The 121,896-nt window shown below is 39.1% G+C and overlaps 1 protein-coding gene and 1 long non-coding RNA gene across 5 annotated transcripts; one reads left to right on the top strand and one right to left on the bottom strand.

Moving 5' to 3' along the window:
• Nucleotides 1–1,506: 1,506 nt before the first annotated feature.
• Nucleotides 1,507–85,535, bottom strand: SMIM14 (small integral membrane protein 14). Of its 3 annotated transcripts, none has more exons than XM_088021200.1 (5): nucleotides 85,355–85,436; nucleotides 53,096–53,205; nucleotides 29,107–29,155; nucleotides 6,708–6,850; nucleotides 1,507–1,925 (listed from the first exon to the last, which is right to left on the bottom strand). In XM_088021200.1, the coding sequence occupies exons 2-5, from the start codon at nucleotides 53,168–53,170 to the stop codon at nucleotides 1,896–1,898; spliced, it is 297 nt and encodes a 98-aa protein (XP_087877326.1). In that variant the 5' UTR covers nucleotides 53,171–53,205; nucleotides 85,355–85,436; the 3' UTR covers nucleotides 1,507–1,895. The 3 variants fall into 3 exon arrangements, with proteins under 3 accessions (XP_087877326.1, XP_027943365.1, XP_087877325.1); XM_028087564.2 differs by lacking the exon at nucleotides 1,507–1,925 and adding an exon at nucleotides 4,495–4,610 and having other exon boundaries at nucleotides 85,355–85,535; XM_088021199.1 differs by lacking the exons at nucleotides 1,507–1,925; nucleotides 85,355–85,436 and adding exons at nucleotides 4,495–4,610; nucleotides 64,101–64,224.
• Nucleotides 85,536–85,763: 228 nt separating this feature from the next.
• Nucleotides 85,764–95,417, top strand: LOC114196779 (uncharacterized). Of its 2 annotated transcripts, XR_015767796.1 has the most exons (4): nucleotides 85,764–85,920; nucleotides 90,078–90,208; nucleotides 93,207–93,361; nucleotides 95,031–95,417. It is a non-coding gene; the product is annotated as an uncharacterized LOC114196779 (long non-coding RNA). The 2 variants fall into 2 exon arrangements; XR_003606793.2 differs by lacking the exon at nucleotides 90,078–90,208.
• Nucleotides 95,418–121,896: the final 26,479 nt, after the last annotated feature.

Below are 121,896 nucleotides of genomic sequence, written 5' to 3'. Positions count from 1 at the left end.
TACACATATTATTCTTCATCCCTAACTATTCCCTGCTTCCCAAACATCTCCTTCCACCTCCCTTTCGAAAGACATCTTAATTTGGCATCTGAAGGTTTAAAATGTTTTCTGTAACATAATTCTGAATAACACCCATTTTAAAGCAGAAAGTTAATAAACAAATATAAACACTGTTGAAATGTTTATTGAACCAACATAGTCCATTTGTTTGAGAAAAGATAGTAAAAGTTAAGTTGCCCAGGGGAAAAGATCACTTTGATAACTCCAGTTTTTAAAAATGTGAGCACGGGGCGCCTGGGTGGCTCAGTTGGTTAAGCGACTGCCTCCAGCTCAGGTCATGATCCTGGAGTCCCGGGATCGAGTCCCACATCGGGCTCCTGCTCGACGGGGAGTCTGCTTCTCCCTCTGACCCTCTTCCCTCTCGTGCTCTCTATCTCTCATTCTCTCTCTCTCAAATAAATAAAATCTTTAAAAAAATAAAAATGTGAGCATGATGGGGCGCCTGGGTGACTCAGTCGTTAAGCATCTGCCTTCGGCTCAGGTCATGATCCCAGGGGCCTGGGATCGAGCCCCGCATTGGGCTCCCTGCTTGGCGGGAAACCTGCTTCTCCCTCTCCCACTCCTCCTGCTTGTGTTCCCTCTCTCACTGTCTTTCTGTCAAAAAATAAATTAAAAAAAAAATCTTAAAAAAAAAATGTGAGCATAATAATCGTAGTTGGTGTTTATGGAACTTCTGGGTGGGCAGAAAAATTGACTCTTATAAACTGAGATTTGGAACTGAGACAACTATCAGATGAAATGGCAAGAAGCAAAAAAACCTTATTTTATGAGAATTCTACTTTCTGGGAGGGAAACTAGTATTGCAGAACCATTTAATGAAAACTTAGTTTTACAGGGGTTCAGGTATCTACTGACATACATGACAAACTTTAGATTGAAATCATTAACTATCTCCAGGAAATTATATATTTCACAAATTTTGCTATTTTAAAGAAAACTTAAGTATCACAGAGACACTGACCATGCCAGAGCAATTTTACCATTTTTACATGTATATGGGGATTAATGATCTTTAGTATCTGGGTGCATTCCAGGTCATAAGACAAAAGCAAATCTTTACTTTTGTATGTGTTCAGTATAGTTACACGTCTAGCTCCTTTGAAGTAATACAGGTCTGCTCAAATATATAATTAACACTGTTGCATATTATTCCCTCAAAGCAAATGTCTACTAACCCTGTATTCTAGGAAGAAATAAAAAAAAGAATAAGTAAAGCAATGCAATTGCAACCTAATTTCCTAGAGATTCTCAGAATCCCTACTTCTGAATATTGGCCCCGCTGCTATTACATCCATATTTTTCTTGTAACTTAAAGTTCTCTCTGTAGAAGGCCTTTAGTTAGGGGTAAAAAGTCTTACAAAGAAACTGTTTAATAAAGGATGTAAACATTTTACTAAGCAAAAGATGCTAGCTTCATTGCCCACAAAAGCCAAACAGAAAACAATACATTACTAACGTTTTCTATTTATTCATTAATAAAAAGTGCATAGTACAAGCCCTTTATCCCAGTCCAAGTACTCAGTAAAAGATTACAATAAACCCTGGATGGCACAGACATGATTTGTTTGGCATGATTTAAACATTTAAAAACAGCAATTAATATTTAGTACAATCACATGACCACTTTCGCTTTTAACAAAGTAATCATCAGACATGGTAACAAATACATATGCTTTTTCATTTAGAAATATTATGTTAAGACTAAACCTACTATTGCAACAACAAAAATTTAACCCCTTATGTGTAATCTCTTCATTTCTCCTTCAAGTTGCTGTTTTGTGTCTTAAGCTGATGAGCTGGTCAAATTTTAGCACGTTTATTTAGAGTGACAGGCTTTAATTCAGAGTGGTAAATTTCCAAGGTTCCTTTGAAAATAAAAGAATTCAGTAATTCTATAAACACTATCACATCACATACCACAATGACACCAAAAGTAACAATGGAATAGCTGAACCTAACAGTTACTTCAGAAAATCTCTGCAAGTTATTTAAAATATGACTTGCTGGCCATGGGATAGTGCTTGGATAGATACATGATAAAATCTTTTACTATACACTGTTCCAATGTTAACTTTTTCCATATGGAAAGCAAGAAAACATTAGTTTGCATAAGGGACATTACATGACTCTAAAACAAAATAAACTTAAAGTTATTTGTGGATTATTTAAGAGCCAAAAGTGATTAAAATATGAAGCTTTATCTTTCTTTTTTCCAGATTATTTAAAAATGATTGTAGCCACAGTTCCGGTGAATGTTTATAAGCCAAGTAATGAATAAGAGTGTGCTCAATAAAAAGGCCACATGTAGAAGCTTTAGGAATTAAATAGAATAATATAAATTACTAGTTAGGTTAACAGGAACACTTTATATGCAGTAGTATGCGGTCTTTCTCAGGAATGTAGAGAAATTTTACAAGCAAAAAAACCAAAACTAAATATTTCTCTAGGAACTTTTGTTGCTAATTAAATAGATGGTCCATATAGAAAAGGTTAATATACTAGATGTACTGTCAATTAAGTGTATGTGACAGAAAGGAAGAACCAGGAATAAGAACCTAGATTTGTAAGTCTCTAACACTAGACATTCTGTTTCCATGTCAAGCCCAACTGGCTTCAACCAAAGCCAATTCTCAATTACTTGTGAGCCATAGATTCAGTGAATGCATCAGTATCTCTGCCAGAGGTTGGCTTTCTAGTAGCTTAGAGAACAGACTGGTAGGATGTATGTGAAAGCCTTCAAAGTCCAGGGACCAAGAGCAGAAAAGGGAATGCTTATAGAGATTTAACTCCATCTCATGCCATCCCTGCCCTTTCTGCATTGAATACTCTAACAGCTATAAAGCTGGGAAGGCTTCCAGTAGGCCACAGCAAGAGGAAGAACCTCAAATCTATGGTGCTCATTTGACTTACCTGTGTTATGATACCCCTCAATTACCCCACAAGTAATTAAGAGTAGGTGATACTATGTCAAGAAGTTGAGTACAAAGCTAAGATGCACAGAAGGAATGCAAGCAGTCAATATTGGATTACATAATGAAATGATGCCCTTAAAAAGTTTATGGCCTAAAATGTATATAATAATAAAGGGACAAAGAATACCCTAGGAGCATCACATAATTTTATCAGAGACTCTATTAACAGTAAAATGATATAGAGAAGTTTATTAATTCATACAAGTAATTTCTCAGATCGATACAGTGAAAAGCTAGAGTGATCTGGGGGGGAAATCCTTACACTGATAGCAAAATATCTTCTAGCCCCCATAAACCACCTGTAATCACTTGCTAAGAAAAAAATTCCATAACCACATAGGTGATGCAGACTTGTCTTTATCCCATTTGTATTCATTTTCTTTCAAACTGAGCAAAACAATGCAACCTTTTACTTTTTATACATTTCAAAATTTTACTTATATTAATGCTCCTCTCCAACCCAATCCATCTTATTACTAAACAAGAATGAGATAAGGGGTGAGAAAAAGATCCTTGATTGCTTTTTCATTTTCCTCCTTTTCCCTTGGAGTAAACCATCAAATATTTTCTGAAGTCAGAAGGATAACAAAAGACTCAATTTTTTCTTCACAGAAAAAAACAGACTAAATAAGTAAATAGCATTCAAATGTCAGTAACCAAACAGGCCCCCAATATAGCTTTAAGATAGTTCCATTTAGCAGGGAAGTGTTAGAACAGAAAAGGTTCCTGAGAGGCACCCATTTAACAAATAAATTATAGCTTAAATTATTACTGTATAGAATATACCTGGCAAAGGCAGAAAGCATTAACTTTTTTCCTCCTTTCATGAACCTTATAAGGCTATAATGGACTGTAAATCACCCACTATATTTAAATCATGTTTAAAGTTCTCCTAATATTAGACATTTTTGTGGGAATAAAAAACTTAGTAAACAACTTTTCATTTCTTCTCCCCTCTTTTTCTAGCCACACAAGCCAGTTGTAGTGGATGACACAGATTTGTAAAATATTCCAAAGGCTGCCACAGTCCCAAGAACTAGAAAAAACTGCCACCCACAAATAAACTATTAAGGTAAATGCAAATACAGTGTGGTTCTAATTTTTTCATACAATCTCAGACAACCCCAAGTAACTTTATAAATACCTTATGAAAAAAAAGTAATTTTAAAACCTATCAAAACTATTTAAAATATTTAAAGGCAGGATCTCAAATTTCCTTCAATCAGGCCAGAAATCATCACAAAAAATTATGACCACAGTTACAAACAGAATGAGTGGAATGTTTAAGTTTAGGATAACCAAAAAAGCCCATGTAACTTTTTTAATATAATCACTTACTCAAATATACTGTAAAAAGGAATGGTGATAACACAGGAAGCAAAAATAAGCTTTCAAGTGAAATTTCTAGAAGCTCATGAAAACAATACCATCCCATATTGCAGATGCAAAAGGAAAAACAGTCTAATGGGGTTAAGAGTACTCTGGTCATCTTCGTTCATTTGGTCGTGCAAGGTGTTAACTATTTTCACTTCCCATATCACAAAGTTAGTCCACAGGAGGGGCTGGTGGATCTTGTCCCTGGCATTAGAAAGACAGAAATTATGGAACTGACTTCTTAAATCCCAGTGCCACCAATCTAACACATATAGTAAGAACTGAGCAGCATGCCTCCCCCCACCCTCCAATCCCTAATCATATACTTATTTGAACTTTTCATATGTTTTTGCACAAGGGAACACTAGCTTAACACTATAATTCACCAATGTTTGTCTTATTTCTCCCTGTGGCATGGAAGAAAGGAAAACTATGTAAAAGTAAAATGATATGGATGAAACTGCTCTCCCTGACAGCTCCAGAGATGACATTTAAACCAATAAAGGTAGTATCATCCCTCTTGCTTAAGGTGCCTGGGCACATTACAAAGTGAAAGAAGAGACTTTTGCTTCTCACTACAGAATGTCAATGAGGAAGCATGTGGCTGCAGTTGCTACTGGCAGGCATCCTATGACCACAAAGGGAGCCCACTTTGGAAGGAAGCTGATGGAATGAAGAAAGAAAGTCAGTCTTTGATGATACTGTTAAACAATCTAAAACCCTGACCCTACCTCTCTGGATTTTCTAATGTGTAAACCAATACAGCCACTTGTTTAAACCAGGTGGAGCTGATCTTTGTTACTGGCAAGAGAAGGTATTTGAACTGGAAAGGAAAGATCAGAGCTTTTAGGAATCTTCAGGAAGATTCCATTTATTTACTCTGACATGTTATATGTGGCCCTGGTTGAGGGTGGTCAATTTTCTACTTGAAATTAGTATGTTTTCTTGCTTACTCCTAGGGCAGTGGGCCTACTACCCAAGAACTGCTGGCCTACAATGAAGTAAGGTTTAGGAGGTGTCATCTTAAATTTCTGTCCCTTTTGATGGCTTCTAGGCCAGCTTATTAAGTTGGATTTCTTTAGATGCAAATGTTGAGGAAGTTGCTCTTTGATATGAAAGTAATAAAACTGTACCTAGAAAGTAAGAAAAAACACTGAGGAGAAAGCATCTTATCAGGACAATATATAAGCTATTTTATGGATAACTTCTCCAAGAGAAAAAAAAATTAATTTAAGGCAAATTTTTATATAGTGCTAATGATGTATTCTTTCATAAAGTCAGCATGGCTACATATCTAAATGTTCTATTCCTAAACAAACCAAAGCACTGACCAATCATCATTCCAGATTTGCTTTCTCCTACGTAAGGAAATAGTTTAACTAAAACTTCTAATATTAGCAATACAAGACTGTGGAAAAAAAAAATTATTTTAGGAATTCCACATGGTGAAGGTTGGAGAAGGGAATTAGTGGGATAATTTGGTGTTCAACAAGTGAATTCATCATGTAAATATCTTTAAAGAGGTAACACCCAAGTCAAATAGAAAAGAAAAAAATATAAATACAGGTTCTCAAAACAATTACAAGGAATCCTTCAATGAAGTTTCTGTTAAAGACAGCACCAAAAACCCCCTGTTGGGTCACTTTATTTATCATATTTTTTATCTAGAAGGTTCTAAAAATGGTAGTAATCATGACTATCAAGATTTACCAACATGAATGAGCCTACCTCTCCTCTGTCAGTTCAGTTGACCTATTATGATGCAGAACTGGAAGAGTTTAAGAGAATTTGGATGGGAAAACAAGAGGAAAATGGGATTTCACCAGATAGGCTCAGGGCCTCTACTGTATTTAATAGCTAGGACAGAAGGGGAGAAAACGAAGTAGAGGGAAAAACATTTGAACTGTAGCTAGTAAGAGAATTTAGGGAGCTGGAACCATGAGAAGCGAGGGATCAACTGTGAGGAACTAGGGAGTGGAAGACTGAGATTTGAGAAATACTGCTATGGATTATTATGAACTGGATCATTTTTTTATTAAAGAAAGACTGGAATGTGAGTGAAGATTGGAATGTATTTTAAAATTCTTTTTGGGCTACTGGTCTGTGCTTTTCTCTGTATGTAACTGCACGAAGACTAAGCCATTTGGGGTTGCAAGATTTACAAGGACTACACTGGAAGAACTTATTCCGTGAGTTAAATCTTCCCTTTGCTAATTCTAGTATTTCAGTCAAAACAAATTCCTTCCATTCCAGGCCACACCCATCCCCTACCCAAATGAATTTCTAATCCACAACACTTACATTATGAGGACTGGTTGGCTTGCCAGTTAGGTTGGATCCTCTTAGATTAGGAGGTCTCAGTAGAAACAAGATCACTGCAATAACCATCCAGGCCATCAAGATCATGGTAATACTGATGCCATTATCACCAGAGGGCCCTGGTACTAAAGACAAACAAAAAATATATTTGCAACAAAAACCGCAGCATGGTTATAATATTGTTAGATGATGTAAAAAGAAATCCTAATGTTTAAATGCTAATTTCAAAAATTGTATATTAAAATTGTATAAATAATTTTAAGAAATGCAATTATGAAATATTACATCTTCAATTTCCCTTTCCTCTTGTGAGAAAATCTAAATAGTAAACAGTATAAATAGTCATAGGACAAAACCTATTATATAAGGATTTTAATATAGTGGTTCTTAATATTTTGGTGTGATAGAATTCTTTGGGAGTTTAAAAAAATTAAGGACTCTTTCTACTCTAAGAACCCATATGTACACACTCAATTTTGCATATAATTTGGGAAGGTTCATGAACTCACAAAACCACCAATCCTGAGATCTACAAAACCCAGGTTAAGACCACCTGATGTACAGTAAAAACACTCTACTTCAGGAGGGGAAAGTTCTGTATTTTAATTATAGAAGCAGCATGAAAAAATACCAGAGTGTAAGGAAAAGGGACCATTTGGGTTGTATAATACATAAATTAAAGATCCCTTTCACGATATTCTCAAAGAGATAATAATTTGGCCTTCTTTTTTTGCAAAAAGAAGTTGGATTCAGATCTAGATAATCTAAAGTCTATGCATTTATCAAGAGAAAAAAGTCAGGGCTGTGTGTGATGGTAGTAGTCTCTCCCAGCTCCTTAAGGCAGCCATATCTTATTTAATCCATTGTAACAAGTACCTAGCATAGTGCCTGGCCCACAGTATGAGCTTAACAAATTTCTGATAAATAAAACAGACTTATAGTTGATGTACATTAGAGAACTCAGTTGTCAAAAATGAAAATTATAGATTAGATTTCTAAAGAAAAACAGTATATCTACATGGTTACTAAAATAGTTCATCAGGACTGTAACTGTAGTTTTGGTCTGCCTGCCTGGAGAAAAAGTAAAAGAAATCCAGACAAGAAGTTGAAACTAAGCTGATACACTGCATTGGGGTACGTGGGCCCAGGTCTCACTCCCAAGAAAGGGAAGGGATGGGTGGCCTTACATGAGGCCAAAGGATTAGTGACCAAAGGGAACAAAAGCCAAGCACACTGCTGGGCTGGCCCAAGAGCAGGCTGGACAGGAATGCGGCCCCTTGTTCAAACCCCCATCACTTCCCCAGAAACAGATAACATAACTCCAGGTCACCAAAATTGCATAATCACACAATGCATCAGTGTTTTTTTCCTCTATATCCATATCCACTCCTTTCTTTGTTCTCTCCTACTATACTAAACCTGCCTCCCCTCATAACTAAGACAAATTTCTCCACTTAAGCTTTGAATCCCATCACTCTTTTAGAGATCTTATCCATTATCCTCTCTCTCAGGTATTCAACACCCCACTCCGTTCCAGCCATCCTGTAAATCACTTAAACACAATCAAGTTTCCACCCTCTTAGGGAAAAAAAAAATCCCTCCCTCAAACCCTTTCCCTGTCCAGCTATCAAAGCTAACATCTTAAGAAATGACTATATTTCACTACCCCCCATTCACTCTTCAGGTGGGTACCCACCTCCATCCTGCAAACAGCTCTTCAAAAGGTCACCTATACACCTCCATGCTGGGAAGCCTCATGGATAATTACAGTGCTCATTTTCCATGACCGGTCTCTCCTTTTAAAGCACATTCTTCCTTTGTCTTCTTGCCTTACCACTGCGTACTTTTCTGTCTTACACTTCCCACTCCATACATGTTTGTTTTCCTCTTCCTGGCTTTTAAATTTTGGAATTCTCATGGTCAATTTTAGATTCCTTTCTCTTCTTGCTCCACACACGGTCATCCTCACCAGTGGTTTCATTTACTTTCTATATGCAGACCACCTCTAAATTTATATATACCAACCCCAGCTCTTCTGAACTTCAGACCAAATATCCAACTGTATGTCTACAACTATTTTTTTTATCTTCATACCAACAGTTTTTTTTTTAAAGATTTTATTTATTTATTTGACAGAGAGAGAGCACAAGCAGGGGGAGCATCAGGCAGAGGCAGAGGGAGAAGGAGGCTCCCCACTGAGTACAGAGCCTGATGTGGGACTCGATCCCAGGACCCCAGGATCATGACCTGAACCGAAGGCAGACACCCACCCGAGCCACCCAAGCGCCCTTTCATACCAACAGTTCTTAAACTGTAGTATACGTTCCAGCGATTCAGCAGCTTCTTAAAAATGCAGATGATTAAATCCCACCTTGCACTTAAAATACTCAATATCCCAAACTAAAATCATGAAAATCTCTTCTAGCCCCATCCTCCATGCCCCATGAAGTTGGGTCTCCATTAGGCCAAAAATTTAAGAAAACATCTATTGTTCTCTCTCAGTGACCTTCTATTTACTCCATTTTGAAGTTTTCTGTCAATTTTAATTCCTAAATATCACTCAAACCTTTTTTCTTTTTTTTGAGAGAGAGAGAGAGCATGTGTGCATGCACATATGAGTGGGGCAGGGGGAGGGGCAGAGGGAGAGGGAGAGAGAGAATCTTAAGCAGACTCCACGCTCAGTGCAGAGCCGATGAAGGACTCGATCTTATGACCCTGAGATCATGACCTGAGCTAAAATCAAAGAGTCAGACGCTTAACCAAATGAGCCACCCAGGCATCCCCATCAAATTTACTTATAGTGGCATTCCATACCTGCTGAAGCTAGCATCACTTCTTGTCTGGTTTATTGTGACAGCCTCTTAACAGATCTCCCTATACCTATTCTTGCCTTCTCTAATTCTATCCTCTATGCTGCTCCAAGAGTGCTGTTTTTAAAAAAGCAAATACTATTATTTTTATTACTAAATAATAGCTAAAATTTGAGTGGTTACTTTGAACCAGACATCATCTCTGTTAATCCTTTTAAATTTTTTTTTTTAAGTAGGCTACACAGGGCTTGAACTCACAATCCTGAGATCAGGATCTGAGCTGAGATCAAGAGTCGGACGCTTAACCAACTGAGCCACCCAGGCGCCCCAAATATTAATCCTAACAATCTTATTTTATGGTAATTACTATCATATTTTCATTTTCTAGATGAGGAAACTGGGGAAAAAGGAGATTAAATACCAATGTCATACAGTTAGTATGTGGCCAAACTGGGATTTTAATACAGCTGGTCTCATTCCAGAGCCTGTGTTCTTAATCCCTTTGCCACGTCAGAATCTCCGACAATACTGCAGAGTGAGACAGAGCCCTGAAAGGTATTTGTCCTGTGAGTAGTAAAATTGGAAAATACAGATTTAAAAGGAATTTTTGATGAATAAATTTATAACTAGCAGTTAGGTAAAATTAGATTATTTAAAGTTAGTCAAAGAAGGATAACTGTGACTTCTACATATTATCACTTCTTATAGTGCCCCTCTCTCTCAGAAATAAAATGCCAGGTTAATTATATAGAAGTACAACCTCAGGGGCACCTGGGTGACTCAGTTGTTAAGCATCTGCCTTAGGCTCAGGTCATGATCCCAGGGTTCTGGGATCGAGCCCCACATCGGGATCCGTGCTCAGCAGGAAGCCTGCTTCTCCCTCTCCCACTCTCCCTGCTTGTGTTCCTGCTGTCGCTATCTCTCTGTCAAATAAATAAATAAAATCTTAAAAAAAAAAAGTACAACCCCAATGTCAATTTTATATATTATTCAATTTGGAAAATGGGTCTTTTTTTTTTTTTAAAGATTTTATTTATTTATTTGACAGAGAGAGACACAGCAAGAGAGGGAACACAAGCAGGGGGAGTGGGAGAGGGAGAAGCAGGCTTCCCGCCGAGCAGGGAGCCTGATGTGGGGCTCGATCCCAGGACCCTGGGATCATGACCTCAGCCGAAGGCAGACGCCCAACGACTGAGCCACCCAGGCTCCCCAAGTGGGTCTCTTTTTTTGAAAGATTTATTTTTTAAGTAATCTCTACACCCAACATTGCGACTCAAACTCACAACCCTGAGGATCGAGAGTTGCATGCTCTACCAACTAAGCCAGCCAGGCACCCCAAGTCTCTTAATTTTTGATACTCTTTGCACATAAAATACTCTTTAATTGAACCTCAGATCACAAATTTACTAATTCATGTCTTAGACAAAGCAGCCCTAGCAAAATGTCTACTCCTCTGTAAGACTCTCATAGTGAGGGGCGCCTGGGTGGCTCAGGCGTTAAACATCTACCTTCGGCTCAGGTCATGATCCCAGGGTCCTGGGATTGAGCCCCGCATCAGGCTCCCTGCTTGGTGGGAAGCCTGCTTCTCCCTCTGCCACTCCCCCTGCTTGTGTTCCCTCTCTCGCTATATCTCTGTCAAGTAAATATATAAAATCTTAAAAAAAGACTCTCATAGTGATATTATGGTTTTCAGTTCCCTATAGCTGTCTCCTAGCTTGGTTCTTATTGCTGCCTTTCCTTCCTGCATAATGCTGTCAGAAAATTCTGCTTAGGACACTGCTTGTAATACATCTGCTGACTCACTTTTTACTGCTGACTTCTTCAACTCTGAATTCCTCAGCCTGACCTTTCCTTGTATGACTTGGCCCTACTCATCAGATTAACTCTTAATGTTTCTCAGAAAAAGCATCCCCCTGCTCTAGTCACCCCCATTATCTTCTTCCTTCTTTAGTTAGTGGTTCCCTGGCCTGTGATGGTATCAATACCACAGATTCTATAGCCCTGCCTCACACCATCTAAATTCTGGAGCGGCTCAAGGATGGGGTCAGGAACCAACAACATTTGAAAAGCTTTCCAAATGAATCTGATGCACCAGTTCAGTGCTAGTTTGGCTGATGGCATTTGCCAATTTTGCAAAGTCAGTACTTGTGGGGTAACTCATGACTTCTCCCTGTCTGGTATGTTCTTCCAAATAACCTCCATATCACCTACATCCCTCTCTTCTGTAAAAATCTCCATTTTCTCAGTCCACTCTTTCCTTTCTACTCTGGACTACTGTGGCATTTCTAGTTTGAAGGAATGGTTTCCTATTTGTCCTCATTAGGATATTAACTTTTTTTTTTTAAGATTTTATTTATTTATTTGAGAGAGAGAGAGAAAGCACAAGCCTGGAGGAGAGGCAGAGGGAGAGGGTGAAGCAGATCTCCCACTTAGCAGGAAGTCCGATGCGGGGCTCGATCCCAGGACCCTGGGATCATGGCCTGAGCCAAAGGCAGATGCTTAACCAACTAAGCCACCCAGCATCTCAGGACATTAACTTTTTAAGAACTGAGACCATCTCATAGCTGTTTGACTCCATTACCTCTTAGCTATGTAATCTCTCTGTGCCTCAATTTCTTTACCTGTGAAATAGAAATATTACTATAATCTCAGAGAGTAGTTGTAAGGATTGAAATGATCAGTACATAAGGAGCAGTTAGTACAGTGCCTGGTACACAGGAGGTATTTGGTAAACACTGGCCATTACCAATATTATGCATGCAGAGAAGTCTGAGTGCAGATATAGGCTGGTGTGACTAACTAGGCTGGATAACGTGCTGAAGTGGGAATGGAAAAGGGTCAAATACAAATGGTACTAGAATGGAAGATGCACAACACATGGTGACTGACCCGACTGACAGTAGAAGGGAGAAGAAAAAAAAAGTTAAGGATGCCTCTAAAATTTCTGAAGTGTAGTAATGTGTAGTAAAATTTCTCTACTTAAAAAGGTAGAAGGGGCGCCTGGGTGGCTCAGTTGGTTAAAAGTCCAATCTCAGCTCAGGTCTTGATCTTAGGGTCGTCAGTTCAAGCCCCACATTTGGCTCCATGCTGGGTGTGGAGCCTACTTTAAAAAAAAAAAAAAGAAGAAGGTGGTGGTGGCTGGGGTACCTGGGTGGTTCAGTTAAGCATCTGCCTTTGGCTCAGGTCATGATCTTGGGGTCCTGCGATCGAGCCCGATGTTGGGCTCCCTGCTCACACGGAAACTGCTTCTCCCTCTCCTCCCTGCTCATGCTCTCTCTTGCTATCTCACTTCTCTGTCTCTCAAATAAATAAAATCTTTTTTTTAAAAAAAGGGCTAAATGGATATAGTTTTCCTAATCTTCAAAGTCTGATTAGATAATTTCTCTTATTCTCCAACAACTCAAGGCCCATCTCACAATAAAGAATAATAGCTGAATCAATTAGAGTTGAACCTCTTGACCACAGTCAGTGTTTTTTTGTTTATATTAGTCCCACAAAATTAAGATGGCTCTAGAACGTATTTTCACATGGGCATACTGTGCCAGCTTATTTAAATATCATTTTGGGAAATCTTTTATTTTATTTTTTTCAGAGAGAGAGAGAGGGGGAGTGAACAAGTGGGGGGGCGGGGGAATGGAGAGAGAGAATCTTAAGCAGGCCCCAAGCTCAGTGCAGTGCCCAATGTGGGGCTCAATCTTAAGACCCTGAAATCATGACCTGAGCCAAAATCAAGAGCTGGTTCCTTAACCAACTGAGTCATCCAGGTGGCCCATGGGCAAGGTTAATAAAAATAATAAAAAAAAAAAACTAGAAACAAACCTAAATGCCTGCCAAGAGTGTCTGATTAGTAAATTATGGCACAATTATACAATGTAATATTATGAAGCTGTAAAAAATATTTAAGGAAGTCTCCATGAGATATGCTATTTGTTTTTGCCCAGAAAAAAAAGCAGATAAAAAAACTGTGTACAAAGAAAGGGGGCAAATAATACACATTTTGCTTGTACACACGTAAGTTCTGGAAAGATACATAAAAAGCTAATGAAACCTGGAGACAGCACCTGGGTAGATGGGAGCATATAAATAGGAAGACAACTTTTCACTGTATATTAATTAACTTCTTGATTTGGGAACTATATATATAAAAAATTAAATACACTGAACTAAACAAAAAAAGTAGCCCTAAAATATTTCAGGGTTGGAGATACTGGGTATCATACTGGGTATCTGAACTGACTTGGACTTCTTGAAATATTCAGAAACAGAGATGAATGGAGTCACTGAAGGGTTTCTGTGATTATTTGCAGTCCCTTATGACAAAGCACTTCATAAAGTCTCAAAACAGGTATGCTACTCAAACTCCCATATACTACATGCAGCAAATACAAACAAGTATAAGGAACAGCTTTTTTTTTTTTAATTTTTTTAAAAGCTTTAGTTTTAAGTAACGTCTACACCCAACATGGGGCTCAAACTCACAACCCCGAGATCAAGAGTCACAAGCTCTTCTGAATGAGCCAGCCAGGCGCCCAAAGGAGCAGCTATTTTAAAGTCAGTATAGAGAGGTGAATAGGCTCTGTCCACTTTGGTTTTTATTGTGGTAACTTTTTGGCACTTACAAATATTAAGGGGCACAATCACATGGTAGATAGAAAATCTGTTCCCTCACTGCCTAGAAACTATTTGCCTTAAGAGAGTAAATACTTTTTTACTCTATGGTCTGGAAAGATCAGATCAAAAAATGTAAAGGACTCTACATCAAAGTACAGCATTCTATTTTGCTTAGGGTTTAAGTCTTTAGTTACAAGGAAATGTATTACAAATAACTTGCCAAATGGAATATTCACAATAAAACCATTAACTTAGCTGGACACCAGGAAGATGAAAGAGTAGAGAGGGATGCTCTAAAAGCTGGTAGATCCCAAAGGACTATTTCTTTAAACTGATACAGGTTTCCAGTGGAAAAGTAGAAACAGAACAACAGTAAACGTGGTGCATTAGCACCAGGAGCTTTAACTTCGCAATTCTGGGGTTGTAGAGAATAATTACATTATCTTCAGCACAGTTACTGGTTTTCAAGTTGATTTACTCCAGAATTAAGTTAGTGATAGAGCCGGTTTCCATACAACACTTTATCTGAAAGGCAGTCTTTCTGAAGAGTTAGCACACTTGCTCTACAGAGCAAAACTATGGGTGAACACAACAATGAAATGGAGGTTAGCTCAATATAAAGAATCATGCAGCAACTGAATCTGCTAATACATTGCAGCTAAATTCTGCTACCACACAAAGTAATAAGCTCCATATTCAATTAAATCATCTCAAATACATGCAACATGATACCATGGCAGGCACAATGGGTATTGTGATATAATAAGAAATAAAGATTTGGTTTTCATTCCAGTTCCTGGCACAGAAATCCTAAAACCCTTGGAATTTCCTGAGACATAGGAGAGAAATGTCATTTGTTGTTATTAATAATAAACCTGAGTGTATGCAAATGAGGTCACCTTGGTAGGCCCCTAGAAAGCTTCAGAATGGGGTCTGGTTGCCAGAGTTGGACCATATAATTAGAGAGCTGGAACTTTCAGCTCCACTCCCTAACCTCCAGAAGGAGAGGGGCAGGAGATTTAGTTAATCACCAATTGCCAATGATTTAACCATTCATGTCTACAAAATGGAACCTCCATAAAAACTCTAAACAGTGGGGTTCAGCTTCCTAACTGGTGAATACCTCAAGGTGCTGGGAAAGTGGCACACCCAGAGAAAACAGGGAAACTCTGTACCCCTCTACCACATTCCTTGCCCTGTGCAACCCTTCTATTTGTTCTTGAGTCGTACCCTTTATGATACACTGGTAATGTAAGCAAACTGTTTTCCTGAGTTCTGTGAGCCATTCTAGCAAATTACTGAACCTGAGGAGGGACTGTGGGAACTCCTGATTAACATATATTTATGAAAACAGCATAAACTCACTAGAGAAAATTTAGAATACAAAGAAAATTCTATTGCCCACAGGAAACAACTGCAAAAAACCATTTAAAAACATGGCTTTCAGAAAGGATTTCCACCAAATGCTAAAAGCAGCAGGGGAGAAAAACTGGCCAATATAACTAAATTAACATTTAAACTCTAGAGTTTTGTCTTTATATTTAGATTAAGGATATGAAATTTCACTCCAAGAAATAGAGTGTATTTGGTTTAAGGTGCAGCTGGCTCAAGCATCGCAAATACCACAAATGTAATAAATACTTATTTTGCCATAAGGAGTTCAATAAGATTATTTTCAACTAGAAGAACAGGTTTTAGCTTTACCTACTAGGGGAAAATTCTGAGCTGCTTATCAGGGGGCACACTGTAGATTAATGAATGCTACTGTAAAAGCAACATAAAGAAATCAGGAGTGGAGGAACAACCACCCATCATCCCAAAAACTAACACAAAGTCCACACATTACCATTACCTTCTTGTCCAGAGGCATATGATTACCACTCTGTTGCACCAACTGACAATGTTCTGACAAAATTTCTACTTTGGGCTGAGCACTGTACTAGCTCCTATTTCTCTAAGTTGTTATATTTAAAGAATTTAATGGGACATCCAGTTTACACAGTGGTAACAGTAATTAACAGTGTAATAACAAGTCCCTTTATAATAGTACCTTACTGTGTTTTAGCTTCATATACAAAATAAAGTGGAGCTCAGCTTCAGGGATGATAAGTATAAGCAACTAGCCTATTAATAAATGCAATTTGGTAATACGCAAAAAGCCTTAAAATGTACATAAAATGTAGCAGAGGGAGTTAAAATGTTGGGATTTAGAATGGGATCAAACTTGAGTTGTTACCAACTTAAAAGAGACTCTAATAAGTTGTTATATGTAACCATAATGGTAACCATAAAACAAAAACCTACAGTAAATACACAAAAGATAAAGAGAAGGGAAAATAAGCATAACACTAAAGAACAGTCATCAAACCACAAAGGAAGAAAGCAAGAGAAGAAAGGAACAGAAAGGAACTACAAAAACAGCCCGAAAACAATGAACACAATGGAAATAAGTATATACCTATCACTAATTACTTTAACTGTAAACAAACTAAATTCTCCAATCAAAAGATATAGAGTGGTGGGGTGCCTGGCTGACTCAGTCAGTCAGTAGAGCTTGTGACTTTTGATCTCAGGGTCATGAGTTTGAGCCCCACAATGGGTGCAGAGTTTACTTGAAAAATAAAAAAAAAGGCACAGAGTGGCTGAATGGATTAAAAAAAAAAAAAAGTGGCTCAGTTGTTAAGCATCTGCCTTCAGCTCAGGTAATATCCCAGGGTCCTGGGATCGAACCCCGCACTGGGCTCCCTGCTTGGCGGGAAGCCTGCTTCTCCCTCTCCCACTCGCCCTGCTTGTGTTCCCTCTCTTGCTGTGTCTCTGTCAAATAAATAAAATCTTAAAAAAAAAAAAAAAAAGACAGACTCATTTTAAATGTAATGACATACACAGACTGAAAGGAAAGGCACAGAAAAAGATGTTCCATGCAAATAAAAACCAAAAGAAAGCTGGAGTAGCTATACTTATATCAGATAAAATCAATTTTAATACAAAGACTATCAGAGACAAATAAGGGCATTACATAATGATGAAGGGTTAAAATCCAATAAGAGGATATAACATTTGTAAATATTTATAGGAGCACCTAATATATAAAGCAAATATTAACAGACCAAAATGAAGAAACAGACAGCAATACAGTAATAGGGGACTTCAATACCTCACTTACACCAATGGATAGATCACCAGACAGAAAATCAATATGGAGGGGCACGTGGGTGGCTCAGTCATTAAGCAACTGCCTTCGGCTCAGGTCATGATCCCAGGGTCCTAGGATCGAGCCCCACATCGGGCTCTCTGCTTCTCCCTCTCCCAATCCCCCTGCTTGTGGTCCCTCTCTCACTGTGTCTGTCAAATAAATAAATAAATAAAATCTTAAAAAAAAAGAGAGAGAAAATCAATATGGAAACACTGGCCTTAAATGACATGCCAGACCAGATGGACTTAACTGTATATACAGAACATTCCACCCAAAGCAACAGAATACACATTTTTCCCAAGTGCACATAGAACATTCTTTAGAACAGATCAGATGTTGACCACAAAACAAGTCTTAATAAATTTAAGAGGACTGAAATAATATCAAGCATCCTTTCCGACCACAGCAATATAAAACTAGAAATCAATTAAGACAAGGAAAGCTGGAAAATTCACAAATATGGAGAGATTAAACATGCTACTGAACAACCAGTGGGTTAAAGAAAAACAAATTTTTTTAAAGACAGTATTCACCCACTTTTATTTTATTTATGTATCTTTGTATGTATGTATTTTTTTTTTGATGTACTGTTCCATGATTGTTTGCGTATAACACCCAGTGCTCCATGCAGAACGTGCCCTCTTTAATACCCATCACCAGGCTAATCCATCCCCCCACTCCCCTCCCCTCTAGAACCCTCGTTTGTTTCTCAGAGTCCATAGTCTCTCATAGTTCATCTACCCCTCCGATTCCCCCCTTCATTTTTCCCTTCCTACTTTTTTTCTTTAACATATTTGTTTGAGAGGTACAGGTCTGTGATTCATCAGTCTTACACAATTCACAGCGCTCACCATAGCACATACCCTCCCCAATGTCTATCACCCAGCCACCCCATCCCTCCCACCCCCCACCACTCCAGCAACCTTCAGTTTGCTTCCTGAGATTAAGAATTCCTCATATCAGTGAGATCATATGATACATGTCTTTCTCTGACTCACTTACCTCGCTTAGCATAATACCTTCTAGTTCCAACCATGTCGTTGCAAATGGCAAGATTTTTTTTTTTAAGGCTACATGACAGTCCATTGTATATATATATATACCACATCTTCTTTATCCATTCATCTGTTGATGGACATCTTGGCTCTTTCCATAATTTGGCTATTTTTGACATTGCTCTATAAACACTGGGATGCACGGGTAAATACCCAGTAGTGCAATTGCTGGGTCGTAGGGTAGCTTGATTTTCAACTTTTTGAGGAACCTCCAGACTGTTTTCCAGAGTGGCTGCACCAGCTTGCATTCCCACCAACACTGTAGGAGGGTTCCCCTTTCTCTGCATCCTTACCAACATCTGTCGTTTCCTGAATTGTTAATTTTGTGAGGTGGTATCTCATTGAGGTTTTCATTTGTATTTCCCTGATGCCAAGTGATGTTGAGCACTTTTTCATGTGTCTGTTGGCCATTTGGATGTCCTCTTTGGAAAAAGGTCTGTTCATGTCTTCTGCCCATTTCTTGATTGGATTAGTTGTTCTCTGGGTGTTGAGTTTGATAAGTTCTTTATAGATTTTGGATACTAGCCCTTTATCTGATATGTCATTTGCAAATATCTTCTCCCATTCTGTCAGTTGTCTTTTGGTTTTGTGGACTGTTTCCTTTGCTGTGCAAAAGCTTTTTATCTTGATGAAGTCCCAATAGTTCATTTTTGCCCTTGCTTCCCTTGCCTTTGGCAATGTTTCTAGGAAGAAGTTGCTGCGGCTGAGGTCGAAGAGGTTGCTGCCTGCGTTCTCCTCTAGGATTTTGATGGACTCCTGTCTCACATTTAGGTCTTTCATCCATTTTGAGTCTATTTTTGTGTGTGGTGTAAGGAAATGGTCCAGTTTCATTCTTCTTCATGTGGCTGTCCAATTTTCCCAACACCATTTGTTGAAGAGACTTTTCCATTGGACATTCTTTCCTGTTTTGTCAAAGATTAGTTGACCATAGAGTTGAGGGTCCATTTCTGGGCTCTCTATTCTGTTCCATTGATGTATGTGTCTGTTTTTGTGCCAGTACCATACTGTCTTGATGATTTCAGCTTTGTAATAGTTTGAAGTCCGGGATTGTGACGCCAACAGCTTTGCTTTTCTTTTTCAACATTCCTCTGGCTATTCAGGGTCTTTTCTGGATCCATACAAATTTTAGGATTATTTGTTCCATTTCTTTGAGAAAAGTAGATGGCATTTTGATGGGGATTGCATTAAATGTGTAGATTGCTCTAGGTAGCATTGACATCTTCACAATATTTGTTCTTCCAATCCATGAGCATGGAATGTTTTTCCATTTCTTTGTGTCTTCCTCAATTTCTTTCATGAGTATTTTATAGTTTTCTGAGTACAGATTCTTTGCCTCTTGGTTAGATTTATTCCTAGATATCTTATGGTTTTGGGTGCAATTGTAAATGGGATCGACTCCTTAATTTCTCTTTCTTCTGTCTTGTTGTTGGTGTATAGAAATGCAATTGATTTCTGTGCACTGATTTTATATCCTGCCACTTTACTGAATTCCTGTATGAGTTCTCGCAGTTTTTGGGGTGGAGTCTTTTGGGTTTTCCACATGAAGTATCATATCATCTGCAAAGAGTGAGTCTGACTTCTTTGCTGATTTGGATGCCTTTTATTTCTTTCTGTTGTCTGATTGCTGTGGCTAGGACTTCTAGTACTATGTTGAATAGCAGTGGTGATAGTGGACATCCCTGCCGTGTTCCTGACCTTAGGGGAAAAGATCTGTTTTTCCCCACTGAGAATGATATTTGCTGTGGGTTTTTCATAGATGGCTTTTATGATATTGAGGTATGTACCCTCTATCCCTACACTGTGAAGAGTTTCAATCAAGAAAGGATGCTGTACTTTGTCAAATGCTTTTTCTGCATCTATTGAGAGGATCATATGGTTCTTGTTCTTTCTTTTATTAATGTATTGTATCACACTGATTGATTTGTGGATGTTGAACCAACCTTGCAGCCCAGGGATAAATCCCATTTGGTCGTGGTGAATAATCCTTTTAATGTACTGTTGGATCCTATTGGCTAGTATTTTAGTGAGAATTTTTGCATACGTATTCATCAGGGATATTGGTCTGTAATTGTTTTTGATGGGGTCTTTGTCTGATTTTGGGATCAAGGTAATGCTGGCCTTATAAAATGAGTTTGGAAGTTTTCCTTCCATTTCTATTTTTTGGAACAGTTTCAGGAGAACAGGTATTAATTCTTCTTTAAATGTCTGATAGAATTCCCCTGGGAAGCCATCTGGCCCTGGGCTTTTGTTTGTTGGGAGATTTTTGATGACTGCTTCAATTTCCTTAGTGGTTATAGGTCTGTTCAGGTTTTCTATTTCTTCCTGGTTCAGTTTTGGTAGGAATGCATCCATTTCTTCCAGATTATCTAATTTGCTAGCATATAGTTGCTCATAATATGCTCTTTTAATTGTATTTCTTTTGTGTTGGTTGTGATCTCTCCTCTTTCATTCATAATTTTATTTATTTGGGTCATTTCTCTTTTCTTTTTGATAAGCCTGGCCAGGGGTTTATCAATTTTATTAATTCTTTCAAAGAATCAGCTCCTAATTTCATTGATCTGTTCTACTGTTCTTTGGGTTTCTATTTCATTGATTTCTGCTTTGATCTTTATTATTTCTTTTCTCCTGCTGGGTTTAGGCTTTATTTACTGTTCTTTCTCCAGCTCCTTTAGGTGTAGGGTTAGGTTGTGTATTTGAGACCTTTCTTGTTTCTTGAGAAAGGCTTGTATTGCTATATACTTTCCTCTTAGGACCACCGTGGCTGCATCCCAAAGACTTTGAACAGTTGTGTTTTCATTTTCATTTGTTTCCATGATTTTTTTTTTAATTTTCTTTAATTTCCTGGTTGACCCATTCATTCTTTAGTAGGATGCTCTTTAGCCTCCATGTATTTGAGTTCTTTCCAACTTTCCTCTTGTGATTGAGTTCTAGTTTCAAAGCATTGTGGTCCGAAAATATGCAGGGAATGATCCCAATCTTTTGGTACTACTTGGGACCTGATTTGTGACCCAGGATGTGATCTATTCTGGAGAATGTTCCATGGGCACTTGAGAAGAATGTGTATTCTGCTGCTTTGGGATGGAATGTTCTGAATCTATCTGTGAAATCCATTTGCTCCAGTGTGTCATTTAAAGTCTTTATTTCCTTGTTGATCTTTTGCTTAGATGATTTGTCCATTTCAGTGAAGGAGGTGTTAAAGTCCCCTACTATTATTGCATTGTTGTCCATGTATTTCTTTGATTTTGTTATTAATTGGCTCATATAATTGGCTGCTCCCGTGTTAGGGGCATAGATATTTACAACTGTTAGATCTTCTTGTTGGATAGACCCTTTAAGTATGATATACTGTCCTTCCTCATCTCTTATTATGGTCTTTGGTTTAAAATCCAATTTGTCTGATATAAGAATTGCCACTCCAGCTTTCTTTTGATGTCCATTAGCATGGTAAATGGTTTTCCGCCCCCTCACTTTCAATCTGGAGGGGTCTTTGCCTCTAAAATGAGTCTCTTGCAGACAGCATATCGATCAGTCTTATTTTTTTACCCAATCTGATACCCTCTGTCTTTTGATTGGGGCATTTAGCCCATTTACATTCAGGGTAACTATTGAAAGATATGAATTTAGTGTCACTGTATTGCCTGTAAGGTGACTGTTACTGTATATTATCTCTGTTCCTTTATTATCTCTGTTCCTTTCTAGTCTATGTTACTTTCAGGCTCTCGCTTTGCTTAGAGAACCCCTTTCAATATTTCTTGTAGGGCCGGTTTCGTGTTTGCAAATTCTTTTAGTTTTTGTTTGTCCTGGAAGCTTTTTATCTCTCCTTTTATTTTCAATGACAGCCTAGCTGGATATAATATTCTTGGCTGCATATTTTTCTCATCTAGTGCTATGAATATATCGTGTCAATTGTTTCTGGCCTGCCAGGTCTCTGTGAATAGATCTGTTGCCAATCGAATGTTTTTACCATTGTAGGTTACAGACATCTTGTCCCGAGCTGCTTTCAGGATTTTCTCTTCATTTCTGAGACTTGTGAGTTTTACTATTAGATGTCAGGGTGTTGAACTATTTTTACTGATTTTGAGGGAGGTTCTCTGTGCCTCCTGGATTTTGATGCCTGTTTCCTTCCCCAAATTAGGGAAGTTCTCTGCTATAATTTGCTCCAATATACCTTTTGCCCATCTCTCTCCTTCTTCTTCTGGGATCCCAATTATTCTAATACTATTTCGTCTTATAGTATCACTTATCTCTTGAATTCTGCCCTCGTGATCCAGTAGTTGTTTATCTCTTTTTCTCAGCTTCTTTATTCTCCATCATTTGGTCTTCTATATCACTAATTCTCTCTTCTGCCTCATTTATCCTAGCAGTTAGGGCCTCCATTTTTTATTGCACCTCATTATTAGACTTTTTGATTTCGACTTGGTTAGATTTTTAGTTCTTTTATTTCTCCAGTAAGGGTTTCTCTAGTAACTTCCATGCTTTTTTTTTTAATTGTCATTTCCTTTTATTTTTTTTTAAAGATTTTTATTTATTTATTCATGAGAGACAGAGAGAGAGAGGCAGAGGGAGAAGCAGGCTCCCAAGGAGCAGGGAGCCCGATGTGGGACTCGATCCCAGGACTCTAGAGGTGAAGGCAGACGCTTAACCATCTGAGCCACCCAGGCGCCCTCTTCCATGCTTTTTTTCAAGCCCAGCTAGTATCTTTATAATCGTCAATCTGAACTCTAGTTCCGACACCTTACTAATGTCTGTATTGATTAGGTCCCTGGTAGTCGGTACTGCCTCTTGTTTTTTGGAGGTGGGTGTTTCCATCTTGTCATTTTGTCCAGAGGGGAATAGCTGAGAGAACAAAATGCTAACAGGATAACAACGACCCCAGAAAAATATACACTAAGCAAATCAGAAGAGTCCCGAAACCGGGGGAAAAGAAAGGGAAAAAAAGAAAAGAAAAAGGAAAAAAGGATATGATCAAATATGATCTGGCTGGTGAATAGATCAGTACCACACACTAGATTTTGGGTGTATTTTCGTCTGTTAGAAGAAACTGCCTCCCAAAATTTTGAGGAAAGAAAAACTTATATATGTACAAAAATAAGGGTAAATACAATGAAGGGATGAAATATGACTGTAAAGATGAAAATTATAAAAGATTTTATAAAAGGAATTGATAAGAAATTCGTTGAAAAAAGAAAGAAATTTTTAAAAAAAGGGAGAGAATGTGATCAGGCAGGAGACTAGAACAAAGCCATACACTAGAGATTTAGGGTATATTTTGGTCTGTTAGAAGAAACTGTATCCCAAAATTTTAAAGAGATAACAACTTACATATATACCAAAAATAAGTTTAACTACAATGAAGGCATAGAATATTAATCTTCCAGAAAGTGGTTGCTATTCTGTTCAGAGAGTTGCTGCTCTTCTTCGATTTGTTGAGTTCATAGGTGTTCAGAATGGTTTGATAGTTATCTAGCTGAATTCCTGGGACCAGACGAAATTTAGGTCTCCTACCCCTCCACCATCTTGCTCATCCTCCCTATTTATTTTTATTTTTGAAAGTAGGCTCCATACCCAACATGGGGCTTGAACTCAGGACCCTGAGATCAAAAGTTACATGCTCTACCAACTAAGCCAGCTAGTCACCCCAGAAAAAATTTTTATAAAATCAAAAAATATCCCAAAACAAACAAAAATGGAAATATAACATTTTATGGGATGCAGCAAAAGCAGTTCTAGGAGGGAAGTTCACAGTAATAAATGCCCACCTCAAGAAATAAGGAAAGTCTCAATCTAATTTTACACCTCAAAAGCTATTAAAAAAAAGAACAAATGAAGCCCAGAGTCAGTAGATGTAAGGAAATAACAAAGACTAGAATAGAAATAAATGATACAGGGGCGCCTGGGTGGCTCAGTCGTTAAGTGTCTGCCTTCGGCTCAGGTCATGATCCCAGGGGCCTGGGATCAAGCCCTGCATCGGGCTCCCTGCTTGGTGGGAAGCCTGCTTCTCCCTCTCCCACTCCCCCTACTTGTGTTTCCTCTTTCACTGTGTCTCTTTCTGTCAAATAAATAAATAAAATCTAAAAAAAAAAGAAAAAGTTAACAGAAAAGATCAATACAACTTAGAGCTGATTCTCTGAAAAGATAAACAAAACTGATATTTATTCAGACTAACCAAAAAAAGAGGGACAGGACTTAACTAAAATCAGAAATGAAAGAGGAGATGTTACAACTGATACTAAAGAAATATAAAGGATCATAACAGACTACTATGAATAATCATACACCAACAAATTGGAGAACCTAGAAGAAATGAATAAATTCCTAGAAACATAGAGCCTGCATGATAAAACAAGACTGTATCATGAAACAGAAAATCTGAACAGACTGATAACTAGTAAGGAGACTGAATCAGTAATCAAAAATCTTCCAACAAACAAAAGTCCAGCACCAGATGGCTTCACTGGTGAGTTCTACCAAAGATTTAAAGAAGTATTAATACAGTACTTCTCAAACTCATCTAAAAATAGAAGAGAAGTTAACACTACTAAACTCATTTTATGAAGCAAACATTACCCTGATATGAAAACCAACAAGGACGCCACAAGAAAAAAAGTTACAGGCTAATGTCCCTTATGAACACAGATGCAAAAATCCTCAACAAAATATTAGCAAATGGAATTCAACAAGTCATTAAAAAGATCATACATCATGATCAAGTGGGATTTACTCCACGGATGTAAGGTTGGCTCAACATCCACAAATCAGTCAATGTGATATACTACATTAAAAAATTAAGGATAAAAATCGTATGTTCATCTCGATAGATACAGGAAAAGCGTTTGACAAAACTAAACATTCATTTATGACAAAAACTCTCAACAAAGTGGAAATGTCCCTCAACATAATAAAGCCTACAGCTAACACCATACTTCACTGTGAAACCTGAAACCTTTTCCTCCAAAATCAGGAACACGACAAAGATGTTCACTCTGGCCACTTTTATTCAACATGGCATTGGAAATCCTAGCCAGAGCAATTAGGTAAGAAAAAGAAATAAAAGGCAACCAAATTTAAAAGAAAGAAGTAAAAGTGTCACTATTAGCAGATGACATTATATATAGAAGACCCTAAATATGCCATCAAAAAAGATGTTAGAATAAACAAAGTCAGTAATATTGTAAGATACAAAATCAATACACAAATCTGTTGTGTTTCTATATGCTAATAACAAACTAGCAAAAAGAGAAATTAAAAAAATAATATCATTTGGGCGCCTGGGTGGCTCAGTCGTTAAGTGTCTGCCTTTGGCTCAGGTCATGATCCCAGAGTTCTGGGATCGGGACCCCTTCTGGCTCCCTACTCAGTGGGGAGCCTGTTTCTCCCTCTACCCCTGACTCTTGCTTTCTCTCACTCTACACACACACACACACACACACACACACACACACACACACACACACAATCTCAGTGGAATAGAATAGAGCCCAGAAATGAACATGCATATATGATTAATTAATTTACAACAAAGGAGTCAAAAATATACAATGGGGAGGGGCGCCTGGGTGGCTCAGTCATTAAGCATCTGCCTTCGGCTCAGGTCATGATCCCAGGGTCCTGGGATCGAGTCCCGCATTGAGCTCCCTGCTCCGCTGGAAGCCTGCTTCTTCCTCTCCCACTCCCCTGCTTGTGTTCCCTCTCTTGCTGTGTCTATCTCTGTCAAATAAATAATAAAATCTTTTAAAAAAATATATACAATGGGGAAAGGATAATCTCTTCAATAAATGGTATTAGAAAACTGGACAGCCACATGCAAAAGAATGAAACCGGACCACTATCTTATACCATACACAAAAATTATCTCAGAATGGATCAAAGATTTGAAAGTAGACCTGAAACCACAAAACTCCTAGAAGAAAATACAGGCAAATTATCTCCTTGACAAAGGTCTTGTCAATGACCTTATGAATCTGACACCAAAAGTAAAACCAACAAAAGCAAAAATAAACAAGTGGGACTAATAAAAACTAAAAGACTTTTTTTTTTTTAAGATTTTATTTATTTATTTGACAGAGAGAAAGACAGCACAAGCAGGCGGAGTGGCAGACAGAGGGAGAGGGAGAAGCAGGCTCCCTGTAGGGCTCAGTCCCAAGACCCTGAGATCATGACCTGAGTCAAAGGCAGATGCCTCACTGACTCAGCCACCCAGGTGCCCCAAACTAAAAGACTTCTGCACAGCAAAGAAAACAACCAACAAAATAAAAAGGTAACCTATTGCATACAAGAAAATATTTGCTCTTTAAAAAAAAGGGGGGGTGCCTGGGTGGTACAGTGAGTTAAGCATGCAACTCTTGGTTTCAGCTCAGGTCGATCTCAGGGTCATGAGATCGAGCCCTGCGTTGGGTTCCATGCTCAGCAAAGAGTCTGCTTAAGACTCTCTCTCCCTTTCTCTCTGCCCCTTCCCACTGAGCATGTGCTCTCTCTAAAATAAATCTTTAAAAAAAAATATTTGCAAATCATATAAGGTGTTAATATCCAAAATATATAAAGAACCCATACAACTCAATAGCAAAAACAAACCATCTGATTTAAAAATCATCAGAAGACTTGAATAGGCATTTTCCCAAAGAAGACACAGATGGCCAACAAGTCAAAATCACTAATTATCAGGAAATGCAAACAAAACCATAATGAGGTATCATCTCATACCTGTTAGAAAGTCTATTACCCAAAAGACAAGACATAAGTGTTGGTGAGGAGACAGAGAAAAGGAACCCTTGTGCACTGTTGGTAGGAATGTAAATTGGTACAGCCACTATGACAGTATGTAGGTTCCTCAAAAAATTTAAACAAGAACTACCATTATATGATCCAGCAATTCCACTTCTTGGTTTTTTCCAAAGAAAATGAAAACATTAATTCAAAAAGATATATGCACGCCCATGTTCACTGCAGCACTATTTACAATAGCTAAGAAATGTAAACAATCTAAGTGTCCATCAATGAATGAATGGAAAAAGAACTTGCAGTATATATATACACAATAGAATATTATTCAGCCATAAAAAATAATGAATTTTTGCCATTTGTGACAACATGGATGGATGTGAAATAAGCAAGACAGAGAAAGACAAATATCACATTATCTCACTTATATGTGGAATCTAACAAAACAAAACAAGCTCTCAGACACAAAGAAACTACTGGTGGTTGCCAGAGGGAGGTGAAGGGTAGGAGAAGGTGAAGTGGAAAGAAAAAGTAAAAAACAATTTAATTAATTAAAAAATGTGCATACAAAGGATGTTTGTTCAACTATTATTTGTAATAGCAAAAGATGTATCAGCAGCCTAAGATTCCAACAAAAGGAAATAATTTAAACACTGGTATATCCTGGGGCGCCTGGGTAGCTCAGTCAGCTAAGCATCCAACTCTTGATTTCAGCGCAGGTCATGATGTCACAGTCATGAGATCAAGCCCCAAGTCGGGCTCCACACTCAGCAGGGAGTCTGCTTGAGATTATCCCTCTCCCTGTGCCCCTCCCCCACTTGCTCGCAGGCGCTCAGGCTCTAAAATCAATCTTCTTTAAAAAAAATAAACAAACACTGGTATAGCCCCATAAAGTACTATTATTTAGTCAGTTACTATTTTTTAAGATAAATATATACTGATATGTTTATAATACAGTAGTGAAAAACAACACATACAAAGTATCCCATTTTCGTAAGTGTATCTGAAATTAACTGTGCCAGGTTTTACCCTCCTATTAATATCATACTTCTATTCTTAGTCAAATTATGGTCTAAGACAGAACTGGCTTAAATGTTAGTTATTAATTCCCCCCAAGTCATTTGTGTCCTAAAAAAAAGATGTCTCACCTAACAGCCACCAAATCTAGGGGCACCTGGGTAGCTCATTCGGTTGAGCCTTCAACTCTGGGTTTTGGCTCAGGTCAGGATCCTAGGGGTTGTGAGATTGAGCCCCAAATCAGCTCCATGCTCAGGGGGGAGTTTGCTTGAGATTCTCTCCCCTTTTCCTCGCCCCCTGCCCCTCCCCCTACTCACAGACACACATGCTCACTCCCTCCCTAAAATAAATCTAAAAAAAAATAGCCACCAAGTCTCTCAGCTATATTCACAATGCAGGATCCATCTTCCTGCTCTCATTCTCACTTTACCATCAACACTGCCCAAAAAGCCACATTAAGAAACCTCCCAACTGCCTATGCTCTCTCGAGAATGACAATGTCAGAGCCAAAAGGCCCAAAGTTTCCAAACCATAGGAAAGAATGGCTTCCTTCCTTCATTCAGAAGTTCCCAAAGCTGCCAACAGATGCAAAGAGATGCTAGAGAAAGGGTGAGGGGTTTGTGCTAGCAGCCTTGATGGTCCGGTTCAACCAGCTAAAAGTGCACTGTTACACATATGTTTGCCAAGAAAAAGGTCTGAAAGGTTCTGCACCAAGCTGTCAATAATGGTTATCTTTTAGTATTGTGGAAGTTTTTTCTTATCTATGATTTTAAAATTTTCTTCAATGACCAGAGTTTTTCGAGGCAAAAAAAAATTTTTTAAGTTAAAAAATGAAATATTTAAGTAGGAAATACATTATTGAAAACCATTTCCTTAAACAGCAAACTGTAAGAAAAATTTCCAACAAATATTCACAGTTATCGGTCCTCTAATTCTGCCCCCAATGCCAAGGTTCCTCCTGTCTCACCATTACTTACATTCCTGAAGACATTCTGTGTCTGTGCAGTAGGACTGGGACTGCCTCAACTACAATGAATAAGAAGAAAGGAAAGTTAGCCATTGGACTTAACCAAAAATGGATAATCTTTATTAGAAAAATCATGTTTTATTTTTTAATGAATACTACCATAGTAGATATACTGTACCTTCAGAATCAAATACAAACACAGACTACATTGAAGAGCAGTCCAGCTTTGGGGGACTTTTTTCTACTCAAAATAATTTTCAAATATACTGTGATCTAGTGTAATTCACTCATCTAAATTAAGGAATTTAAAAAAAAAAAATCACCTGTGACAGAAACTCCTGCTGCATGTTTTAGACTTCTCAAAGGAAAAGCACTAAACTGTAGAGAAAGACTACTAGAAAGAGTAAACTTTGTTAATGAGATTTTTTTTTTCTCATTGACAATTAGAAGCAGATAGAGAAAAAACAGATTCTATTTGTAGAAAGTTCATCTTTGAAAGGGAGCAACATATTTTTTCCCCTTTTTGCTTATATCTGCATAAACAGTGGCTGGATAAATAAGAAACTAATAAAAATGGATACCACAGGGATTGAGAGAGGATGGAGGAGCAGACTCTGACAGAGATGAAAGCTAAAGTTTTTAATGTCTATCTTTTTACAAAATTTAATTTTGGAATAATGTGATTATCAATTTTAAAAAGAAAATTTAAAAAGAAAAAACCGATTGTAAACATCATCCTTTTATGTTCACCCTATGCTGAAGCATTTTAGGATGTTTAGAAATGATAATATGGGGAGCCTGGGTGGCTCAGATGGTTAAGCGTCTGCCTTCGGCTCAGGTCATGATCCCAGGGTCCTGGGATCGAATCCCGCATCGGGCTCCCTGCTCCTTGGGAGCCTGCTTCTCCCTCTGCCTCCCTCCCTCTCTCTCTGTCTCTCATGAATAAATAAATTTAAAAAAAAAAAGAAATAATATGATAAATCAAAGAGAATGAGGAGCATGTAACTTTTCAAATCAGCTTTGTTACTATGTAATAACACCCTCCCTCCATTACAGCAATGACTCATTGCTTGGGAAAGCAACAACGGAGGGCGCCTGGGTGGCTCAGTTGGTTAAGCGACTGCCTTCGGCTCAGGTCATGATCCAGGAGTCCCTGGATCGCGTCCCACATCAGGCTCCCCGCTTGGCGGAGAGTCTGCTTCTCCCTCTGACCCTCCCCCCTCTCATGTGCTCTCTCTCTCTCATTCTCTCTGTCTCAAATAAATAAATTTTTAAAAAATCTTTAAAAAAAAAAAAAAGAAAGAAAGCAACAACGGAGCGGTTGTGCCTAGCTGGTTAAGTATGAGTTCTGCAGAAAGACCTGCACTTCAAGTCTGAAACCAACTTTCTAGAGTTTCAAGGCCTTGGGCAAGGTCTTTAACACTTCTAAGCTTTAGTTTCCTCACCTGGTAAACGGGGATAATGCTACCTATATTTGAGTACTAGGGAGGATTAAAATAGATAATGCATGTGAAATGTAGTAAGAACCCAAGGAATGTTAGCTATTATAACTACTGTGCCACACCAATTACAACTTCACCTAAACAATTACTGCAATTAACAACTACACAAATCATTTTGTAAACTGTTCTCTAAGATGACTGGACTTGCTTTGGTGTGTACCTAAAAGTCATCCTACTTGAATTAAAATGGGAAAAAAGATCTTAATGTAAAAATATGCTGTATATCCTAGCCCTAAATATGAAAGGAATTAATCAAAACCTCTTTAAAAATTATACATTCTATGGCCATTATCAAAAAGACAAAAAACAAGCGTTGGCAAAGATGTGGAGAAAAGGGAGCCCTAGCACTGTTGGTGGGAATGCAAGCTGGTGCAGCCACTATGGAAAACAGTATGGAAGTTCCTCAAAAAATTAAAAATAGAATCACCATATGATTCAGCAATTCCACTTCTGGGTATTTACCTGAAGAAAAGGAAAATACTAATTTGAAAATGTATGTACCCCCCCACTTCACTGCAGCATTATTTACCATAGCCAAGACATGGAAGCAATCTAAATGTCCATCAATGTACAAATGGATAAGGAAAATGTGGCAAATATATATACAATGGAATATTATTCAGCCATTTAAAAAAAACGAAATCTTGCCATTTGCAACAACATGGATGGACCTTGAAGACAATAGGCTAAGTGAAGAAAGTCACAAAGAAAAAGATAAATACTGTATGACCCAGATCCATCAGAGGAATCACTGTGTGACAGCTCTAACCTGATGAAATGTATTTCTTAAGTAATAAGCCTTGAATGCTAAAATGATTCCTTGATCCATGGGCTGCAGATTGGGTGCTGTGTTAGCAGGCATGAAAACAACATTCACCTTGTCGCAGATTACCATCACAGCTCTTGAGTAACCAGGTGCATGGTCCATGAGCAGTAATGTTTTGAAAGGAATCTCTTTTTTCTGAGCAGTAAGTCTCAGCAGTGGGTTTAAAATATTCAGTAAACCATGCTGTGAACAGATGTGCTGTCATGCAGGCTTTGTTGTTCCACTTATAGAGTACCAGCAGAATAGAATTAGAATAATTCTTAAGAACCCTAGAATTTGGGGAACAGTAAACGAGCACTAGCTTCAACTTGAAGTCACCATCTACATTAGCCTCTCATAAGACAGTCAGCTTGTCCTTTGAAGCCAGGCACTGACTTCTCCTCTTTGGCTAAGAAAAGTCCTAAATGGTGTCTTCTTCCAATAGAAGCTGTTTCATCTACATTGACAATCTACTGTTTAGTGTAGTTACTGTCATTGACTATCTTAGCTAGATCTCCTGGGTAACTTGCTGCAGCTTCCAGGTCAACACCAGGGGCTTTACTTTACCTTGCACTTTTTGTTATAGAGATGACCTCTTTCCTTAAAACTCATGAACCAACCTCTGTTAGCTTCAGACTTTTCTTCTGTAGCTTCTTCACCTCTCTCAGACTTTGTGGAATTGAAGAGAGTTAGGATCTTGCTCTGGATTAGGCTTTTGCTTAAGGGAAGATCGTGGCTGGTTGGTCTTCTATCCAGACCACTCAAACTTTCCCCATTATCAGCAATAAGGCTGTTTTGCTTTCTTATCATTCATGTGGTCACTGGAATAGAACTTTTAATTTTCTTTCAAGAACTTTTCTTTTGCATTCACAGCTTGGCTAACTGGCACAAGAGGCCTAGCCTTCAGTCTATCTCGGTTTTTGACATGCCTTTCTCACTAAGCTTAATCATTTCTAGTTTTTAAATTAAAGTGTGAGATGTGGGACTCTTCCTTTCACTTGAACACTTAGAGGTCATCGTAGGGTTATTCACTGACCCAATGTCAATACAGTTGTGTCTCAGGGAATAACGAGGACTGAGGAGAGGGAGAGAGATGGGGGGGTGGAGGGGAGTGGATAGCTAGTTGGTGTAGCAGTCAGAACACACAACATCTATGTATTAAGTTTGCCATCTTATATGGGTGCAGTTCATGGTGCCCCCAAATCAATTATAATAGTAACATCAAAGACTACTGACCACAGATCACCATAATAAACACAACAATAATGATAAAGCTTGAAATATTACAAGAATTACCCAAATGTGACACAGAGACACGAAGTGAGCAAATGCAGATAGAAAAATGGTACTGAAAGACCTGACTCAATGCAGAGTTGCTACAAACCTTCAATTTGTAAAAAACCCAGTTTGTGCAAAGTGCAATAAAGTGCAATAAAATGAGGTATGCCTGTAGTTTAACTAAAACGTAGCCACACTCATTCATTTACATATTGTCTATGGCTGCTTTCACTACAACAGCTGAGGTGAGTATAGAGACATGAAGCCTAAAATACTTACTACCTTGCCCTTAAATCACTGAACCTAGAAAATAACACATGGGATAAGAGAAAAAAACAAATATTTCTGTGTAGCTATATAAAAATGTTCGTATAGAAATGTGACATGCTCATGAATTACATCTACATAATAATAATGACACAACAATCATTTGTTCACTTATTCAAAATATTTATCGAATGCCTATTCTGTGCCAGGTATAGTTCTAGGTACTGAGGATATGATATGAAAAAGACAAAGTTTCTACTGTTGCAGATCATACAGTCTTATGGGGGAAGTCAGACAATTAACAAATAAATATATCACAAAAATGTCAGAGAGCCTTGTAGAGAACAAAAACAGGATAGCATTATATCTAAATCAGGCAGCAGACAGAGGCAGTAACACTTAAGGGGCTATCTACATGATAGTGCAGATGAGCATTCTGGGCATTCTAGGCAGAGTAAACAACTAGGAAAGGCAATGAGGAACCACAACGCTACTGTGGCTCGAGCATAAGAGCCACATTACTTAGCTGTTGTACTTAACCCCAGAACCAAACGCTCTATGTGCTCAAATCATCACAGTATGCTATTGATGTCATTTGTCTGACTGCCTCCAACTCTTAGACATACCAATATGCAACAGATACCTTTATGGTTCATCAATGTGGAACTGGAATACTTTCTCATTATATAATATTTAAGATACATTTAAATAAAAATATTTTAATATGTTAAAATTTGCAAATTACTTTTAAAGTGATTTATTATAATTTAAATAATATATATATTACAATAAAAACATTATGAATACTTAGAAATTAATGTGGATTAACTCACTGCCCCATGTATTCTTTTCTAGTCTTAAAATATGCACACTTTCACATAATTACATTTATGATAATAATAAATATTGGAAACTCGTATGTGGTAGGTACTGTACTAAGAACTTTAACTTGTGTTCTTTAATCTTCAACCAAGGGCTGGAGGCAGTTTTTCTTTATATATTTATTTATTTGAGAGTGCACGTGCGCGGGGGGAGGAGGAGAAAGAGAGAGAGAGAGAGAACAAGTGGCGGGAGGAAGGGACAGAGGCAGCAGGAGAAGCAGGCTCCCTGCTGAGCAGGGAGCCCCACGTAGGGCTCGATCCCAGGACCCTGGAATCATGACCTGAGCCAAAGGCAGACGTTTAACTGACTAAGCCACCCAGGCACCCCAAGGAGGCAGGTTTTATTACTGCTATTTTACCAATGGACGAAACTTGAGTTTGGGGAAGGTCAGCTAGCTACCCAGTATGAACTCCCAATTATAAATTTTTTTTCTGAAGGCTAAATTCTTTTTTTTTTAAGATTTTATCTACCTATTTGAGAGAGCGAGCGAGCACTGGAGAGAGCAAGCACGAGTGAGGGGCAGAGGGAAAAGCAGGCTCCCCACTCAGCAAGGAGCCTGATGTGGGGCTCCATTCCAGGACCCCAGGATCATGATCTGAGCCGAAGGCAGACGCTTAGCCGAATGAGTTACCCAGGCACCCTAAAGTCTAAATTCATTTTTTTTATTATTAACATATAATGCATTATTTGTTTCAGGGGTACAGGTCTGTGATTCATCAGTCTTACACAATTCACAGCGCTCACCATAGCACATACTCTCCTCAACGTTCATCACCCAGCCACCCCATCCCTCCCACCCCCCTCCACTCCAGCAACCCTCAGTTTGTTTCCTGAGATTAAGAGTCTCTTATGGTTTGTCTCCCTCTCTGGTTTTGTCTTGTTTTATTTTTCCCTCCCTTCCCCTATGATCCTGTCTTGTTTCTCAAAATCTTCGTATCAGTGAGATCATATGATACTTATCTTTCTCTGACTTATTTTGCTGAGCATGATACCCTTTAGTTCCATCCACGTTGTTGCAAATGGCAAGATTTCATTCCTTTTGATGGCTGCATAATATTCCATTGTGTATATATACCACTTCTTTATCTATTCATCTGCTGATGCACATCTTGGCTCTTTCCACAGTTTGGCTATTGTGGACATTGCTGCTATAAACATCGGGGTGCATGTACCCCTTCAGGTCCCTACATTTGTATCTTTGGGGTAAATACCCAGTAGTGCAACTGCTGGATCATAGGGTAGCTCTATTTTCAACTTTTTGAGGAACCTCCAGACTGTTTTCCAGAGTGGCTGCACCAGCTTGCATTCCCACCAACACTGTAGGAGGGTTCCCCTTTCTCCACATCCTTGCCAACATCTGTCATTTCCTGACCTGTTAAATTTTAGGTTTTGATTTGTATTTCCCTGATGCCAAGTGATGTTGAGCACTTTTACATGTGTCTGTTGGCCATTTGGATGTCTTCTTTGGAAAAATGTTCATGTCTTCTGCCCATTTCTTGATTGGATTAGTTTTCTTTGGGTGTTAAGTTTGATAAGTTCTTTATAGATTTTGGATACTAGCCCTTTATCTGTCATTTGCAAATATCTTTTCCCATTCTGTCAGTTGTCTTTTGGTTTTGCTGACGGTTTCCTTTGCTGTGCAAAAGCTTTATATCTCGATAAAGTCCCAATAGTTCATTTTTGCCCTTGCTTCCCTTGCCTTTGGTGATGTTTCTAGGAAGAAGTTGCTGGAGCTGAGGTCAAAGAGGTTGCTGCCTGTGTTCTCCTCTAGGATTTTGATGGACTCCTGTCACAATTTAGGTCTTTCATCCATTTTGAGTCTATTTTTGTGTGTGGTGTAAGGAAATGGTCCAGTTTCATTCTTCTGCATGTGGCTGTCCAATTTTCCCAACACTATTTGTTGAAGAGACTGTCTTTTTTCCACTGGACATTCTTTCCTGCTTTGTCGAAGATTAGTTGACCATAGAGTTGAGGGTCCATTTCTGGGCTCTCTATTCTGTTCCATTGATGTATGTGTCTGTTTTTGTGCGAGTACCCTACTGTCTTAATGATTACAGCTTTGTAATTGAGCTTGAAGTCCCGAACTGTGATGCCACCTGAAGTCTAAATTCTTTTTTTTTTTTTAAGATTTTATTTATTTGACAGAGAGAGACACAGCGAGAGAGGGAACACAAGCAGGGGGAGTGGGAGAGGGAGAAGCAGGCTTCCCGCGGAGCAGGGAGCCTGATGCGGGGCTCGATCCCAAGACTCTGGGACCATGACCTGAGCCAAAGGCAGACGCTTAACAACTAAGCCACCCAGGCACCCCACGTCTAAATTCTTAACACAATTTCAGGGCGCCTGGGTGGCTCAGTCAGTTGGGCGGCTGCCTTCAGCTCAGGTCATGATCCCGGGGTCCTGGGATTGAGTCCCGCATTGGGCTCCCTGCTCAGCGGGGAGGCTGCTTTTCCCTCTGCCTGCCTCTCTGCCTACTAGTGCTTCTATCTCTCTGTCAAATAAATAAAAAAATCTTTTAAAAAAAAATTCTTAACACAATTTCATTCTACTTTACAATGTACAAAATTCTGTTATCTTAACTTTAGTTAACGTATCATTACATTCTCTCAAGCACAATTCTGAATGGTTACTTGATGAACTAATGTACTGTACAATTGAACTGAAGCAAATTCAGACTAAAGTGAAAATAACCCTAGGTATAGTTATTAAATAGCCTCTAAGACCAATATAGCCAATGTTTTCCTTCTGCACTAAAAGAGAGGTCTCTTGAGGCGCCTGGCTGGCTCACTCCATACAGCAAGTGACTCTTGATCATGGGATCGTGAGTTCGAGTCCCACATTGGGTATAGAAATTATTCAAAAAAAAAAAGAAAAAAGTGCCATGGGAAGAAAGAGTAGGCTTCCCTTTGGGACTATGATTAAAAATGGTAAGGTACTATTTGTCCTGCTATATAAGTTTTTAGAAAATTAATTAATTCACATATAATTATTGAAAAGAGAAATTATGTCAGTTTAATGTGGAAGCCGTGCTGGTTCATAATAAGTGATTTTTCCTAGGTAAAGGAAGCCAGAAGAGTGGGAGAGAAGTGATTTCAGCAGGAAAGGATAAACCCTTTGGCTCATGCTGTGCAGGCAGGAGCTCCTTCAGCTTTAAGAAAATTAAAAATGAGTGCCTGCAGGCATGTCCATGTGCACAAGCGCGCACACACACACACATACAACCAAGAATGAGAAGAATTTATTCATTGGGAGTCTGGCTGAGTGCAGCACTTCATCCCTAGTTCAAGCTGCAGTGAATCTCTGGGACATTTCACCGAGAGCTGTGGTTGGATCCTGCTCTTCTGGCCGGTCTTCTTTGAGTTCCTGGTGACACTCTTCATGTTCACAAGCAGGCAATGCTGCAGGCTCTGAATAATGAATGAGGTGCCAAAGTATCATGACCACATTCCTAATTCAACACTTAGTGTTTTTCCAAACCAGTGTTTTGGAATATATATTCAGTGTTCAGATTCAAACAACTATGATGAATAAATTACAGTCTTTAAAAAATTAAAAAACCAGGTGCACCTGGGTGGCTCAGTTAAGCATCTGCCTTCGGCTCAGGTCATGATCCCAGGGTTCTGGGATCAAGCCCTGCGTCGGGTTCCTTGCTCAGCAGGGAGCCTGCTTCTCCCTTTCCCTCTGCCTGCCGCTCCCCCTGCTCATGTTCTCTGTCAAATAAAAAAAAAAAAATCTTTAAAAAATTCAAAAACCACCTATTTATTACAAGAGAATTCCACTGTTTTTATGGAACTCTTTAAACAAAGGTCCAATTTACAATACATCTCAGTTTTCTCTTGACTTATTTGGAGAATACAGTGGTACTACTGATGCTAATTTTGGCTACTCCAAAAGGACTCTGTTTATGAAAACAAACAGAAGAAAACTAAGGATAATATGTGAAGGAAATAGAAATGTATCTACAGGATGGTCATAGACTTCAAATATTTTCTGTATTACAATGGAGGGGTTGAGGAAGGAACCACATGTGGACTATCTATGGCGAATAGTTGCTGTCCAGGTAAACTTTCATGTTAACACTGATACCAGGATCCCAGAAAAGAAATTAAAGTAGATTTAGGTCTCTCCACCTAACTAGGATGGTCTTGGAAAGTTCTTTGTTTTTTTTTTTTAAGATTTTATTTATTTATTTGACAGAGAGACAGACAGCGAGAGAGGGAACACAAGCAGGGGAAGTGGGAGAGGGAGAAGCAGACTCCCCACTGAGCAGAGAGCCCGATACGGGGCTTGATCCCAGGACCCTGGGCTCATGACCTGAGCCGAAGGCAGACGCTTAACAACTGAGCCACCCCAGTGCCCCGGTCATGGAAAGTTCTTGAAGTGAGTTAGCTTCCAAAATCACAGAGACAGCACAGTATGAGTAGAATTTCTTCACTGGGGAAAAAGGCAGAAAACAGAGATTAAAAGAGACTGAAAGAATAAAAGAGATCACCTGGCACAGAGATTTCGTGTTAGGGAACACTGAAGAATCTAAATAATTTGTTAGGATATCCCAGAAGCCTAATAGAAAACCTTGGCTGTCAGAGGCCTACAGGAAAAATGTACAGCAAAGAGAAGATTCTAACGACAAAAAGATGATCTTCTATGAGGAATCTTAGTTTGGAAAAAATTATTGAAAAGAATTACAAATGTACCTGTTAAGGAGACTGAATGTTTGTGCCCCAACTTCATATGCTGAAGCCCTAAATCCCCAATGTGATTGGTATTTCGAAGCAGGGCCTTTGGGAGGTAATCAGGTTTAAAGGAGGTCATAAGGGTGAAGCCCCCATGATGGTACTAGTGCCCTAGAAGAGACCAGAGCCTTCCCCTTCTCTCCGTGCCATGTGAGGATACAGCAAGAAGGCAACTGTCTGCCAACCAAGTAGAGAGTTATCACCAGACACCAAATCTGCCTGCACTTGATCTTGGACTTTCAAGACTCCCAAACTGTGAGAAATAAATGTTTGCTGTTTAAGTCCCCTGTTTGTGGTATTTTGCTATAGTGGCCCGAACTAAGACAATACGTAAACAAGAACTTATTTGCTATTTTTTGATGTCTGCTCAAGAACCTCACATATATTGGAAGTCCCCTCCTTTTCCATGAACAGGAGCTGCCTCTGCACTGGTGAATAGAACAGTGGTTAAAAGGGAAGCTTTAAAGTCAGAGGTATCTGGGTTCAAATTCTGTGTCTGTTACTTTCTATAAAGTTTCAAACTATAAAAGACATAAATATAACCTATTGATGTCACTGGGCTGCTTGGTTCCTGTCCCAGATAAACCAAAGAATTAGAGACCCCAGACAAGAATGGGGAGATAGAGTTTAGTGAGTAGATACCAAGTATATATAATACATTTTCTTTTTTTTTAAAGATTTTATTTATTTATTTGAAAGAGAGAGAGAATGAGAGATAGAAAGCACGAGAGGGAAGAGGGTCAGAGGGAGAAGCAGACTCCCTGCTGAGCAGGAAGCCCAATCTGGGACTCGATCCTGGGACTCCAGGATCATGACCTGAGCTGAAGGCAGTCGCTTAACCAACTAAGCCACCCAGGCACCCCTATATAATACATTTTCAAGAGAGAAAGCAGGTCACTGCCGGAGCAAGAATGGCCATGGCCCCAAGAAGCTCTAGCTGCAGCCTTCTAAGCCTGCTTTTTGTATATGTAAATATGGCTTTGATTGACATTTTTGATTGACAGCTGGTTATAACATTTTGGCTTCCGCGCATCTGCCTACCCATGATGCATTCTGTTGTAACTGTATTTACTTATGTATTGTATATTTATGAGTTTCTAATGAGTTTTTGCCTGGACCTTAGGACAAACTGCACCTTTTGTATGCCTGCTCAGCTCTTGGAAGTCCCCTTGTGGCTTCAGAGCCAGCTCTGTGGCTAGGCCTTTCCTGTTCTGTTAGCCCTTGGAGGTGCCTCTGAAGGTGTGGCTGTTAACCCTCAGGGATGGCTGCGAGGGTGTGGCCAGCATCTCCTTTATCCCTCCTTGTTCATGCCCAACTACCTACCCAACATCATGAACCTTAAAGCATTGTGAGGATTAAATGATATAATTAAATATATATAAAACTAAATATGTATATTAAAAACCCAGTTCATGGCCCACAGGATTTTTGTTTTTAAAGATTTTATTTATTTATTTGAGAGAGAGAGAGACAGCACAAGAGGGGGGAGGGTCAGAGGGAGAAGCAGACTCCCTGCTAAGCAGGGAGCCCGATGTGGGACTCGATCCCGGGACTCCAGGATCATGACCGGAGCCGAAGGCAATCAGTTAACCAACTGAGCCAACCAGGCGCCCCAGGATGTTTTTAGATCATAGCATCATAGCAATAATATACAGACAAGAGGGGAAAAGTCCTTTTAATATTAAACAGGGCTGCCTGTTTGTGAAATAAGCATGATCAAATTTATCAGTACTTTTTTTTAAAAAAATGAAATTCTAGGGCGCCTGGGTGGGTCAGTTGGTTAAGCAACTGCCTTCGGCTCAGGTCATGATCCTGGAGTGCCGGGATCATGTCCCACATCGGGCTCCTTGCTCAGCATGGGGTCTGCTTCTCCCTCTGACCCTCTTCCCTCTCGTGCTCTGTCTCTCATTCTCTCTCTCTCAAATAAATAAAATCTTTAAAAAAAATAAAATTCTAAAACCAACAACACAAAAGTACTTTCAAAGCAATGACTAAACAGTTGGGTCAATGTCTTCTCTAGCTAGACCTCACACAGCTCACAGTGGTAAGGTTGGCTTGAAAATCTCTGAGCAGTGAGATTCTTGTGGCTTTCCTCAAAACATAAATACAGAACATTTCTTACATTCTAAAGTGATTCTATGTTTGTAATGTTCTAGTAGTTCTTAGGGATAGAGTAGTGACCAAAATGGACAAAATCCTACCACACAGTAACTCTTTGTTAACATTCTGGTTAATATATTCCAGACATACATATTTGTAATACAGTTGATCTCTGAACAACACAGTGGTTAGGGATGTTGACCCCTGTCAAAAATCCGTGTATAAGTTTTGACTCCCCCAAAACTTAACTTCTAATACACGACTGTTGACTGAAAGCTTTACTGATAACAGTTAACACATATTTTGTATGCTATATGTACCATATACTGTATTCTTATAATAACGCAAGCTAGAGAAAAGAAAACGTTATTAAGATAATCATAAGAGAAAATACAGTATGGTACTGTATCTATCCAAAAAAACCCTGTGTATATGTGGACCCACACTATACAAACCTGTGTTGTTCAAGGGTCAAGGACATATACGTATGTATTTGTGTGTGTGTGTGTATAAAATTTTACAAAACAGAACCCTCTCCATGTTATTTTGCTATCTTTTTGCCATACTCAACAACTAGTCACAAAAAATTTTTTTAAAGATTTTATTTATTTATTTGGCACAGAGAGACACAGCAAGAGAGAGAACATAAGCAGGGGGAGTGGGAGAGGGAGAAGCAGGCTTCCCGCCAAGCAGGGAGCCCAGTGCGGGGCTCAATCCCAGAACCCTGGGCTCATAACCTGAGCCGAAGGCAGGCGCTTAACGACTGAGCCACCCAGGCACCCCATAAATCTTTCTTTTTTTTTTTTTTTTTTAAGAGAGAACACAAGAAGAGGAAGGGGAAGGGTCAGAGGGAGAAGCAGACTCCCCACTGAGCAGGTAGCGCGATGCAGGGCTCGATCCCAGGACCCTGGTACCATGACCCGAGCCAAAGGCAGACGCTTGACCAACTGAGCCACCCTGGTGCTCCTGATCACAATTAGTTCTTAATGACTAAGTAGCATCTCTACATATTTTCCTATAACATTAACAAAAATAACTTGCAACAACCACAATAATCCATGCACCTTTTAATCTCCAAGACTTCACATAACTGGGTTAAAGGCAAGTCTGAATATTTTGAAAATATTTTTTAAACGTCTAACACTAACAGGTTGGGTTACTCTGCCCAAATGATATACTTTCTCCAATCCTACAAAATACCTTCTGATTTTGAGTTTAATTAATTTACTGAACCAAAAATCAACACACAATTTAAGGCCACTGATAAGAGAACAGTATAATTCATATGCTATACCTTTACGGTACAAGCGATTTTGATTTTATACATATACAAGGATATATACATATATATACACATATATATATGTATATTTACCTGTAAAGATATATAAATGCATAGATATGTGACTGAGAAGTCCACGAGCTAAACGCAACCTCTAGCCAAGCAAGCAATAGTGATCATGGGGTCAGAGAGGTGAGGGGTAGGCCACAGGAAGTTGCCAAAGTCAAAAGACTTTGACTTTTTGCTCTATTTTTCTACATTATTTCAAGTATTCACAATTTAAATATTTACATCTTACTCGTGTTTCTAAAAGACAAAATTCCAATACCATTACACTGTTAAAAATGCTGAAATCTTAATCCCTAATGTGCTAGTATTCGGAGGTGGGGCCTTTCAGAGGTGATTAGGTCATAAGGATGGAGCCCTTATGAATAGGACTGATGCCCTTTTTTTAAGATTTTTTTTTTTAATTTGGGAGTCTGCTTGAGATTCTCTCTCACTCTCTCTCTCTCTCCCTGCCCTTCCTGGCTGCACTCACGTGTGCATGCGCTTGTTCTCTCTCTCTTAAATAAATAAATCTTCAAAAAAAAAAAAAAAGATAGGGGCACCTGCTGGCTCAGTCGGTTAAGCATCTGACTTCCACTCAGATCATGATCTCAGGGTCCTGGGATTGAACCCTACTAAGGGCCCGCTACTCAGCGGGGAGTCTTCTTGTCCCTCTCCCTCTGCCCCTCCCCCCCAATAAGTTCTTAAAAAAAAAAAGTATAACAACAAAAAAATTTAATAAAGAGGGCACCTGCCTGGCTCAGTCGGTAGAGCATATGACTCTTGATCTCAGGGTGGTGAATTAGAGCCCCACACTGGGCATGGAGCCTACTTAAAATAAAAATTTTAAAAAGGGGGCACCTGGGTGGCTCAGTTGGTTAGATGTCTTCTCCCTCTCCCTCTGCCTGCTGCTGGGCCTGCTTGTGCTGTCAAATAAATAAACAAAATCTTTAAAAAAAATTGAAAACCAAAAAGTATAACAGAAGTGCTGTATGCAACTTTTTAGGCCAGGTCTTAAGAAGCATCCAGCTGCTGGGGCACCTGGCTGGCTCAGTCGGTAGAGCATGCAACTCTTGATCCTAGGGTTGTGAATTCAAGCCCCATGTTGGGTGTAGGGATTACTTAAGGAAAAAAAAAAAAAGTATCCACCTGTTGCCTAGTTCTCTCCCTCCCCCATCCTCCCTTGGGATGGATACTCAACCTTGCAACCAAGCCACCATGCTATGAGGAAGCCAAGCAGCCACATGAAAAAGCCATATGGAGGTGTTCTGACTGACAGCACTAGGTAGGGTTTCAGTCATCTACCAGTATCAACTGCCAGACAGTGAGAAAGTGAGCCTCCAGATGCTTCCTGCTCCTAGCCTCTGAGTCTTACAGCTAAGAACCCAGACATGAAGCAGCACACAAGCCATCTCCACGATGCTCTGTATAAACTTCAGACACACAGTTTGTCAGCTTAATAAAAGGTTGTTTTATGCCACCAAGTTCTGGACTAATTTGCTATGCTGATATACAGCTGGAATAATATAAAAGAAACAGTTAATAGTTCATATTCAGTAAAGAAGCAATGACGGTTTGGAGAATATAGGGAGATTTTTACTTTCTCTTTTGACACTTAGTATACTGCTTGAATTATTCAATTAAATATACTGACATGCAATTATCATTTTATCTTTTAAATAAGGCATAACCTCACTTCCTAATTGGTAAAGTGAATTATACTTTATCACAGAAAGACTAACTAGTCTTCCAATGCCTGGATGATACTGATAAAAAGTATTAAGATTTGAAAGAAAAAAGTTGACAAAAATTTCCTTTACTGACTAAAAACCCAAAAGTTAGTGAGATGATTAAAAAGGCTTTGTAACCACATGTAAAATGCTAAATATTATTATTAAATTGGGGAAATATATATATATATATATAAAAATACACACCCACCACAGTATCTAAATACATATTTGTTAGAAAGATCTGGGGAGATGCATACCAAATTCTTTTAGGGAAGTAGAGAATAAGCCAGATACAGGGAAGTGAGTGACGAGAGTTTAGTCTTACTTTTAATGTACTGATTTTTTTTTTGAAAGAACGTATCTGTATATTTCAATAACTAAATATTTTACAATTTAACTTTACAATTAAAATAAATAAGAAAAGATAATAGCAGTAGCTATATTTGCTAGGTGGAGAGGTTTCTCAAGAAATTTTTCAGGCACACATATTTTTCTTCTGGGAAAAAGGCCAATCTTAATGTGACTTATTTAAGTACAGTGAACCTTAGCCACAATTTATAGGGCCTTTGGGCCTATAAAAAGGAATCTGACCAAGGATCTCCCAGATCACATGCTTATAGTACTTTAATATGAAGATAAATTTAAGTAAATTAAAAATGTAGAAGTCTCAGTTACACAGTTTAGAGCTGAAATACAGAGTTCAACAAACCAAAAAAAAGGGGGGGATTATCTGTATTCCAAATCTTAGGTTACAACAGAGAACAGGAAAAACACAGAGCATAATCCAAGTTCATATTACTAAATCTATCTGTTCGTTCTTTCTGGAACTATCATTAATAAAAGAAACTTTATGCCAAGAGACAGCCAGTCAAGGAGAACAGGAGAAGGAGGTGGCAAGAGAGCAGAAGAGAGTGAAGCCAGAATAATTCTGCAAATGGCTTCAATGGGAATGGAAAAAGTCCCTCTGCAGGCCATTTTTATTGTTTAAAGGAAATATTAGTCATAAAAAAAAAAAAAACTAAACCCAAAAACAACTAAATACAGTAGTTCTAAGGAAGTGCCTTTTTTTTTTTTTTTTTTAAATACTAACCTCACAAGGGACACACACAAAATACCAGACAACTTAAAAAAGTGATTTATGGGGTACCTGAGGGGCTGAGCTGGTTAAGTGTCCAACTCTTGATTCTGGCTCAGGTCATCATCTCAGAATCGTAAGGTCGAGCCCCGCATGGGGCTTTGTGCTCAGCACAGAGTCTGCTTGTCCCTCTCCCTCTGGTCCTCCTCCTGCTCCTGCTTTTTCTTTCTCTCTCAAATCAATCAATCAATCAATAGAATCTTTTAAAAAAACGATTTATAATTAGATTACAGTTTTGTGTTGGCATCTTTCTACACATGTAGTAGTATTCTACTACTATGTCAAGAAAAATCTGTACTTATCACCGGGCATATTCCCATTATTAAATCAAGTAATGAAACATAGAATAACTTGATAAAGATATCTGATTTTATTTTTATTTTTTTTAAAGATTTTATTTATTTATTTGAGAGAGAGAGAATGAGAGAGAGAGCACATGAGACGGGAGAGGGGCAGAGGGAGAAGCAGACTCCCCACTGAGCAGGGAGCCCGATGCAGGACTCGATCCCAGGACCCCAGGACCGTGACCTGAGCCGAAGGCAGACGCTTAACGACTGAGCCACCCAGGCACCCAAAGATATCTGATTTTAATTGAAAGGAACTCACTGTATATTCTTAACCACTTCTTTGGGTCTTATCAGCCAGTATTTAATGAGTAAAGCACTAATTAGAATAGGATAGAAATAGGGCGCCTGGGAGGCTCAGTTGGTTGGGCGGCTGCCTTCGGCTCAGGTCATGATCCTGGAGTCCCCGGATCGAGTCCCACATGGGGCTACCTGCTCAGCAGGGAGTCTGCTTCTCCCTCTGACCCTCCCCCTCTCATGCTCTCTATCTCATTTCTCTCTCTCAAATAAATAAATAAAATCTTTAAAAAAAAAAAGAATAGGATAGAAATAGACTATAGTGTCAGTAATGCCTCTATTTATTAATGTTTTTCTGAACATTCCTGAGACAAACAGAAACATACATGCACCTAGCAAAATACAACTGTGTTATGAACATGTGTGTAACTCAATGATGTAATTAAGTCACTGGAAGGAGACATGCCAAATGAGTAAGCAAAGCTTTGTCATGAGCACCCCAAAATGGGCATTCTTTGTACTGCAGTCTTATCAATCTTACACTTAAATTGTTTATAATTTATCATCTAAAACACTCCTATAATGCAATCAGAAATACAGTCATTTGCTTTAAAGTCAATAGTGCATAAAATGAATGAAAATCAGATTTATAATCTTTGTACCAGTACAGCTTAGCAGTTAAAGAATCAAAACTTACATAAACACTGATGAGGCAATAGTAAAGAATTTGAATTGCTGCTTGTGTCCATTTTGCCTTAGGAGACACAACAAACTTTTTCTATTTTTTTTTAAAGGTTTTGTTTATTTATTTGAGAGAGAAACAGAGCACAAGTGGGGGGGGGCAGAGGAAGAGGGACAAGCAGACTCCCCACTGAGCAGGGAGCCCAGTGCAGGGCTCAATCCCCGGACCTGGAGATCATGACCTGAGTGGAAGTCAGATGTTTAATTGACTGAGCCACCTTGGCGCCGCTAGCTTTTTCTATTTTAATATATATTTTTAAATGCTGATGAGAAAAAATTCTACCAATTTAGAAATCAAAGAAAGTCTTGTTAGAATTATTGGAAAACTAAACATCATAGAATATATCTTCTTTTCAAATCATATAACAATAGTGCATTCAAAAGTTTTATTCCTCAGTGAAAAAAGTCTGCCCTAACTATTGTATATTATTTCACTGCTTATAATGTCTTTGAAGTAGCTTACAAAGTTTTGTTTTTAGGGGTGCCCGGGTGGCTCAGTCAGTTAAGCCACTGACTCTTGATTCTGGCTCAAGTCACAATCTTAGTGTCATGGGCTCAAGCCCCACATCAAGCTCCGAGCTCAGCAGGGAGTCTGCTAAAGACTCTCTCTCTCTCTCTCCCTCCCTCACCCTCTGCCCCTCCCACGGTGGCGGCTCTCTCTCTCTCTCTCAAATAAATAAATCTTTAAAAAAAAGTTTTATTTTTAAGGTTAATTATTTGACTAGGTAATGCATTCACATAGTTTTAAAATGTGAAAATACAGTGAAGAATCTCCCTTACTGCTTTCTCCTATCCCCTTAAGGTCCCCTTGATCACAAATAAAATGTTTAAAGGTGACTGAAGGAGACCAACAGGCAGTAGACCTGAGCATGGCACTAAAGAAACAACCCAGTGCCTAGAGCTAAGCTGCCAGGGTTGAATATGCCTCTGCCACTCTCTGGTCAGGTCTGACACCTGGGAAAAGTGACTTAACCTCTCTGTGCCTCAGTTTTCTCATTTGTAAAAGGAAAACTTACATCAGAGACTTTTTTTTTTTTAAAGATTTTATTTATTTATTTGAGAGAGAGAGAGAGAGAGAGAGAGAGCACATGAGAGGGGGGAGGGTCAGAGGGAGAAGCAGTCTCCCTGCTGAGCAGGGAGCCCGATGCGGGACTCGATCCAGGGACCCCAGGATCATGACCTGAGCCGAAGGCAGTCGCTTAACCAACTGAGCCACCCAGGCGCCCCATCAGAGACTTTCTATGGGCTTAAACTAGTACCTAGACTAGCTTCAAATTCTCAATGTAACCATTATTACGAGCCTGAGGTAGATCCCTTGGAAACCATTTCTATGTATTTACAAACATATACTGACCTACACACATACCTCCCACACACACTCTCATACTCCAATCTGCAAAGGCATCTCTATGGCTTTCACTATCATTTCTCAGATACTTCTAAAATATGTTTCTTCTTCTAATACTTTGTGTGCTCTCTCCCAAAAAAAGCAGTTCCTATCCCTTCCTACCCATTTCCCCTCCCACAGAGGCAACCACTTTTAAATTTTAGGTGAGTATTTTAGTATTTACCTCCATGTCTTTATAATTAAATATGCATTATTGCTACTTCTTGATTTTTCAGTTTTAAACAATATCCACTGATTCACCAGTATAAAATATGAAGACCTAGTTCTCTCTTTTCTGCACAAACCACACATGTGCACTCTTGCCATTTCCTAATATTTATATCATAAATTTGTTTAGCTCAATAGTCAGTTTTAACATTATGACTATGCAAATGCTCTTCACAGTTGAATCATGTAGTAAACTCTTAATTACTTTTTCTTTTCTGTACTATTTTCTGTACTTCCTTATTCTTTTTTCTCCCTACTTACTTGGTTTCCTATGACTTTTGACAACTTGTTTTCATTTTTCTAGATCACAAGATGCCTAGACTTACCAGGTATTCTATCAATTCATCTTTCTGAAAAAAATCTCTGCTAGAGCCTTGTGACCCCCTCTCAATGAAACCAGCCATCTTGTGGTCCTGGTGTGCAGCTATCACCTCGGGATCTCTGTTCACCATTATCTTGAAGTTACTTTTGCTTCTTGCATGTGCCAGATCTCCTGCTTTCTACACTCAAGTCTTACTTCTTCTTCCTGGGTTTATGCCTTCTTTTTGGTGAGAAATAGTTCATCCTCTAGTAACTATCTAAGAAATGGTACATGAGGTGGCATTTTTGAAGACTCCCTCCTATTTGACCAATACTTTGGTTGAATACAGAATGCTGGAGTTGTAATAATTTCCCTTCAGAACTTAACATCTTTGTGCCAATCTGCTGCTGAAAAGTCTAAAGTCTTTATATTCTTGATCCTTTGTATGTGACCTGTATTTTCCAAGAACAGCAAGAAGGCCAGAATTGTTAGAACAAAGTGAGCAAAGGGAAAGAGTAGGGTAGAGGGGGGAATGATCACGTAGGGCTACATAAATTGTGTTTTTTTTTTCACTCTTAAGTGTTGTGCCGAGCTACTGTAGGATTTTGAGAACATTATCTGATATATCGAGAACAGATCACTTCAGCTGCTGTAGTGAGAACTAAACTTGAAGAAAATGGGGCATGACAGGAGGGTAGAAGCAAGGAGACACATAAGGAGGCTAATTTCAATAATCCAGGCAAGAGCTGATGGTAGACTAGACCAGGATGTTGCACTGGAATTGTAAGAAATGTTTGGATTCTGGATATATTTTCAAGGTTGAGCCAAAAGGATTTGTTTCTGCATTAGCTATGAGGTTGAAAGAGTAAAAACTGACACAAAAGGTATTGCCTAAGCAACCAGAATAATAGAGTGAATAAGAAGACAAGGAAGTTTAAGCTTGACAGCGAGAAAAAAAGTTTGGTAATGCACACATTAAATGTAAGATGCCTACAATTTATCTAGATAGAGATGTTGCATCAACACCTGGACATATAAAATTCTGGAATTTGGGAGCAAGCAGCATCTTGGCTGTTCTTGTTCTACGGCATGACTTTGGCTCTTTCTTGTTTTGGCACTTACCCTTCCTTTGATCCTATTCATTTTCCGTGCCAGGTTCTCCCATGTGAGCCACATACTATCCTTTTAATATGTCTTTTTCTACATAACTCAGAACTTCTATAACCTATAATAAAGAACTTTAACTGATATTATTACTAAATTAGGGGAGGGCGCCTGGGTGGCTCAGTTGGTTAAGCAACTGCCTTCGGCTCAGGTCATGATCCTGGAGTCCCGGGATCGGGTCCCGCATCGGGCTCCCTGCTCGGCGGGGAGTCTGCTTCTCCCTCTGACCCTCTCCCCTCTCATACTCTCTATCTCATTCTCTCTCTCAAATAAATAAATAAAATCTTAAAAAAAATAAAAAATAAATTAGGGGAAAAAAGTTAATTTTAAATTGTGAATGAATAGGCCTTTATTAAAACAGAAAGGAAATAAAGGTGAAATCTTAACTGCTCCTAAGCTGAATATATCCTTTGGCAAAGCCCATCTATTTCCACAGAACAGGCAAAACGAATCTGCACCGCAGCATACAACTAATGAGCAAACCATAAATAATCATTAAAATCCTCAAGTTTCCCCAGGATTTTACTTGCTATTAGCACTTTAAATCCTCAGGAATTGATAATACTCTAACCTACAAGAAAATCCAATTTGATTATATGAGGTAAAAAAATAACAAAAATTCCAAATTAGTACCTAAAATTAATGAGATGCTACTCTACTGCAAGGATGAACTAAATGTCTGTTTTCAGAAAGATGGGAATAAATTTCTGCTCCATCATCATACTGTAATACATTATTGTATCCATGAGTGTCCTGAACATGCAGACATCTAAATTCTGGTGGCTATAACTAATACACAAAAATTATACCCTCAGATAAACTGCTTTTAAAATAGAGGCTGGGCAGTTAGACTTTCAAAGAGTAATAAGATAAAGGTACTAAAAAGTATTAAGAGCAGAAGATAATGAATGGGAGGTAGAAAAGCCTAACATATTATAAGCTGACAATATTTAAATGAAAAAAAGATAGTTTTTTTTAAATCTTTTTCTGATTATAAGATATATTATCACAGAAAATACAGAAAACTATAAAAAAAAGTCTCACCTTATATTCTACAATCCAGAGATAAACAGTTAACACTTTGATGTATTTTCTTCAAGTCTTTTTTTTCCTGTGTGCACATATATATGGTGTGTGTGGGTACAGAAAAGCAAGACCGTACTAAATGCCATTTCTATATCTTGCTTTTTATTCATTTCATATATGAATTTCCCTTATGTTATTATATATATATTTTTAAGATTTTTATTTATTTATTTGACACAGAGAGAGACAGCGAGAGAGGGAACACAAGCAGGGGGGAATGGGAGAGGGAGAAGCAGACTTACCGCACAGCAGGGAGCCTAATGCAGGACTTGATCCCAGGACTCTGGGATCATGACCTGAGCTGAAGGCAGACACTTAATGACTGAGCCACCCAGGCGCCCTATTATATATTCTTTAAAGACGTAATTATTTTAAACATCTGTATAAAATTCCATCACATGAACATACCATGATATAACCACTGCCCTACTGGTAGGCAATTAGGTTTGTTTATAACTATTCACTACTAGAAATAATACTATAATATAGAGTATTACACATTACTGAATTTAGAGAAATTAGACCTTACTTCTGAATTTCTGAAATTAGAGATTTTTTTTTTTTTTTAAGGATTTTATTTATTTGACAGAGAGAGACACAGCGAGAGAGGGAACACAAGCAGGGGGAGTGGGAAAGGGAGAAGCAGGCTTCCCGTGGACCAGGGAACCCAATGCGGGGCTCGATCCCAGGACCCTGGGATCATGACCTGAGCCGAAGGCAGATGCTTAATGACTAAGGCACCCAGGCGCCCCTGAAATTAGAGATGTTTTTCAAAAGATACTCTTTCAGTAAAAAAAAAAACATTTTGAGAAAGCACTTAATAGCTACAAAGTAGATATGGCCCCAAAATGCTGCTTGATTTGGAGTTTAAATAAAAGAAGAAATAAAAATTATAAAGCACAATTTAAATCAAACAAATGTCTATCAAACCTCATCAGCAAGTTTCCTTACTGAATTATTGCTGTTTCTCCTCCCTTCTGGCATCTTCAATTCTGCTATCAGGAGATATCCTCGGTATCTGCTGTCTGTACCTGTTGTATACCAGGGGATCACCCATCCAGGATCACCCAAGAGTGATTTATAGCATGTGAAAATATCCAGCACAGACTAAAAACTGTGGACTTTTAAAGGTTTGTAAAATCTAAAATCTATATTCACATCAGTACTTTCCACTAGAATTGCTATAAACAATGTTCCATCAGGCATGAATGTATGCATTAAAGACAAAACAAAACAAAAGCTAAATATGGTTTTCCTGACAGTCTACTAAAGAGGACAGAAATGTACAGGGAATCATAAAAAGTAGGGCTTAGTTTTAGCCATCTCTAAAAAAAAAGGCAGCAGAGCTAAGAGAAAAAAGCATGATACTATGTTAAAAATAAAAATACTATACTAAGAAAAAAAGAGGTAATTCATATTAAAAAACTGATGTCCTGGGAAAATTTACCAGTTAAATTCAAGTCTATTTTTTTATTTCTAGTATCACAGTAATTTGAAAAAAAAAATTGCCTTGGGGTGCCTGGGTGGCTCAGATGGTTGAGCGTCTGCCTTCAGCTCAGGTCATGATCCCAGGGTCCTGGGATCGGGTCCCGCATCGGGCTCCCTGCTCCTTGGGAGCCTGCTTCTCCCTCTGCTTCTCTCTCTCCCTCTCCCTCTGTCTCTCATGAATAAATAAAAATAAATAAAATCTTTAAAAAAAAAAAAGAAAGAAATTGCATTATGTTTAAATTTAGACATAAAAACTACCAGCTATTTAATGTCATAAATAGGAGAAAATATTTTAAATATTCTCTCCTCAGACTCATCTATTTTTACATCAAGTTATCAGAGATATGAAATTGCCATTCTATCTCTATAGCCAAAAGTCTAACTTATAAGTTCTTATTTTATTGATTTCCCTCTAAGACATTCTTTAGGATCATAAGTCCTAGCATATGCTGACTCAAAGGGGAATATCATTCACAAGAAACATACTTCTGGTCACTATACATAGACACTGAGTCAGCAGAAAACCTGCTTATTAACCACTAAAAATTCAAATATTTGAGCAAATGTTTATTCCTGGCTTTATTAACTGGTCTATGATAATATATCTCTGTACAAGAGTATTCTAGAACAATAAAATGTTGTCTAATATAATAATAATATATCTTATTGTTAATAATAGTTAAATTTCTTCTTTCGCATATAAAAAGTATAAAGTATAATACATAAAAAGTTCTGTATTTAAGATTCTAGACACTTGGGAAAGTCTTAAAAACCTTACAAATTCAAATCTCATTATCAATTCAATGAGACTATCTAAAGCCTGCTGTTCAGAAACCTGCCTCTGTAGAATAATTGATTTGGATTTGGAAATGCTTTATATAGAGATTTTTATTGTCATGTCATTTGTTAGAGTAGGATCTGAACCATGTCACAACAGACTGTGACTTCACAGCAATTTATCAGGTAAACAAGCTCCATATAGCTAAAGGCTATATTCCTTAATACAGAACAGAAAAGGCTATACCCACATTACTTACCTATGATGGTGAGATCACCAACATAAATCTACCATAGATGACAATCTGTTTTTATCTCTAATAAAAGAATTGCTGGCAAGTACTTTGACCATTATGACTTAAAGCACTGTGGAATTTCAATTATGAAATAATTTTAGTGACCATCAGATGAAAATAACCCATTCCCACAAATATAGGACAGAAGGGGTACAGTTCAATTCCAAATAGGACTGTCCAATTCATCTCACCAGATTGATCAGCCTTCTCATTGCATGTTCATGAGAGCAAACACATTCACAGGGATCAAATCCACCTTCTGCCATGACTGCCCAGCTTGATTTAACTCGACTGTTTAAATCTAGGAGCAAGAAAAAAAATATTAGACAACTACTGAGCGTTACTCTTTCTGTTGAGCTATGAAAAATTCATATTATTGTAAAGACTCATAATAATTCTCTTAAACTATGGATAGTTCATATTTATTAATGGCCTATATTTATGAATTTATTACTAACCATATATAAATTATGAGTTATATAAATTATGAATATATAGAAATGGTTACCTACCCCTTCTACCATCAGACTAATTTCCTACAAATGTGAATGTCTTCAGATGCTCTATCCTGCCTCTCCTGCGAAGCAGTTGATGCTAGAGTCCTACTCTGCTTAATTTTTTTAACTTTGTTACCCATAGTACTGCTATAGACTGAATGCTTGTGTCCCCCATAAAATTCATATTGTTAAAAAGGAGACAGCAGGCCCAAAAATGGGAGTCACTCATGCTAAAGCCCATGTCAGCAAACCAAGACCTAATACCCAATCTAATTGCAGTTTCAACTTTTAAGAACTATAGCCAGTCAACATGGAATTACCTAGTCAGCACTAGTGAGATAATACATCCATAGACCCCTTCCATTCCCCTTAGGAAGGTGACCTTGCCTAAAACAATATATTCTTTGCTAATAATTTCCTTTTTCCACCCCCTTTCTGCCTTTAAAAACTTTTCCTTTTCTACAGCTTGGTGGAGCTCCTTTCTATTTACTAGATGGGATGCTGCCCAATTCATGAATTGTTGAATAAAGCCAATTTGATCTTTAAATTTACTGTTTAATTTTTGTTACTTAACAAATTTGGTGAAAGCGGTAGGATAAACGAGACTTCTGATAGTTTTGGGGACAACAAGAAACACAGGTGTGGTATCCCATGAACTGTTCCAAGTTCTTTTTTTCTAGCCATTTCTGGGGGCCATTGGGAATTGGGAAGTTCCTGTCAGTTCTGAGCTCTGCTCTCTTTGTGTTGAACTTCTAAACTAACCAGCTTTGCAGTCCAGGGCTTAGCGGGTCAGCTTGAGCTGACACACAGTTCCATCTGGAACCTGAGTCCCTACCTCTTGGTTCAGTCCACAATTCCCCAGTTGTTTGGAATACCCTTCCTCAGTTCCAGTCACAGTACCCACTTACTGGGATTTGGTGGTTTAGTCCTTTCCTCAGTTCCAACCCACAGTCCCCACTTACTGGAGTCTGCTGGTTAAATGCATGCTGAGAACTAGTGATGGTATGCAGGCCTTCTCTTGGCCAGTCCACACGGTAACACCTTTTGGTTGCTGCTGGTATGTTAGGGTGCACATGTTTGTTTGTCTTATTTTGTGTAGATAAAGGGTTATAGCTAACAGAATCTCAGAAGTTAAAAAAAAAAAAAGCCACAAAAACTGGTGGGCACTGACAGAACACTTACTATTAGAGTACCCATCACCCAACTCAAAAACTCCTGCATTAAAAGTGGGTCATTGAACAGGTTAGGTTGACCCTAGGTCACCTGCCAACCTCAAGAAAATTCCTGTACAATGAGTTACACTGTAACACTGTACAATTCTCAACCCAGAGGCACATCCCTTTTAGGTATTAGCTCAGTTCCAAGAAACCCAAAGTTGGCTAATGGGATCCTTAAACCAGAGAGGCAAGCATGCTTCCTTCTGGCACCCCCGCTTATTTTATGCCTAAGAACTATGGTCCAAAAGATATATTGACAAAAGTGGCAAAATCTTACTAAGCTTTTTTGTGTCCTGACAACCTGGCTTGGTAACCATCAGATTGGCAGCCCCAAAATGTGGCCAGACAGAAATGTAGATTACATCCCTCTTACCGCTAGATATAGCTGCACAGAAAAGGTGGGTTAAATTCTAATTGTGGCTAGGGTCCTACCAAACTGTCCTCAGAGGAATTACAACCTAGAATTACAATGGCCGTTACAAGAAATGTTCCAATTAGATAAGATCATTAAAGAAGTGCACTTAAAAGCGAGGCTTCCAAATCAAACAGAATGGGATGCCTATTTTAATTGGCATGCAAGAGACTCCAAAAGCCTTCAAAATTCCAAAATAGCTTCATTGAAAGATTTGTTGTAAAAGGCTAGTGAAAAACTAAAGATGTAAAAGGTACCTAAAAGCAAAAGGCTTTAATTCTTACCGCTTCCCTCTATCTTCCTTTATTTGAGAACTCATCCGAGTACTCCTCTATCTGAGCTGCCTTTATGGACTGTAAACAAAAGTCCACCAAGTTAATGACCTTACAGGCACCCCTTACATACCTGACCTCAAAGGAGGGCTCCTCCAAATGGGAGATTTTCTGGTAAACTGCTACATTATTCTCTTAAATAGCCAAGGAAAAAGTAACATTAAAAATCTTGCCAAATTCTGGTTAAAAACAGAGTTACAGATGGGATCCCAGAAAAACTGGCAGAAGCTGGCTAAGGATAAAAATTCTTACCAGAGTCAGCTCTCCCAGAAGTCTGTAGGACCCGGTAAAGAAAGGGAAAGAATTTATCTTTTGCACTCTCCTTGGGGATCCCTCTTACATTCATGGGGGGGGGGGGTATTCGATATGGCCAGAAATGTTTGGTGTTTGTCCCAGGTGAAAACGGACAAGATACCTAAAAGAATTTTTAAGTAGCTCTGTGACTGGCGATTGGCCAGATTGAAAGCTGATATACAGAGCCTGATAATATTTTTTAGGCCTCCTCCCATAAGCTAAAATGAAACTAGGTACCCAGAAGGAAAGAAAAAAATCTTCTGAAGCCTTTGTAAAAGTATTTACTAACAGGAAAAAAAAAAAAGTAATTAGATGGGTGGATCAACCTACGATTATCATTTAAATTGCAACCCAATTCTTTGAGGAATTGAGAGCAATTGTCTGCATTTTACAAATCTTGGCAAAATTAGAAATGCAGCTCTAGAGGTAATTCAAAGTTCACCTACTCCTTTTATTACCAATTCCAAAACCTCTATTTATCTCAAAAGGCTTACTGACCTTAAGGAACCAAAGAAACCAAAGTCCTCGGAGGAACTTGCACTCTTCCCCAGTGCCTTTGAGATGTAAAATATTAACTCTAGACCATCCCAATTCCTAAGACTGAAAATAAAAGGGGGGGAGGGCTTTTTAAAATTCAAATTGCAAATAAGGCTCTGTTGTCCAAACTCTAGGCCAGAGCCTCCTTAAGATTTCTTTTCTCTACAAATACAAATCCCTTTTTTTTCTTTAGTAATCTCTACACCCAATGTGGGGTTGGAACTCATGACCTTAAGGATCAAGAGTCGTATGCTCTTCCTACTGAGCCAGTCAGGTGCCCCAACAAATACAAATCTTAAAAGTCTTCTCCATGGGGCACCTGGGTGGCTCAGTTGGTAGTGCATGCAACTCTTGATCTCCAGTCGTGAGTTCAAACCCCATGCTGGGCGTAGAGCCTACTTTAAAAAAGAACTCGGTTTAATTGGCTTAAAAAGAAGTGCTTATGAAGTATTTATAAATCTCAGAAATATAATAGAAATGAACCCAAATGTTTTTCAAGTCACATGATCTAGGATAATTTTCAGTATAAAACCTAGTTTAAGTATGTTGGTTTAACTAAAATAGACATGTCTTTCGGGTTATCGGATTAAATATAAAACTTATATATACCAGTCAAATAAGTTCATTTTATCCCTCACAAAATCTGTCAAAAAAATAGCTTGGGGCAACGGCTGGCTCTGTCTAATGTCTAATGGCTTTTGTGTGTAATCTAAACATAATTGTTAAAAACAATTAAAAAGACTAAGTAAAAAGTTTTGTTAAACTTTAGTTTCCTCCAAATCTTTTTGATAACCTGAAACCTTTAAGTTCTGTATTTTAGATAGTGATTTAAGTTAAATTCATTAAATATCCATATCATTTCCAAATAAGATAAAATATTGAAACACTAATTACTGAACACAGGTTTATTGATTTTTTACTTCCTTCTACAGGGGAACTAAAGATATTTGGGGAAAGCATGTTTCTAGAAGTTATAGAAAGTAAAGTCTGCCAAGTCACAGGATGCTAATGCAATGACAGCTCACAATTGTTTACTTCTTCACTTTCATTAGAAACTAAGGTTTTGGGGCACCTGGGTGGCTTAGTCGTTAAGTGTCTGCTTTCGGTTTGGGTCATGATCCCAGGGTCCTGGGATCAAGCCTCGAGCCCCATGTCCCCACGTCGGGCTCCCTGCTCAGCAGAAAGCCTGCTTCTCCCTCTCCCACTCCCCCTGCTTGTGTTCCCTCTCTCGCTGTCTCTGTCAAATAAATAAAATCTAAAAAAAGAAACTAAGGTTTCTAAAGGTTAAAAACTTTAATATATGTTACATAATAAGGGAAACATCTCCCTATGCAAGGAAAGGAGGATGTATCTTTGGTAAAGAAGGCATGTAAATTGGGACTGGATCCTCAAGTATGGCTAAGACACACCATGCTACTGTTCCCAGTTTTCTCCCACTCTTCTGATTTGGAATCACCAAGAACAAAGATTGCCCTGGAATCTCCTTGGAAGGGATTATACCAGGTCCTCCTCACTACCCAGATGATAGGGACTCGAACCCTGGATACACATCCCACAGCTGACAAAAACTACACCTGACAACTGGTCCTAGACAAACACCAGAGACCTCCAAATCAAAATGACTAGGAAGATTAGCTGACATCGAGGTGCTTCCTCCCAAGACACTGGAACAAGACTTCATGTTTTAACTAAACATGAAACCCTTTCATTTCCCCTTTCTTTTCTTTACTGTGATACTGGCCTGGAAAGATGATGCTATCATCCATATCTCCCAGGCCACTGCTGGGCGGGGTGGGGGGGAGGAACCCAATGGAATTTAGAACAACTTTTTAAGTGAAAGAGAAAACCTAACTGACCTGTGGCTTGAACAAGCAAACACAATAATTCCTGTGAATTAATCTATTAACAGTACTACCTTAACGGGAATGGTTTGTGCCCAGACAGGGTTTGTCTTTATGGTGGTTATCATTCTCCTGAGGCCTATAAATGCCTAGACAGCTGGCAATGCCTCTTTGGTTATCAAAGTGTGCCCGTTCCACCTCATTGGTCAACTCCCCTGAATTTACACTGCCGAGTTAGAAAAGACCTACCAAGGCTTTCATGATCCAAGATTCACTTTTTTTTTTTTTAAGATTTTATTTATTCATTTGAGAGAGAGAGAGACAGAGAGAGCACAAGCAGGGGGAGAGGCAGTGGGAGAGGGAGAAGCAGACTCCCCAATGAGCTGGGAGCGTGACGTGGGGCTCGCTCCCAGGACCTGGAGATCATGACCTGAGCTGAAGGCAGATGCTTAACCATCTGAGTTACCCGGGCACCCCTCAAGACTCACTTTCTTTGGCAGGGCCCTACTTCCAGTTAGGAGTAAATCTAAATGAGGCTCCAATTAGAAACCTCTCCTTAACTCTTAAAAGTATTACAAAATCCACAATAGCTGTCCAACAAAAATCCTTACACTATCTGGCCACAGCTGTTATTTTTGTTTTTTTGTGGCTTTTTTTTGTCTGTTTTTTGCAGTTTTTCTTCATAATAGGATAGCCCTTATTTATCTTTTAACTGAGCAAGGAGGTATCTGTGCTGTGACCCCCACTACCTGCTGCACCTGGATTAACATTTCTGGGAAAGTCGAAACTCAGTTACATAAGATCACTGAGCAAGCCGTGCGGCTTAAAAAAAAAATGACCTCATTCAACAGGATTTTACTTTGACTTACTTGATTTTGATTGGTTTTGGTCTTGGGAACCATAGCTCTGAAGTACATTCCAAACACTGGGAAATCATCCTGAATAATAATCATAATAATCTCCCTGGCACATTATATTCTCAAAAGCTTACATGCATGTTCTTAGCTGCTAACCACCATGCAAATGATCTCCCTAAGACGGGAACATCAGAAAAGGAACAAAGAGGGGCGCCTGGGTGGCTCAGTCGTTAAGCATCTGCCTTCGTCTCAGGTTGTAATCCCAGGGTCCTGGGATCGAGCCCCACATCGGGCTCCCTGCTCTGCGGGAAGCCTGCTTCTCCCTCCCCTTCTGCCTCTGCTTGTGTTCCCCCTCTCGCTGTGTTTCTGTCAAATAATAAAATCTTTAAAAAAAAAAAAAAAGGAACAAAGAGGGGTGCCTGGATGGCTCAGTTGGTAGTGCATGTGACTCCTGATCTTGGGGTTGTGAGTTCAAGCTCCACGTTTGGTGTGGAGATTACATGAAAATAAAATCTTTTTTTCTTTTTTTAAGATTGTATTTATTTATGGGAGAGAAAAAGAGAGAAAGTACAAGCAGAGGGAGGCGCAAAGGCAGAGGGAGAAGCAGACTTCCTGCTGAGCAGGGAGCCCAACTCGAGGCTTGATCTGAGAACCACAGGATCATGACCTGAGCCCAAGGCAGATGCTTACCTGACTAAGCCACCCAGGTGCCCCAAAAACAAAATCTTAAAAAAAAGTGAACCTCAAATTGTGGCCTATCACAGAGATTAAGCAAAAAAGAAAAAAATGTCACAACCTGTGAATACCCCAAACAAAAAATGGACAGACACTGGGACCTGAGCCAAAGGCAGAAGCCTTAATCCCCAAAATGGTGGTATTTGGAGGGAGGACCTTTGAGAAGTAATTAGGTCACGAGAGTGGATCCCTTATGAATGGAATTAATGTCCTTAAAGAGACATGAGAGAGATGATCTGTCTCTGTACCATGTGAAGATACAGCAAGAAGGCATCCATCTACAAACCAGGAAGAGGGTTCTCACCAGACACTGAATCTGCCAGCATCTTGATCATGGACCTACCAGACTCCAGAACTATGACAAATCAATGTTTGCTGTCTAAGCCACCCAGTCTCTGGTATGCTGTTTTATCAGCCCAAACTAATGAAAAGAACTTTGCAGCCTTTATAAGAAAGCCCTCTGAAAGAAAAAAAGTTATCTAAAATGATACCAAAGTTGAGTGGGGCAAGGGCACATTAAGTAACTTAATAATAGCCAGGAAATAACTGAGAAGATTTTGAAAAGAGTAGCAAGTGAGACACCAAGTTGGACTACAACTGATATTTAAGATGGAAGAGACAGATCAGTGAAACAATTCATGTATTAACTTAAAGGAACTTCATTCATTCAAAAATTAGCACCTGTATTAGGCATTAGAAATATAAAAATGAGCAAAAACTGATACAGTCCTTCCCCAACAGTGTTCACATTCTAATGGTCAAGACAGACATTAACCTAAATATTTTTTATCTTTTTAATTATGTTTTTAATTCTAAGATTTTATTTATTTATTTGGCAGAGAGAGCACAAGCAGGGAGAGTGGCAGGCAGAGGGAAAGGGAGAAACAGGCTTCCCACTGAGCAGAGAGCCTAATGTGGGGCTCAATCCCAGCACCCTGGGAACACGACCTGAGCCAAAGGCTAACCAACTGAGCCACCCACACGCCCCTAACCTAAATTTTTTTAAATTATAAATACAAACTTGTATATGCTATAAAAGATAAATGGACCAAAGGACTGAAAACACAAGCCACAAAATGAGAAAAAATATTTGCATATCATGTATCTGATAAAGAGTTTAATATCCAAAATATATAAAGAACCCCTCTAACAAGAAAAAAATAACCCAATTTTTAAATAGGTAAAGGACTTGAATAGACATTAAAGATATACAATGACAAATAAGCATATGAAAAAATGCTTAATGTCATTAATCATCAGGGAAATAAAAATCAAAACCATGAGATATCACTTCATACCTATTTGGATTACTATAATCAAAAAAAAAAAGTGATGTGAAGAAATCAGAAAACTTCTTGGGGTGCCTTGGTGGCTCAGTTGGTTAAGCGACTGCCTTCAGCTCAGGTCATGATCCTGGAGTCCCGGGATCGAGTCCCACATTGGGCTCCCTGCTCAGCAGGGAGTCTGCTTCTCCCTCTGGCCCTCACCCCATTTGTGCGCTTGCTCTCTCTCATTCTGTCTCAAATAAATAAATAAAATCTTTAAAAAAAAAAAAAAGGAAATCAGAACACTTCCATATTGCCGGTGGGAAGATAAAATGGTGTAGCCTCTCTAGAAAACAGTTTGGTGGTTCCTCAAAAAGTTAAACACAGAGGGGTGCCTGGGTGGATCAGATGGTTAAGTGCCTGCCTTCAGCTTGGGTCATGATCTTCAGGTCCTGGGATCAAGCCCCATGTCTGGCTCCCAGCTCAGTGGGGAGTCTGCTTCTCCTTCTCCCTCTGCCTCTCCCGCTGCTGGTGCTCTCTCTCTCTCTCAAATGAATAAAATCTTAAAAAAAAATATTATCAATGACCCATCAATTCTACTTCAATTCTAATTCTACCAAAGATTTGAAAATGGACTCAAACAGATACTTGTATGCTAAATATTCACAACAGCATTATTCATGATAGCCAAAAAGTAGAAACAACGGCCATCAACTGATAAATGGAGAAACAAAATGTGGTATATACATGCAATGGAATACTATTTGGCCATAAAAAGGAATGAAGTTATGACACATGGATTACTCTGTGAAAACATTATACTAAGTGAAGTAAGTCAGACACAAAAGAACAAATATTGTATGATTCCATTTACATGAAATATCTAGAACAAGAAAATTCATACAGACAGAAAGTAGAATGGTGGTTTCCAGGGGCTGGGGAAAAAGGGAATGGAGAGTCATTGCTTAACAAATACAGAATTTCTGTTTGGGGTGATAAAAAAGTTTTGGAAATACATAGTGGTGATAATTATACAACACTGTGAAGGTAATTAGTGCAAATGAATTGTAAATTTGAAAGAATGGTTAAAATAGCAAAATTTGTTATTCAATATATATATTATATATTTTACGACAATTTAAAAAAAAACATTCTGGTTGTCCAGAACCAGAGGGCTTGGGAAGAAAGGGGGACTGACTGCTAACTGGTACCTGCTTTCTTTTGGGGTTAAGAAAATGTTCTAAAATTGATTATGGCGATGGTCACACAACTCCATGAATATACTAAAAACCACTGCATTTTAGACTTTAAATGATGCATCGTTATGGCATGTGAATCAGGTCTCAAAAAGGCTGTTACTTAAAAAAAAAAAAAAGAAGAAAAACAAAGCACCTGGCTGGCTCAGTCAGAAGAGCGTGCGACTCTTGATCTTGGAGTCATGAGTTCAAGCCCCACATTGGCCACAGAGATTAAATCTTTTTTTTTTTTTTTTTTTTGAGATAAATGGTGTTTAGAGAGCACATACAGGTTCTAAACTTACCTAGGGAGTCAGGGAAGATTTTTATCAAGAAGTTAACTTTGAGTTGAAAGTGGAAGGATGCACTGGAATACAATATAGAAGTAGAAGGTGTGAGGATTAGGGGCTGGAGGGCATTCCAGACACAAAAGGAATAGGAGTATAAAGGCCCTGGAGCAAGTAAGGAACTCAAAGAAAGCCACTATATGTTGGAATCCGGACAGCAGGAAGAGTCATCTGAAACCAGACCACCAAGGTCAAGGGATGAGCCACACAGGGTCTTCTAGGCCATGTTCAAGATTAGGTCTTCCTCCAAATAGCAATGTAAAGCTTATAAAGGGTATGTTTCGAAAAGATCACCTTGGCTGTATTATGGAAAACTGATAGGAAAACTAGTCAATACAGGAAGCCTACTCAAAATGCTCTTTCAATAGGTCAGAGATAATGGTGTCCTTTCCAGAATTATCTAGGTTTAATTACAGCATATTAAATCACTGGGGGGAGACAAATTATTCCATAAATGATATAGGGCACAGCTGGCTCCCCACCCTCATTCCTTACACCAAAACAAATTCTAGATTTGTTAGTGATTTAACTTTTTTAAAAAATATTTTATTTATTTATTTGTCAGAGAGAGAGAAAACACAAGCAGGGGAAGTGGCAGGCAGAGGGAGAGGGAGAAGCAGACTCCCCACTGAGCAAGAAGCCTGATGCAGGGACTCAATCCCAGGACCCTGGGATCACGACCTGAGCAGAAGGCAGCCGCTTAACCAACTGAGCCACCCAGATGTCCCAGTGATTTAACTTTTTAAAATAAGGCCACACAAACAGTCAACTAAAGCAACTAGAGCAATGGATTAGAATAGAATATCCACAAATTGACCAGTGGTTTTTAAGGGGAAATTAGAATATGATAAAGGTGCCACTTTCAACCACCAACTATTTAATAAGTGGTATAACTTTTTTTTTAAATTGAAGTATGATGCATACATAAAAGACTGGAAAAATATACATCCAAGTTAGTAAGTGGTTAGCTCTAGGGAAAAGAATATAATTTTAAGACAGACTTTCACTTTGTCAATTTTTAAATGAATTATAATGAATGTGTATTCATATATTAAGACTTTCAAAATACAGAAGTTTAATTTTTAAAAGTCACAAATGTATAACTATAAGAAGACTACTGGAATACTTGCAAAGCAACATAAATCCAAGACACTATACAGGACCAATAAATTTGACAGTCAAAAATTGTAAGTTTCTATAAACCAAAAATATACTGTAAAATAAAAAGACAAAGAACTTGGAAAAGCACTTGCAACACATATTTGATTAATTTCCTTAATTTACAGTGAACTCTGAAAAATCAATATAGAAAATGGCCTTACAAAAAATGAGGAAAGATCATGTTCACAGGAAAATACAGAGCCAATAAACAAAAAATATAAGAGGTGCCAAATCCAGTTATCACTTTCATCTATCCAAAGATTGGTAAAAATTAATACATCTAGTTAACTTGGATATCCATAACCAAATAATCATTCCGCGTTGTTGTATAAGGATGTTCAGTTTATGAAAGCAAAAAAATGATAAAGCAAAGTGTATATCCTTCATGTGGTTCTGTTTAAATAAATGATAGTATGAGTACATGAAATCCTATACAGCTGTTGAAAAACAATGAAGCATGGGGCACCTGGGTGGCTTAGTCAGTTAAGCATCTGACTTTGGCTCAGGTCATGGTCTTAGGGTCCTGGGATGGAGCCCTGCAGCTGGCTCAGAGCTCAGCGGGGAGTCATCTTGTCCTTCTCCTTCTGCCACTCCCCCTGCTCGTGCTCGCTGTCTCTCTCTCAAATAAATCAATCTTAAAAAAAAAAAGAAGAAGAATGAGGCAAATTTCTTTGTAATGATTTGGGGAGGTATCCAAGATAGACTGAGGTGAAATCAAGTTTCAGAACAGTCAGGGCAAACCTACTTCCCATCTAGCATCTTCGGAGATCTGTATGTCTGAGCTAAGGGGAGGTGGAAATTGGAAGGGGAAGAGGAGTCGCAGGCCATCTAAGCTGGAGAGCCTAACTCTTCCAGAAGGTAGGAAATACCAAATACAAACTCTGCCTACTTCAGTTTCATCTGAGCCCAATTTTTTACAAAATGATTAGCCTTAAGTCTTTTTTTAATCCATTTGATTAATAAAACTAGATTCCACCAATACCACCATCACCCTCCACCTCCAAAAAGCCCACAGCTTTTTTTTTTTTTTAAGATTTTATTCATTTATTTGACAGAGAGACAGCGAGAGCGGGAACACAAGCAGGGGGAGTGGGAGAGGGAGAAGCAGGCTTCCTGCTGAGCAGGGAGCCCAATGTGGGACTCGATCCCAGGACCCCGGGATCATGACCTGAGCCGAAGACAGACACTTAACGACTGAGCCACCCAGGCGCCCAGCCCACAGCTTCTTGAGGGCAGGAACCTACCTTAGTCATCACTCTGTCTCCAAACACCTCCTTCACTGCTTAAGCCACAGCAATGAATAAATATTTGCTGAACCTCTGACGTTTATTTTCTCTGTATCTATAAATGCCAGAAGCATGTAAATCAACTATTTTTTTTTAAGATTTTATTTATTTAGGGGCACCTGGGTGGCTCAGTTGGTTGAGCAACTGCCTTCGGCTCAGGTCATGATCCTGGGGTCCCGGGATCGAGTCCCACATCGGGCTCCCTGCTCAGCAGGGAGCCTGCTTCTCCCTCTGACCCTCTTCCCTCTCATGTGCTCTCTCTCATTCTCTCTCTCTAAAATAAATAAATAAAATCTTTAAAAAAAAAGTGTTTAAAAAAGATTTTATTTATTTACTTGACAGAGAGACAGCGAGAGAGGGAACACAAGCAGGGGGAGGGGGAGAGGGAGAAGCAGGCTTCCTGCTGAGCAGGGAGCCCAATGAGGGGCTCGATCCCAGGACCCAGGGATCATGACCTGAGCCGAAGGCAGACGCTTAACAACTGAGCCACCCAGGCGCCCCTTATTTTTTTTAAGATTTTACTTATTTGTCAGAGAGCGAGCGAGCACAAGCAGGGCAAGTGGCAGGCAGAGGGAGAAAGAGGCTCCCCACTGAGCAAGGAGGCCGATGTGGGACTTGATCCCAGGACCTTGGGATCATGACCTGAGCTGAAGGCAGATGCCTAACTGACTGAGCCACCCAGGCATCCCAAATCAACTATAATTTTACTTTATTTTATTTTTAAAGATTTTATTTATTTGACACAGAGAGAGAGAGTGAGAGCGGGAACACAAGCAGGGGGAGTGGGAGAGAGGGAAAAGCAGGCTTCCTGCTGAGCAGGGAGCCCGATGCGGGGCTTGATCCCAGAACCCCAGGATCATGACCTGAGCCAAACGCAGATGCTTCACCGACTTGAGCCACCCAGGTGCCCCTCAACTAGAATTTTAAAGTATATGCCAGTATTAACTAACATCCAGTAAAATGAGAAAATGTATTTATACATAGGACATTCTCCAATAGTGCTATGCTTCTGTGGAATTTTCTTCACATAAACTTGAGCTATTTTAAGTACTATGCAGTTTTCAGTTAGTAGTTTCCACTTTTAAAATTATTTGTTTTTTTTGAAAACAGAATGGAAGAGTTCTTTTTTGGCCAAGACCTCAGAACAAGCGTCAATGCACACCAGCAGCTAAGCAGTAGAGCAAAAAATTTAACCAATCCCACCTCACATTTAAATCTGTGTCCAGAGACATTAAGAAGCTGCTCTATAGTGGGCAAGACAGAACTCCATCATTACTGAATCAGAATTCTGGTATATCAGAATTTATTTGGGGTGTTTTACAAATACCTAGAATTTATTTCAGAGTACAGCAAGGTATTTTACGAATACCTAAGGGTATTAAAACAATGGTTTTGATGTCCTTGTTGCACAGTTGTTGTTCACCTCCTCAATATATGTCCCTACTACGAGAACAATGCTAAATAATACCAAAGTCATGGACTTGACTCTTAAAGACAACCAGCTTTACTGCAATTGGTCACAAAATGCCTAAGTCATGAAAATATGAACAATACACTGAAAAAAATTAAGATCCAAAATAATCCAGGGGAGGAAGGAAGGAATTACATGTGGGCATAGATAAAATAGATGGAATAAAATAGGCCATTCGTTGATAATTATTGAAGTTGGGTGAAAGCTACTAGAGAGTTCCTATATAATTCTTTTCCCTATTCTGAAATTTTTGATAAGCATTTAATTTATACATCTGTATTTTCCTGTTACAATTAATATTTGCAACAGCAATCTGTGGGCACAAATTAACCAACAGTTTATAGGTTGGTTAATTTAAAGAAAAGGTTGGTGCACACAACTAAAGCTCTCAAACCATCCTCTCCTTAACTCCTATCATAGAAAAGAAGTCAAAGGATACACTCTGAATGTTGGGAAAGCAATCGCAATTCCCCATATCCCTCAGATCCAGGTCATTTCCTCCTTCCGCTGCAACTAGCAGACCTTCCCTGGTAGAGTTCAGCTGTAATAAGTCAGTTGAGTCATCCTGTTTCTATAAGCTGAGGGAACTTTCCAGTGCTGTTAACCAGTTTATGATCTGCTGTTAGAACCTTAAACACTCCAGCTCATGCTGGGTGGGTTTAATTTACCTTATTTCACCTTCAGGAAGTCAAATTTAATCGCCTACTTATAAACTTTGGAAAAGGTGAAAAAGTAGATATTGTAGTTTCACTATCCTATTTTCTAGAATTATGCCCTGGAATTACATGTTTATATACAGGACTGATTCCTTGGGAAATAAACTTCTTAAAAGTGGTTCTTTAAAAAAAAAGAAAGATTTTATTTATTTATTTGAGAAAGAGAGAGCATGAGCTGGGTGAGGGCAGAGGGAGAAGCAGACTCCCTGCTAATCTGGGAGCCCAATGCAGGGCTCATTCCCGGAACTCCGGGATCATGACCTGAGCCAAAGACAGATGCTTAATTGACTGAGCCACTCAGGCACCCCTTAAAAGTGGTTCTTAATGAGGCTAAACATTCTTAATAGCAAATCATAAAACAGCAAAGTTATCAGTGTTACATATTTTTATCAGATCACTTGGTATCAGTGGGTATACTTCCCCAGAAGTATACAGAGTAAAATGGAAAATGTCAACTTTCCCATTCCTCCCTCCCCAAGGCTACTCCCTTTCCCCAAAGGTACCACCACTGATAGTCTGGTATGAATACTTGCATGTCTTTTCATATGTATGTACACCCTTATAAATACATATATACATATATCATTTTGGTGGCTCTTACGGATCATATTATACATATTCTGCAACTTACCTTTTTGTAGCATAAAAAACCTTCAGACCAGGGCGCCTGGGTGGCTCAGCTGGTTAAGCGTTAAGCTCCCTGCTCAGTGGGGAGTGTGCTTCTCCTTCTACCCCTACCGCTCCCTGTGCTTTCACATAAATAAATAAAATCTCAAAAAAACAAAAAACCTTCAGACTTTTCAAAACATATAACTCTACTTCATTCTTTTTAATGGCTACATACTACTCCAAAAACATGAACACACAATTTTAGCATTCCTTTAGTAGAGATTACTTAGGGACTTGCCAATGTTTCTTAAGTAAACTCTACCCCCAACAGGGTTTTCAAATGACCCTGAGATCAAGAGTTGCATGCTCTACTGAGTGAGCCAGCCAGGCGCCCCATGGACTTTCCAACTTTTTATAATACTGCAACAACCGTCTTTGTGCCCATATTTTTGTGGGGCTAAATACCAAAAAAAAAAAAAAATTAAATATCTAGGCCTACAGTCATTCACAAAAAGCCTTTGCCAATTCTATCAACAGCACATAGGACATGTTACTAAGTGTGTAACACAGTAATTACATACAGTATTATTTTCACTGATAGTACAAAACATATGGATATACTCAAAATTATCTGTGCCAGAAAGTCAGGTCCCAAAAATATATCTTTGTTTTTATTTCCTAATTCCAATAAGGCTACATATCTTTTCAAGGTTATTGGAATTTATATTTCTTCTTTCTCAAACTTTTGTCTTACTGATTTTAGCAGCTCTTTATAGCTGCTTTTTATATTTATTTATTATAGCTTTTTATTTAGTATTAATCCATTGTTATATCATAGTAAGACTAGAATGTTTTATAGGTTATTTGCTTCCCTTCCTTCTAGGTGGTTCCAAAGCCAGATTCATAAGAGACTATTTTTACACTTTTTCCTATTTAAATATTTATGTATCTTAGACTATTAGCTAAACAGTTAATAAAATTACAAACGATAAAAAAGATCTAGGGGGCGCCTGGGTGGCTCAGTCGGTTAAGCATCTGCCTTCAGCTCAGGTCACGATCCCAGAGTCCTGGGATGGAGCCCTCCAACAGGCTCCCTGCTCAGTGGGGGAGTCTGCTTCTCCCTCTCCCACTGCCCCTCCTCGCCGCTTGTGCTATCTCTCTCACTTGCTCTCTCTCTAATAGATAAAACCTTAAAAAAAAAAAAATAGATCTAAAATCCTAAGACAGTAACTGAAAATAACAACCAATGACAATATGAAATAATATTTGGAAAGTATTTTAATTTTCTTTAATGTTTTAACTAACACACTGATTTCTTCCAGAGACATGCTGACAGAACTAAAGTATAACAATAAACCTTAGATTTTCTTTTGATAATTTTACTTAAGCTCTTTCATTTACCAAAATTGGAGCTATTTTTTGTTGCCATAGAGGTTAAGAACTCACATGAAAGAAAAAAATGTCTTCCAAGCCATTAAAGATTTAGAGAGGAAAGCATTTCTATGTTAGTATGTGTATATGAGTGTTCATTTTGATTCCTCTTACAGAAGAAATATTTTGTTTGGTTACATCCTTTTAAGAAACTATTATATTCTAAATTCCTTTAAAAGAGATAATTTTACAAATACCTAGGAGTAACAAGAATTTCCAAAATGGAATAAACGTTAACACAGGTTTCAAGGTCATAAAAGTCATTTTCAAATGAGTTAGCAATTTTTATAACACACTGCAAAACAGTAAATATTTCAAAAGTGCTTTTAACACAAAATGGTTGGGAGACTCAGTCATGAATTTTTAAAGGAAATAATCTAGTCATATGCTAAATCATCTAGTCATACGCTAAATTAACCTACAATAGTTCTTACTGTATCTTCAGACAAAACCCTGAAGATCATTAAAAATTAGGGGCTAGTAAGCAAAATGGTAGATAAATCTCTTAAGTTTCTAAGAGACAAAAGAGCTAAAATAGCCAAGAGAGTCTCTAGAAAATTTCTGGAAAGGTAGAGCCCAAGAGAAAAGATAATTCCCAAAAGAGTCACTATAGCTAATTAACAAACATAAAAAAGTCACCCTTGGGCACCGAGCTAGCTCAGTCGGTAGAGCATGGACTCTTGATCTGTAGTTCAGCCCCCAACAAAACTGGGGGATAGAGTTTACTTTAGAAAAAAAAAAAGGGTCACCTTAACTGTCATCAAATACATGCAAATTAATGTGAACTTTCACTTAAAAAACAAAACACAGAAAGTACAACAGTACACTGAAAGTTTACTCATACACTGCTAGTCCTGCAGTTAACTGCTACAACACTTTTAGTAATTTGACAGTCTCTATCAAGAACTATAGGGTTGCCTGGCTGGCTCCTTTGCAGAACATGCAACTCTTGAACTCTTGATCTAGGGACTGTGAGTTTGGGCCCCACACTGGGTGCTGAGTTACTAAAAAATAAACCTAAAAAAAAAAAGGACTATAAAAATGTTCGTATCAATGGGGTGCCTGGTGGCTCAGTCGTTGGGCATCAGCCTTGAGCTCAGGTCGTGATCCTGGAGTCCTGGGATCGAGCCCCGCATCGGGCTCCCTGCTTAGCGGGAAGCCTGCTTCTCCCTCTCCCACTCCCCCTGCTTGTATTCCCTGTCTCGCTGTGTCTGTCAAAAAAAAAAAAAAATGTTCATATCAATGACATGTGTGTTATTTGTGGTTTATTTTTAAATACTCCAACGGGAGGGGAAGCACAAGAATGGAAAGGACTAAATCGTCCATATAGAATTCCAAATAATTTACGTAGATTGAACCCCTCTAAGAGGTAAAGCTTAACTCTCCTCTGACCTTGAAAGAGAAGGTGACTTTATAGTGGAGAAACCTAGCAAATACTACCTTAACCAAAAGATCAAGGTATACATCATTAGTGATAAATCACATTGCTATCATGTACCCTTTAATAAGATGTGATGAGAAAGGCAGTTCATCTCTGTGGTATTCTTCCCCCAAAACATCACACTAAGTCTTATCATGAGAAAAATCATCAAACCCAAATTGAGAGGAATTCTATGAAATACCTAACCAGTACTCCTCAAAACTGTCAAAGATAAGAAATTCCTCAAAACTGTCAAACAAGGAAAGCACACAAAACTATCACAGACCAGAGAAGACAAAGCAGACTAACACTACTTCCAGGTGATCCTAGGAGAGTCCTTGCAAATGATAAAAAGAAACAGATTATTACTGACATTCTGTTTATCTTAAATTAGCATTATTGGGCAATGTACTTTCGGGGCACCTGGGTGGCTCAGGTGGTTGGGCGTCTGCCTTCGGCTCAGGTCATGATCCTGGCGTACTGGGATCGAGTCCCACATCGGGCTCCCTGCTGGGCGGGGAGCCTGCTTCTCCCCCTGCCTCTGCCTCTCTCTCTGACTCTCATGAATAAATAAAAAAAAAATAAAACATTTAAAAAAAAATATTGAGCAATGTACTTTTAATTCCCCAATTTTCCATCGTTCTCCAGAAACTTTTTGGGGTACCCTCCCTGTAATTCTACCAAGAGGCTAATAATTTTTACTTGATGTAGAATACTACATATTAGGCATTTCTGACCTTCCAAGCAAGCATTCAACCCCTTTACATTTTATGACTTGAAGTCTTCAGTCTCTGCTGCCCCTGCTCCATTGAGGTCCCAACATAAACTGCATGCATGACTTGGAAAGGTCTTTTCCTTTCCTTTTTCAATAAATCCTCCTGGCACCTACATCAAAACATAACAAAATGGCAACTTATCCTCTATACATCTCATATTCAGCCCTTAAAAAAAGGTGGGGGAGGGGGTGGGCAAGCGCCTGGCTGGCTCAGTCAGTAGAGCCTGCAACTCTTATTCTTCGGGTCATGAGTTCAAGGCCCACACTGGGTGTGGGTGGGGGAGAGGAGGAGGAGCAGAGAAGGTGAAGGGTAGGGAGAAGGGGAGGAGGGGGAGGGGGAAGGGAGGAGGGGAGGAGAACAGAAAAGAAAAGGAGAGAAAACAAAGCAAAGCAAAGTAGGTTTAAGAACCCAGAATTACTGCAACTTGATTTTTATTTTTCTCAAGGCTGCATTATGAAAATATGTACCCTTATTTATTTAACCTCCCTGCTTTGTTGCCAATAGCTAGTTTTCTCTCTTCTTCAATAAAGGTTAGTTCCCTGCCCTGCTTCCAAGAGCAGTATTACTAAAAATTCATTTCCCTCATAAGAAATGAGTCAGAAATCCAGGATGCTCGATGTGACAGTCTTACCATTAAGGGGGAAAAAGTATGTAGAATTACTATATGCCCAGAATTTAAACACAGGGAAGAATTATGCTACATTACAATGATTGTACTGGTTCTGTTAAGGTGATCAGATGACATTTTTTCGTTTTCGTAAGTTTCTATACTACATTTTACTGCTTGAATCAATTATGTATTTACATAGGGTATGTAAATTTGTATATATTCATACATTCATACATAAACATTCATACATAAATGATTCTACCCAAAATACTAAAGACTGATGCGAAAACTCCCACACATTACTAACTTAAATATAAATTTTTATCTATAGAGAGATGTTTGCAAATGATCTAAAACCTGAAGAATTTAGTATTTAAAAATAATTATATAATTGGTTGCCTCTGGAAAGGGGGCCTAAGTGGCTACGGGGCAGAAGAAGTAAGGACACTTCACTGTACACCATTTTGTGGCTTCCGAAACTATTCAAAAAATATTTTTTTACAAGAACCATATAGGTAAGCTTCTTGTTCTTCCCCCCACCAGAACCATTAGCTCTAGGAACAAATAACTGCATCTCAATTTTCTCTTGGACTAAATATGCTAAATTTTCTTAACCCTCTATCTGACCCTTTGTCATCACTGAATTTGTTGGCTAGAGTTAATATAAAAGTGTGGGACACCTGGGTGGCTCAGTTGGTTAAGCCTCTGACTCTTGACTTTGGCTCAGGTCATGATCTCAGGGTTGTAAGACAGCCCCATGTTGGGTTCCATGCTGGGAAAGAAGACTGCTTAAGATTCTCTCTCTCCCTCTCCCTCTGCCCCTTCCCCACCTCCCTCTCTCAAAAAGAAAATTGTGTGTGTGTGTATACACATACATACATATATATAAAAGGGTTTTTAAACTTTTTAAGTAAATGTATTACAAAATGAACCAAATCCCATCATCAACAGGAAAGAACTAAGTATATAATGGAATACACGATGGGTACTTCTAAAATCAGCCTCTGCCCTAAATCTGGGGTAATCATTCTTTGCAAACTCAGTTTGGAAAAGTTTACCTTTCCCTAAAGAGTACACTTACCATGATGAGCACTGAGTAATGTACAGCATGGCTGAATCACTATATTGTACACTCGAAACTAACATAATGCTGTATATTTACTACACTGGAATTAAAATTAAAAACTTAAGGGCGTCTGGGTGGCTTAACCTGCCTTCGGCTCAGGTCATGATCCTGGAGTCCCGCATCAGGTTCCCTGCTCAGCGGGGAGTCTGCTTCTCCCTCTGACCCTCCCCCCTCTCATGTGCTCTCTCTCTCTCTCATTCTCGCTCTCTCAAATAAATAAATAAATAAAACCTTTAAAAAAAAAAGTTTATCCTTCCTTTCTCCTACTCACTCTCCAGTAGAGGCTTTAACAAGAAAATCAAAACCCTGAAACTGTAAATACCACAAACTCACAAACTACTAATGTTGATATGATGTTTTGTCAAACTGAGTTTAAAATAAAGGTAAATGGGAATGCACTTTTAAATGCATTTTAAAAATACACATAAAAAAAGAGCACAAGGAAAAAGACAAGGACTAGACTAGTTTTGTTACAGGTATTTTCCCAAGGCACATCCAGAATCAAAGACATCTGGATGCACACTATAGCTGGGATGGCAAAGAGAAAAAAAGAAGGTGGAGGAAGCAGAAGGGTAAGAGATAATACTACTACCTAGTAAATAAGAAATAAGTTCTTTCTTATAGAATTTTCTGAACATACCAACCATGAAATTTATTTATACATCAAAGTCTGAATTACAAATGATAGGATTAATAAATGGTCCTAGGAAAACCTCCTAGCAATTAAGAAGGGAAAAAAACCCATCAGTAATTCTAGAAGACAATTTAGTTGACTATTTGACCATTGTGGAAGAACTACCACATACAATGGAAAATACCCACAAATTTAAAACATAATACTGTTTGCATTAAAAAAAAAATCCCAAATAAAGTAAAAAGAGCAAAAGAATTGGAAAAAAAACACATTTGACTAATATGGCTGGCAAAGGCATCTTAATAACATAGAGCATATGCAAACAGATTCTTAAGTAAGCTATAGACTGCATTTGAGACTACACACTATAATAACTTTTATGGCAATATGAATCTAGAAGTTAAAAAATGTTCATGCCCTCTGAATTAATTCTGCTTCTATCCAAAAAAAAAAAGAAAAATCTGAAATACAAAGATTTATGTACAAAGATGGTTCTCGTAATTTTTATAAGAGTGAAAAACTGGAACAATCTAAATGGGTAAAAGGGAATGTTTAAATTATGATACATACTGTAAAGTATTATGCAGCCAAATGTTTCATTTTCCTTCATAATGACATGCGGAAATGATCACAATATTAAAGTGTATCAAATAGGATATAAAAATAAGCATAGTACATGCACATGGTTAAAAAGCACAGGAAAACACATGCTCAAAAAAGTTGAAAGAATGCATACCAAAAATTCAACATTGGGTATCTCTAGGTGACAGGATTTTACCTTCCGCTTTATACATTTTAAGTATCATATAATGATCATATATTAACTCTTACAATAAGGAAAAAAACTTTGGATGCAATACCTAAATCCAGGAAAACTAACTCAGATTTATTAGTAAATGGCAAAAAGTAAAGATATGGCAGGGATATGGTGAAGAGATTTAGGAGACATCAATCAATTGCAATGTACAGACCTCGTTTGAATACTGATTCAAACAAATATTGTAAAAGAACATTTATGCAAGAACCAGAAACTTTGAACCTGACTGGATTAAAGGACATTTAGGAATTACTAATTTTTTTTTTTTAGCATAACTACAATGTCAATTATCACATCTAAAAAGAGTCCTTATCTCTGAGAGATCCCACTCGGTATTTTCAGTTAAAGAAAGATAATGCCTGGGATCTAGTTGAAAATAATCCTGCAAAGGGAGAAGTATAGACAAAATAAAACAGCCGTGAGTTAAATAATTGTTGAAGCCAATTGATGAGTACAAGGAATACAAGGAATCATTATACTATTTTATCTTTTAGCACCAAAAATTTCAAACATACTTAAGGTCTTTTTCTTTCCTCTTTAAATTTTTTATTGTTATGTTAATCACCATACATTATATCATTCGTTTTTGATGTAGTGTTCCATGATTCATTGTTTGTGCATAACACCCAGTGCTCCATGCAAAACGTGCCCTCTTTAATACCCATCACCAGGCTAACCCATCTCCCTAACCCCCTTCCCTCTAGAACCCTCGGTTTGTTTTTCAGAGTCCATTGTCTCTCATGGTTCTTCTACTTAAGGTCTTTTTAAAATAGTTTTACAGGGTGCCTGGGTGGCTCAGTCCGTTAAACATCTGCCTTCGGCTCAGGTCATGATCGCGGGTCCTGGGACTGAGTCCCACATAGGGCTCCCTGCTCAGTGGGGAGTCTACTTCTCCCTCTGCCCCCTTCCTCCCCTACCCGGGTCGTGCTCGCATGCGCTCTCTCTCTCTCACACAAAAATAGATGGGAAATAAATAAATAAATACATACATACATACATACATACAGTTTTACAGAAAAACAAAACACTCTTCTGTTTCCCCCCCAGGCAAACATAGGGGGCTCTTCTTGAGAAAGCATGGGTTAACCAAGGCTGATTCAAGGTCAGAGGATGAAAATTATCTTCTACAGTGATTTTAAAAAGTGATTTATGATGAAATCATCTTTTCAACTAGCCAACCTTTTTTTTTTTTAAAGATTTTATTTATTTATTTGACACAGAGAGACACAGCGAGAAAGGGAACACAAGCAGGGGGAGTGGGAGAGGGAGAAGCAGGCTCCCCGCTGAGCAGGGGACCCGATGCGGGACTCGATCCCAGGACCCTGGGATCATGATCTGAGCTGAAGGCAGACGCTTAACCAACTGAGCCACCCAGGCGTCCCTAGCCAACCAAATCTTTACAGTGATCAAGAATTCTATCAAAATTCTTTCTATTTAAAAAAAAAAACAAAAACCCACGGGGTACCTGGGTGCCTCAGATGGTTGGGCATCTGCCTTTGGCTCGGGTCCTGGTCCCAGGGTCCTGGGATTGAGCCCCACATTGGGACTTGGAAGGGAGTCTGCTTCTCCCTCTCCTTTTACTGCTCCCCTTGCTTGTACTCTCTTGCTCTCTCTGTCAAATGGATAGATGACGGGCACCTGGTGGCTCAGTCATTAGGCGTCTGCCTTCAGCTCAGGATCCAGCCCCACATCGGGCTCCCTGCTTGGTGAGAAGCCTGCTTCTCCCTCTCCCATTCCCCCTGCTTGTGTTCCCTCTCTATGTCTCTTCAAATAAATAAAAACTTTAAAAAAAAAATGCATGGATGAAAACTTTTAAAAAATAAAAACCCACAGCAAAAGCAAAAGGCAAAGTAACAATTTTTAGAATGCATACAATTTGTTTTTTAAGACAGAAAAGAGAGATGATGGTCAATGAAATGGGGAACTCAGAATAAGTATTCTATGCATTTTTTCTAAAAAGCATCAATTCTACTGATGAAAGCTCCAAAGTTATAAAACCAAGAAATTGAAATATGCCAGAAACTGCTAGAACTGCCTCCAGGGCATTCAGGGAGCCTACACCTGAGTTTGCTTTCTACTCTATTTTTAACCTTATTCCCAATTATATCACAGAGGTAACTGCTCACCTCTAAAAATAATTTTCTTCTAGAAACAGCTTTCTGAGCCCAAGTTTTTATGCAGAAGTTTTTATCCAGTAATAAATTAGACAACTGACCAAATGAAAGACTTTGGCTACCTTTCATATTAAACATGGAGAACAAAATATTTGTCTAATTTTTTTTTTTAGTAATACTATCATTACGATGCTAAAGACTAATATACTACAACTGAGTAGGTGGGATTACTTTCATCAGATGACCCAACATCTCAATGTAATAAGGTGTTCAAATTCACTCATATACAACACTTTTTTTGCAACATATTCACTTGCTCTATTCTTTTATCAGAAATGGATCTCAATCAAACATAGCCATACCTATAGTTTTTATTTGCCTGTAGGTTGGCTAACTACTTTCACATGCTAACAATAGTCCTTCTGACAAAGTCAAAGCAGGAGAATTATCCCTGTTTTTAAATGAGGAAAACACGTTCAGGGAAGCTAGCAATTTGACCACGGTCACACATCTAATATGAGATAGACTCCGGACAGGAAGTCACAATGTAAATTCCTGACCAGGACTCATTCCACATCTGTCTGATATGACCAATCCTGCTAGTGACATTTGTTTCATGCTTACAAAGATCACTTCAGACCAACTATCAACTGACTTCCTATTACTTCTTACTAACAACACACTTTTAAACAGACTTGCACCTCTGACGGGAAGTGGGCAAGGAAAGGATGCATACACAAGTTCAAATTAGTCAATCATTTGCTAAAAATTGTGCTGAAGTTATGCCTGGGAGAAGTTAAAGACATTTTAAAAATTTGAATGTTGAAATAAACCCCATTATATACCCTAAATATCACAATTCTTTGTTCTTAGGAGTTAAGACTCCCTGGATTCTATCATGACAAGTTTTAAAACTCAAATTAATAGCCAAGCAATTATAGTTACAAATTCCCTATAATATTTCCTGTACTGATCCAAAAGGATAACCCTATATTGTTCCACTTAGAATGAGCCATTTGCAATAGAAAATACAATTAAAAACCATATATATCTGAAATTCTTACAAAATATTTTTACCGGATAACAAAAAGCTTTAAGATACTCTTTCAGAGAGAGCATACTATTCAAAAGGAAGAGTCTAAAGCAGGCTAGAAAGGATAACAACAAAATACTTTCCAAAGAGTGGAATGCTAATGTATACAAGAAACAAGGTGATTGTGACCAAGAGGCTTGTGCAAGGTATCACTGTAGAGATAAGATATACATTACAGGATGACAAGTCTCTGCTTACTCATAATTCAACAGATCACAACTTGACAACTGGTACTATTAAAACTGGGGATGCAGCAGTTCTCACCTACTCATTTAAAGAGAAAAGAACTGAGGCCCAGACTTACCCAACGCCACAAAGCAGACATGGGATTCAAACCCATGTCTTCTCTCACTTCTCCTTTCCTCAGAAGGATGTATCTAACAAGTCTTCAGGGGACTAAGTAACTGGAAGAGGAGTTTAGAGGAGGATATAAAAGAAATAAAAGGCATCCCCTACCTCTAAGAGCCTGCAATCAAGTTAATTATTAATTATAATTAACTCATAGAATAATAATTACATACCAGTATATAATTAACAGCCAAAATAAATGTAACAGACAAATGACTTCTCAGGAGAAAGCTCAAAATCGAAGAAAAGTACTACTCTCAACTAACCTTCTATCTCATTGCTTCTAAAAGCTTAACTCTTCAAGGTCATCAAGCTCTTTAATTATTCTGTATCTCGGCAGCACAGGACTCATAGGTCCATCCCCAGGGCTGCCACCACTTTTCTAGAAACTCAGTTAATGTGACCCTATTTCCCTATGTCTGAGACACTACCTTCTCTTTCTTCAGTGACCTTTTTCTCCCTTACCTATTTGACTGTATTCTACGAATCACCTTAGGCTAAAACATCATGGGAGAGCAGAAAGAATGCATCTTAGATATTTCAAGTTATGGCACTACTGAGAAAAGGATAAATTAGCTTCCCTGTGACTTCAGTTTCACTATAAAACAGGAGTGATAACTGAAACTACTCTTTTTAAAGTGCTGTTTTGAGGATCAAATAAGAATGTGTAAGAGTGCTGGGGCACCTGGGTGGCTCAGTCGTTAAGCATCTGCCTTCGGCTCAGGTCATGATCCCAGGGTCCTGGGATCGAGCCCCGCATCGGGCTCCCTGCTCAGCGGGAAGTCTGCTCTCTCTCCCACTCCCCTTGCTTGTGTTCCCTCTCTCGCTGTGTCTTTCTCTGTCAAATAAATAAATAAAATCTTAAAAAAAAAAAAAAGAATGTGTAAGAGTGCTTTATGAGCTATAAAATGCTCTGGGCCAATTCAACTCTAAGCCCTTAGATTTGAAATTTATCTTCTACTCTCAGCCCAAGATCTCTGTATACTGCTTTGGCATGTTTGTATTCCCCTGAGGCTCAGCTATCACTCTTCTGCATAAAAGAGAAAGAATAGAAAAAGTCTTCTGTTCTAAATCTTGGTCCCTCACCTATGAATTTCCTTTTCTGGCTGTTCCTTACTTTTGTACAATCCCAAGATTCTCTTGAGGTCTGGGGTAAAATTTATCATGAATGGCCAAACAAAGAAAACTTTTCAGGGTGCCTGGGTGGCTCAGTTGGTTAGGCGACTGCCTTTGGCTCAGGTCATGATCCCGGAGTTCCGGAATCGAGTCCCACATTGGGCTCCCTGCTCAGCGAGGAGCCTGCTTCTCCCTCTGACCCTCCCCCCCATGTACTCTCTCTCTCTCATTCTCGCTCTCTCAAATAAATAAATCTTTAAAAAAAAAAACTTTTCAAATGAATGATCTTTCTTTATATTCAATATCAACCAAAATTTTTATATTCTGAAAAATGTTTTCTAAAATTTCTACTCAAGAGTACATATTAGTCATATTCTGAATAAAAAATTCTTAAACTAAGGAAAAAAGGCTGTTTTTCCTAAGTTGGAAACAAAAATTCAATAAAAGATGACATAAAAATTCCATACTATGTGATCGCAAATTGTAGTGGATAGAAGTTATAGTTAAGAAATTGGTTTTCAATAGCTGTATTACAAAATATCAATGTGTTCTGAAACTGTGAAGTATATCACAATAAGTTTGTGAATGATTTACAAATAAATCATTCAAATAAATTAAAAGTGGAATCAAGACTTTTTCTCTCATTCATCTGCTTGCCTATTTGATTTCCTCAACAGAAAGGAGTTACGGTAAAAAAAAAAAAAAAAGAAAGGAGTTATGGTTTCTGCTCTCCCACCTCATGTCACTCCTCTCATCCATGCTATGCCTAGATAACATCTCTCTACATAGATGCACATAAATGCCATTCATGAGGACAGGAAAAATATTCAGAACCACTGTGATAAAGAAACCAATTATTATCAAAAAATGAAATATGAATAAACACGACTGTTTTTTCTAAAGTCTTCAAAATTTTAAGCAAGTCAGTTTCCTGTACATTACCTTTGCTAAGAGTAACAAAGAAACAAAATAGATATTATGCAAAAAAAAAATTAACTTATATATTTAAAGGTATAAGATAAAACAAGAGAGCAGCCAGAACACTGACCTCTAAGTCTGGTGCATATACCATGAGGATGCTTACTGCACTCCTTTCTTGATTTGAAACACCTTTATTAGCTGTTAAACTCTGAAAACACTGTACATGTAGTACTTGTCAGTAAGTGCAGTCAAGCAAAAACCAGCTTCATTTTGTATTTTTACAAAGCTGAGACTCACATCTGTGCTTTGATCTAAATTTAAAAAAGGAAATGAAAATTCAGTATGAAAAGAAGCAATGAGAAGGTAACTCTCTCCAAAACAAAAGCACTGAAGTTTAAAATGTTATAAACAAAACATAAACCCTATTATATATCTAAAAATTGGGTATTAGGGCACCTGGGTGGCTCAGTTGGTTAAGCGACTGCCTTCGGCTCAGGTCATGATCCTGAAGTCCCAGAATCGAGTCCCGCATCAGGCTCCCTGCTCAGCGAGGAGCCTGCTTCTCCCTCTGACCCTCTCCCCTCTCATGTACTCTCTCTCTCTCATTCTCGCTCTCTCAAATAAATAAATCTTTAAAAAATAAAAAATAAAAATTGGGTATTAGTTTAGAACCAGGATTTTAATTTTTCAAAGAAATTGAATTTTTTATAAAGCAATATACATTTATAGTTTTAAAATTCAAATACAAAAAGGTTAAAACAAATGCAAAGTAAAAGATACTCTCCTCTCCTCTGAGGCAGGCAATCCCTATTAAAAACTCTCATGCAGGGGCGCCTGGGTGGCTCAGATGGTTAAGCGTCTGCCTTCGGCTCAGGTCATGATCCCGGGGGGTTCTGGGATCGAGCTCCGCATGGGGAAGCCTGCTTCTCCCTCCCCCACTCCCCCTGCTTGTATTCCCTCTCTCCCTCCCCCACTCCCCCTGCTTGTGTTCCCTCTCTCGCTGTGTCTCTCTGTCAAATAAAATCTGGTAGGCTCTCAATACAGCAAAGCAAGAAAAACTAGGAGTGTTTGCAGAGGTCATCTCCTGCAACTTTGCCCGTGCAACCTCAGGCAAAAAGACCAACAAAACAATGGACTTCATTAAGGACTGGATTGGAAATGGGATAGCATACACTATCTTGCCCTTAACAAAAACATGGCCTTTCAAACCAAGTACTGTGTACAGTTCTAAACTCTAGTTCAAGGCAGTCGGGTACAACGATTAACAGATGTGTTTAAATCCAACTTTCCGCCCCTTACCATATCACAGTTCCTTCACTTGTAAAATGGGAGGAGGAATATCTACCTAACTTGTTCCACAATTAAATGAAAAACATGTAATTTTTTTCGCATAGTACCTAACACATAAGACTGTTCCCCAAAACGGTAGTTATCATTACTACTATAAAGCAAGAAGTAATCTCCCAGAGAAAGGCCATTACAATACCAAGGGACATTCTTAAACTTTGATATGCATTAAAATCACCTCAAGGGCTTGTTGAAAATGCAGATTCCTAGGACCCATTCCTCCCAGGGATTAATTCGCAAGTCTAAAGTAGAACGTGGGGGGGAGAAAAAATTAAACATAAAAATAAAACATAAAATAGAATGTGGCCATTCTCTTGCCCAAACATCAAGAATTACTGAAGTAAGAGAATCAAGCCACTGCCCTATTAAAAAAAAAAAAAAAAAAGGCTAAAAACTAGGATTCTTCCATACAAAGAACTGATCTAAAACAGTATGTTCGGGGCGCCTGGGTGGTTCAGTTGGTTAAGCGACTGCCTTCGGCTCAGGTCATGATCCTGGAGTCCTGGGATCGAGTCCCACATCGGGCTCCCTGCTCAGCAGGGAATCTGCTTCTCCCTCTGACCCTCTTCCCTCTCATGTTCTCTCTCTCTCATTCTCTCTCTCTAATAAAATCTTTAAAATAAAATAAAATAAAACAGTATGTTCAGCAATTAACAGTATGTTCAGCACCTGTTCAGCAAGTTCATTCATTCAACTAACATTGAGTTCCTACTATGCAGTGAAAAGAACAGACAAGGTCCCCATTTTCTGAGTTTAATTTCTAGTGTAGGAAACAGAATATAAAAAATAAGGAAATTCCAGATAGTACAAAACGTTATGAAGAAAATAAGGGAATGGAGAGATAATTAGGGAGCAATCTCCTCAAAGATACAACATCTGAACTGAGACCTGAATGACATGATGGAATCAGCCACAGCAAGATCTGGGAGAATATTGAAGCCACGAGGTACGGCAATCGTAAATGCCCTGAGGCAGGAACAAGCCTGGCAAGTTCCAGGGACAGTGCCAGCAGGGCTGGAAAACGGGAAGAAACTGACGTGGCCAGGCTCCGGGGTACTAATCTAGGCAGAGGGATATATGGTGAGTTAAGGGAAGGAGGCAGGGCCAAAACATGTAGTTTGGATTTTATTCTGAACATGATGGAAGGCTTTCCAAAAAAAGGGTAACATAATCTGATTTACACTTTAAAGGATCTTTTACCATGTTGTGATTTGGTAAGAGGAATGCACCATAAAAAGCCAAAGGGGAGGCCAGGAGACCAGGATATTACTACAATAGGCCAGGTAAGAGATAGTGAGAGTTGGCAAAGGTAGAATCAGTAGCAATGGGAAGTGGTGGCCAAATTTAGAATACATATTTAAACACTATACTTAAAGGCAAATCAGAGAAAAAGTACTAAGTCACAAAATAAGTAGAAAGCATCTGGAACTAATTACCAAGAGATAGGGGATAAAAATTGAGATTTAAAGGTATTATGGACGTTTATGACTAAGGGATGTGAATGGGTTGTTAGCATATTTAGGATACTTCCTAATAAGTATTTATCCTCTGAAGCTGAGGTGAAGGGGACATTTCCTTCTCTTTTGGCACCACCAAGAAGGCAATGGGCTAAACGGACATATATCCAACACAAGTGTGATTCATAAAGTAAAATCTTTGGGGACCTCACCGACAGAGGCCGAGCCAGGTGGTCAGCATTCGGAGCATAGTGTAGCTATCAAACAGAACTAAAGCTTTACCTGAATCGAATCACTAAATCAGCAAAACCCTTTTAAACGTTCTATCATCAGCTTAGGCCATTCTGTCCCTGCTCTCCCAAGAGTTAAACAAGAAAACCTTATAGTGACACACAATGCATATTAACTTCTTAATGCTATCACAGAAGTCTGGGAGGAAATCTTTTAAAATCATGATTTTAGAGACCCCTGGGTGGCTCAGTCGGTTAAGCATCTGCTTCGGCTCTGATCATGATCCCAGAGATCAGTCCTGCATCAGGCTCCTTGCTCCAAGGGGAGCCTGCTTCTCCTTCTGCCTCTGCCTCTCCCCTCTGCTCGGTCTCTCTCTCTCAAATAAATAAAATCTTTAAAAAAAAAATAAAACCATAATTTTAATCATTATGGTTTGGCAAACATACAGTGAATATACCCTAATTTAAGGTCCAAAAGTCCCTCTCCATGAAAATATAAATTTTGTTACTCCAAAGTACTACCACGTAGAAGAGCAGGTTACAGAAAAAGCATATGCAGTATACCATTTTTGTGCAAAATGTAAAACTGCAAAAAAGAAGTCTGGAAGGATATAAATCACTACCAACATTTTGATCATTTCTGGATGGCAGGATTATTGACTTATTTTCTTCTTTTTTCCTTATTAATTGTAATAATTCTCCAATTATAAATTATTTCATACAAGCCAGAACATTCAATTCAGGTTACATAAAAGGTAAAAAAAAAAAAATTTTTTTCAAGGAAACATAATTTCATTTATCTAAATCAGCAGGATTCCAATTGTGGTATTAAGAAAAAAGATCTCAATTGTACATACAGGAGAAAGAAATTTGTTAAGAGGTCCATGATCTACCACACAAGGAAACACCCTTCAAGGAAGTGGTCTAAATGCCTAAGTACTCTTCCTGAATTTCATAAGGGGCAATCAATTAGCACATACTTTTGTTGTTCTTTCTTGCCATTTACCAAAGAAACACCTCAATCAGTTCTCTGGGGACAAGAAAAAGGGGAGGGTTTTTTTAAACACCAAGTTAGGGCAAAAAGGGGGTTTGGTCCTCTGGTCTCCTTTGTGCTGTCCAGGGGGCGCGGAAGGTAGCAGGGCTTGAAGCAAGCTACACTAGAGGAATCTGCGTGGCCGATCACCTGAAGTGGAAGGGAACGCAAGCTTTCTGCAACCTCCACTGAACTGGGCCATGAGACCGCCTCCTAAGGGTCTCAAGGCTAAAACACCATCCAAGTTATTGTGTATGTAGAGCTGCCAACGATTTCTGATAATAATACAAAAACTGGAAGGTCTCTTCAACAAACACAGGTATTAAGTGCGTGAGGCTCATCCGACTCTCGAAGCGAAACCAAGACACCTTTTCTTATTAAGGCCGTTATCTTCGATTCTGCAAACTAGGAAAACTCAAAACATCCTATTGACTTTCTACAGCTAACAAATATCATCTTGGCTAAAATCCGAACACACACAGAAGCAGCCACTTTGGAAAACTTTGGCTTTAAACAGCAACACTGGACTTCAAGTGCTCCGGTAACCAGCTTATCGCACATTTTATCTTTATAAAGGGTGCTACCTCTTTACTGTCAGCTCTGGTTCCACTTACTGAACAAACATAAAAAGGGAATACTTTCAAATCGCACCACAATAAGGTCTAAAAAAGCTCCCGCTTTCTGGATGGCAGCTTTCCTCTTTCATCAATCACAACAAAGGACGCATCCTAATGACTTCATCAAACCTAGAGAAACGGAGGTAAATGATACAGTGTGGATTTCAGGATTTGTGGGGTTTTCCTTCCCGCTACGACTCTCTTCTTTTTACTCCATTATACGCCTCCACCCGAGCTGACTGCCTTGCCCTAAAAATAAAACCACCCGTGGCTGCCGTCTACTTTCCTAAGCCCCGACCCCGGTTTCCTGCAGAGAAAGCCAAATTGCAGGCTCTCTGCCTCGCTCTTCGCCGGGGGACGCGGGCTCGGCAGCAGCCGGCTTTTCCCAGTGAAGTCACCAGCCCGGCCGGAGAACCACCGAGCCCGAGAAGCCAGCTCCGCTCTGCCGCAGCCGCCGCAGTCCCCCAGAGCCTGAAGAGCCCCCAGGAAAAACAGGGTGAGGGGAGGGTGGGCCGGCAAACGGCGGGGGTAGAGGGGAAGACACTCACCCGCCCAGACAACAACCGACGGGGCGGGGAGGATGGGGGCCGGGACCAAGGCTCGGCAGAAAGACCGCCTGAAGCTTCCGGAACGCTGCGGCTGCTCGGGACGCCGCGGCTGCTCGGGACGCCGCGGCCGCTGCTGCTCCTGGCCGCTGGCTTCCTCCCCTCCTCTGTTTTGATTCGATTGACCACGTCACTCTAAGCCACGAGACCCGGATCTGCCGGCTCCCGCGGGCGGCCGCGCAACAGATTGCAGCGACTCAAGATCCCAGCCGCCCGCCTGCAGAGCATGCGCGCCCTTCGCGCCTGCCCAGTGCGTCGGAGGAGGCGGGGCGGGCGCGAGCGACACGCTATTCGTGGGGGCGCAGAGCTCTGGGGTTGCAGTTCCGGTTGGGAGGGGTGGGGCCGAGCGCTGTGAAGTGAAGAGGGCGAGGCCGGGTGTCTGTTGAACTGGCCCGCGTAACCTCTGTTTCGTCTTTGGTAAACAATGTCCTTTGCTGTACGTCTCCTTTTGCCTGATTTGGTGGCTTCCTCTGACCTGAGTCCTTAGAATATCGAGGGAAGAAGTAGAGGTGGGCGCAAGTTCGTGTCTACTGAGAAACAGTACCCCTGTAGAGTTGTGGGGTTTTTTGTGTGTGTTTGGTTTGTTTTGGGGTTGTTGGGGGTTTTTTTTGCTCACTTAGGCCCGGGTGAAAATTGGAGATGAGAATTTAGTCCGATGCACAAAAGTATGTCAAATGTAGCGGTTATTGAACCACTTTACCCTCCCTAACGTTTTTGCACCCGGAAAGCTGTCTAAAATTAAGCTCAAGAGAAATATTAAAGGGAATCGGTCACCAACCATGGCTTGCTGGTCCGGAGATAGTGAAGAATGGGCAGGGGGGAAGCTTTGTTGAGCGGCACCCCTAAGCCTTTGTTGCTGTAATAAGAATACTATTTGGGAAGTAAGAACCTCACTTCTTTTGGACCTAGTTTGGTGCTTCCTACGCTCCCATTCTGACATTCTTAGTTTCCCAGCTAAACCTTTGGAGCCCTGGAAATTTCCCAATTTGGCAAAACTTAGGGCTACTCTTTTTTTTGTTTGTTTTTTTACGAGAGAGAGAGAGAGAGAGAGAGAGCACAGAGGAAGAGGGAAAAGCAGGCTCCCTGCTGATGCGGGGATCGATTCCTGGACCCTGAGATCATGACCCGAGCCCAAGGCAGACGCTTCACGACTGAGCCACCCAGGCGCCCCAGGGCTACTCTGTTTTAGGTCCATGAATTAACAAACTTTAATTAGAACAGGGCCAGTGGCAAAATAAAAGTGTAAGTTCCAAACAAAGATTTCACAAAGGCATATCCTCTGCCTATCTTGCAGAAGAGGTGAAAGTTAGCTGTAAAAAAACAGTCTTCCTTACTCTGACTTGGATGACCTTTTCACCTTTCTGAATTACTACCCAGCCACTTAGTAAATCCTCTCACCTGAGTCACCTTCAGCAAATTAGTAATATAATCTACAAGATCTTTTTAATGTACGTGGAATGTTGCACAAAGATAAAGATTTCTAGAAAATTAAAGGTTTCTGGTAAAACTCAAAGTGTTTCCTTGTTAATTAACAGATTATAAGTAAATAGAAGTCAAACTTCTTGGCTGTTCATCTGCCATCTTGAACTCTATTTACTCAAATTTAGAGAACTTGAGGTGGAATCTAATGCCCTAATGAAGTTCATGTGCTGACACTATAGCAGAGGGTTTTTAATTTGTGGAACTTTAATTGTGGAACGTCTTATATGCTTGGGTGCACTCACGTGCACAGATGTGTTTGAGAACACTGTTTAAAACAGTAATGTCACAAAACTAGAATTGTATGGGTTGTGGCAAAATTATCGATATTTGCTTTATAAAGTATATTACAGGAAAATTAAGATGTTAGGATCCTTGGTAGGCAGCTGCCAAGGTAACCTCCAATGATTCTCGCCTCTGGAAATGTAGTCCCCTCCAGCCTTTTGAATCAAGTCTAGTCCCATCCATAGAATACAGCTGAAGGTGTGTGACTTCTGAGACTAGGTCATAAAGGCACTGATTGCAGCTTTCCACCTCATTCTTTTGGATTGCTTGCATTGGAGAAGTTAGTGTACACACCACTCCACTCGAGCAGCTCTATAAGGGGACCATGTGGAGAGGAACAAGAGCCTCCACTAATGGCTGCACCACCTTGCTAGCCATGTGAGTGAACTACTTTGGGCTGATCTTGTAACCCCAGCCAAGCATTAGATGACTGCATTCCTGCCCAGCATCTATTTGCAGTCTCATGAGAGAAAGGGCCAGCTTTATACCCACAGACAGTGATATGGGATCTTACATGGTTTATGCCCAATCGTAAAGTTCAACCTTTCTAACCTTTAAACAATAGAAAAACAAAAAGTGTGTGTATGACTCTATACGTAAAGAAATTTGAAGAATAACAGAATTCCTACCGTAGTACCTGGAACATAGTAGATACTGAATAAATACTTTTTAAATTATTTTTTATGTATTTGGGGGAGGGCAGCAAAAGCAAGTTTTATTGAGTGATAGTAAAGTTTATTGAGAGTATGAAGCTCCCAAAGAGGGAGGGGACCCAAGAGGGTTGCCCAATAAATACTTTTTTAAAGATTTATCCATTTTAGAGAGAGAGTGGGTACAACTGCACTGGTCGGGAGGGGCAGAGGGAGAAAATCTTCAAGCAGACTCCCTGCTGAGTTCAGTGCCCAAGGGAGGGCTCAATCCCATGACCCATGAGATCATGACCTGAGCAGAAACCAAGAGTCGGATGGATGCTCAACCAATTGAGCCACCCAGACGCCCCTGAATAAATATTTGCTGAATGGACACATAAAATTAAAGACACACCATTTAGAAAATACTGGGAATAAATATTGATAAAGAAGTAACACCATAATATATGAAGGACTCATACTCATCAGTAAAGAAGATATTAATGCCTCTAATACTTGTGTAGGTATAGAGTAGGAACTGAAGGTTTACACACAAAAAGGAGATACAAATAACTAATATTTGAAAATCTTCAATGTTGGGTGCATGGGTGGCTCAGTTGGTTAAGTGTCTGCCTTTGGCTCAGGTCATGATCCCAGAGTCCTGGGATCAAGCCCCGCATCAGGTTCCTTGTTAGGTGGGGAGCCTTCTTCTCCCTCTGCCTGCCGCTCCCCTTGCTTGTGCTCTCTCTCTTTATCTGTCAAATAAATAAAATCTTAAAAAAATAGAAATCTTCAATCTCATCAAAATGTAAATTAAGGGCGCCTGGGTGGCTCAGTTGGTTGGGCGACTGCCTTCGGCTCAGGTCATGATCCTGGAGTCCCAGGATCGAGTCCCGCATCGGGCTCCCTGCTCAGCGGGGAGTCTGCTTCTCCCTCTGACCTTCCCCCCTTCTCATGTGCTCTCTTTCTCTCATTCTCTCTCTCAAATAAATAAATAAAATCTTTTAAAAAAATGCAAATTAAGGGGTGCCTGGGTGGCTCAGTCAGTTAAGCATCCAACTCCTAATCTCAGCTCAGGTCTTGATCTCAGGGTCCTGAGTTCAAACCCTGCATTGGCCTCCATGCTGGGTGTGGACCCTACTTTAAATAAATAAATAAATACAGAAATACAGAAATAAATGCAAATTAAAGTAAACTTTCCTTTTAAAATTATTACTTTATGGAGATGTTAAAGATTTTTTATTTTAAAGTAATCTCTACACCCAACATAGGGCTCAGACTCACAACCCTGAGATCAAGAGTTTCATGCTCCACTGACCAACCCAGCCAGATGCTCCTGGAGATATTTTTAAATAGGAGTATTTAATATTAGTACTGTTAGCTCTACTGGTAGAAATTTTAAGTTGGCAGTCAGCTTTTTGGAAATCAATTTGGCAATATATATGAAGTTCTATAAAAATCTCATCTATTAGCTCAATTTCACTTTTAGGAACTTAAGTAATTTAAAAGTTAATAACATTATAAAGATATTAATTGCATTTATATGATGGAATAAAAACATGGAAATAACCTATGTGAACAATGGTAATGGAATAGATAACTTTGTTGCATTGTATGTTAGGATCTAAGAAACTTGAGTATAGAAGTAATTTAAAATAGATTTTAAGAAAGTTAATCACATTTTATATGATGGAGAAAATATCTAGAAATAATCTAAACATGTAATGGAATGGATGAATATGTTAAATTATGTGTTAGGGACTAACAAACTTGAAAGTTTCTCCCCTTTCTGAACCAACCCTACTTTGATTCTTGATCTAGAAGAAGAAAGTGTTCGTAAGTAATATATGCTTTATATATTCATAAAAGCATTCTGGAAGATATTCCTAAAACTACTGACATTGGTTACTGGGGGGAGGGGGTGCAGGTGGAGTGAAGTAAGTGGTGAGAGACTTCTTTATGACTTTTTTTTTTAAGATTTTATTTATTTATTTGACAGAGAGACACACAGCGAGAGAGGGAACACAAGCAGGGGGAGTGGGAGAGGGAGAAGCAGGCTTCCCGCGGAGCAGGGAGCCCGATGCGGGGCTCCATCCCAGGACGCTAGGATCATGACCTGAGCCGAAGGCAGCCACTTAACGACTGAGCCACCCAGGCGCCCCTTCTTTATGACTTTTTACCCTTTTGTATGGTTTGAATTTTTACATATCCAATACATTAGTTTTGCAATGAAAATAATATTTTTTTTTTACCTTTTTTTGTGTTTGTATTAGGCTGCCTGTCTGTATACAGGCTACCATAACAGAATACCACAGACTGGATGGCTCAAACAACAGAAATTTATTTTCTCAAACTTCTGGTGGTACAAAATCCAAGATCGAGGTGCCCACAGGGTTGGTTTCTGGTGAGATCTCTCTTCCTGGCTTACAAATGGCCACCATCTGGCTGTGTCCTCACATGGCCTTTCTTCTGTGCGCAGGCCCTCCTAATGTCTCTTCTTATAAGGATGCCAATGCTGTTGAATTAGGGCTTACCCTTATGAACTCATTTAACTTTAATTACTTCCTTATAGGCCCTATCTCCAAATATAGTCACATTGGGTGTTGGGGCTTCAATATATGAATCTGAGGAGACATAATTTAATCCATAGGAGTGGTTATATATATATAACATGAAATTTACCATTCTAACCATATTTGAGAATACAGTTCTATGGCATTAAATATATTCATGTTGTGTAAAAATCACCAACATCTATTTCAGGAACTTTTTCATCTTTCCAATTAAAACTCTGTGCCTGTTAAACACTAATTTCCCATTCCCCCTTCTCCCCAGTCCCTGGCAACCACTATTCTACTTTATGTCTCTGTAAATTTGACTACTCTTGGAACTTCATATAAATAAATCACAGAAAGGTGCTTGGCTGGCTCAGTCAGAAGAACATGTGACTTTTGATCTTGGAGTCGTGAGTTCGATCCACCTTTTCAGGTGTAGAGATTACTTAAATAAATAAGACTTAAAAAAATAAATGAATCATACAATATTTGTCCCTTGTGACTGACTTATTTCACTTAGCGCAATTTATTTTTTTTAAAGATTTAATTTTTTGAGAGAGAGGGAGGGGGAGGGAGAAAGGAAGAGAGAGTCTTAAGCAGACTCCACAGGACATGGGGCTCAATCTCACAACCCTGAGATCATGACCTGAGCCAAAACCAAGAGTCAGATGCTTAAACTGATTTCACCACCCAGGCACCCTCACTGAGCATAATTTAAAGTCATCCATGTAGCTTATAGCAGAATAGCCTTCCTTTTCAAGGCTGAATAATCTTCCATTGCATGTATACACTACATTTTGTTTATTTGTTCATCTATTGATAAAAACTTGGGTTGCTTCCACCTTTTGGCTTATTGTAAAACTTCTGTGAATATGGGGGAGTACAAATATCTATTCAAGTCAGTGCTTTTAATTCTTTTAAACATATACCCAGAAGTGAAATTGCTGGATCATATGGTTATTCTACGTTTAATTTTTTAAGGAACCATCATACTGTTTTCCACAGTAGCTGCACTATTTTACATTCCTACCAGCAGTGCATGAGGGTTCCAGTTCCTCCACATCCTCACCGATACTTGTTACTTCCTCTTTTTTTTTTATATTATTCATCCTAATGGGTATGAGGTGGTATATCATTATAGCTTTGATTTGCATTGTCCTGATAATTAGTGATGAAAATCTTTACACGTGCTTATTGGCAATTTGTATGTATCTTCTTTAGAGAACTGTTCAAGTACTTTGCCCATTTTTTAATTGGGTGGCTCATTTTTTTGTTGTTGAGTTATAGAAGTTCTCTATATATTGTGGATATTAATCCCTTATCAGATATATAATTTGCAAACATTTTCTTTCATTGCATGGGTTGCCTTTTCACTCTGTTGACAGTGTCCTTTGCACAAAAGTTTTAACTTTTGGGGCGCCTGGGTGGCTCAGTCATTAAGCATCTGCCTTCAGCTCAGGTCATGGTCCCAGGGTCCTGGGATCAAGCCCCGCATTGGGCTCCCTGCTCAATGGGAAGCCTGTTTCTCCTTCTCCCACTCCCCCTGCTTATATTCCCTCTCTTGCTGTGACTCTCTCTGTCAAATAAATAAATAAAATCTTTAAAAAAAATTTTTTTAAACGTTTTAAATTTTGATAAAGTTCAGTTTATCTATTTTTTTCTTTTATTGCTTATGGTTTTGGTGTCATATCCAAGAAATCATTACCAAGTCCAATGAAGCTTTTCCTCTGTTTTCTTTTTTTTTTTAGATTTTATTTATTTGAGAGAGAGAGAGTGCACACACAGAGGCACAGGGAGAAGCAGACTCCCTGCTGAGCAGGGAGCCTGATGAGGTGCTCAATCCCAAGACCCTAAGACCATGACTGGACCCAAAGGCAGACACTTAACCAACTGAGCCACCCGGGCGCCCCCATCTGTTTTCTTCTAAGAGTTTTATAGTATTAGCTATTAAGTTTAAATCTTTGATCAATTTTCAGATGATTTTTTTTAATATATAGAGTAAGGTAAGGGTCTAACTTCATTCCTTTGCATTTGGATATTCATTTTTCTGAGCACCATTTGTTGAAAAGACCGTTCTTTCCCTATTGAATAATCTTGATGCTCTTGTCAAAAATCATCTGACCATATATGTGAGTGTTTACTTCTGGGTTCTCTATTCTATCATATTTGTGTGTGTGTGTGTGTGTGTGTGTGTCCATTTTTATGTCAGTACCACAGTGTTTTTATTATGATTACTGTGGCTCTATAGTAAGTTTTGAAATCCAGAAATGAGAGACCTCCAACTTTTTTCTTCTTATTTTAAGATTGTTTTGATGATTCAGGGTCCTTTGAGAGTCCGTATGAATTTTAGGAATGATGTTTCTATTTCTGCAAAAAATGTCATTGGGATTTTGATAGGGAGTGTGTTGATCTGTAGATCACTTTTGGTAGTATAGATGTCAAAATAATATAAAGTCTTCCAATCCATGAACACAGAATGTATGTCTTCATTTATTTGTATCTTTAAATTGTTTCAGCAATGTTTTCTAGTTTTCCGTGTAGTAGTTTTTCCCTTCCTTGGTTAAGTTTATTCCTAAACATTTTGTTCTTTTTGATGCAATTATAAATTGAATTGTTTTCTTAATTTTTCTTTTGGATTATTCATTGTATATAAAAATTCAACTGATTTCTGAGTGTTGATTTTGTATCCTGCGACTTTGCTGAATTTGTTTATTAGTTCTAACAGTTTTTTTGTGGAATCTTTAGGGTTTTCTACATATAAGATCATATCATCTGCAAACAGAGATAATTTTACTTCCTTTCCAATTTGGATGTCTTTTATTTATTTTTCTTGCCTAATGGCTCTAGCTAGGACTTCCAGTACAATGTTGAATAGAAGTCATCAGTGAATGAATCATGACTACCATACAACATATGGAAAAATGCTTATGGACCTATTGTTAAGGGGAAAAATGACACAACATGCACACTATAATTACATCTGGGTAAAGAATATTACACAGGTGAGTAAACACTTAAAAAAAGAATATTAAAAGTGTTAGGAAGTGAGATAATTCCTGATTTTACCATGTTTGAAAAAAATTTTTTTAAAGATTTTACTTATTTATTTGACAGAGAGAGAGAGAGAGAGAGAGAGAGAGAACACAAGCAGGGGAGTGAGAAAGGGAGAAGCAGGGCTCAATCCCAGGACCCAGGGATCATGACCTGAGCCAAAGGCAGACACCTAATGACTGAGCCACCCAGGCACCCCTGAAAAATTTTTTTAAAGATTTTATTTATTTTTTTATTTATTTATTTATTTTTTTTTAATTTTTTTTAAAGATTTTTTTTTTTTATTTATTCATGAGAGACAGAGAGAGAGAGAGAAGCAGAGGGAGAAGCAGGCTCCCAAGGAGCAGGGAGCCCGATGCGGGACTCGATCCCAGGACCCCGGGATCATGACCTGAGCCGAAGGCAGACGCCCAACCATCTGAGCCACCCAGGCGCCCTTTATTTATTTTTTTAGAGAGAGTGTGTGTGTACACAAGTGAGGGGAGGGGCAGAGGGAGAGGGAGAAAGAGAGTCTCAAGCAGACTCCATGCTGAGTGCAGAACCCAACACAGGCTCAATCCCAGGTCCCTGAGATTATGATCTGAGCTGAAATCAACAGTCAGATGCTCAACCAACTGAGCCACCCAGGCACCCTTCATGTTTGAAATTTTAAAAATATTTCAGCAGCTGAACTATAGTCTGAACTGAGCACATTAAGAATTACTGTGTTTTTTAATATTACTATTCTAAGGATATTGGGCTTTGTTCTTAAAACTAATCCATTCATTCCAAACAGTAGTTGAGATTGATGTTTTATCTCAGACCTGAAGGGTTTGCACCTATTAAAACATTTTACAAACTGTTAAAATGCCTGAGATAACTTGATGTTCAGAGAGGTCTATGTTTTTATGTTTTATCTTTTTAATAAAGTTCTCTACTCTTGGGTGTCTGGGTGGCTTAGTTGGTTAAGTGTCTGCCTTTGGCTCAGGTCATGATCTCGGGGTCCTGGGATTAAGTTCCACATAGGCTCCCCACTTGGTGGGGAGTCTGCTTCTCCCTCTCCCTCTGCTCCTCCCCCCTGCTTGTGCTCTCTCGCTCGCTCTCTCCCTCTCTCTCAAATATATAAATAAAATTTTTTTAAAAAAATCTCTACTCTTTATCATATTTACTTCCAAGTTTCATGAGTAGAAATTTGAATAAGAAAGACATTTCTTTGGGTTAGGAAAATGAAAAGCAAATTATTTGTCTGTTGACATTGGGGATAATGTTTATTAAGTGTGAGAAGCAGTGTGATAGCTTCAGTTTGGTTGCTGTTTGCCTTTCCACATTTCTTCCTTTTAGAAGATATTACTTACGTGCGCATGGCTGGCTCAGTGGGTAAAGCATGCAACTTCTTGATCTCAGAGTTGTGGGTTCAAGTCACATGTTGTTTGTAGAGATCACTTAAAAATAAAATCTTAGAAAAAATAGAAGCTATTTCATTCTCTGGAACACGTTAAACACACACACACAAATAAAACTAGGGTTTATTGAGTTCTAACAGTTATTAAGCTATGTCTGTTTTTATTCCCCAATATCTAACTCCTCACCAAAGTATTTCAGTCTCTTTAAAGTTTAAAAGATATCATCTTCTTTGAAAAGGAGCAAGATGGCAGAGGAATAGGAGACCTGGATTTCGTCTGGTCCCAGGAATTCAGCTGGATAGGGATCAAACCATTCTAAACACCTACGAACTCAACAGGAGAATGGAGAAAAGAATAGCAACAACTCTCTGAACAGAAAAGCGACCACTTTCTGGAGGCCACTCACTCACTGTGACTATGGACAAGTTGTTTGAACTCCGAGGGCCTCAATTTCCTCATCTGCAAAATGGAGATGAAGATACTACATTTGTCCTAAGTACCAAATATGAAGCCAATCCGACATAAATTCCTTTACCTTGCAGATTGAGCAACAATCTCTCATTATGATATACTCCCATAAATCACACAGGATTGCATGGTAGGAACAGCAGAGCTCTGCCTTTAATTCTGTTTCTGTGTGTTCGTGTGAGTGTGCGCTCCCACACGCAAACAACGAAAAGAGAGAAAAAGAAATGGGGCTGCCGTCTACCTTCTAAAGTCCTTTTAATAAAAGTGACTAGTGTTAAAAAAAAAAAAAAAAAAAGATCATCTTCGGAGCACCTGGGTGGCTTAGTCAGTTAAGCAGCTACCTTCAGCCCAGGTCATGATCCCTGGGTCCTGTTTCTCCCTCTCCCCCACTTGTGCATGCACTCTCTCTCTCTCTCAAATAAATAAATAAAATCTCTAAAAAATTTTAGAAATAAAAGATATCATCTTCTGCTATCAGAATATTCTTTCTCCTAATGTGATATGTAGAATTGTAAATCTTGAAGGGACCCCAAAGCATTACAGGAGGATTTTAAGTACTCATTTCCTGGCTATTATATTACCTCTTTATCTGACTAAATCCACAGACTTCTAGCTTCAGCCACATTCTAAAATGCCACCTATTTAACTTTCCCTTGCTACTGGAAATCAACTTTAAATTGTTAAAAAGAATCTAAATGCCAAATTAATGGGAGATTAAAATAGATGAAAGGATATTCTTTCCTGAACTAGGCTTTAATCTAGGATCAACTATGACTAGAAATCCTTTGGCTCTGGGAAGGAGGCTGCGGACCTTGAGGAGGAAAGACAATTAGAAACTAAACTGGGAAATCAAGGATACTCTGGAATGTTCATAGATTCAATCCCATAGGCAACAACCCACACATTTAATTAAATGGTACAATTTATATTAAAATGCTCTGTAAACAATAATGAACTAGACTATTAAAAAACCAACTAATTCAGGGCGCCTGGGTGGCTCAGTTGGTTAAGCCACTGCCTTCGGCTCAGGTCATGATCCTGGAGTCCCGGGATCGAGTCCCGCATCGGGCTCCCTGCTCAGCAGGGAGACTGCTTCTCCCTCTGACCCTCTTCCCTCTTGTGCTCTCTATCTCTCATTCTCTCTCTCTCAAATAAATAAATAGAATCTTTAAAAAAAAAAACAACCAATTCTGAATGATTTGTAATATTAGTCTTATACGCATATTAGCAAGTCTCTACCACAAATGATTCACTTACAGTTCTAATTATACGAAACAGTTTGAAAGGAGTCCAGCTCTAATCATTGTATCAGGGATTGTTTCATTTTAAGTGAAAAGGGGTCCTGTTTTTGAGCCCACAGCTAAGAATACATGATACTAAAGACTACCCTCCCCTGGGAACCTGGCTGGCTCAGTCAGTGGATAGTGGGACTCTTGATCGCAAGGTCGTGAGTTCAAACCCCACACTGGGTGTAGAGATTACTTTATAAAAAAATTAAAAAAAAAAAAGACCTACCCTCCCCTAACCCATTCTGTGTTTGAAGAAGCATCAGCTTTTGGAATCTATCCCTTCCTCATTGGGTCTAGTGAGAGGTACCAGTTAAGAAAACACAAACCCCTACCATTATCCCCTCCCTCCTATAAGGGAAGACAGGAACAATGAAAGTTGCATTTTAGAGGGAATACAGTGTTCTAAAGAGAGGGCATTCTCTTTCCTTACATTGTGAGGGAGAGTAGAGAACGTCCCCCTTCCCTAAGACCAGGAAGGGAGTTACCAAAAGAGTCGTTCATAAAGTAGAGGTCCTTGAACCCTCTGAACCATTACCTGCCTCAGTAAGTTGAGAATCCATGATTGCCTCTGGTCTAAGAATTGCTGAGCCATTCTCCTGATGCTGCTAGGGAATAGAAAAAAAGAGACATGAGAGGGGTGCCCGGCTGGCTCAGTCAGTAGGCTCAGTCAGTAGGCACTTGATCTTAGGGTCATGAGTTCAAGCCCCACATAGGGCAGAGAGCTTACTTAAATAAATACATAAATAAAACTTAAATATTTTTTAAAAAGACATGAGAAAGTGGGTAAAGCTGAGAGAGAGGGTGTCAGCTGAGTAGGGGGCAGTCTGCATACCTACTGTTTGGAATGGCAAGTTTCCCAAGACTCAAGTTGTGCTACATGGAATAGCAAGGCCCTAGAACTGCCCCATCACCACACAAGCACAAATGCACGTGCAATGCATACCCGTACCAGCTATGTATTATCTCCAGCTCAAATGGGCAAAAAAACCTCCAACTCCAAATTCTGAGAGAAAAACCAATTCGCCCAGCTTAGTGCACTCATGGTCCAACTAGCTAGGGACTGAAGAGCAATACTATGTGTGCACAAACTCTTAGAGAAGGAGGCATTGGCAAGCTCATTTAAAGTGGATGGAAAGTGAATGAGAGACATTACAGCACAGTTTATCTGCAACCAATATTTTGATGATAACAATTTGGGAAACTGGCCCATTGTAAGATAAGATATGTTCCATTTCCTAACTAAGTCTTCCATTTTGAGGTAATATTAAATAATTGCACTATAATATCAAATAAGGTTTATTTTTTTTAAATGTCTATTTTTTTTAAAAGATTTTATTTATTTTTTGACAGAGAGCGAGAGAGGGAACACAAGCAGGGGGAGTGCGAGAGGGAGAAGCAGGCTTCCCGCTGAGCAGGGAGCCCGAAGTGGGGCTCGATCCCAGGACCCTGGGATCATGACCTGAGCTGAAGGCAGACGCTTAATGACTGAGCCACCCAGGCACCCCTCAAATAATGTTTAATGTAAAATTTAATTGCCATTATTACATGACTAGTTGGCAAAAGTGGTTACATATTTTATCTTTCCGATAAATTATTTATGGAAGACACCCACCCCCCCCAAAAAAAACAAACCTCAAGAACAAAAAGAGAAAGTACTCATTTGGAATAACTGTCATTTTAGTTCATCATTATGTTCCCGACTTCCAGGCAAAATGTTTTTTGGACCGTAAGAAGGTTCACGTATACAAGTAGTCATCATTATCAGCAACAATAGCAAACACCTATAAAGCACTTATAGAAGGTCAAGTCTTTCTGCTGCTGCGGTCATGGTTAAGTTCAAATAAACTGAGTGCCTTCTAAAAGGAAATGATTGTGTGGAGTGCTGGTGCTGGAACAAATGGGAATCTGTATTAAAAATCTTAAGTATGGGGGTAAATGGGTAGCTCAGTCGGTTGAGCGTACGACTCGATTTCGGCTCGGGATCCTGAGTCAAGCCCTAGGTCAGGATCTGTGCTGGGTGTGGAGCTGCTTCGGATTCTTTCTTTACCTCTCCCTCTGCCCCTCCCCCATCCCCCTTCCCACACAAAAAAGACTACTACTCAGTAATAAACGGGCATGGATTGTTGATGTACACAACATGGATAAATCTCAAATGTATTATGCTGAGTGAAAGAACCCCATGTCAAAGGATAGGTACTGTAGTATTTCATCTATGACATTCTGATAAAAGTAAAAATATAGGGAGGTGCCTGGGTGGCTCAGTTGGTTGAGTGTCTGACTCCAGCTCAGGACATGATCTCAGGATCCTGGGGTCAGCTCTGTGTTGGCCGGCGATCAGTGGGGAGTCTGCTTCTCCCTCCCCCTCTGCCCCTCCCCCACTCATGCTCACGCTCTCTCTCAAATAAATAAAATCTTTAAAAAAAGTAAAACTAGGGGTGCCTGGGTGGCTCAGTCGGTTAAGTGTCTGCCTTCGGCTCAGGTCATGATCTCAGGATCCTGGGATCAAGCCCCACGTCCGGCTCCCTGCTTGTTGGGAAGTCTGCTTCTCCCTCTCCCACTCCCCCTGCGTGTGTTCCCTCTCTCACTGTGTCTCTCTCTGCCAAATAAATAAATAAAATCTTTAAAAATAAATAAATAAATAAAGTAAAACTATAGGAACAAATATAATGCATACAGATCAGTGGTTGCCAAGATTAGGAGTGGAAAAGGGCCATAGGGACAGCAGGAGGGAATTATTTCAGGTGTTGAATTGTTTTGTAGCCTGTCTGTGGTGGTGGTTACAAGAATCTACACATGCAAAAAAAAATCTATACGTGTATAAAATATCATAGATATGTACATTACACTGAAAACATAAATTTTTATGTATTTATTTGCCAGAAAAAATAATTATCTACATAAAGAGCTTCCTTGATGCTTTAAAAAACATTACCTTGTATTAACATATGTATAATAAGTATTAACATATGTATACATCCATGAAGCTAGAACCACAACCACAACCAAGAAAACTAATTTATGTATCACACCCACGTGTGCTTTTGTAATCCCTCCTTCCCCCTCATTCTAGCCCCTCTTCCCCAAGCAATCACTTCCTAGATTATTTTGCATTTTATAGACTTTTATATAAATGTATTCACACAACATGTACTCCTTTTTTGTTTAACTTCTTTCACTCAACATGCTTATTTTGAGATTTATCCCTGTTGTTTCATGTATCAATAGTTCATTCTTTTTTATTGCTGTGTAACATTCCATTGTAGGGTATACCATAATTTGTTTATCCATGAACTTCTCTGGGTTTTCAGTTTGAGCTATTAAAAATAAAGCTACTAGGAACATTTATGCTTTCATGTTTCTTATATAAATACCCAGGAGTGGAATGGTTGTGTAATATGGAAGGCACATATTTAACTTTTAAGAAACTGCCACACTGCCAAAGTACCATTTTACATTCCCATCAGCAACGTGTAAGAGTTAATTCCTTCTTATCCTTACCAATAATTGGTATGGTCAGTCTTTTCAGTTTTAGGCATAGGTGTGGAGTGTTACCTAATTATGGTATTAATTTGTATTTCCCTAATATCTAATAGTTTTCATGTATTTATTTGCTGTTATATACCCTCTTTGGTCAAGTAAGTCTAAAGATTTTAGTGAAGCAGCTTTCAAGAGGTATAAACATAAAGTTTAAACCTCCAAGTATTTACTATTTCCTCTAAGAACTCCTTTTACATATTTGTTTAAATGATAGCTTTATTGGGGTGCCTGAGTGGCTCAGTTGTTAAGCATCTGAAGGTCATGATGCCAGGGTCCTAGGATCGAGCCCTGAGTAGGGCTCCCTGCTCAGCAGGAAGCCTGCTTCTCCCTCTGCCTCTGCCAGCATGCTGCTCCCCCCTGCTTGTGCTCTCTCTCTTTCTCTCTCTCTCTCTGTGTCAAATAAATAAAATGTTTAAAAAATAAATAATAGTGGGGCGCCTGGGTGGCTCAGATGGTTAAGCGTCTGCCTTCAGCTCAGGTCATGATCCCAGGGTCCTGGGATCGAGCCCCACATCGGGCTCCTGGCTCAGCAAGGAGCGTGCTTCTCCCTCTCCCTCTGCCTCTCTCCCTGCTCATGCTTTCTCTTCTCTCTCTCTGTATCTCTGTGTCTCAAATGAATAAATAAAATCCTTAAAAAAATAAAATAAATTAAAAATAAATAATAGCTTTATTGAGATATGATTCATACATAATAAAATTCACCCTTTTAAAGTGTACAATTCAGGGCACCTGGGTGGCTCAGATGGTTAAGCGTCTGCCTTCGGCTCAGGTCATGATCCCAGGGTCCTGGGATCGAGTCCCGCATCGGGCTCCCTGCTCCTTGGGAGCCTGCTTCTCCCTCTGCTTCTCTCTCTCTCTCTCTGTCATGAATAAATAAATAAAATCTTAAAAAATAAAAATAAAAAAATAAAGTGTACAATTCATAGTTTTTTGTATATTCGTAGATGTGTGCAACCATTACTACTGTCTACTCTCAGAACATTTTCATCACTGCAACAAGAAACCCTTAGTAAGAATCACTTTCCATGCACCTCCTTCTTCCGACCGCTGGAAACCACTACTATACTTTCTGTTTCTGTGGATTTGCCTATATTGGCCCAGCAGTGGAATTGCTTGGGCATATGGTAACTCTTAAGTTCAGCATTTTGAATAATTATCAAACTATCTTCCAAAGTGGTTATGCCATTTTACAATCATAATAACAATGTATGAGAGTTCCATGCAGTCCACATATATTCTACATTCTCACCAACTTGTTATTGCCTTTTGTTTTTTAGCCATCTTACTGGATATGAAGTGGTATGTCACTGTGATTTTGATTTGCATTTCCCTAATGACTAATTACGTGGGGCATCTTTGCATGTCCTTATTGGCCATTTGTATGTTTTCCTTGGAGAAATGTCTATTCATATCTTTCACCCATTTTTTAATCAAATTGTCTTTTTATTGTTGATTTTTAAGAGTCATTTGTATATTTTGGATTCAACTCCCTTATCAGTTATATCATTTGTAAGTATTTTTTTTATTCAGTGGATTATCCTTTTACTTTCTTGATAGTGTCCTTTGAAGCAACACTTCTTTGTCCTTTGAAGTGAAAGGCTTCAAAATTTTTAGTTTTGATAAAATTCAGTTTCTGTATTTTTTTCTTTTGTCACTTGTGTTTTGGTATCATACCTAAGAAACTATTGCCTAATCTGAGGTCATGAAAATTTACCCCTATGTTTTCTTCTATGTGTTTTATTGCTTTAGCTTTTAGAACTATGACCCATTTTGAATTAATTTTTATATATTATGAGCTAGGGGTCCAGCTTCATTCATTTGCATGGGGAGACCCAGTTGTCCCAATACTACTTGTCGAAAAGACTATTTTCCCCCGTCTTTTTAATAGTTTTAATCTCTAATTGGGAAACATGTCTATGCAAAACTCATGCATTACTTAATTTCTAAGCTTAGTACCATCTTACTTACTTAACGTCGACCAGAGTTATCTGTCATCTTATGACCTGAATATGAATAGTCATGGTTTTAGTTTGCTTTGACATCCAAGAGATGTCCAGGAAGTAAGCTATATTTGCTTTAAAAAAAAAACAAAAAACACGTTTCAGGGCACCTGGGTGGCTCAGTCATTAAGCATCTGCCTTCAGCTCAGGTCAGGATCCCAGGGTCCTGGCATCGAGCCCCACATCGGGCTCCCTGCTCGGCGGGAAGCCTGCTTCTCCCGCCCTCACTCCCCCTGCTAGTGTTCCCTCTCTCTCTGTGTCTCTCTCTGTCAAATAAATAAATAAAATCTTTAAAAAAATGTTTCTTAGTACAGTAATAGTTCATATTATTCCCTAGAGACAAGAAAACGTTAACTCTTTACAGTGTTATTTAGTTCTATAGTTTCTTGTGTAAACCTATCATTCTTTATTTTTATTTTTTTTAAAGATTTTATTTATTTATTTGTCAGAGTGAGAGAGAGTGCACAAGCAGGAGGAGAGGCAGAAGCAGACTCCCTGCCCAGCAAGGAGCCTGATGTGGGGCTTGATCCCAGGCCCCTGGGATCATGACCTGAGCTGAAGGCAGACACCCAACCAACTGAGCCACCCAGGCGTCCCCATATATCATTTTTTAACTGCAAAGATATTGGTAGAACCTTTACTTATATCCAGTGATGACTTCATTAGAGCTAGAATGTGGGTTCTCCACCCAGCTTCAACGTTTACTTTTTAAACAAAATTTGCATAAGTTAACAGACAATATTTGTGGTGGTTTTGTAGTGTATTAACTTAGTTAAACAAGAACTAGGTCCCAGAAATTTTCTTCCTTACATAGTACAGGTTAGCCTGGGCCACAAGAGACATTTTGGGCGAGAGTGAGATCTGGAAGGCAGAGGTGAAAAAGGAGCAATCTTTAAAAAAAAAAAAAGTTTTATTTCGACATAATTCACTCTCCATCTAGCCATACAACTCACCCATTATCATATTCTTTGTACACTCGAAGGGTCAGTGCGGCACAGCACCTACTGTTGCAGTTCACACACATTGTCGGCGATTTCTTGGCTCACTTTGGAGGTGTGCGGCAGCAGCGGGGTCCAAAGCAACTCTATCTCCTGCTGGATCTCCTCCTTTAGCTTCTCCAACTCTGACTCCTGAGCCAGCTGCACATTTAGCTTCATAATGAAGGATACTAGCTTCTCTTGCAAGTTACCTGCATCACTGACGTTAAAGGCTTAGAGGTGGTAAGGGACCAAAGCAGATTCTAGCTTGTCCTCCTGAGTTCTAGTTTATCTTTGCTCTCCCCTACTTCACGTCCATTTTTCCCTCTGGACTGCCTGCCATGCTGGCTTCAGGCCCAGCACCAGACACAGAAGCAAAAGCCAGACATAAACTATTTAACCAGTTCCCACAACTGCCTAAGGTCAAATGTTACATCATTACACACTTACAATCTTTGCAAATCCTCCCTGTCAATAAGTCATCTAAGTGTATAATTAATGAAGAGTCAACTGGCTATGCAACCTTCACCCCTAATTCCAAAATGCTTGTCTAGAGAGTGTTTTATCCAATCGTTTTTTTGTGAGCTCTTGTTTCTTACAATAGTCAGCTCAAGATTATCACTTGGATTTTCCCCCATGGTCTGCTTTAGTATATCAGATAAACACCAAGACAGGATGAAATGGCCCAGGGATAAAAAATAAACTTTTAGGTCTACTGAATATAGGAGTACAATGTACAAGACTGGTTAAGCTTGCTAATCAGCCCCTTAGGGTGATAGAATTAATTTAAGGGATATGGAATGCCACTATAAAAGGGTAAAAATTAAAATGTGGTTAAAATTTAGAATGTATGATTTTAAAAATGTATGTCATTGAGGTATCTTTTTTACTTTAATATGTAATTAGTACAGATAAGGTTTTTAATAGAAATTTCTCACCCTACTGGGTAAAATTGAAAAGAGAATAATACATTAATTGACTCTTTGACCAGCACTAGTTGGAGATGTGAAATGAGAACTTTTAGAGTTACTAAGCCCAGCCTTCCCTGCTGCTATTGCAGAATTGGGTCCCTCATTTCAACCGATTGTTCAAGGATATCAGGCAACCAACCTGGTTCACTGATAGCAGTTCCAAAACTCAGGGTCATGGAAAGCAGTGGCCCACCCAGTGTCCAGTAGATGGCAAAATTCTTGTGAAAGAAAAGAACAAGTTGGTCCAGGGGCCTAACTTATAGGCAGTATTCCTGGCAGTGATAGAATTAGATACAAATAGAAGTCCTATTCTCTGAGTGTCTACTGGCTCTTGGACTGTTATCAAGGGATTTGCAATCTGGCCTAGCAAGTGGGTCAAAAATCAGTGGTGGATAAAAGGAGTACTGCTCTTTAGAAATCTTTATGTAAAGTCCAAAGCAAACAAGAATGAAACATGTTGCTGCTCACCAAAGAAACCTGATGCAAGGGGTCAACAAGTTTGATCTCTCTCTCTCTCTCCTTTTTTTAAGATTTTATTTATTTATTTGATGGAGAGAGACACAGCAAGACAAGCAGGGGGAGTGGGAGAGGGAGAAGCAGGCTTCCCACTGAGCGGGGAACCCGACGCGGGGCTCCATCCCAAGACCTCGGGATCACGACCCGAGCCAAAGGCAGACGCTTAACAGCTGAGCTCCTTGATCTCTTGAAGTGGCAACCTGGGTCCATGAAATGAGTTGACATTAGGGAATTCAAGCCATGCAGCAATGGACCTCATGACAAAAGTACCCGTGGTCTTCACTGAAACTCAGACTGTTAATAAAGTTTCTGTTTACAATTAGCCTTTGATAGTATTCCCAGGGGAGAAGGTCCAGCACATAGCTGGCCAGTAGATAATACTGACTCTTTATCTATTGCTCCAGGGGAACTTAGATGGATATTGAACGAACTTGATACATAGTCTGGGTTGGGTTTGCACACCTAGGGACTGAAGCCACTGTCTTTAAAACTACCAAAAAGCTGGAACAAGAATATTGTGACCGTTTGGCCCTGTTAGTTACATTTCCTCAGATCAAAGCACTCACTTCTCTGCCCACACAGTACAACAATGGGCGAAGAAACATCCCAGTCAATGGACTGGGCTTATCATATTCCTTATCACCCTCAAAGGAGTCAATTAATAGACAATTAGAATTGAACTAAACACAACAACTACTTAAAAAGATGCAGAGGTGACGATGGATTGAAGGACTGGTCTACCAACCTCTAGCTTGTGTTTTGCAACTTAACACGAGGGAGACTGAAGTTGGGTCTCAGTTAAACAAACTGTTAGGCTTTTATAGTTGAAGCAGGGAAAAGAGAGTAGGGGATAATAGAGGTACATAAAGAAAGGTCTTTCATAGTTTTGACAATTTTCTTTTTTCTTTAAGATTTTATTTATTTCAGAGCGAGAGAGCACGCGCAGGGGGAGGGGCAGAGGAAGAAGCAGACTCCCCACTGAGCAGGGAGCCTGATACAGGACTCGCTCCCAGGACCCTGGGATCCTGGCCTGAGCTGAAGGCAGACACTTAACCGACTGAGCCACCCAGGCATCCCAGACAATTCTTCTTTTTTAATGCTGTCTTAGTCCATTTGGGCTGTTAAAACAAAGTACCATAGATTGGGTGGCTTATGTACAACAGAAATTTATTTCTCTCGGGCGCCTGGGAAAAAAGAAATTTATTTCTCTCACAGTTCTGGAGACTGAAAGTCAGAGATTACAGTGCCAGCATGGTTGAGTTCTAATGAGGGCCCTCTTTCAGTTTGCAAATCACTGATTTCTCATCGAATCCTCACAAGGCACAGAGCAGAGAGCAACAGTAGGCCTCATGACTTTTATAGGGGCACTAATCCCATTTATGAGGGAACAATCCTCATCTAATCTAATCACCTCCCAAAGGCTCCACCTCCTAGTACCATCACATTGCAGGGAGGGTTTTGAGATAAATTTGGGGGGTGGGGATGGACACAAACAATCAGTCCATAACAAACACACTGGACTGGTAGTCCCTGGCCTGGATATATAATTAAGGGCTTCTGAGGCTGATAACGTAAAACAAGATAGTATCTACTAATGTGAACCTAATGCAAGAATTTCAAAGAGCTTGATGGGATAGACTCTCCCTTCCCCCACCTTGCCAAGTTGGGGCTAACTGTACAAATGTTTTGTTGCCTAGTGGACAGGATAGCCCCATTTTCTCTACTTATTCAATCTGATCCCCTAAATTTGGAACGGCTGAAAGCTAAGTCCAAACACATTTCATCTCATTACCAGCTACGTGGACTAGCCCAGAGGCTAAAGCAGAGGGATCCTATTCAGGAGGAAAGGTTTGAATTAAAATTAATGATTAATGAAAGAAAAGTGAAATTATTGCTGAGGGGAAAGGAGCCAATAAATGGCTTTTACAGAAGAGAAAATCTAACAATGCTAGTGAGGCTTAGACAGAGACTTAGAATAAAAGAATAATATTCTGTCTTAGTTTAGACTCAGGTGCCTGTTCCAGGGGAAGGAGCCTGCCAAAATCTCTTCCTCTTTTGAGGGGTGCGTGGGTGGCTCAGTCAGTTAAGCGTCTGCCTTTGGCTCAGGTCATGATCCCAGGGTCCTGGGATTGAGCCTGCATCCCCTGCATGGGGCTCCCTGCTCAGAGGGGAGTCTGCTTCTCCCTCTGCCTCTCTCCCTGGCTTTTGATCTCTCTCTCTCTTTGCTCCCTCTCTCTCTCTCTCTCAAATAAATAAATAAAATCTTAAAAACAAAACAAAACAAAACCTCTTCCTCTTTTGAAGAGCCAGGAAGTAAGCTGAAGAAAAACTAACAAACTTCCAGGAATGGTCTACATTCTTAAAACGAATAATAAAAGTGGGAAGTTCTAACTGTGACTATATAGAAAAATACTAATGTGGCTATGTCTTTTGGTTTTTGTTTCACAGGACATTGTCCCTACAGAAGAGAATTGGCCTTTCCAAGGAAAAGGTAAAGTTGATTAATGATAGATTGATTACGGTTCTTAATCATTCAGCAGGTGTATACTTTTTAGTTCAGATAGCTCTAGATTAAGGAGGCAGAAGAATCATAAAGTCAGTATAAAAATATGAGAAAATTTATGCTGATATTATTTAGTGGTTTAGTTTCTGCTTGAATTCATAATACCTCCTCACTGGTTATTGCAAATGTTTATTTAGAATCTGTGCATGCATTTCAATTGTAAGGCAAGTCAATTTCTGTCGAAACAGGGATAACTGTTTTGCTGTAAAAAGGTCTTGACTGCAGATTAGAATGGTGGACTGAACTGTGACAGTTGATTCCCAAAGGCCAAAAATGAGCCTGCACTGTTTTGCTAAAGTTCCTGCATGGCACTGACCCCTGGTCAAGGCAAGAAACATATCGATTGATAGTGTTGTTTCATAACCGTGGGTCTGAGGAGTTTTGAGGTAGTTGCAATTTGTACCACTTTGTCAAGATTGATTATTAATATCAATGAGACCAGTGCTCTATCGCTGGGCTCAGCTCAGCTATTGAGACTGGCTATTTAGCAGGAATATACATACATGACCAGTAAAATGTAACAAACTCCACCCAAGACTCCATTTTGGGCTTTTTGCTTCCACGATATTCTGCGCACACACCAGTGGTTCCTGACCTGAGAGAGAAACTGCATCAGGCTTCAATCCTTATGCAAGCAAAACAGCCCACCCTGGCCTCTTGGACCCCTGACAGTGAGGCAGCCTTTACTGTGATGCAATTTTTACTTCAATGCCGTTGATATATTCTTTTTTTTTAACAGACTGTAAATTTGTAAGCACTGTCATTTTGAGCCTTGTGAGTCCTCTTGAGCAATAAAACCCTGTGTAACTATTACTGTCAGTGCATGCATAAATATTACACATTAACTAAAAATATTCTAAGAAAATAAAGGCATGCAGTTTAGGTTATCATCAGGGACTCTGTTGAAAAGATAAGAAAGGAAATAAAGGATGACAAAAGGTTGTAATATTACTTAATTTAGGAGGAACATAATAAGCAGAATATTTTGACTCCAGAACCCCACTACTTAAGGGGGGAGGGTCAAAACTGGCTGTTCCAGTTCCAATTAGAACCATCCTCAACACATAGCAGTTTATTTGAAATTAAAATACTTGACTAAACCTTCAGCTGTTATGATATCATACTGAGGTTGGCCAAGAGCATGGTCAGATTCCAGAGAATGATTTTATGATATCTGAACTTACAATCCTAGAGTCTCCCCTAACTCCAAGCTAAGGGCACCATGTTTCATGTCTAAAATGAGACAGTGGGGAAATTTAAGGAGAGGTATTTGATGAATAAATTGCTATGGTTGGTGAAATACTTTGTAGCATCCCACATGAGTTGAAGTGGGAATAATTTGGAAACCCAACCGTAGAAATATTTTCAGTTCTTAAATATAAGTTATCTAGGACTAGAGCAAAAGTTTTGAGAAAGCATAAGATTAGTTAGATCCAGCAGATAAGAATGAAAAGGAGATGGTATTTGACAATATTTTAAAGCACAGTGTGAAAGCAAAGAAATCGTTTTTACCCTAAAATTATAGAAACCGAGGTACTTGTAGCTGAACCAGGGAAAAATCTAGGACAAAGTTTCCCCTAACAGAATGATCTAGATGGGTGGAGGCCTGCTTTTCCTACTGGAAGACTGACCCTACTTTCAAACATAATTTAGGACCTGATATCATTTTCAACAATTAAATAATAGGACTACTGAGTAATACAAGACAGACACTATGGTTATTTGATGACTGAATAAACATGACACAGGAAAAGAACACACAGTCCTTGGCTTTCATAAATAGTTCTCCACCCAGATACTGAAAATCACAGAAGGAGAAACTGCCATTAAATTATGGATGACTCTGTCCACCAATTACTTGTAAGCAGAGTAAATAGATCATCAGGGAAAGTCTAAAATAAAACCTGATAGGCGTTAGCCAGCAGTAGTTGAACATTTCTGAGGTGCTAGTTCTTGTGCTGTGTGTTAGGTATAGTATGTAACTCACAGCAATGCAATAGATAACATTGTTACTACCTTTTCACAGATGAGGAAACTGAAGACCATAAAGTCACTCCAGTTTTCAGACATCAGGCCATTGTTTAATGACCTATGCAAGAGTGGCTAGTGGTAACAATGGAGAAAGAATATCTGAAAGGAAAAAACCAGCTCACTAGATTTGAATCACCAAAAGTGATTACTTCAAATGAAGAATTCATAAGAATTTATTCTAGGTCTTCCTCTATACAGCATGCATATTTTATACAAATCATAGCACTAATTAAATTTCTACTTTTATAAAGTATGTTCTTTTATTCCTCATTCATTCATTCCTTTCTTCATCATCATCATCCAGTGTTAACTGTAAACTGTGCATTGCCCTAATATTTAAATCTTAATCAAAGAATCAGCCAATAAAAAAATCCTTACCTTCTGCTTCCTGGTATGCTGAGGACTTTAACAGATGCCCACTTCCCTTCAATAAAGCAAAACAATCTCTGCCTCCAGAAATTTTAAGATGCTGCACAACAAAAAATAATGCAAAATAAAAATAAGTAGGGGTGACTGGGTGGCTCAGTCGGTTAAGCATCTTTCTTCGGCTCAGGTCATGATCCCAGGGTCCTGGGGTCCTGGGATGGAGCCCCACATCGGGCTCCCTGCTCAGCGGGAAGCCTGCTTCTCCCCCTGCCACACCCCTGCTTATGTTCCCTCTCTCTGTCAAATAAAAAAATAAAATCTTTAAAAAATAATAAATAAAAATAAAAATATGTGAAACAGAGACTGAGCTGTCTGATAAAGAGGCGATTCTCTGACGTTCTCCTTCTTATATCCATCCAAAATGTGCACATTTAAACTCCTATTCTGCGAGGAAAAGAGTAACAAGAGAACCACTAAATTGACATAATGCAAAGTAGACTTTCTCAAATGCAACAGACAGGCGTCTAATACTTTTAATTGAAATTTTACATTTTGACCAGTTTTGTTATATTAATAGTAAATATGCTTCAAACAATATTTCTAAATTCACCAGCATACTTAGGAGATGCTTCCAATGGTTTTAGTAGCACAAAATTAACTTCTAGTTTAAAACTTTTTTTGTTAGATATGAAACCAACACTTGAAGTTAAGTAAGATCACAGTTCTTCAAGTGTTCTTGCTTTTGGTTACACTTTTCCATATACATTCATAGTCGAATTTCCCACCATAATCAAGCAACAGACAATTACTGAATATTTGCCATTTATAAGACGTTGATGGGCATTGTGAGAGAGAAAAGAAATAGACGACAGGACATTTGCCTATGAAGAACTACACTGAGTGGGAGAGAAAAACAAATGAAAAGTGAATTCCTTTTAAAACATTCATCCCATGACTCCAGAGAAGCTGTTACTACCTTGGTTCCACAAATACTTGCCTCTCTGGCCTCCCATCACTTTCTTTGGCTGGCTCCCATCACTCGGCAGACCCTTTAACGTAACTCTTCCTCAGTGTTCTCTTGTTCTTCTCACTATACACGGTCACCCTAAATGACCTCAATTCTTCCAAGTCTTCAAATTAACGTCAAGGCAAATGACTTCCAAATCTGTATCTCTTTGTGCTGTGGAATCACATTTCCAATTGCCTGTTGGATTCATTCCAGCGGACTTTGTGGTTATCTCCTCTATGTGCATCGCACCCCAGGTCCAGAGGTAGGCTTCACTGGGCTAAGAATCCTGTCCAACCTCCTTGCTAGTTATTGGTTTAAATGAGCACAAAGCACTCTTTTTGGTCTTGGGGATTGAGTTAGTTCTGGGCATGAGATTCAATCTAGGCATTGACAAGTGAATAAACAGAGAGAACCACATGGAGAGATGGCCTCTTTTTTCCTCAATATAGTGTAAGGGAGGAAAACCATTTTTTTTTCTTCCTTTCTAGGTTCTTTGGCTGGTCTAATACTGAAAATGACATGAGACAGATTAGCAGGAGAAAAATTTAATTTCATAATTATGGGAACTCATAAAAATATGACACTCAGAGAAGTGACCATGCCTGTTGGATTCATTCCAGCGGACTTTGTGGTTATCTCCTCTATGTGCATCGCACCCCAGGTCCAGAGGTAGGCTTCACTGGGCTAAGAATCCTGTCCAACCTCCTTGCTAGTTATTGGTTTAAATGAGCACAAAGCACTCTTTTTGGTCTTGGGGATTGAGTTAGTTCTGGGCATGAGATTCAATCTAGGCATTGACAAGTGAATAAACAGAGAGAACCACATGGAGAGATGGCCTCTTTTTTCCTCAATATAGTGTAAGGGAGGAAAACCATTTTTTTTTCTTCCTTTCTAGGTTCTTTGGCTGGTCTAATACTGAAAATGACATGAGACAGATTAGCAGGAGAAAAATTTAATTTCATAATTATGGGAACTCATAAAAATATGACACTCAGAGAAGTGACCAAAGCAGGGAGTTTTTATACCTTTTAGACAAAGACACAATAAATTTGTGAAGAACTGACAAGACAAAGAAGTTTGGACTTGGGGTAGCAAGTTCATGAAGAAGTAACTAGGTTTGTTTATATAGCCTTCTTGGCCCTGAATTTCTTATCTCTGGCAATAAGGATGCCTTATGCCCTCCTGGTACAAGGAGGGCACACTTCACATGGGGGATTTATTTTCTGTCTTCGGGTGGACAAGGATGAGAGTGTCTTTCTTGCACTGACTGTTCCTTAAGTAACTTTAATTCAAAAGAATCAAGATGCCAAAGAAGCATATTTGGGGGCAGCCTGCCCCGAACCCTATCAAATATCTTATCCAGGTATGAGGCCAGAAAAGTTGCAGGAATCTTAAAAACCAGCCTAAAAAAAGGCTGACACAAGGAAAAGAACAGAGCAAGAGAAGGGAAATGGAACTGGAGGTACTTTAGGTTAGCCCTAAAAGCCCATCCCACCTCTGGATTTCTGATTTGTGAACCCATTACTTTCCTTATTATTCCAGCCCATTTGAATAAGGGTTTATATCCCTTGTAGCCAAAAGCATTCTAATTGACATACTCACTGTTGGTTAATGGACTCACCATGGACATAATCACTTACACTAGAAATCAGAGTGATTGAGGATGCCTCCCTCTTTCACAATCACATTGTTCTGTCGTCTCTGCATCCAAAATCTATCTCATCTTAGCTCCTTCTTTTCATTCCCTATTGTCATCCCCCATGGCCATAAACCTTCCTAACTGGAGTGTCTCTACTTTTAATCTTTCCTTTTCTTTCAATTCATTTGACATGTTTCTTTCTGCTAGTAGCTTTTTACATAGAGTGAAAAAAAAATCTTTTTTAAATAAAACATAGACTGATTGATGCCGTAACTTTGCAGAAATTCCAACGGATTTCCATTACCTAAACAGCATTTCCTAAATGTGTTCCATAGAACACATACTGTCCCAGGAAAATATCAAAGAAAGGGTTTTGTGATCAAATACACTTAGGAATTTCATCTGTGGTAGCCAAATTCTGAGATAGCTCCCAATGATCCTTCCTGTCTCTGCGTACTTACTCTCTTCTGTGGTGCCTTCCCATATTGTATCAGAATTGGTTTATGTGAGCATCAGAATATGGGATAAGTGATGATATGTCACTCCAAGTTTAGGTCATAAAGGTTAGCTTCTGGGTTGGTCTTTCTTGGATGACTCATGGTGGGGAAGCCAGTTGCCATTTCACAAGAAGAGGTTCATGTGGCAAAGAACCAAGGCCTTCAGCCAACAGCCAGAGTCTACCCGATGGGCTTATACTCTTTCTCTACTGGAGTGCTTAAAAGAACAATGGTGGAAGAGCCCTTTCCTCCTTATCACCCTGTCCCTTGAGCCTCCACAGATTAACACAACAGACTGTGCTGGAATAGAAAAATAATTATTTACAAAGGAGAACTATAATATACAAGAGACAAGAGGTAACATATCAACAACTTGAGCTTTCCTTTACATTGCAGAAGGGAAAGCACCCAAAGACTTCATTGGGACGGAGCCCTCACGGGGCCCTTCCCTCCATTCCTAACAGGACAGTCCAGGCTCTTGCCCCTGCCTCTGCTCCAAACATCTCCTCTTCAAGATAGTCCTACAACCCCACACTATCCTTGGGAAAAAAAACCTGGTCCTGCTTCTTCTATAGGAAAATATTTCTTCCCCTGGACCTTTCTCCCACCATCTGCCCGAGTCTAGGTCTTATTGTTTCAAAAAGGGACTATAAAAGAAGAAAGAAGTCAGCACAAATCACTATAAGAAGGCTGACTATAGTGCATATTAATACTAATCTGCTTCTGCTGGGCTGGAATTTTTCTTTTTTTTCTTTCTTTTTTTTTTTTTAAAGATTTTATTTATTTATTTGAGAGAGAGAATGAGAGACAGAGAGCATGAGAGGGAGGAGGGTGGGGGAGAAGCAGACTCTCTGCCGAGCAGGGAGCCCTATGTGGGACTCGATCCCGGGACTCCAGGATCATGACCTGAGCCGAAGGCAGTCGCTTAACCAACTGAGCCACCCAGGTGCCCCTGGGCTGGAATTTTTCATCAGTGAGTGGGGGACCCACTCTTAACGGCTCTGGTCTCAAGTAATTTTCTGAACTTCAACTAGGTGAGCAGCAACACTGCCAGTCTTTTGGTCGTTTTTAAGGTAAGTATATCTCCCAATGACTTGCATTAATCATTTATCTTGAAGGTATCAAAGTCTAAATTCATACTGAAGAAAGAATGTGTCCTCTGTCATCAAGATTCCCCATTGTGTTGGGGCACCTGGGTGGCTCAGTCATTAAGCGTCTGCCTTCGGCTCAGGTCATGACCCCAGGGTCCTGGGATAGAGCCCCGCATCAGGCTCCCTGCTCACCGGGAAGCCTGCTTCTCCCCCTGCCACACCCCTGCTTGTGTTCCCTCTCCCACTGTCTCTCTGTCAAAATAAAAATAAAATAAAATCTTTAAAAAAAAAAAGATTCCCCATTGTGTTAATAAGTTCCCAGTGGTTTCTTTCCTACTCCTCCAAGGAGCTTGAGGCCATTACCAAATTACTTACTGGCTTTTAAAGTCTCCCTTTTCTCTAACTCAGAGATTGGCACCAGCCTCATTTGTGTTCTTTAGACTCAGACATTCCTGATAACAGGTGAGAAGGAAATTTTTGATACTTTCCATCATTAGGGCATGGTCCAATGAAAGCATAAATCGGGGAAAGGGTGCCTGGTTGGCTCGGTTGGAGGAACATGTGACTTTTGATCTTTGGGTCATGAGTTCTAGATCCACATTGGTTATAGAGATTACATAAATAAACTTAAAAAAATCAGAGAAAAACGAAGAAGTTGATAGCTTGAATGCATAACTCCAGGAGAATATTTTCAAGTTTATTCATTTAACTACTATTTATTGAGTGCCTGCTATATGTCAGGCATTCTGGGTACAACGACAAGTAAGATGTAAAACATATAAAACATGATTCTCTGAGAGCTCGTAGCTTGATAGAGGATTGATGACTGAGAAATGATTTGGCCAGATGTTTTAACTTCCAGTCTAATCCTCAGTTTGCTAAATGAACCACTTTGATTTCCTTGTCCTCAAAGTGCAATTAATAAAATTTCTTCAGAGTCTTGAAACATGATTGCCTAGGCTCTTAAGTATGCAATATTTGATTTGGACAAATATGTGATCCTTAATTCCTGTTTCCTTTCCTAAGTTGATTTCAAAGATAGACTAATAGAAATCAACCTCAAGATCCCTCTTTAAAACTAGATCAAATCCTAAGCAGCCAGCTCTATGTCGCCTTCTCCTGGTTGCCATTAATTGCCAAGAATTAAAAGGTTCAGAAGGCATTCTCTCAGAGAAAGAGAGAGAAAAAGAAAACAAAATCAACAACAGAACAAATGAATCTCAGCTATTGTGGAATCTACAGTCCCAAAAGTTTAAGAAAAAAAAAGACCTCTAGGGGGCGCCTGGCTGGGTGAGTCAGTAGAGCATGCAACCCAAGTTGTGAGTTGGGGCACCATGTTGGGCGTAGAGCTTACTTAAAAAAAAAAGAAGAACCTCTAACCAAATAGTCCAGGCCAGTCTAGTTCTCCATCATCTAGACTCCCTTCAATTCCTTTGTAAGTCTCAACCAAGTGTTCAGACACAATCATTTAGGGAGGGGTAAGTGTGACATTTTTCTACTCCCCTTCCTACCAGCTAGTGCTATGAAACCGTATTTGCATTTCCATGGTAACTCAAAACCCCTACCCCTTGTCCTCCTTCATTATGGATTCTGATGCATTTCCAGTTTCTTTCTTGTAAGGTACAGTTAAGAGAAACAGGATGGCTGAGATTGGAAAAAAGGAGCCAGTGCAGTCCTACAGAGCCACTGATTAATTATAAATTAGCATTTTCCAACATAACATGCTGGAGAGCTATGACATGGAAAACAGTTCCTGTTATATAAAAACAAAAAACAAAAAAACTTGCTTTGACCTCATTTTCTTCTCATTATCCCTTTTCTCCTTTATCGCTTTTTGCAGATTTTTGTTTCTGTCTTTTTATTGGATTTACATTTTTCATTGTGTCCTTTATCTCACCAGTTCTCCTTTCCCCACCCCCCCCTTTTTTTTAACACTGCTTAGGACATTGTAGAAGTGTGTATTTCTAAATTTGTTATGCTGTACTTTTTGTTCTTGAATAGATACTGGGCAAAAGGAGGAGTTCAGGATACAAGAAATTTGTGCTTTTATTCATTTTCTGCCTCAGTAGAGAAATAGTGCCTTCTAGTGTTTGCAATAACATTTTGTGTTTGCACTATTCCTACTCTGAAAAGTAAAATGGTACTTTTACTTTTTGTAGTTCTACCTATTTATTAAATATATTGATAATACTTTTATTTTAGGGACTTAAAAGTCAGGATCATAAAACATTTATTTAATGAGCTGATGATAGCACTTAGTCCAAACATGTGAAAGGATTAGAAAGATGTATTCTACTTAATGCATTCCCCATTTAGCTGCCATTGGTCACCAACTGGTGAGGAAACAAATCACAAAAATATGATTCATGATATTGGCAAGACTGGTAAAAAGATGCCGTAAGCAAAGAATTGCAAAAACTGGTTGCTCGAAGGCACCGTGAACGGGAAATGTTACAGAAGGGTTGCTCAAAATTTCTATCCCTCAAGGTAATCCCTTTTGGGTTTTGACATGGGTTTTGAAGGGATTTGATTGACATGTCTTCTTTGGTTCTGCTGTCACCTCTATTTCTCCTAGAACCGGCCATGTTCTTTGGAAGAAGAGCTGTTCTCTCAGAGAGGCAGCTATATTCCTTACGCAATTTATCAGTTGTGAGAAGTTAGCTGTTGTCCAGTATTTCCCAACTTCCTGTGGCTGGATAAGCATTCCCTAAAATGGATTCTCACTTGTTGACTATTATGAAAACGGGAGGAATAACTTTGTGCATGTGTATATCTATGTATTGTGTTAGGGTTCTCTAGATATACAGACACACATACATAGATACAGACATACACATAATTATATAGGTGTCTGTTTTTTGTATCTACACATACACATATACTAATGGGTCTGTTTCTATATATTTCTATATATTTATTTTTTAAAGATTTTATTTATTTATTTGAGAGAGAGAGAATGAGAGACAGAGAGGACGAGAGGGAAGAGGGTCAGTGGTAGAAGCAGACTCCCTGCTGAGCAGGGAGCCCGATGCGGGACTCGATCCCAGGACCCTGGGATCATGACCTGAGCCGAAGGCAGTCGCTTAACTGACTGAGCCACCCAGGCGCCCTATATTTATTTTTATAAAGAGATTTATTATGAGCAATTTGCTCATGCAGTTATGGAGGCTGACAAATCCCCAGATCTGCAGGGTGAGTTGGCAATCTGGAGACCAAGGAGAGCTGATGGTACAATTCCAGTCCAAGTTCAAAGACCTGAGAACTAGGAGAGACAATTTTCCGTTCCAATTCAAAGGCTGGCAGGCTTGAGACCCAGGAAGAGTTGATGTTTCAGTTTGAGTCTGAAAGCAGAAAAAATTCTCCTTTACTTGAGGGAAGGTTAGCCTTTTGTTTTATTCAAGCCCTTCAACTGATTGGATGAGGCCCACCCCCATTTGGTGGGGGAATTTGCTTTACTTAGTCTATTGATTCAAATGTTAATCTCATCAGAAACAAAATAATGTTTGACTGAATATCTGGGCACCCCATGGCACGGTCAAGTAGATACATAAAATCACAGGTATTATCAACATATACAAATTAAAATATGTTTATTTCTTTAAAATGTTTATAGTGTCATTGTTCTATAAAAAACATATTGTTTCAGTATTCGTTATTTGAGTCTTATGAATTTCTTTCTTCAAAGCAGTAGACTGTACAATCTCTAGAGTTATTGTAGACAGTGTCTTTACCCCACAAATAACTGGAAAGAATATGGAGATAATATTTATTGATCACCAACCATTTATTTGGGATTAGCTGTTAGTACATTTAATTTTCACAATAATCAATTGAAGTAGGTAAGATTACTATCATTTTAGAGGTGAGGAAGCTGAGACTCAGAGAGGTTAAATAACTTGCCCCAAAGTGGCAGAATATGACTCTAGGAATAGAAACAAATCTCAAAACCTCATATTCTTTCTACTCCAATATATTATCATTAACAAGCTCTATTACTGAGGCAAACTAACTTCTTCAGGCCTTGCAAAATGACTGTGAACTAGATGATTTCTTTTTTTTAATATTTTATTTTTTAAATAATCTCTACCTTCAACCTGGGGCTCAGACTCACAACCCTGAGATTAAGAGTTACAGACTGAGCCAGCCAGGCACCCTTGAACTAGATGATTTCTTAGGTCTCAGGCGTTAGAGTTCATGGCAGAGATTTCCAGTTGTCTACCCAATATCCATTAACCGATTCTTCCTTTGCCAATAGAATAGAGATAAACCCATTTAGCACACCACCTTTCACCTTCCATCTTTACCCTTATTCCTACCTGAATACAGACATGCTGCTAAAAGAGAAACATCATGTCCCAGTTTCTTGGTGCAATGTTTGTTTTCTACTGTTCTAGCTAACGATCTTTCAACTTCATTCCAGGATCCAATGTTGGCCTTCAAAGTATAGTGTGTTCATGCCAGGGTAGAAGCAAAATGATGATAGGTGTGCCAAAGTAAATATACATATATTTAAAACCATAGGTTTTTCCTGAATACAGGGGAAACTTTGTCATTGAGGTAATTTGGAAAATACAGAAAAATTGGAAATAAAAAAAACAGGAAGCCTGTTATCCCTTATTTAAGAGAAAGAGAAAACCATTTTTGAAATTTTGCTATGTTTGGGGCGCCTGGGTGGCTCAGTTGGTTAAGCGACTGCCTTCGGCTCAGGTCATGGTCCTGGAGTCCCGGGATCGAGTCCCACATCGGGCTTCCTGCTCAGCGGGGAGTCTGCTTCTCCCTCTGACCCTCTTCCCTCTCGTGCTTTCTATATCTCATTGCCTCTCTCTCTCAAATAAATAAATAAAATCTTAAAAAAAAAAAAAAGAAATTTTGCTATGTTTGAATTTCACTCCTGGTCATAGTGGAATGATCAACCGTAAAACTGCATTGAACATATTCAGCAACTATTTTCAGACAGTGTACAATTAACAGCATAGACTGCAGTTTCTGAGAGAAAGAAAACCCATGAGGTGAGTCTCATGATTGATCGGCTCTCTGCCTAAGGAAAATTTCCTAACTGTAGTGCAGAGGGCTTGAATTTGGGCAGAGCATAGAGATCCTGCTGAACTGAGGAGGCAGGCATGAGAGTGTGTGGTCTCTGAGTTGGCTAAAATCTCGGGGGCCAGGCACTGGAGAGGAATAAGCTGTATAGAAGTGGGGGGTTCCAGATACATTTATATCTACATATCTAGATCTATATACCTATCTACATTTTTTCCACTGATCTATATAGCACCACACACATACACACACACACACACACACACACATATATATGTGTGTATATATATCGAGAGAGAGGGAGGGAGAGGTCTAAATATAGATATATAGTTATATATCTTCCATCTAGCAACACATAAAAAGCATTTGATAAAATAACCATTCATGACATAAATTCTTATCAAATTAATAATAGAAATTTTCTTAGTCTGTATAGAAACATGTACAAATACTGCAGCTAGTATCACTTATGGATGGACAAAGGAAGGCTTTCCCTCTAAGACTGGGCATAAAGCTAGGATATCCACATTCAACACACTTAGTATTATTGTATTGGAGGTCTTAGCTAATGCAATAAGGCAGGAAAAAAAGATACAGAGATTCAAAAGGAAGAGGTAAAACTGTTTCTATTCACAGATCACATGATCGATCGCTTACAAAGAAAATCCTAGGGAATATACTAAAAAAGTGCTATAATTAAGAAACGAATTTAGCAGGGAAGCGTGGTTAAAGAATCACTTGTATGTCAATACACTAGCAACAAAACTACTGGAAAATATAAAATTTTAAATGCTATTTATACATTTATAGCATTTAAAAATAACATAATTAGGAATAAATTTAACAAAAGATGTCCAAGACTTCTTCAATGAAAAAAGGTAAAGTGTGACTGAGAGAAATTAAGAATCTAAGTAACAGAAAAATATATCATATTCGTGGATTGAAAGATCCAAAATTGTTAAGATATCAGTTGTGCCCAAATTGATCTTATAGAATCAATGCAATCTTAATCAAAGTCTCTGAAGACTTTGAAGAAATAGACGAGCTGATTTTTAAATTTATTTGGAAATGTAAGAAACCAAAATAGCGAAAGCAATTTTGGACATCTTGTTATTTCAACACTATTTGTTGAAAGACTTTCCTTTCCCCATTGCTTTGCTTTGATGCTTTTGTCAAAAATAAACTGATCTTATAAGTGTGGATCTATCTGGGGGCCATTTTGTTCCATTGATCTATTTATTGATTTTATGCCAGTCCTACACTATCTTGATTGATCCATATGACTGTTGTTTCTATGACTGGTTCTAGAGCCTGTAGTCCACAGGGCAAGTACTCAGGAAAGGAAGATGGATGTGACGTGGAGGAGGCAAGAACAAACTGAAATTTGTGAGGTTGAGCTGGACATCCATGGGATGGACTAGAACTCAGGTAGGTCTTTCATCACCTCCAAGCTCCCAACTTGAGTGATGGGGGTGTAATGCAAGGAATCCAGCTGATACTTTTCATCTAAGAGCTATTCAGGCACCCTCCCCAGGAGGTGAAGAAGCTGCAGGAGATCTGGCAGGAGCTAGAGTTGCAGTACTGTCCACACTAGCAGGTGAGCCAGCAGATAAGAGACAACTGTAACACTTGCTGGTGCTCTGCCTGACATTACAAGTATAAGAAGAAGATGGCTGCTACTTCACTTCTGCCTTCTAAATCTCATGCAGAGAAATCCCTCATGGCCCTGGAACCATGTGTGGGGCAACTATTCCCCATAGTTCTCTCACTTTTCTGCACATTTCAGAGCAAAGGCAGTGTCCTTTTTTTTTTGGAATATTTTTTTTTTTAAGAATTTATTTATTTATTTGAGAGAGAGAGCATGAGCAGGGTGGGGGAGAAGAACAGAGGGAGAGAGAGAAGTGGACACCCCCCTCCGAGCAGGGAGACCAGCGTGGGGCTCGATCCCAGGACCTTGAGATCATGACCTGAGCCGAAGGCAGATGCCCAACCAACTGAGCCACCCAGGTGCTCCTATTTTGAAATATCTTTTAAAAGATATTTGTATAGTGAACAGTCTTGAAAGAAAGAGTGTCTTACTCTGGGGCAGAGGGTACATTTATTTGCTCTCCAATATAATAAGACAATAATGGAAGAATGACACCTTCCAAGGCAAAGATCGGGGAGGTTTGCTTGCAGCCTATTATAAAAGATTGGGAGTTTTCCTAAGCTCAAAATCTCTCAGCTGTGACACAAACTCATTACATGTGTAACACCCACCAGAGTCTACCTCCACGTTGCCCTTGTGGGACTTGGTGGGGGGTGAGTGTGAGGGCAAAAGAGGCTGTATGAACATGAAGCTCATGCTGACTGCTTATGCCGTGAAAAATAAAGTCCTCTACCTCTAACCTGGGTATCTCTGGGATCTGTCTTCTGCCAGATCCACGAACGGTGGCAGGGTTTTAAGAGGGTAAAATCTGGAAAATGTGGTTCCAGTTTAGCTAAACTGACCCAACACAAATCCACTGCAGAGAGACAAAGGGAGAGAGGACTGAGGGGCGAGCGAGCGAGGGGGTATATGGTAAAATGTTAGCAATTGGTAGATCCAGATGAAAGCTATGCGAGTGTTCATTACACTAATCTTTTTTTTTTTTTTTGAGAGAGAGAGAGAGAGCGCAGGGGAGGGTCAGAGGGAGAGGGAAAGAGAGAATCCCAAGCAGGCTCCACGCTCAGCACAGAGCCGGATGTGGGGCTCAATCTCACGACACTGAGATCATGACCTGAGCTGAAATCAAGAGTCAAACATTTAAGCAACTGAGCCACCCAGGCACCCCTACGCTATTCTTTCAATTGAAATTTTACAAAGTAGAAAGCCAAAAGGGAAAAATCACCCAAACTGCTATGTGAGACGGTAGAGTGGGAAGAGCTGAAGCAGGGATATTATTAGTTTGGAAGTCTTAAGCAGCTAGCCAACCCACAAACCAGAAATCTAGGAGCCATTTTGCCATCCTTTCCCACATCCAAACTATCACCAGGTCACCAGGTTAATATAACCTCTTAGCTTAAATTTTGGCATAATCTCTTTTTCAGTACCAATACCTGGATTAGAGCAAGACTAATAACATCATCTC

Source organism: Eumetopias jubatus, unplaced genomic scaffold (genome assembly GCF_037043125.1).
Source record: "Eumetopias jubatus isolate StellerSeaLion01/CBP00866 unplaced genomic scaffold, mEumJub1_p1.0 scaffold_2, whole genome shotgun sequence".
NCBI lineage: Eukaryota > Metazoa > Chordata > Mammalia > Carnivora > Otariidae > Eumetopias > Eumetopias jubatus.
The sequence above is the reverse complement of the archived record's forward strand: the minus strand, read 5'-3'. Positions and strand labels throughout refer to the sequence as shown.

What these genes read in the sequence shown, in the direction of transcription:
- SMIM14 (XM_028087564.2), bottom strand. Translation starts at nt 53,170, where the DNA reads ATGGCAGAAGGTGGATTTGATCCCTGTGAATGTGTTTGCTCTCATGAA. An exon ending in TGAGAAGGCTGATCAATCTG is followed by an intron (nt 29,156 to 53,095) that starts GTGAGATGAATT and finishes TATTCATTGTAG; the next exon opens with TTGAGGCAGTCCCAGTCCTA. An exon ending in AGCCAACCAGTCCTCATAAT is followed by an intron (nt 4,611 to 6,707) that starts GTAAGTGTTGTG and finishes TTCTAATGCCAG; the next exon opens with GGACAAGATCCACCAGCCCC.